Here is a 144,179-nt window from a genome sequence, read left to right as displayed (position 1 = left end):
GTGTGTGGCTGCTCTGAGAAGCTGTACTGCTGAAATGATTTGCAATGTGTATAATGCCCACTACTGCATCATTGCACATTTTTCCAGTACTAGCTAGAGAAGGCTAGAATAAGAGTCCTAAAGGAATTTTGTACCACTATAAACTCATTAACTTAGAAGCTTAATGAGTTCTACACTCATCGAACTCAGTTGCAAAAATATGGCTGGATCTAGTGTGCTTTGTATGGGGGGAAATGCATTGAAACACGTCAGCACAGAGGGTGTTTGCTGCGCCAGCAGAGCCTTAGGTGGGAGGCGAGAGACACGGCAGATACAGGATCTAGGGAGAGAGAAATACTTTATAGAAGTCATGGAAGTTATGATCAGCAATCTGGACTCAAATAATGCAGGAGCTATCTTCCCAGTAAAGCCTCTGGTAATTAAAATCACCTAAGTTCAAAAGGGAAAAATAATGGCTTACTACATTCTTAATGAAAGCCAGGATATTTGAGTGTCGTTACCTGAAAAAGCAGGCTAAATTGTAAAAGCCTCTGGTGTTAAATATAAAAGCTTGCGAGGAGCCAAGACCAGACTTCCTTGCTGACAACACAGTTAAACAAGGTAATACTTATTTGATTAAGTGTGGCCTGGATTTTTTTCTGCTTGCACCTCTTGAGTCACATAAAAATACACTGACAGTTAAAAATTGTAATAATTATAGTAATGGCTTTATTTATAAATGCTGCCACTTCTTTTGCCAGGTCATTTGGAGTGCTCTGCAGCAAGAGAAGGGAAAAAGAAAGAAGAAGAAGAAAAAAAATGTCATAGCCTCTTAACATTTAAAAAAGAGCCATTTGAGACAATTGTTAAAAAATAATAGAATAAGGAAGAAGACAAAGGATAGAGTCAAAGTCATAAATGATGGTTCAAATGTGATGTAACTAAAACATCTCTGAAGCAGAACATGAGGAAACCCAGAAATGTCCTCTAAGATGCTGACTTATGACAACACGTAGGACGGGAAAGGAGATGGAGCCAATGCAGATGCCATCCAGTACTAAAACTCAGGAGAAAGAAACACCACAAACACCTCCATGGGGCGTTCCACCTCTGTCATTCAAAATAATAATTATTATAAATGTAAAAGAAATGCAAAATGTGAAAGTTTTCATCTATGGCCCACCTCCAAAGGAACGAGATCCCTCAAGGAACATGTTCCCCCCTGAAGGGGGCTGTTGTGTCCCTTAGCCCCAGCTACTCTCTGTTCCTTTTCCTGCCTTAATTCTTAAATTGCAAAGGGTCATAGGAAGGGGGAAGAGTCTGATCCAGAAAATGTCCAGTATGAATTCGAGACTGCAAGGAGGGATTAGGGCCAGGTGACAACAGATCATAGTGCTGTTGTAAAGTGTGAAGTCTCTACAGCCCCTAAGGCTGCTGAGGTTGCTGGGGTGAGGGTGGCCTACCGACCTGCTGAGGACAACAACCCCTGTATGCCTCTTTGTTCGTTCTGTGAGGCCCGAGGGCCCCACCTCACAAAAATATTTAAGCACTTACTTCTGCATTTAAATTCAGACGAAGCCTAGAGCAGCAAAAAAATCAACCCTTTGTGCAATAGAAAAAACAATGTATTATTTTGGTAGAAATTCTGCCAAAGAACAAATTTTTAAATGGAAGGAAAGATCAATATTTTGTCATTAAATTAAATCCAAACTTAAGCTTGATTCTGTGTTCAGATACCCACATAAAGCTCTAATGAAGTGAATAAATGTCATTAGTGTGAGTGTAACGCTGAAGACTGTGTGGAGATTATTTAACTTCCTCAGAACAGAAACTGAGCAAGTGCTTACTGCCCTTTCTTCTCAACGTGAGCACTGACTAAATAAAGTTGTCCTGGTCAGTGGTAATACCAAAGCAGAAAAGGGTGCTGAAAGACATGTCTAAGCTCTGGATAGAAAAGCCTAATCCTTTATATTTTTATAGAAGGCCTCTGAGCTCTCATTAGGGGCGATGCGGGGTATTAAGTGTGCTGAGGCCTGCGCCGAGTGCAGTGCTGCTGCCCTCTGAAGCGTGCCTCTCAGTAACAGTTAACAGCACTGCTCGTTGGCAAATACCCGAATGGAACCTAGGTAGCCTGAGGATACTTAGAAGAGTGTTCAGTGATAGAAGCATTGCTGTGTTTTTTAAAAGCCTCACTGGTCTGGAAACATAAATTAGGTTTTCTTCCATTTTACAATGCCTGAATCATAGGTTATTTAAATTTAACACGGTAAAGGATTTTACTCCTCTCAGTAAGGAGAATTCAGGGAACATTTGGTGCTCCATATTCTTGACTGTCCTCATGATAGTTCTATTTCAGAATCCTTTTCTACATCTTAATCCCTCTCCCTCTCTTAGGAACACCCACTACTCTCTATGCCTTCTACATTACTATGGCTACCACATAGGAAGCTGAGAAATAGTGGATTTGTTACACAATCTGAGTGGATCTGTCCCTGGCTTATGCTGTACTGGGACAAGTGCTCTTGTCTGCGGAGCTCCTGGTCACTGGAGAGGTGCCTGAACTTCAGCTGTTTCGTTTTAAATAGAATCTTTGCTTAAGAATAGTTAGGTGACTCCAAGAGATTGTCCTTTTCATAGTGTGACACACAGTGACATGAACCACAGAAGAATCACCACACACAGAGATCCTAAAATCATGGGGACAAATTTATTCTCGGTATAGCTGTATTGGCACTAATGAAGTTACATCTGGGATGAATTTGGCCCCCAGCCTATGAAAATAGAAACCTCATGAAAATCTATTGCTGAGTTAATGACAATGCTGAGCAGTAAGTAATTTTCCAGTAGGTTCCAATACACAGTGGTAATAAATTTCAATGAGGAAATTGTTTTCCTTCTTTATTGGCAGCCAGCCCCATTTAATTAGCCTGCTAGAAGATGGGAAGTGTCCAGAAATCCTACTTGCCCTTTGCTCTTTAAATGCAGCAGCCTTTAGGGCTAGAAAATTTGTATGTATACCTTCTGATGTGCCAAAACAGCCCCATGGCAGGTTTGTTTTGCTTAGCAGCATCCAGCCTCCCCCTCCACTTTTTCCAAAGGACTGGCATTGGCGGGGAAAGCAAAAGTGATGTTGTCCTGACAGAAGGGTGGAAGGGCTATATAATGCAGTATTACTTGAATGAGATATGAGAAAAGGAGGAGGCAAGTTGGAGAGGCTCACTTTGGGGTTAGACCCTGACTTCAGAGTTCTAACTTGGAGCTGGTAACATGCTGTTTATCAAATTTTTATTAAAATAGTGAAGGGTCAGTTCTGCTTGCTGTCAAGGGGACACAGGTGGTCTGGGACATTGTGAGAGAGACGAGGACTACATTGTCATGTCTGTGCAGCAGTCAGGTCAGTAGGAGAAGCTCTGGGCTAAAGATCGGTCTTTGTTCCTCTTTGCAGAAACACCTGCTCTTGGTACAGCTCCTTTTTACCAAGCTCTTGAGAGCAACAGAAACAACCCTTATATGTCTCTTCTGCAGTTCTATGAGGCCCTTGAGACCAACAGCAAACGCAGAACTGGCATCACAGAAAGTCTGTGTGGAGCACAGGTGTGCTCCCATATATTCAGCTCCCTCCCCCAAATTCTCAGTTCAAGTTGAAAGGGGATGTGTTGCCTTGTCAGCAGACTTCAACACTGAAACTAATTTTGCTCAGTCTGCAATACACTAGGATTTGTTGTGTTGCTTTGAAAAATACCAAGGGAAGAATAACTTGCTTTAGAAATAATTTCATAAAACATTTCAAAATGTTCATGAAAGCATAATTTAAAAAGGGGGGGTGGGGGGTGGGGGGGGGTGGAGGGAGGAATAATGAAAAAAATTCAGTGGGAAAAGGTATTCTAATAGGCTTTGCTTTTTAGCCTCTTTCTTACCACTGACAACAGAGGTCTCTGTCTAGCATTTAACCTTCCCTGTACCTACACAGAAACTTCAGCTGGAGCACAGAAAAGCTGAGTATGTGCTGTTGCTTCATGCTAGCCATATTCACATTACCATGATACAAACTAATGCATCTGATTCACAGCAGTCATCATATCAATAAAGGACTCTCTATAACAAAGTAATCTCTCTAAGGACCTCAAGCAATATAATGAATTATAAACCATTCTCGCTTTCCTTAATCAGAGTGAACATTTCCAGGTGTTCTTTAGCCAAATCACTTAAGCAACGTCCAGGTTTCTCTACAAACAATGTTCCATTTGCTAGTTTATAGTTCTGTGTCCTTTGCCCCCTTTAAAATGTGGGATTTAAATCTTCTAATTCTTAATCTTCAGGAATCTCTTCCTGACCCTTGTGAACTTGTAGAAAACGTCAGTGAAAGGACTGCAGATGTATCTCTCCTGCAAACTTATGGATGTACGTTATCTGGACTTTAGGCCTGCTTTCAGTGCATCTAGTATTTTTGCAGATGATACTGCTGTTATCTCTAACACGTGAGCAGACTCACACCCTCCCTTTCCTTTCTGCAGACAGCTACAAATGAGCTGTTTAACAAATGTGCTATTTCCTATCACTCAATATCTATCCCTCACTATCATTTTTCATTGACCCCATGATTATCCTTTGTCTGTTGTGTATATATATAAGATCACAACATTTATCACACTAACCACATGTAAATTCCAGAATTGGACAGTTGTAGGAGATTTTTAATGTGGAATCAAAGTCACTTACTTGAACGACTTGCAGATGTGATTTCAGCGCTGCCTCCTACTGCAGCAGCAGGAATGGTATTTTGACCAAAAGGCTTCTGGAGAACAATCGCTGCTTGTTACAGTCATTTTCAGCCTCAGCTCCGAAGTAGTACAGTAATAACATTATACAAAGTGAGCAAAAATGATGAAGTAAACAGAAACACCTACTTTCAAGAAAAAGCCAAAGGTAATAATATATATTTTTGGATGACTATGCGAAGAAACAGGTAGTGGGTTTTAGGAGCTGCCATTGATGACTGCTCTGTCACTTCACATTGTGGTTCACCATATAGTTTCTGGAGCGCTCTGGAAGAGCTAACAGTGCCCACTTGCTCATTAGATGATTCCAGTGATGTTCCTGGCAATAGAGTTATTTCTTTGTTTTTGGAAAGGCCTGACATATTTTACTTTCTTCAAGAGCTTTCTGGAATTCTACATTCTGTGTTTCTGAACAAAATACAGTGTATTTTGTATTTACCAGCACCTTTTCTTGCATTTTCTCAGCATCTTGGCTTCTTCATAAGTCTAATAACCTGCAATGTATACACAATGTCCAGGTGGAAATCAGTAACGAGCAGTGTTCCTCAGGGGATGGTATCGGGCCCGGTGCTGTCTAACATCTTTGTCAGTGACATGGACAGTGAAATTGAGTGCATTCTCAGCAAGTTTGTCGATAACACCAAGCTGTGTGGAGCAGCTGACATGCAGGAGGGAAGGGATGCCATCCAGAGGGACCTGGGGAGGCCTGAGAGGTGGGCCTGGAGGCCTCATGAGGTTCAACAAGGCCAAGTGCAGGGTCCTGCACCTGGGCCGGGGCAATCCCAAGCACAAATACAGTAGTCACTATAGGAACTAATTAAAAAATTAAGACCATCAAGCAAGATCATTGCAGCTTATTGTGACATCCATCTTTGTAATAACCAGCACACACACACACACACAAAATCCCCTCTGTTAGAACTACAACTCATTATTTTCAGGTAGAAATAAGTACCAAAAGACAGCATCTTTGATTTAAATAAATGCAATAAATATGCATCTATCGTTATACTTTCAGCAATGGTTTTGTTCAGTAATAAAATAGCAGCAGCATGAAATGAACCAATTGATGCAGTCCATAGCTAAATAGCAGACACTAAGTAAGTCACATCAGTAATGGTATTCTCCTTAAATTATTGACATTCATGAGAATTTAGCCTTTACATTTTCAGTAGGTGCTAGGTGAGACTTTTTTTTTTTTTTTTCTTTTTTCTTTTTTTCCTGTATGGTTCTCCTTAGAGATGCTCCTATGCTGGATTTGTGTAATGATAGCAGAATTGCTGCCATCCGCTCAATGACCTGCTTTGCAGATTACGAGAAACTTTATTTTAAAGAGATTAAAATGCAATAAAGACAGCAGATTTTAAAGGAAGTTGCCCCCCAAGTTTCTTGCTATCTGATTTTCTGCATCTTGCCCCATTTTATATCCATGACATAAGCCATGCCTGTGTCTGTAGTAGAACGAAGACTGGGGTGGGCATGGCCGACCCAAGGAGCGTGTTTGCAGGACACCGCACACCAGTGACACTGCTGGGCATTTCTCCCCAAAACATCGTGTTTTCTGCCTCCCAGAAACCAGTTTCCTTCTCATGAGGAATCCAAACGCTGTTTCCCAGTCAATATTTATTGGGAATGTCTGTCACCACTTCTCTGGACCAACCGGACGCCCACCAGTTGCCCCGGGGGGAGGGGGTGTCCTTATTACTGTTATTTACATTATTTAAATGGCTGCGGTAATTCGGACAGCGCCAGAGGAGGGGAGGCGACGAGCCTCCGGCTCTGGCTCGGGCCTCCCCCACGCTCAGCGCCTCAGAACCAGGGCTCTCATCGCCAGGGCCGCGGCAGCCGCCGGCCTTCCCCCGGGGCCGCCTGGGCCGGGCCCGGCCACCGCCACCGGGCGAGGCCGCGGGGCGTCGCTGCGCCACCGCCTACGGCGCGGCTGGGCCTGGCCGAGCCCGTCCCGCCCCGAGAGGCCGGCGGCTCCGGGCCTGCTGTGCCCCGGCCGGGACACCCGTGGGTGGGCACAGCCGGGGTCTGACGGCACGATGTGGGCGAGGGCAGCGCCCAGGGTGCCAGGGGCAGCTCCGGGGCTGGTGGCAGCCATCCGTCGTTTGTCCCCGTTCAAAGAGGAAAGCAAATCCATTGCTTTCACCTAATCCGTTTAAAAGTAATTTGAGCATTAGTGGTTTCTTTTCGCTGTATTTTGATATCTTACTCCAAGATTATTTTATTTTTTTTTTACTTATTCTCAACAGAAAAAGTGTTTTGTTTTGTTTTTAAATATACATATGCAAGCATAAGCACGTTGTAGATACTGTTCTAAACATGTTTTTTCCTTTAACTTCAGCATTATTTCATGCCTGTCCTATTCACAGTGGAAACAAATACTTGAACAGTATGACAACCCTTCTCAACTTTGCTGCTTGAATGTGATTGTACAGCACGACCCGAAACATCCTTGAGATAGTGAAGTGGCTCAGAAGTGCTGTTTACAGCACATAGCTGAGGCGCTGTTCCTGTTCCAGCTGAAGTCTCCACGGGTGATTAAAGCAACCTCAATGTAAAATGGAGGTTGGGATTGCTTGTGGTACCACATTGCATTCCTGGCCAAACTAGTCTTGGTCCAGAATTAGGAAATTCTGACATTATGGGTACTATAATAGTGCAGAGGATCATCTGAGATCGTTTCATCCCACAAAAGCTCTGCAGATCAGCTCTGTATGAGTTGCACCACTGAAAAGTGTCTCACAACTCTCTCTACTGCTGCACGCATAAATAAATTAAAAAAAAAATCAATATTACCCAACTGCTGTTGTATTTTTGGTTATGAATAAATTACAGTACCATACTTGAAAGTGTGAAACTCTCACCTCGGAGAGTGAGCGGTGGAACCAGTCATGGCCAGCTGGCTACAGCTGTCAGCCTGACTTTTGGACAAAGCTTTTGTGTAGCTTACTTTTTTAAACATAAAATAATATATATATATATATTATATAAACATTTCATGACTATTTTTTCTCCTGAGACTTGAAATATCTTGAAATACTCTTGGAATATCACAAACAGGTAGAAATGAGACTACATATTGTTTGGTATTTCTAATTTAGACAGTTCTGTTGGCTCTTTACTTTCAGCTGTGTCAGCACAGACTGTCACATCCTACCTGAGGTTGTTCTAACCTTAGCTGAAGACAATGGCACCTAAAGGGAAGATCTGTACACTTTCTGTAATTGAGAATAGTAGTGTGTCGAATAGATTCATATTATCTCTCCACCTTGAATTAAACTGTCATGTGAGGACATGCTAAATCAGAGAACACATTAAAAAATGCTAAGTCCAGTTCAGATTTTTTTTCATTCTTTCATTGCAGTCATGGTATAAAACTGAGGATACTGAGTGCTGATGATTCATAGAAATCTGAAATGTCCTACATCCACACAAAGCTTTCTTTTCTACTTGTGTTTTGCATCAGAATACAAAGTTGTATTTGCTGTCTTTTTACTGAAGACAGGTACAGGTGGCTGGAGGACAAGCAGGACTAAGTTTTGAGAGGGAAGTCAAGAGAAGGTGAGTCAAAAGAATAGCCTAGGAAATATATATATATATATATATTTAATTGAAAAGTATTAAGACCATTTTTTTCTTTTCCTAACCTAATATTGACCATAGACATCAAAAGAAAGTACAAAGTATTTTTTAAGAGATACTATTGACAGGTCATTTCTTTATGCAACTAAACACTGCAAGAGCTCCCAGGCTTTATCTATAAAGATCTCTATAAAAAGCAAGCAGAAGTTGATACTGCCAGGAAGGTTGATGTGAGAAGACTAGAAGAGTTTTTTCCAGTCTTCTGTATTTGGACCATTGCTTCTTCCTCCTCCTATTTCTTCCAGTGGCTGAGGAGCTCCAACTGTGCACCTTGGTGGCAGTGGAGGCTGGGTATGTTCATCTCTGTGTGCTTTACAAGGACCTTACTTGGTCTGGAAAGGGCACCTGAACCATGTCAGCACCTCACACAGTCTTTGTTCTAATTCAGTTCTTTAGGTATAGATCATCTCTATGTAAAGGCTTGAGCTTTCTTTTATTCCTTTCTTCATATGTCCTTTATGATGGGTACGTTTGTATCCGCTGAAGCCCTTGCATCCACCTGCACCCCTTGTGTGACTCCCCAATGTGTAGTGAGGGTCTTATAGCCATGGCGAGTCTCTAGGTCAGCTGGAGGTAAAGAAGAGGGTGTGAAGAAAGCACAAAGCTACCCCCTCAGTATGAGATGCTCGTTTTTATGATGGCCTCTCAAAGAAGTTGTATTTCCCACATTTGTCTGGAGCCCCAAAGCCCTGTAATGAGAAGTATGCTGAATATTACAGCATATACTTGGGCCTATAACAAGGACCAAGTGCTGAGAGGTGGTGTTTGTTGGTTCGGCACAGTGCCATATTAATGCGAAGGTACGGCTTCCAGATGGGAGTTGTCTCCTGTCCGGCCAGCTCAGGGAGAAAGCAGAATGAATACATACATGTCTGCCTGCACCCCACTGTATAACTGCCCTCAGTCCCTACACGTGCCCAGAAGGTAGGAAAATATGTTATCACACAGAACATATAAATTTCCCTATGTGACCTAGTTCACTTTCATGTGCAAATGGTATTGATTTCCCTATATATCTGATTGATCTTTAAAACCATTTTTTTCAGAGTTTACTAGACAACACAAATCTTCTAAAACAAACTGTCTTGCTGCTGACATGCTAATGTTCACATGCAATTTCTGTTCTGCTGTGGAGTCTGCAAAACTGATCCTTAAGTTGATCTGAAGAGGTTACTTAGGAACTGAGCTGCAGTGCTATGATGATATGACAGCATTTGTTTCTTTCCTGCTGGGTGCTTGGGCAATGAGGCATATGGGTTATGCTGTCTTGTGCAATGCACAACCACATATTAATTCACACAGAAACAATGTGAGCTACAATTCCAGTTCCCTACGCTCCCATCTGAGAAAGACAAATGAAACTCCACAGAATTTGCCCAGTTTTGCCCTCCTGACAATACCAATTTCCATCCCATATCCCCTAGAGTATTCTTTCATAGTGCATACATGGAATAAAGTTTGCCAACAAAAAATTACTGCAGGAACATTCTCTGTTCATCAAAACATGAAACCAAGTGTCTGCCTCTTGAAAAACATAAAGGCGTTGTTGTGAACATTGCTTTAATATTTACAGGGGAATGGAAAAAATAGCAGCTTTTTAAAGAGATTTAACTCAAATCCCCGTGTGCCTCCGGCCTAAAGCCAATATAGTTTTTGATCCTAAGCCTTGCAATCTGAAGCTATCCTGTGGTTCTACACTTGTGTTTGTTTTGGAAGATGCACAACAAATAACAAGAGGAAGGATAAATGAGATATCACAGAGAGCTACGGGGAAAGGGGTTACAACTCCAAGAAGGGGGGAGCTGTGTGCTTGTGGCCTCTTAAAATAGAAACATGTATGTAGATAACATTAGCTTTTTCTACACTCCCTTGAGGAAACAAAAATAAAGGGCAGGAGGATTTTTTTTTTCCATTTTCTTTTTCTTTTTTTTTTTTTTTTTTCTTTTTTTTTTTTTTCTTTCTCTTTTTTTTTTTTTTTTTTTTTTTTTTTTTTTTTTTAATTATTGTCTCTGGTTGCTAAGAATCAGATACTGTTTTAATCAGTTGATCTACTAAAGATAGGAGCAGAAAGTCTTAGCCTCAAAATCCTAGGGAAGGTTGTAGAGCAGACAGGAAATCAGCACTGTAAATGGGAATCTGCTCTGAGCTGGCTGAAATGCTGAAGTTCTCTTCTGGGGGGAAAAAATGTAGACATGCAGACGTGAAATTTTCTTTCATCTCTGGTTGGAATGAAAAGTCAAAATTCAGAGCAGTATTCCCCAGTGCTGAACTTTCAGAATACCAAACTGGACTCATCAGGCCATTTCATTTGAGTGAAGTCAGCAGTTTGTCATGATAAAGCCAAAGGACTTTGTTTTAAGTTTTGATTTGAAAGTTCTTTGACATAGTAAATGGCTGAAGCCTGTTCTCTGGAGAATGTTGTGTTCCCTGAAAGTCTCATTTTGGTTGCAAGAAAGAAAGATGGAAGCATTGCAAGTAGCTTAAATGTTTACCAGTGGAAACAGGAAAAGAAGGAGCAAGAGCAAATATTATTGTTGGCCTCAAGTGAATTATAAAGGAAGCAAGCCAATGAACCTGCAAGGAAGCAAAGGTAGGGTTCAGGCTAAGAACAAGTGATTACAGGCATATTATCTTGGTCCATGAAGTCCATCACTGTTGATTTTCAAAACATCAAAGTTAGAGGCAGATCCTGGTACTCAGAAATCATTAAAGAGAGGAGTAAGAAATGTTCTGTGACTAAATGCAGGAGAAATTTCACACGTGAGTGGGCAAGGGAGAGGAGGACCATTGACCATCACTGACAAGAAGCAAAGTGCACAGAACAAACAAAAACGGAGAGATGGGGACAACAATGATTAACTGCAATTGAGCTCTTAATGGAGACAGATTAATTTCAGGTTCTACAAGAGAAAGGCATGAAATCTGTACTCTGTTATCTGATCTGATACTGAGGAAGAGGGTAGTTATTTTAAAGGAGATTCATATGGTTGATAACGAGGAAGGAAATAAGAACAAATTTAAATTAAGACGTGGGAAACCAGGGAGAAGCAAAATAACAAACACTGTCAAGGAGATGGACTAGATGACCTTGAAGGTCTTCTCTATCTCATGCTTGTTTGACCCTTTAGGAAGACAGCAGGGTCTCTGTAGTGGAAATTTTAATGGCCAACTTCAGCAGCTTTGTCCAGCTACAAAGAGTCTTCTTTCTCTGCAACCTCTATGTCATTTTAGAATTACAAAGTTACGGAAATGCAACTCTGAGTTTCATCAAATCATATCTTTAAAATATTGGCAACGAGTAGAGGTGCAGCTTCTCTCCTTTTACAGTCCAAGTGTGGTGGTATCTCTGTTGTGAATTATTTTGATGTTTTTCCAGCTGCCTTCCTATATTGCTTTGTACTCTGCTGAGACTGTCCAGGATATTTAGCTGTGCTGATATGCAGTCACCTCACAAAGAAGCCACCCTGTTCACATGCTGGCGTGCATCCAGTTTGTATTTGGCCTCTCTGAGGCCATTCCATTGCATGCGATTTGAACTGGGCTGTCCTGGATGTTCCAGCTCTGTGGGGAAAAAGAATGAGGGTATACGAGTCTCTGGACATTTACCCATGGTGTAATGAGCTGCTGGAAAGCATCTTCTCCAGAGTTGCTCTTCACCCTCTATTTTCTTTCTCTTCTGAGCAGCCCTCACACTCACTTAGCCCCCAGACCCTGTACAAGAAGCATTTGAGAAGTTCACTGAGGTATAAAGTACTCAAAGCAAATCCAGCACTCTTGTAGCATGTTCCCAGCAAGCCTGGATCATGTAAGGTCTGTGTGAGCACCACCATGTCATGTTCTGGAAGTTCTTCTTTCTGAACCCTTTGGAGAGGGAGGTTCTGTAGCAACAAACTCTGGACATTGCCTATTAGTTGTGAGAAAACCGAGTTTTCATTAATATCAGTGGCTGCTCTGTTGTGATTGATTTGCAGGGTCAGTGTTTGTAAACTTCTCGGTTAGTTCATGCCAGGTCTCTGAAAGCTGTGGAGCTGCTGGGGGTCCCCCATGGCAGTGGTACAGTTGATGCCCAGCTCCTCCAGTTGGATCCTTGCTTGGACAAACCGCAGTAGCAGCCTAATTGGAAATGCCAGGATCAACTATTAGAGGATCTGTGAAATTCTCTGAAATTTGTGGGTGGAGGCTCACACTAATTGGACCCAAATGCAGATAGTTTGTCCAGCTTTGGTTTTATAGACAATATGTGCTGTGCTTTCTAGCTGTGTGTTAGGGTGTGGGAGACTGTGTACAAACACAACTGGAAAAGCCCCCTGTATATACTGTCTTTTAACTGAGCATGGCTTAGAGAGGGAAAGAATAAACATTAGCAAACATTTCTGGCTCTTCCCTAACCTTTGCTATGAAATCATCCTATAACGTATGGTCTGATTTTTTTAAATGACTTTTTATTGGATCATGTCAGTATAAAAGAGTTCATCACTCACAAACATATATACACAACTCCTAAAGACTAGACTCCATTCATTTTAGTTTTATTTTATTTTATTTTTCACAATAAAAAGGAGAAAGCCATGAAGAATGTCTTGAGCATGAGTTGGTGAATCCAGGCAAAACTGGGAAAAAAAAAATGCCCTTTTTGTGTTTGATGGCACTCCACTATCTTTTTAAAGTTATGTTTTTGTGTCAGCACTCAGCAGATTTAAGGTGAGATAAAGTGTCCATTCTTTTATTTTTCCCCCCTTCTTCCCCCATAGCATCTGGGATCTTATAACCAAAAAACCCTTATGATTTATCAGCCCTAATTGTCTCGCAGTGGGGTTTCAAAGAAGGGATCATTAGCACGCCCAAACATAACGCAGATGTTCCAGTGATGACATGTCAGCAGAAGGAGTGCATTTCTCTTTTGCCTCCTCCCTCTTCCTTACTGTTATCTAATCTCATTCCCCTCAACACATTTGTCATTGCTGTCGGTGCAATGTTTGGTAGTAGGAGCAAAGTGAAAGGAGCGGTGCTGCCAGCAGCTGGGCTTTGAGGCCCCGTGCACCCCTCTGTGCCCGCTCATTCACTGCGGGGTGTGCTCTGCTGTGCATGGCCACGGGTGGAGGGAGCTGGTAGGGATTAGCAGCACAGCCTGGGATTCACAGGCAGCCCACCTGCCGTGTTTGTGTGTCACACCCAAGAAAAACACCCCACCAACATCTCACCTGCTGCCCTGGCTTCACACCCCGGTGATGAGGCCCTTCCCATGAGGCTGGTAAATTGCAGGCCATCTGGGGGGAAAAAAGCTTACGACAATTCAGCTTCTGCTGCATGTGTATTTTAGCAAAGCCAAAGTATTATTTATAAGGATTTTCCTCTAAAAATAAATGTCCTCTGGCCTGAGGAAGAGCAATAAATGCTCAAAATTTTGTCCTTGATCTAGAATTAATCTGGATGACTGGACAAGAGGGTAAAGAAGGGATGAAGCAAGTGCTTCGCTTTATAAAGGAGGCAGTTTTATTCCAGCTGCCTGGCCCTCAGCGTTGGGGAGAACAGAAACCACAGGTGCCCTGGGTCTGAAAATGTAAAGAGTAAAAATGGTGTTTGCATTTTTAAATGTTTCCTTTAAGAAAAAAAAAAAAAAAAAGAAAAAAAAAGAAAAGAAACAAAAGAAGAGAAGGATCACAGATAGCCATTTTGATAAGAAACATTTCTCAAAGAAAAAACAATGGAAGCCCTGCCAAATCAGGATTCAATAAGAATGCATGGTTATATAAAAAGCCCTTCCTTCTCTTTTCCCCCTCAGACTTATGCTGCATGCAAGATTTATTTTATTCTTGTCATGGCAAATCATTCTATGGCTGCTTTCCATTTTAGGAGTAAAGGCCAAACTGTTGATGTACAGTTGCACCCATTTTAAGTTTCAGTGTCTGCACACATAGTTATAAGTGCTAACACATTTACAACAGAAATGTCGCAGAGACATCATATCTCCTGCTATATTTTGTGCATTTCTGACCTTGAGAAGAGCTACAGAGCTGTGGTGGAGACAGCGGAGACAACTGACCTGGGTACAGAAACCTATCCTGTACTAGAGAAGGAAAGAGGGCTTTCTTTGTCATTGGGACTGACGAAGACCATCACTGGCAGTGGTTACGCATTGTCTTACTCTGGGTAAAACCTTATTGATTTGTCCCTTCCTTAATGGATGTCAGCTTAGTAGGGCAAGATCCTGCCTTAACTGCTAGGGTTAAATTAGTCTCTCAAAGAAGGGTTGTGGTGAAACACTTCCCTCTGGAATAGGTCCTGCAGTTTCCCAAGGAGGCCTGTAACTCTGCAGGGCTGGAGGCTCTGGCTGCTGAGCCTGCTGCTAAAGGCCACTAAGCCCTTTCCACAATGCAAGTGGAAATATACATAGATGGGAATCATTAATAGATGGGAAATCTGTTTCTATCTATCCATATCTTAAGCAATAAAACCTGCAGCACTGGTAGAAGGCAGACTTATTTAAAACATTTGCTATGGTAGGATACTTTGACTGCAAAGTGGCTTCATTTAGAATCTGTGTGGTGCACACTTTTGGATTTCATAGAATCTAAACAACCCTGGTTTCCTCAGCTGCTCCTCACAGGACTTGCACTCCAGGCCTTTCACCAGCTTCGCAGCCCTTCTCTGGGCACACTCCAGGGCCTTGATGTCCTTCTCGTAGTGAGGGGCCCAAAGCTGAACACAGCACTCAAGGTGCAGCCTCACCAGAGCTGAGTACAGGGGGACGATCACCTCCCTGCTCCTGCTGGCTGCACTACTCCTGGTACAAGCCAGGATGCTGTTGTGGCCTTCTTGGCCACCTGGGCATACTGCCGGCTCATGTCCAGGTGAGCATCAAACAGCACCCCCAGATCCTTTTCCTCTGCACAGCTTTCCAGCCCCAAGCATGTAGCGCTGCATGGGGTTGTTGTTGCCAATGTGCAGGACCTGGCACTGAGCCATGTTGAACCTCATCCCATTGGCCTCTGCCCATTGACCCATCCTGTCCAGGTCCCTCTGCAGGGCCTTCCTACCCTCTGGCAGATCGTCACTTCCCCCCAACTTGGTGTTGTCTGCAAACGTACTGAGGGTACACTCAATTCCCTCATCCAAATCATCAATAAAGATATTAAAGAGAATACTGACCCGTGGGAACACTACTTGTGACTGATTGCCAGCTGGATTTAGTGTGGGCTTAGTGGATTACTATCTAAAGGGACAATGTATGTCAAAATATAATTTGGAAGCAGGAGAAAATTGGCAGTGGAATATCAACACTAAGCTCCCATGTTTCAAGGAGGAATCCAGTTTTGCTCCTATGTTATTTAATGTTTTTATCAATAATCTGATAGGAAATATAAATACTACTCTAATATTTAAATGTTTAAATAAAAATATAAAATATTTATATTGATAGAACATATTGATAGCTAACTCCCTTGTCTAAAGGAGAGGTGTGACAAGACGTAGTAATCGTGTGCTGAAGTTAAAGAAATTTGGACAGTAAATGAGGTATGGTTTGTCAAGAGTGAAGTCAGCTAAATGATGGATTTAACACAGTTTGTAACTAATTCCTACACAACTGGGTGCTCAGAAGATGCAGGTAAGCACTCAGGGATGAAGAACATCCAGAGCTGAGGGAGGTGCAGTACAGTCTTTAGCTTCATGCTGACAGACTGTCAGGCCAGTGGCTGTATACCTGTCTTGTTGGGACCAATTTGTTTCAAGAGTTTCAAGAGTTTTTGTTTCGATTTGTTTCAAGAGTGAGCAAGGAGACCTGCTTGTCTGTTCTAGGATTTTCACATCACTTTTCACCATTTTTAAACACCCTTGCTCATCCACATCCCTTCTGATGACACATGTAACTACCAGGAATAGTTACTGGAGACAGCTGAGGACCAAGTCAGGCACACATGGGAATGCTTCAAAAGCCAGTTGCTAGACAAACTGCAGATGTTGTTCATTTTGAATATTGGTAGCTGTTCTTCTCAAAATTATTTCAAAAAATACACTAAACACTAAAGGGAATAACATTTTTTTTGTTTAATCAATATACTTTCACTTCAAAATAGTTTTGTTCTACGTTAGACAATTTAGAAAGGAAAGAAAAAATATGAATTGAAAATATAAGGTTGGAATACTTCTGACAAAAAAAAAAAAAAAAAATCCTTGATGGAGAAGGATAGTTTCCGTTCTACATTAAATGTCATTTTAAAAACAAGTAGAATACAATATTTCTTCAGAAAAATTTGTCCTGAGTCTGGCATGCATGTGGGAAAACCAAAACAAGAACAGTATGCAGCATATTGTATATTACAAATACTCCAGGCATTATGAATGGAAAAAAATACCTATCACTGACAATGTTATTGCCTCATAAATTATTTTTTCTCTTCTCTGGCTTTCATTATTCCCAAATTAGTTTGTCTATAAACATTTCAAAATCGTAAGGCCGTGTGTAAAAATTTCAGAGCTTAAAGATTATGCTTTTACAGATAAAACATCAACTTAAAATAACTTTGTGATTTCTGCTTAGATAAATATTAAAAGCTTCAAACATTGACCCTTCTTTTCAGAAACTGAGTTGTTTTTACATAGTTAAGTATTTGGGCAAGTTTCTTCTTTTTCAAGAGGGATTTAAAAATAAAAACAGATGCAGATAAACACTTGAGTTTCAGGATCAGAAATCAAGCTTTTGTTTAAAAATTGTTTAATGACAAACTATCAACTTGAGAAGACATCTGAGAGTAGTTTTGAACTGCGTATTATTCACATTCATGAAACTCATAAAACCCCAACTCTTGGAAAGTGGGGTTAGACAGGTATACTAGACATACCAGAGATGTAGGTTGGACCCTGGCACCTCGATTTCCCCAATCTGCACATCATTAATTTACACCAAAGAAAAGTGTTTTCCTTTTTCTGTCTCTGCATCCCATATAGCATTTGAAATTCAGACTTGAGCTTGAAGATGGAAGATGTTACCCTCCAACATATCTACGACAGGTGAATGAAGCAGTGGGGCTGTAGCAGATGCAGTAGAGCTGATCTCCACGTCTCTGTCTACGTAAAGGGTTTCTCTCTCTGCCAAACACTCCTGATGCCAGCTGAGTTCAGTGGGATCAGCAAACACTCCACAAAGTATCAAAATTAGATAAGTATAAAATTTGTTGCTACTGTTATGACCGTGGCTTCTTATAATTAGTTTGCAGCCAGGTAAAGTTCCTCTTGCTGAGATGCTCCTGATGTAAGGCCAGACAGGTAGCACCGACGTAAATCACCACCCGTGCTCTCTGCGGGGCTGCTGCTGCAATCCCCCCACTGGAATCTGTGCCGGGGCCGTGTTCTCTGAGCAGAAGCAGCGTGTGCCCGTGCTTCCCCAGAAGAGGAGCAAAATGGCTGTGTGGAGAAACTTCCGCATTGCCCACATTCCAGTTGTTCCTTTGAGCCACAGCCATAACTCCCTCCAGATGTAACCCTTCACTTCTCCCTCTTTACAAGTTTATTTTCCTTGTAAGGAAGAAAAACATGGAAAAGATTTTTGGTGGGTGTAGGCTGAACTGAGAAGTACTGAATGTAAAGAATGAAGAAGGCTTTATACAACATCCGACTACAGCCAGTGAGCTGATTCACACACAAAGCCGTGGAAGTGCTAAACCCTTTCAGATGCCTCTGTCTAGGTGAAATTCATCTTCTTGCCTAACAGTACATGGGAGAGGAATATATGTGTGTTTGTGCACAGACAGGGAAAGAAATCTGTGCCTCAATTTATGGCCTGAGCAAGGAACTTTGTGACTTGCTGTAGCTCCTGCTGCAAACTCTGAGGATGATCAAAGTCTGAAGGTGCTGCAGACACCCTCCCTGGGGGGCTTTGATCACAGCAAACATGTATATGCAAGCCTGTGGCAGCTCCACAGCTCTCATGCATCTCTACAGATGCTCTCCAGAGTAGGAAAGCCCTCCATTTTCACACATCATGTTCTCCTGAGGGGAGTGTGGTGATCATGTTGGATTTCAATCTGAGTTTTGGGCCTAGGTGTGCTAGTTCCAACACATGCTCTTACCATCTCTGTGTAGAGGACAGCAATGCTTCCCACTTTCTGTGGCTGGAGGGTGACTGTAGCTAAACCTCTGCCTGGTCCTAATGTATCAGTAAAAGCCTTTATCTTCTGGAGCCGTGACAGACACCGTGGCTAAGGGTAGTGATGAGGGGACCACAGTGTGTTATTTTGGCCTTGTGGTGAGCAGCAGCATGGCAGGGAAAGGCGAAGTGCTGAGGTATGCTCTCTGTTAACCAAAATCACCAGCCTCTGACCTCCTCCTGGAGGAGCTGGGGACAGACCTGCCCAAGCACTCTCAGCTGTGCCATTCCCTGGAGAACCAACAACAATGGTGGCAAGTCCCTGAGAAGGGACCGTAGTCCCCACAAGACCTTTCTAGGGGTTCTTTAGTCTACCACATGGAGAAACCACAGAAATTATCTCAAAATACTCAAATGTTTTTTTATTACTGCACCATATGACCCTGCTGATGTACTGCTATGCTGTTTATTCCATTAATGAAAGCAAAACTGTGAGTTTATTTCCTCTGAACACAGGAGTAAAGCTTCCCAAGAGAGATTCAGGAAGAAATCTATTTTTTTTTCCTGAAGTTGCAAGTATGTCAAATAACATATCGTATTTGTAAAATTAAAAATGAGCCCCTTTGAAATGAAATCACTGAACCAAGTCATTTCTGCTGCCATCTCAGCATTGGATATCATCTGCATGTAACCAGACATGGCATCATGCTATTGACTCTTCCTTCATCCGTGAATCCTCCCGGGGCTTTCAGTTTGCAGAGTGGGCCTGATGCCCAGAGCTCTCCTCTGCCCTCATTCTGCTGCTCCTTCACCTGTCTGGTAAAACAATCCCCAAAATAAACTTAAAAGATGTGGACACACTAAATTTAACCCTCCAAGAGAAGTTACCACTACGACAATAGCATAAGAATAGAAAACATGAAAACCTTCACTCATCAGTGACACCCAACTTCATTTCTGAGAAGGCCCAGGAGCAGAAGTAGGGACACGGGATGGAGGGAGTGAAGGCCATCTGCTGAGGCATGATGGACACCTCAGTCATCACCACAAAACATCTCGGCGTGGAGCCTGCTGGTGTGGTAGGTGCGAGGTACAGTAGTTCTCTTCCAAGGACACTCTGAACTACTGATTCAATAATTCACATTTGAAAACAAACACAAAACAAAACAACACAACAACAAAACAAACAACTGCATATACAGATGCAGTAGTCATGGTATTGCTTCAAGTTTTATGTCAATTTTATGTCAACACATAGAGTTCCTACAGAGTATTGCTTTTCTCTTTTTCTTTGGTCTTGTTTATGCTTAGATTATTATTAAAAACGTGAAAATATCACAAATGTTAATACATGAATTTGGCTGCCAAAAGTTAGCTCCTTAAAACCATATGCAGGTATCTAAAGTATTTGATTCTCGGAGATGCAAGGCTCAAACTGCGACAGAGCAAGCTATTGATTTAGGTGCCTACATAAAACTTCAGGTGCTCGTTTTGAGCAATCAAATTGGAAAAATTTTGGCCACTATATTCAGGTAAGAAACATCATATTGGTGAACTTGAGAGCATCTGACAATTTAAACTCCTAAATGATTAGCAGAACATGGCAAGGCTGTAAACTTGCCATGACTTCCACTGGGAATCTAAAATTAAATAGTTGAAACTCGGGGCTCCTTTAAGTTTGTTATTAGCAAGGGACTACGTTTAGACTGACTGTTAGCAAACCTACGGTTGTTTTAAGAGAAATTTAGGAGCTTTAGTTCAACAGAGCAATCGGTACAATGCATTAGCTGGGGCTGCCAGCTCCTGGAGGAACCCAGCCTTAGCAATGCTTTTTGTGCTGCGGCTCCCTCTGGACGTTCTTGCTCTACACTCGGAGGTGTATCAGCCTGAGCACTTCCTTGCCAGTGTTTTTGCAACTGGTGTGGCTCAAGAAAGGACCAAAGGAGACAGGGACACTGTGTAACAGTTTCTTGGCTGCAGCACTCAGGGACAGAGCAGAGAAAGTGTATACTTGGCTTTATTCAACCAGCCAGGATCTGAATAACCATTTATTTCTCGGGGCACAAGGGAGTTGCTGTCGCATGCCTGTCACTGCCACTGGCTGTATAAGGCGTTGGAGTAACTGGGAGACATGCTCTGGATTGCGTTGCTGGGCCAGATGACTGCTATTTAGGTATTAAGATGCCCAATTTAGGCATCCATACTAAGAAGTTTGCTTAGGGCCCTGGTGTGCTATGGCCATTGCATATTATGCTGTTCATAATCGTGTCATTGTTTCCGTATGCTTCCCGCTTTATTGCATCCATCTGCTGCTCCATATTTTACATTTGAAGTGCAGGCTTTCTGTGCCATGTCTTTGCTCAGTGCTTAGCACATAGTAGAGGCGTGCCAACACCCATATTCTGCCTTTCCCCCACAACCCCTGCTAGAAGTGCTAAGCTAAATGGAACAGTCTGGGCAGTGGATAGTTCAGAAAAATGCTTAATTTCTACTTTGAGCACCAACATTTGGTTGTTTGCCTGCTGATGCCTGCTATCTATGGGAGCAAAAATTCAGGACTTGGAGTGCAAGTTAAGAGATTAATTTTCATATCTGCCTTTTTAGGCTGTAAACATCACTGCCAATATACTGAGAAGAAAAGACAGTTTTGACAGAAGCTTTGCAGGTCATCATTGCCTCTGTGACGCAAGCCAGTTTAAACAAGGAAATACAATGGTAACACAGGCTCCGCTGCCACCCCCTTCTACTCATGGTGGTTTCACAGAGGCTTTGGATGCTAGTATGAAGAATTCCTGCTAGCTTTAACAAAAGACCATGCCTGGGCCAAGATTTTCAAGTGTTATAATGTTTCTGGCTGCTCAGCTTAAAGCAGCTCTATTTTTTCAGAGGGCACCCAAAGCCCTGATCACTTTACCATCAGCTACCACCTACTTGAGTCAACACACCATTCCATGGGATGCTCAGATTCTCTTGTTTTCCTTCCTGAAAGACTTCTGTGGTGATCTGATTCGTGGTTGTTTGTGTGTCTGTACCCCCAGTCTGCATCCCTTCAGTTAGAGGCAAAGGCAATACTCTGGTGCATGGTAAAGGCAAGGCAAGGTAAAGCTATCCGTGTCTAACTTGCTGCTGAAAAGCTGCAGACTAATTTGTTAAGAAGCTCTAGAAATCACATATAGCTCCTAGATAATTCTATTTTCAAAAGAAAAGCAAGCCTGATCCCCTGGGTGTCCATGGCCCAAAGTAGAACAGAATTTCATATTAATATTTCTCCCCCCCGAACTGTTCTACACAACAGCTTGGAAAACTATTATTTGTCTGACATTTCAGTAGCTTTGTATGTGACTGGATTGATGGTAATGGAACAAGCAGACTTTTTCAGTTGGCCTGAGATGAATAAATAGCTCAAATCACAGTACCCGTAACTACTTTCTTAATTAGTTTGGTTTTACTTTATTTCACCAGTTAGAATCGGTGCCCTTAATAAAACAGGAATAAGCAGCTAAAAATGTGTGGTTTTGTGGTCTGTGGGGAAAGAAAGGGAGTGGTCAGAGTCCTCTCCAATATGGGCACTTGGACTTGTGGTAACTGCCCCCAGGGACCGACGCTGTTCAGTACTGATACAGAGCTGTAAGTCTGTGACAGCCCGTGAGATCTACGAGACGTGTCCTGGTGCTGTCCCCCTCCAGATGGGGATGGGAGGGGTGGAGTGCTTTGCCCAACGTTACATGAAGTTTGTGGCTAAGCCGATGAACGGAACATGTTTGCCCAAGTTCAGCCCAAAATCCGAGCACAAAACCATCCCTTCCTTTTTCTTGCTCTCAATTTACACCGGCAAGCGGCCATCCCAGAGGAGGCTGTAGGGCCTGGAGTGGTGGTGGGGAAGCTGCAAAACTCCAGGGCAAGTGTTATGCTGGCAGCTGCAGAGACCAGGCCTGTGTTAGCAGCTGAAGGGAACAGAGCTCAGCTATGAAAGGGCGCTGGGAGAGTTTACTTTGAGGGTGATCCACAAGAATCAGACCGTCACGTTGTCCTGAGACATGAGGGGTGAACCCAGAGAGGAAAACGGGGCAAGAGATGTTACATTGAGCAAAAAGAGAAGACCAGAGAGGCGTTGTTATTAATGAGAAGGCACACACACACTTGGGAGCCCCGTGGTGCCCGGCTGGGGCCTCATCACGGCGTGGTGCCAGGCAACAGCTGGTGAAGGTGGAGCAAGGGGAGGGTGGAGGAGCTGCTGCTGCATGGGGGCACTGGGGGGATTTTGGCTGGGAACACCGGGAGGAGCTGCGAGGCTGCAGAAGGAGCAAGGGCAGAGGACTGAGCTGGAGGAAGAGTGATGACGTTGAGGAGTCCACAACATGTTTTGTGAGATTTGCTCTAAAAGGCTTTGCAGTGAGTGGAAGTATTGGAAACCTAATGGCTTCACACAGATGTTGTTAGCTTGAAATGGCCGGAGGGTCAAGTTCGTGGTCTTGCTTTGTTCTACTAAATTACAGAGCAAAGGCCTGGCTGCGTGCTCAGTGAAACAATGTGCAATAGATACCACAGGACTCCCCGACCCATTGTGTATGTATGGGCAACAGAAGAGTGGGGGCAGAGACTAAACAACCCTTCCCCCCAGATCAAGCAGAATACATTCTCTTCACTCCTACGGGAATCACCAGAAAGCTGCAGACATTCATGAGACAGGAGCTACCCTCAGCTTTTTAAACAAGAAGCAGATTGAAAGGAGATGGCATTGAATCTCCAAAACGAGTGTGGAGGAGACAGCAGAGCAGGTAACACTAAACAAGCAGCACCCAAGAGAGCAGAGCTATGCAGAAGTTAAACCCATGAGATGCTTCAAGGCAAAGGGGATGCATCTGAAGGACTGTGAACTGTTATGGTGGCAGGATTTCCCCTCCTGGTAAGAGTAACTCCTTCTTCTCCTCAGTCTGTCAGCTGCAGCTGCTGCCCGGGGGAGCTGAGAGCCTCCTGTAGCCTTGCCTACAGAGCAAGCCAGGCCTGGGTGGCTTGGCCTCCACTCCACTGTGCTGCCCATGCCCTGTCCCCACCACAGGCCCCTCAGTGAGGAGTGACACCTCGCTGGTTGGCACCCCGAATCCCCCGAGCTCATTTCAGGGACTGTCTTGGGTAACCGGAACGTGGAGTAGCAACAGATCCCAAACCTCTTCCAGACCTCCTCCCCAAACTCTCAGGTAAGTGGCTACCCCTGTCAGCACCAAACATCTGTAGTCCCACATTTTTGGTACTTGCCTAAGAAGGAAATGAGGAGGTGGAGAAGACAGAGAGGAATCTGGAGAGTCACGTCCTGCTGCTGCTTAGACTGTGGAAGGCACCGGGCACAGTAGCAGGAGCGTGCCCAGGGGCTGCAGGCAGGTGTAACTGCAGTGCCAGTGGTCTCTTTACTGGGAATGATGAGTATTTCAAACCATTGCTTTTTTCTTTTTTCTTTTTCTTTTTTTTTTTCTTTTTTTTTTTTTTCTTCCAGGAAAGCAGACATCAAGATTTCTTTCCCCATGAAAATTCTTGGACTGAGACTCAGAAACAAACAATACCACTGTTGCTAGTGTCAAAGTGCTTCATTAGTATCGAATTATATTAAATATAGAATTAAAGAAATAGTTAACTTTAAAAATGTCAAGTAAAACAGTAACTGAAACCAAAGCTGGAAGGGAAATACGATCAGTGTATTTTTCATTACATCAATTAACTTTTCAATTCCACTGCTGATTTAGTTGTGCCTCCTTCATGGGTCAGCAAGGAATTGCTGCAGCTCAGACACTTGAAACTGTATGTGGGGAACCTTAAAACCAAAGCTATCGACATACGTAGAAAAGCTTTCCAATGTATGTAACAACACTTCATAAATATATAAGGAAGATTAAAAAAAAATAAAACACTTAAAAATCACTTTACTCCTCAGGTCTCTTGGGTTAGCCAGGCATAGACAGAAGGTTTCCATGAAATAATTAATTTTTTACCCATTTGAAAAAGTTGTCTTTCTATTACCTTTGGGCAGCACAGTCTGTACCACTCCAGCAAAAGATGTTGTACAGCCTTAATGAATACTACAGCAGTCACTTTGAAAGAGCAGCCGGACCAGAAGCTTTTAGCAGACATTGGAACAAATTCAAGACTTATGTTTCTGCCACCTCCTTCCTTCTCTCAAAGCCAATGGAGTGAATACAGCCCTTCTTCTAAGAAAAAGAGGGATTCACAGATAACCCAATAATCCTGTCACAGCTGCAGAGATATTTTTTCCTTTCGTTATTTAATTACTAGGAACATGCTCTTCCTCAAAATTTGTATGAGCAATGAATCAATTGGTCATTGTGAAAAAAATAATCACTGCAGTAGATCATTAGTCATGTTATCTGCTGGGGTCACAACTCCTCATCATGCTGTAGCTGAGCCTTGTTTCCAATCCATCCATCTTACTAATCAACCTTCATCTTGTTCTTGTGGTAACACCTACGTGTTTGAAGGTTTGATTGCTCCTCTAGAGCCTCCTACCCCTACCTTCTATTTCTTTATCAAAGTTATTTATAGTTAGCATAGTTCCCTGCAGCCTCCTTAACTGCTTAAAACCCTTTGTGCCCAACCGACCTGCACTTACACTCGTACCAGTTATGCTTGGAGGACAGTGCTGTCATGGTTCTGTGATCTCCCCTAGAAAAACAAACCTCTCCTTCTTTTAGGCACTGAGAAAATCTACTCTTTGTCTTTCTCCACAGGAGAAAATCTTTCTGGTGTACTGAGCCACATCAAGCATTTCTCATCCCTCTGCCTGCTTTGATGGTTCCACTTGCCCATGCTCTGCCTTTTCTGATTTACCAGGGCATACAGTAGGGGATGATGCACTGCTGGATCCTTACAAATAAAACCTTCTGTTTGCACATTAGGTGGCATCAGAGTGTTTGCTATGACAAAACCATAACATCTGTGGAAGTCTCAGTGGGCACCTGAGGTATCTCCTGATGTCCCTTTTGTGCCTAAAAATGGAAAAGCGAGGTCCAGATCTAAGCCTGGCTCCCTTCTGAGACTTCACTGTCAGTTTAAATATGTTTTCTCTTTTAGTTTTTACGATGCTGACCTAAATGCTATTTCCTAAATGCTATTAAAATTTAAAAGCCACCACAAGAATTATGAATTATCTAAGGAGCCAAGAGCTATCACATATATACTTGTAAGAATGTAAAAACTCTACAAAGGAAACAAGATTCATGGAAACTTTTTGCAGCTTCAGAGATTATTTTCTGCTCTTGCTGACCGATGATGGGCAGATTGCTTTTGCTGGGAAAAAATCAGTATAAACCTTCATGACCAGGAGAGTGGATCAGAAGACAGATATTGTTTGTGCTTTTGCTGTTCACTCGATTTGATTGCCTTTTATTTCTTCTACACAAGTCTAAGATGTGCCCTCCCTTCCCCAGCCTGGCCACGAGGACTACTTACAGCAATAACAGAGGGCCCAGCCTGGCCCTCACTTTCAGGAGAAATGGGGAATCTAAGGTTGATGTTCTGTTAGTATGACTCAGGTTGAATTTGTACAAAACTGTTGGAAAATGAGTTATCCCCTGCGATGCACTGACCAGTTCACACAGCATCCTGAGTTCTGCTCTGCTGCTGTTATCCCAAGCTTGCTTCTGGAAAAGCAGTACTGCCTGACACAGCCGGGCTTTGGAAAGCCTTGCTGAGGCACGCCTTAGGAACCCTTACCGAAACAAAGGAACAATACCCAACCAAATGAAACGCCGTGCATCGGTTAAGTAGATGCAGCATGACGAAAACAAATGAAACCATCTGAAAAGTGAGCTGAACAATTACTTCCATTCTCGTCCAAAAATCACTGTGTAGAGTAAGGTAGCATCTTGAAGAGTTAAGTGCCCCTCAAATGCAGCATAAAGTCAAAACAAGAACAGCCCTTCGATATTAAAAGCATTCCTGCTGTGTCACATCATGGCGCCTGCCTAAGCTGAATTCAAGACTCTTTATTGTCAAGAGGCACTACCATTACACTACATTTTAATATGGATCCTCGCCAACAATCATAAATAAAACACTCACTCATAAACAATTCCTAAAGGCAGTTTGTCAGATGGTATTTCATTAAAAAAAAAAAAAAAAGAAAGAAAAAAAAAGTTTGCTACAAAGTAGTGGAATACCTTAGTTCATGAGCAGCTGGGGCTGTCTCTCCGCTGCGTATCGCTACATGTTCTGCCAGTTCCCAAAAGGCTTTTTAACTAACGTGGGCTATGACCACTAGGAGAGCCTTCTTGCAAAGCGAAGAAAAATTCACAGCTAAAAGTTAGAGAAAATCAGGGCCATTTTCAAAGGATGTTTAATATGGGAAACTTGTAGAGGCCCTAAGTGCAAAAAACTTGGAAAAGGCAGAAAACAATGTAAATGAGTCGCAGAATGGTAAAAAGAAAATTCTTGTTAACAACCTGGTGCTTACAGGAAACTTGTATTTGTTATATACCTTCAAAGATTAAATCTGTACGTGATGAGGTATTCAAATGTACCAGTCCGTAATATGTAAACTCTGAAATTTTCATAAAACAGAAAATGTCACCTGACACTTTTAAAAAGTCAATACTCTTCAGAAGTTTGCTGCATGGCAAAATCTGCAAGAAGCATGTGAAATGAAAGATGGATGTCCCTCTGTTTATAAGAGCGCTGTGTTGGACACAGCAGTAAACAGTTTTAAATGGTTTTAAAGCAACCTCCTGCTTGTTTTTTTTTTTTTTTTCCTTCCCTCTCCTGACTATTGCAGTGCTCTCAGCAATTAGCAGCACACCACATACACTTGGACGTGTAAGGCTGAATTACTTGCTCAGAAAGCTGCATTTAGGAACTCATTGCAAAGCTGACATCACTGAAACAAAAGTTCACTCCTGCAGGGCTGTGGCAGAGGTTATCATGTAGCACATTGCTAATATACTGGGGGGAGAGATTATGTTAACTGCCTGCTGGTGTCCACATCCAGGATGCAATCTCCCCAGGGCATAAACACTCTTGGCAAGCACTGAAACCCAGAAATCTCCTTTGCAAAGCTGTTTGCAATTTGCAGCCAAAACTGTCCACAAACGCTGGGACCCAGGACTGCAGTCCTTGACAGCACACGGCTCCAGACATTTCCACGGGGGAAGTTTAATCTACAAGGATGTAGAAATCTAAAACAAAGTTTTGCTCAAAGTAACTGTTTGTCAGATCATGTGCCTCTAATTTGGTTTCCAGTGACATTACACAGCTGCAGCCAATGGATTCCAGCCAGGCCCAGCAGTCACCGAGGTTCTTTTTGGTTTAAATTTAGTATCTGAACATGTTTTGCCCATCATTAAAATGGAGAGTAATTGCTCAAAAGTGAACCATAGATGTTACAACTGCAAAGAACGCATTAGGTCACCTAGTCCCATCCTCAGGGCAATGAAGGATTGAAAACACATTGGAACAAATACTGAACAGAGCTGAGCTTGTTCTTTTTTCCTATTCTTTTTTCTTTATTGTAGTCATTAATCAGTATATTCAGAAGTTCAAAAAACAACCACAAATGCCAGTGTAAACATGCTTCAGGTATATAAGTAATATAAAGTATTGCACGTACAAAAGTCCTATGTTTGGTAGCTCCTTATGGTGCTATTTCATCAGAGTTGTGCCAACGACGTGAATTTAATGAGCTAGCTGACTGTAGTTCAGAATCTGCTACACAACAACTCAATATTTACAAAAGCGAGAAGCTCACTGTCTTTTCACGGGAGGATGATCTCACCTGGAATGTACGGGACACAGAGGTGCGCAGATGTGAAGGGGCTTGCTGTGTGGTGGCATTTCTCAAACCCTTTGGGGGACGGTGCTGCTAGCAGTTTGCTGGGGGCCTGGGAAGTGCTCAAGTCTCAAGAACCAGCGGTGCCACTGTCTGATGCTTGTGTCTCTTCCTCTCAGTAAGTCTCATGAGCATGCAAATGATAACTTAAAGACTCCATAGGAGTTCCCTAGCTGTTGCTTAGATTTCACAGGTTCTGTCCTGTAGGACTGACAGAAGTGGCCATGTCTCATGGCTACTCCTGTCCTGAATTCCCAGGAAGCAGGAGGGCAGGTACCCAAAAGGAGACAAGCAGAGGCTGAATGGATACAGCCATTTGACCATTTGCGAAGCTGAGATGGCGGGAGAGAAAAAGAGCTCAGGAGATGGAAAATGTGATACATGTTTCAGAAAATGGACAATCACTCCTGATGTTTACACAAGACAGCAAATTTCACACTCAGCCAGCACTGGAAGACTTGAGCTTTCAGGCACAAATTTGCATAGATCCAGAGCTCAGAGCCCCAGCTGAGATAAGGACTAAGCTACTTTTGCTCACTGGAGAGAAAGAACAAAGCCTCTCTTCTTCTGAAATCCTCAAGTCAGAAAAACAAGCAAACAAACAAATGTGTACATTGTAACTCCTTACCTCAAAATATCTTTTTTTTTTTTTTTTTTTTCTTTTGTTCACACTTAGTTGGCTGGCATCCTATTTTCTGCATTAATACAAACCTTGCTCACCTTCCCTACAAGACTTTGCTTAAGAAATAACTATATTGTACTATAAACTTCAGTGAAATCTCTTCAACTCTTTAAATATGCTGCTAGCTTGTAGTCCATAAAATGAAAACAAAAATTTCCTTAGCTGAACAAAATGTTAAGGTCTGTGACAAAAATTCAACAGAAGATACACCAGCAGTAGCCATTTAAGAGGATATTTCAACCAAATTACAGGGCAATGGCAAAGAAAAATCTTTGCAGCCCCCAAATACCTGAAGTCCTCTCCATAAGACCACAGATGCATGCCTGTGACAATTTAAATCAGTGTTCCACAAAGGACTGCATCCTGTGTCAGGTGGCAGCCATCAGCAATGGGATGAGCAGGTAACTCATCCACTGTGTTATGATGCACATGGATTTTGTTATCTGCGTGTGATACTGCCAGCTGTGGGTTGAAAGAGATACAATACATACTTGCTTATCCTATGCCTTATCTTGTAAAAAGTTGTATAAATCCTGTTCTGCAAAACACCTTGTAACCAAGAAAGATGTGCTCTGTGTGTACAATAGGTTTACTTTTCTATTTACATGCAAGGTAAGTACTTGATTTCTATATTTTGGCTTTTTTTTTTTTTAATCTCAAAATCTAAGTTGGTGATTATATCAGATACTTATCCTGAAAAGGTGGAAAATAAATAACTGTGCCCCCTCTATAAAGTTCTTTATAGACTACCTTTGTGTTTCAGAAGTACTTTCACTGTACTGATATATTGCTTGTCTCCCTGAGCCATAATTTCATAAAAGTTCTTATTCTTAGGGAGGTGTCAAAGGTATTCTGCGTGATACAGTAGTGTTCAGAAGCTTTGTCTTGGTCCATCTTCTAGACAATACAGCAATGCAGGCGTTTTCTCCTTGGGAGATTTGGGCTTGTTCTGGAAGCGTCTCAGTATACCACACGTGTTCAAAAGCATCTGGTAAAATGCAGACTGACTGAAATACGGAATAAACATTCTGTTCAGTGGTGAGTATGTTCTTAAGGCAGTGATAAAGTTGCTTTCTTTGGCAAGGATGGCCATCATGTGGCATGTTCTCAGAACGTTGCATAGATCAGGCTATGACACCATGTCACTTGCAGGTACAAAAGAAGACTGGTGGAAGGAAACCTTCATTTACTCCTCATCGTTTCTAGTCACAGGCAGGATTCTGACTTGATCTGTCACTCTCTTCCTCTATGCATCAGTAGTCTTGTTATTTGTCAGTTGTTCCCTGTCAGCCATGTCATCTTGAGGGGGTCTAGCTCTGTCAAAGAAGCCACACTGCAGAAAACAACAGAAACAAAGGCATCACAATAAGAAAACCACAGTAAGTCTCAGCCACCGTTTCATACTTTGCTTGCTCAAGCTGAAAGGTAGGGTACACTCTATGGCAAACTGATAGACTGCAAAGTGTTTTTGTTTCTATTCAAATCATTCCCTATAAAAAAATTAAAGTTTTAGGGGCATGGCGTTGAGTTCCAAAGTATAGATTAAAAAATTTGAATTGTATGAAAGCTGTCTTTGCAGGCAATGTAAAGGCTTGTTTGAATGCTGGTACTGACTGACACTGATGAGGAAACTGTTAATTTCAGTTCAGCAAGACACTAACTCAGAATACATATCAGAATAGACAAAATAATTATAGAATCATCATAGAACCATAGACTGGGTTGGGTTGGAAGGGACACTTAAGGATCATCGAGTTCAACCACCCTTTCCATGGGCAGGAACACTTCCCACCAGACCAGGCTGCCCAAAGCCCCATCCAGCCTGGCCTTGAACACCTCCAAGGATGGGGCATCCACAGCTTCTCTGGGCAGCCTGGGCCAGGGCCTCACCACCACCTGAGTAAAGAATTTCTTCCTAATATTGAATCTAAATCTCCCCCTTTTTAGTTTAAAGCCATTCTAACTTGTCCTATCCCTACACCCCCTGACAAAGAGTCCCTCCCCAGCTTCCCTGTAGGCCCCCTTTAGGTACTGGCAGGCTCCTATAAGGTCTCCCCTGGGCCTTCTCTTCTCCAGGCTGAACAACCCCAATTCCCTCAGCCTGTCTTCATAGGAGAGATGCTCCAGTCCCCTGACCATCCTTGTGGCTTCCTCTGGACTCACTCCAACAGCTCCATGTCCTTGTGGTGGGGCCCCAGAGCTGAACGCAGCGCTCCAGGTGGGGTCTCACAAGAGCAGAGCAGAGGGGCAGAATCCACCCCCTCGGCCCCCTGGCCATGCTGCTTCTGATGCAGCCCAGGATACATTTACATAATAATAATAATAATAATAATAACAATAATAATAGAAAATGTGTTCAGAAATGTGCACAGAACGTTGTAACCAAGACTAAAGATCACTAAAGATGAGTTTACTGTCACCTAACTGTAACTACCTTAAAGTTACCCTTCTGGTTGAAACTAGCTACAAAGGCTTCACAAGAGGTCAAAACAGAGTACTACCAAAAGGTGACTCCTCTCATCCTCACCTGTTCTGGAGATACTTCATTGCTGTTGTAGCTAACAGACTACAAAGGGAATATGGACAGCTAAAACAGGCTGCAGACCTAATCCACCACCTTTAGGCAGCTAAGAGCAGATGGGCTATATCCTAACCTATGAATTTTTTTTTTCTTTGACTGGTAACTGAAAGGATGGTAAAAAGCTACACTGGCTCCCCGTAATGTAGCAGTTTCCAGTAACTTGTCTTAAAACTTGTGAAGGGAGTGTAACAACCAACACAGAACTAAAAACCTTAGAAAACTGAAGATATAGCACGCTAATATAAAAGGAAATCTAAAAATTAATTCTCAAAGCTGGGAGTGCTGTTATATGCTAACAAAAACTGGAAATTCCTTGAGTATTCAGAGAAAACAAAGTTAGAGTCACTTCTTTATGAACCTAAACATCCTGAAAAAGAGGATCATAGGTCTTGGGAAAACAGCCAAACTCCGTATGCCCATTTATAACCACACTGTAATAATAAGGGAGGACTTTGAAAACATGTTCCCTACATAAAGGTCAGTGACACTAGCATGTCAGAAATGCCAAAACAAAGAAGACACATGTGTATTGTTGCTTTTCCTCCAAACCACTAAAGATCACAACCTCTTTTTTTCCTTATCTGTGAGCATCTTCCAGTATTTTTCAGATTTTTTTTTTCCCTTAAGGCAACAGAAGTAGTAATAACACAACATACCTTCCATAAAGCTAGGGTCAACATAGCTAGTACCAGTAGTCCAAGAAGAATCGCTAGTATTATAACCCATAGAGGGATTACAAAGGAGACATTTGGAGTGGACCAAATGACAGATGTTCTGATCTGAAACGAAGAGAATACGTTAAATGAACAAAAAACAAGTAAAGCAAATCTGACAGTAGAATACACAGGTTATAAGCATTCACTTCAATAGCATTTTGCAGATTAGGAACACACGTTGCTTGGAGTTTTCCCATGTTGGCTTCATTTACTGCAAGTTTCTTTTCTCTTGTTCATGATAGTTACTAGAAATGGGATTTGCACATCTACAAAACATTTGCCATCTCAGACATAAAAAACATTTCCCCTTAATACAACACAGCAAAGACAAAAATAAAAAAAACCCTTCCGTACAGATAATTCAAAAGTTTCAAGAAGAAAAATTCTCCTCACATGTATGCTGGTACAGCCTGGCCCAGTGTAAGTTACTTATATAGAAATATTCCGAAACAATGGTTGACTTCAGCCCAAACTCTTAATTCAAACCACAATAGACACCAGCTACATCAGTATTATTTTAATTTCTGCTGACAAGCCTGTATACATTTTTTTCTAGGACTTGTGTTTCAGCTGCAAGCAGTCCAAAAATGAAACTCAAGCAGAACGCATTGTCCTTGTGATACAGCCTCATGTCCCGTATGACATTATGCTCCTTGAAAGGAGGCAAGCGTACCGCCTGTTACGTAAATGGGAAGTAACCATAAACCACTGTCTGTCATTGTCTGAGGCTCTAGAAAGCAGCAGGTGTGTATAACAATTTATGGAAGGTTTTAGTTGAATCAGCGAACTTCTCTCTTTAGACCTTCATCTTGACAAAGAGTAATAATAACCCTTCTTTATTTCTCCTTCTAGGGTCATCCATACAAGCAACCTCCTCCTTACTCTCCCCTTTGTACCTTGTAGACAAATTTATCCTATGCTGTCAGACTCTGCTTGGAAGGCTCCTCATCAATCTCATTTAATATTTGCTCTCTCCCTGCCATTCCCCAGTGAGAAGGAGTGAGTCTGAGCTTTTCTTATCTCCTCAGACACAGTTATGTCCCTTTGGGTTTGTCTTTTTTTTTGTGTGTGTGTATGTGTATGTGTGTGTGTGTGTGTGTGTGTGTGTGTGTGTGTCAAACTTTTGTCTTCTTTTTGTCTTCTTAATTGTTAGGCTGGGAAGTTAAATTTCTTTGGGGCTTTCTGTTGGACCTCTCTCATTTACTCCTAGTCTCTCTTTAACAGGATAAGTATGTGGCAGATGGGAGTTACTTTATTCTTCATGACAAGGTGACAAGTTTGCTTTGCGATCTGATTACACAAACTCTCAAATTATCTTCCTCTTCAGTGCTCGAGGTACACATAGGAAATCTGCTCTTCCTAATAAATTTCTTAGCTATTGCCCAGCCCCTTGATCTGCACTCACTGCAAATTCTCTCTCTCTTCTCTCTCTCTTTTTTTTTTTTTCCTATGAACTCCGTGGCTGATACACCTGCAATTTAGCATAAATCGAATTTGCCAATTCATGGAACAGCAAGATAAGTTTGAAGACTGGACATGACTTTGTAGTCCAGTTCACAATTAATTCAGTTCTGTGTCTCTGTCACTTTCCTCCTTGAAGATGGCAAATTTCAGCCTTTCTGCAACTTCTAGCCTTTTCCTCTTTTACTCTTCCTCATGGTCTTCCCCAGACTTCTCATTCTGTAAGTGCCAGCAGATATTTCACCCATGCTTAACTGGAAGACACTTTGTAATCATCTTCTCCACGTACATCACCCATGTAGCCAACTCTGACACAGCACTCGCAAAAATGGTAATAAAAAATGTTATTACTTATTACTCTACAAGACTTATTCCTTATTACTCTACAAGACTTAACAAAAGGCAAGACAAAAAGATAGCATATGCAAAGAATAAATATTAGTTAGCTGATTAGAGCAAGATAAATTTATTCCAAGGCAAACAAAATTAGTTAAAACCCATGAAAACCCATGCCTGGGTCCCAACAGATATGTTGCTAGGGTAACTATGGCACTGCAAGAATACCACTCCCATCTCTCTGGGAGGTTTCTGAAGCACTGCAGAACTTTGTAGGCTCTCTGTATCACTAGATTCAGCAATAGCAGTGCTTATTAAATACTTATTAAATAAGTATTTTTGAATGGCTTTCCTTGTGTCTCAGAGTGGCACTGTATCTGGCATTAAAATGCAAGGGCAGAGAGAGAAAAAGGTCATCTGAACTGTCTGCAGAGATTCCTCCTGGAGAAAGGCCAGTTAAGGAAAAAGATGAATTAAAGCAAAATGCTCATCTGGCTAGGGCAATCAGAAGGGATGCAGACACGATGGGCTGCATGAAGTCTGCAGCAAGCAATGAGCTCAGCTGCCCAATGAAGAAAGTTTCTCCCTTCTACTGCTCAAAACTCCTCATAAACACTGAGGAAAGGGCTGGAAAGTGCTGACAAAAATTCAAAGAGCACCATGACAGACAAAACTGAGATTGATTAAAAAAATAAAACAAAACACCACAATTCGTTTATACTGTGTGCTTCCTCTGCTGGCAAAGTCTGTAGTACCACAAGCAAGAAATCACCTTAAAAATATATATATTATTTGAGAAGGATCTGAAGCTATGAACATACCTTACTTATGAAACATTTGAGCTTCCCTTCTGTGCTAACACTACCACATATCCAAGCATTTTGCTGTGGAAGTGGAGCAGTGAGGCGATACTCCAGTTACCGTGCCACTTGCAAGCAACAGCAGAAAGCCAATGCAAGCAGAGCTTTCTATCCTGTGAAGTTTCATGAAATGATTGCCTCCATTTTACAGTAAGATCAAATCCCAGGGAAGACCCATTTGCTTGCAAAAATTGGATGTAGTAATTTCTGGTATGGATAGTTGAGCCAAAATCCCAAGTGGCATAATGTGACCGAGGTTAATACAACAGGAAACAGAGTCAGCATCGCTGCTCCAGGCTGGGCTGTGCAACATCAGCAAACCAGGACAAAAGGACTCCAGCAAGCTGCTGGCCAGCTACAAATGGGTCGGTAGAGAGGCAGTCTAACAAAGTCACACATTCTGAATACAGAGGTTATCCTAAGTTTTTTTTTTTTTATTACAGATTTCAGACAGTATTTGACTGATCCACAGCTGTCTCATTGAGCACAGGTCCACCTTCATCCACACTAAGGCAACTCCTTCAGCAGGGAGGTGCTTTTAGGCAAAGCTGAACTAAGCTGCTCCTGGTGTTATCTAAGATCAAATTGCTCCTAATGCTGCCTACTGATTGCACAGAAGCACAGCAATTAGACTCTAACTAATGTGCTTCAGCTCACTGTTCAAAATCAGGTGGGGTCAATCTGGACCTCAAAACATGTTTGAGACCCTGCTGAAATCAGTGGAAACAAAGAGGACCTCATTAGGGGCAGTGGATTTCATTTGGCTTTGGATAAAGCTGACAGGTATGTATGGAACTACAGGTGGGTACCCATGTAGCCATTCCATGTCTCCTTCGATGCACTGCGTCCTAGGTGTGTGCTGCAGTTGCCTGCTCGGTTCTCTTTCCTCTTAGGCTGCGAAGAAGACAATCTAGCTCTTCTTGTGATACGCATTAGAGAACCTGTCAGCACAGATCCAGATAGGGACATCTGTTTTTTTTCTGAGGCCATGCTGTAAGCAATGGTGCAGCAGTGCTCAGCCTTGCTTGCACTGCATGGGTTCATAATACTCGTCCCCTATCTTTCTCCCGTTGTTCTGCTTTTACAGACACAGACAATGGCTTGCAATTCACAGTGTAATTTCCTGTAGCCCAGTAGCTCAGCTGGAGCCTGACAAATGTTGAAATATAAACAAGAAACCTTAATCTTACAGAAGTGCAGGACATTGTGTATATAATCCTTAGATTATCAGCAATGAATGTAACAGTAGAAACGGGCTCCATCCTGTATCAAGCAGAAAGTTGCTGCAAAGCTGCCACATCTCTGCTCTCTTGCAGCAGAAGTAAGACCAACAGTTAATTTGCCTGCTAAAATCTTAAAACAATCTTGTCTCACCCAGCCTTTCCCCCTTTGCTGTCTCAGGTTTCTGAAAGCTAGTGAATGGTTGTGCCAAGTGCTTGTGATACAGGGAGCAGCTCCATGAGCAGAGGATTGCACGCAGTCTCGCTCCCGCTCCTGCCTGTGTGCACTGACAGTAGTTAGCGCCCCCGGGCTGCCTCCTTTTATACAAAGCCTGGTGGGGCTGCTACCACAATTCCTGGTGAACAGCTTGGCACCGCAAGTCCTGAACACCCACAGAGATGAGGCAGAAGCTGGAGGGGAAGAAAGGAACAAAGCATCCCTTCAGTTCTGCCTGCCTCGTTTCACCGTTTCCACAGAAGACTGTCCCTCCTCGACCCCATGCTGTCCACAACACTTTTACATATGATTTTGATTTAAGACAAGTCTACATTATTCAGCTTGGATTTCTGTTCTTCATGTGGTAGGTTTAGTGCTGCAGGACCAGAGCCAGGGAACGTTTTGGGGGAGATTTATCTGTTTTCATCTAAGGTGGCCAATATGAAGAAGTGGAATTTTTACGTGTTGCAGGTTGGCACTGTCCTTTAGATGCATTTTGGCTTTTCTCTCTTCAGAGCTAGAAGACTTTCTTATATTGAATGCTGAAAACAGTGATTGCTTCTCTGGCAGACCGGTGAAAAGCACACCTTGCAGACATAAGACGGGATCCATCTGACTTCTGGCCTTTTGGGTGTGCGATGGGGTGACAAGGAATGCCGTCTGGCTCAAGCATGGAGGTGAAGGTGAAGCCAACCAGAGTTACAGACAGCGCTTTGCTTGCTATTGGACATAAAATCCAAGCTGGTCTTAGAACAGATGTTGCCTGAGTCTTAACTTCAGAATCACTACTGTGATTCCATGAAAGTATTTCTATAGGGGGGCTTTTATTTCTTTTTAATTTACCTTTTTATTATTTTTTTTTGTGCCACACTAAAGCACATTGTGAGTTAGAAAAGAAAAATTAGTTTTTTGTTTGTTTGTCTGTTTTGTTTTGTGCTAATGAGCTTCTCACAAAGCTTTTTTTCCCTCGTGTCCTTTAAAAGACACTCTTAAAAAATAATTCCTCCATAGTTTTATCTGCTATTTTAAGAAACAGTAGCTAAATTAATTATTCTAATGCAATTACTTTTATTGCTTATGATGACCTTCTTCTAATCTTATTCATTTTATTGCAGTGACCATGAGACAGTAACTCTTTAGTACTCCTGTATGTTCCCACCCAGCCTCTGAAGAACGATGTTCTTGCATGCTCTGCAAAAAAGCTGAAAATAGAATGTAAAAGCTCCCTTGAGCTTGGAGTCATAATTAATATTGACATTTATGTCTACACTTTACAAATGTTTGTGCAAACACATTTCATATGGAATATAAGCACATTTAAAATAAAAGTACTCATCACCATATAATAGCTAAAAATGAGTTATAAGCCTGAGTCTGAAAACAATTTTGTGCACTGTGGGACAGTGGTCAAAAACTTTATGCTAAAGGTATCCCCTCTGAAGACCCTATCAAACAATTAAGAAAAAAAATTGTATCTTGTTAAACTTCAAATGGGCTCAAGAACCAGAAATTAAAACAGAAAAACTACTGTTTATTGTAACTCTAGACTTTGCATAATAAAAAGTATAATTTCACCTTCCACATGAAATTCATCAAGTGCTGCATTATTATTTACCATAATAATATCTCTAAGAAAAAAAGATATTTTCTCTTGAATAATACAGCAGCTATCAAGGAAATCCAACCAGCTGTACAATAAATACAACTATTAATATAATTCCAAGACTATCAAAAACAATAGAAATACTTTTATTGACTATACTGGATTTTGTTTTAACACCCACTAAGTTCAAAGCTAATTTCTGCTCAATGCCATTTTCACTCTAACATTTTACTGTAAAATATTCGGCATTTATCATAACATTTGTCATAACCTTTCACACATCTATGTATCATCTACCTCTGTTCAAGATACAGACCTTTATTCCATGGTGATGAAAATAAAGACCTCAGTGCTGCAAATACATAAGCACATACATGACTCTGTATGTAACTGACATGTATGGGAGCACTTACACCATTAAAGTTAAATATATGGATCAGCCTGCATAACTGGAAGCCAGTGCTGTATGAGTTAAATGAAGGCCATGTGCTCTGTTCTTTTCAAATATGTTATCCAAACTGCATAAAATGTAAGGTGCTAGCTGATAATTAAGTACATACTGTCGACATTTGATTTTAAAATATTAAATTTTTTATTCCACTTTCCCCCTTGCACTGTCTGAAGGAAAACTATAAACTTCCAAATAAAACTTTGGAAACTTTTAAAACGCAACCACTGATCTTTTTCAGAAGAAGCAAAAATATTATGCATTGCCCAACTTCAAGCAAATATTTTCTTCTTGAGAGTGGAACATCAAAAGAGCTTGTGCGTATAACACATCAAGCTGTAGAGCTGGCAAACATCCACTGCCATGTCCAGATATGAAACAACATAAAAGCGCTATCATTTTTCAACGTTTTACAGTTGCCATTACAGGCATTTTGCTGTAAATCATCTGCACCAAATAACAAGCATTATACTGGCTGGAGTAAGAGAATAAAATGCTTATCTGATCACTTGGTAGATCATCTGACACTCGTTGAGAACAGCAGGCTATCACCTGTGGTAAAGCACTTCAGTCCAGATGAAGGCACCACTATCAATAGAGCTCTGCACAACATGTGTTTCTGGTATGGAACACATGCTGCAAGAAAATAAAAAGAGCCTGAATATATCTGTCAGCTTGGAGCCTTTGAACCTCCTTGGGTGAACACTGCATTAAGTATCAAATCTCTTAGGTGAAATCATGGCCCTCCTGGTATTAGAGGCTGAAGATCTGACACTGAGCCTACAGGACCAGGATTTTACCTTATGTCTTCCCAGTGCAAATATCAACCAGCCATATACTCTGTGTAAACTGTAAAGTGTATTATGTTGCTATCAAAGATATGAACGTCTTCTGTTCCCTACTACTACGTCCCGGCAGACCAATGTGATGTATTTGCATCAGGATTTAACTTGAAGAAATTTGGATTGATCTTACCTTTAAAAAGAGCTGTGAATGATAAATCTTTAGAAAGATGAGAATAAGCCTTCAAATTTCAGATGACTCAGATTAAAATCAAATTTTGCACTCATATTTTATTCACTTCCAGCAGTAATGATAAAATAAGAGTGAATTTTAACCATGATATTAGACACAAAAAGGAGCAAATTCCTTTTAAGTTGCTCCCCAAACTCAATGCTTTGGCAACAGCAAACAAATCAAATTTATGTTTCCAAGATTCATTTTTCATATAAGAACCCAGAGCCATACTAATCTCACTCTGAAAATAAGGCAAACACTTCAGTATTCAACTAACCCATCTGTAGGGATTACCAGACAATTTTATATCTCCTACCTGATGAGATGGCAAAATCTAGGGAGGCATGCAGAACCTTCTGAAAATTGGGGTAAAGAAGAAAGTTTAATATAGATGAGAGAGGTTGCCATAGATAATCCATAAACTTGAGTAAGAGAACTGCCAACTGGGAGAAAGATGAGATCTCTAAACCTGACAGAAACAAGATTCTGGATTTTGCATGAAAAAATTCCTTTTTTTTTTTTTTTTTTTAAAACTCCAGATGAGGTAATTAGATACTTGCTTTCATGATTTTGTTGTTTTCTTCTGGGTGAAAAATCCATCCAGTTTGCAATAAAACAGTCTGCACATTAATGCAGCACACAATTATTTAAAATGGAATTGGTATTATATACCAGCAACTTCCACAGAATGCAATAAATGTATTTCCTTTAGGTATTACTTCAGGAATTTACACTAGAAACACAGGAAAGACTGATCTCAGTATTTTCACCTATAAAAACGCTCACAGCCGTGATCAGAATGACCAAATACATGTGCTTCACACAAAGATGTAATTTTCAGTTACTTACTGCTATGCTTCCCCGGGGGAGCTTTGCTGGCTGCACTTTATAGGGCATGTTCTTAACTTCGAAGGACACATTGGAAGAAAGAGTGTAGGGATCGTTTTTTCTCTGAAATAATATAAAAAGAAGAAATTATTAAAAACCATGTTTCTACTTAAAAGCATGATGAGAAATAAGCAGAGAAAAAATAGAGAAAACTGATTTCCTAAGGGAGAGATGGTTTCTTTCAGTAAAGGGTCCAGCAGTCCTGGGACCTGTATGCATCCACAAATAGTAGAGCATAAAGCTGAAATACAAAGACTGCATGCTCAAAAGCATGGAAGAAGGGTTAGACATGTAGAAGGGCACATGCAGTTGTTTCTCATATTTCTCACTGCAGAAGGAGACTGGAGAGTTTGAAGGAGGGGGAGGTTTTATGGGGTGTCTATGTTTTAAAACCTTGCCTCTGCTCATGAAGCCCAACTAGAACCAGAGGTATCTTGAGATTTCCAGCCCCATGCTGAGACCAGGCTGGTACAGTTCTGTGATGGCATCAGAGGAATGGTTGTGAATTCCCATCAGAGAACTATAGGGACAAATATCTTTACACTTTACTTATGGTGTGATTGGCTTCCTGTTGCAGTAGAGTTCATAAAAACCAGAACAACTCACCTTGATTTTTTACTACACAGTGCAACTGCAATAGGAATGTATCACAGTCACTGCTTAACAGGGTGCTAATAAAATATTTACATAGCTCTCATTAAGCACTTCAGCATATCCAGAGATGTACAGAATAAACAAATGTAGCTTTGTCCATCCTCTGTCTTTCATTTAAACTTGCTTGTATTTATTAGAGATTTATTTACACTAGATTAGATTCGACTAGGCAGTATTTTTCCTGGTTTAGAGTGACTCAAAACTATTATATCATACAGCTCAAGCTGAGAGCTTCAATTAGTGCTGTCACCTCATTAGGAAGCCATATAGGCACTGACACACTCCATCTGACTGTCTGTCTGTCTCGTGCTGTTCTGGCCTCGACAGCAACCTCCATTCTGCACAAACTGCCTTGAAATGGTAGTCAAGTGTGAATATGTCCCGTCGAAAACAGCTGCCTAAATCTACAATGAATTGGTGTAAAACCTGACATTTGAAAGTGCATGCCCTTTAGAAGAATCTTAATGGCTGCAACATTTCCTACAATGGATACAAATATTTCCACACAGGTATTTTGAATCCTGTTGAGATCTTGACATCATCAGTATCTAACTGGAACTTGCTTTGACGGTTAGGTACACCAGAATATCCCAACATGGAAGGGACCCATGAGGATCATCAAGTCCAACTCCTGAATCTTTCAGTACACTTTGAATCTGAGGTCTTTCCATTTCCCTGAATGTTATGTTGTCACGGAGAGAAGATCCTGCATGCTAACTACCTGTTTTCTTGTTTTTATCCCAAGGAAGGATGACTAACTGGCTACCATGCTCTTCTGGGAGTCAAGAAGCCTGCTTCTCATTTCATCTTTCCAATGATTTTTCTGGGTAACATTACATGTGATTTATCTTGCATATCCCATGTCAGGTTGGGGTAATGATATGGATCTCCTTTAAAAGCGCATTGATAAGCCCCAAAGAGAATGAATTAAGGCCTAGTAGTTATGACTAACATTATATCCCTTTGCATATCCTTTTTACCTCCTTGAGGTAAAAAACTTTAGTCTTTTATATAAGAATATTTTTGAAGCATTTTATCGTTTTTGCTGCCTGTCTCGATCCTTTTTGAAATATCAGAATTCAACACAATATTCCACAGCTGATTTATGGAAAGGTAGGGCCTTGTAAGTGAAGCACTCCTCTGTTTTGGCACCAGCTGCTTACAGATTACATTGAGTAATGGGTGAACTGGGATGAATTTTAAACTATCCCAGTAACCTGAGCCAAATGTAAATTCTACCTTATCCATTTTGCAAAGCTCAGTTGCCTCTTCTGCCCCCCTGTAATCTCCAAGCACTTGTGAAATTTCTCCCATCTTCCAGTTTGACTAATGTGGAAGTACCAAAAGCCATTTGTCATCTTCTGAAGTCATATTTGTACTTAATATCTAAAGAAATGCACAGTATTTCCCATTTTAATAATATTTCATATGAAATTCTTCTGTATGTTGCATTATATAGTGCTTTATTAAACACTAAAATCATTCTACCTGTCATAACAGTTTATTTTATCGACTGTAATCATATCCAGTGCATTTGGAATGACCCCATCATTTCCTAAATCCCCTTCTGCAAGACTTTCTCATTCATTCTACTTCTGGCACATTTAGGAGTTCTGTTCCATTGACAAGACTTAGTTCCTATGGGATTATCCAAAATCTTTTCTTCCCTGCTAAGTGTTGTTTTCCTCTGGAATTTCCAGTTGTACCAAAGGTATAAATCTTATCAGTCTAAGACACCTTTTCAGTTGTTTTATGGAATAAAGACTGAGGTAAAAAAGACCCTGAGATAATTTTGACCAGTGTTTTCACAGTAATTATTTTTTTTCTTATTCTTATGTTTAAATGGCATTTCCCATATTTGACTTGTTCTGTCACTGACTATCACTGAGAAGAGCCTGGCTCTGTCTTCTTTACTTGCACCTATAACTGGCCAGCTCACTTTGCACTTGTGGGTACATCCCATCAGGTCCCTTGGGCTTTTATATGTCCAATTTTTTAAAATGTTTCCTAACCAGATACTCCTCCACTGAGGGTAAATGTTCATTGCTGCAGGTTTTCTCTCCCTTTGCAGAGGCCTTGGATTACTGTATGCAGATTTTACTAGTAAGAAGGCATCAAGTAACTTGGCCTTCTGCACACTCCATTCAGCAGAAGGTCCATATTTTTCCCCAGCCTTTCTTTTCTTCTGATGTACTTTTAGAAGCTGCCTTGTTGCCCTATAACTACCTTGCTAGGATCAGCTCCTGGTGGGCTTTTCCTTTCCTAACTGCTGAGAGAGCATCTCTATATTCCCCAGCCAACACCTACTCCAGGTCAAGTGACCCTGGTTCCACCTCTTGCATGTTTCTTTTTTATGTTCGAGTTTTACCAGTAACTCCTTGTTCATCTGTGCAAACCTCCTGCCACCTTTGCTTGACTTCCCGCATGTCAGGATGGACTGGAGAATCATCCTACAGAATCAACTGGCTCTCCTGGACTGCTCTTTTCTCTAGTATCATCTCCCATGGAGTTCTTCCAAGCAGATCCCTGAAAAGGCTGAAGTCTGCTCTCCTGAGGTCCAGGGCTGTAGTTCAGGCATTTGCCTTGTCCCTTCGGTTTTCTGTTTAAACAACGAACTTTCTCTTCAAGTATATGAGTGCTTACTGGTGACACAAAGCCAGCATATTTATTGCCTTCTGGAATTAATTTAGCTATGCCATAATTTTGTTCTTTTAAAATACAAAGAGCAGCTGAATGTTTATTATCAGAACATTTAACCTCTCCTTTGGGCTTGTATTAGGAATGAGCAATATGAAGAAAATTGCTTTAAGTGACTTACATAGGGGTAGTCAAATCAGCTCCTTAATACAGATGACATCTAATGGAAGAAACTACATTTTCCTATCAACAGTGTTTAAAATAAAATTTTAAAAACCACTGACTTAATATTAGACTTAGCAAATAAATATTTTTTATACTCTTTCATGGTGCTTAACATCTACGAGATGGTCTTCAGAAAAATATTTTTTCTTTACCACATTAATTGTTTTCCATTTTCAGACTCAAGCCATTCTTCTCACCAGATTTTCATGATGATTCATTTTTCTGTGAGAATCCAGGCATTGGACTTCTCACATGCAGCCCCAGAATGTTTCTGTAATTGTGCAATAATTTGCATTCATAATTTCAGAACTCTCTCTGCCTGAAAAAAGTCATGTTTTCAATTCCAAGCATTCATATTAAGCAGGATTCTGACTATGATTTACATGATTTATAAAAGTAATGGCTGGGTAAGATAAGTTACATTATTAAAGAAATAGGTATTAGACAAAGGTACAGTGAATGCATTAACTCCCTTGAAATATCCTATAAAGAAATGCAGCGCCCACAGAAAAATAAACCCTTCCATCTACTATACATGGCTTATTTAATTTTCATCTTATATCAGCAATAAGAACAACAGAGGAGAATATTTCCTGTGGATTAATGCTTCACTGGGGTTAATAACCTTGGGTTGTGCCCACGGCTATTAAGTGTTCTCAACCCATCATTAGGCCCTTGGAAATGCCGCACATCTCCATTGCTGTAAAGCAATATAAAAGACTAGAGAGGATTTTCCTGTGTTCACAGAAATGTGTGTTTGTGGCAAAGAGCTTTATAACAATGACTGTGGTCAGCATCAATTGGAAACAGGATTTTACTTGTTCCAACACCTTAGAGATACAGGCAGCTGTCTCTCTTACAGTGATATGGTTTACTGGAGGACTTGTTAGTGTTAGGTCAGAGGTTGGACTCGGTGATCTCAGAGGTCTCTTCCAACCTAGATGATTCTGTAATTCTGTGATTCTGTGTTGTTTATAATTCTCAAGTCATTTGTGAGAAACTGTATTTCTTTACCATACCATTTTTTAAACAGCATATATTTAAATATTCAGTGTTTACTGGAAGTAGCAGGACCTGTGGTTTGCAATTCATCTGAGGGCTTCATTATGGCTCAGAGGAAAGGGAAGAAAGAATTTGGTCTCTGTGAATATTGGCGCCTGATGGACAACAGTGGGTGCCCAGCCCTGGCTACCTGGGCCTTCTGAAGGCTTCTCTGATGCTCTCATGTGCATCACTGAGACAGCTCTTTGCCTAAGTGCTATTGAAACAGAAATAATGTGGGGAGTGCTGGAAACTGTTGGACAATTTAAAGGAGAGTTCTCCAAGCTCCAGTTGAATGCTGGCGGTTCCTGCAGGGATCTCAGGCAAAGACCCAGAATCTCAAAAAAGCATCTTTAAAGTGTACAGAGGCATCTTAGAGGGCAGACTACAATGTAGAGGGCAAATCTGGCCTAGACTGAAGGTAGGAGAAATAACACTTTTAGCAGCTTAAAGGTGTCTGACAGGTCCTTGATTTTCTGCGGGTTTGAAGAGTTTACTAGTAGAGAGACCCCCCAGAATGACTTTGTTCCACTGCCTCTAGGCAGCGTTGTTCAACAATACTACAAAACACTTCTCTTCTGGTTAGATGTAGTCTAGCGTGCCCTCGCTGAAGGGCACATACTTTCTCTACAGCAAGTTGCGGTGGAATTCTCCCCCAGAAACTGTTACCTCTTGCATGCAGAGTTCAGTGCTGTGGTAACAATATTGGCTCTGCTGATCAGAACCTGTTTCCCTTTGTGTCCGCTGGAGTCTGGCACATTTTAGAGATGAGACAGTAAGCAATATTGTGTTTCCTTTTAAATCTATGCTTTGGGAATTCGTTAACTTGCTTTCTTTGACCCACACCTCCAAAAACCTGAACAACAGCCAGTAAAGAGTAGCTTACATAAATGCTGAGAGTAGAGGTCATGCAACTATTTGTTCTCCTATTAATTCATTAAAAAGCGTTTCTATGATTCAAAAAGTCAAAAAGTACATGTGCTGTTTGTACTAAAATGGTATGTTCAAGCAAATACATATTTTGAACAGAGTCAATACAGCTCCTCTGAAAACCAGCACATCCTCATCTCTCCCTTTAATCTCTTACACTTGACATACTGTATCTTCTACGTTCATTGAAATAGACTATTTAAAATTATCTGATAGATGCAGATACTTCCTGTGATTTCAGATCACTTTGACATAGATTTTAATAGTTATCAGTTTAAGATGTTTGTCTTTCCATTCACCTAACTTTATGCACACTTCAGCACGTCTATCAAGATCCTCATGTTCTGCTTTGTTAATATTTTGACATTATTTTAAGTAACAATGAATGAAAACAAAACTAGCCTACACCCAAAAGAACTTACAGCTGTCCCAGCTCAGTGCCAAAGGTTCTTTCTTTCTAGCCTTCATTCCACATAAACAATCAAATCCAGCATGGCATTTTTGGCCACAGGCAGTTTTCCTTTTTACTTATTTTATTTTTTCAAATAACAACGGTTGTTTGACGTAAGGGCAAATTTCTCTGACAACTTCCTCCTTTTGTTTTTGTATGTAGCTTGAAGGGCAGTGCATCAAATTTATGGCTTTCAGTCCTCAGTCTGAATTAAAATACTCTACTTAAACTTCCATGGCAATTATCAAGAGACCAAGATCTCTCTCACTAATTTGTCTGTTGCCTCCCTGTAGGGAAACTTTCTGTGTAGCCTGGTGCATTGCTTCTATCCACTGACAGGAAATTTAGGCTGGCTGCAGTTATACTTCAGAAAACACTTGTGTAAGCTCCCCTTGACTGAGACGTTTTCCACTGGGCACAGGTAGAGGTTCTACACTAGGGTATGCTGAGGATAGAAATTACTTCCTTGGGGTCGTATCTCTGTTGTGGATGGAGTAATTCCTCCCATGGGAAAGAGAAGATGGAGAAAAGTTATTCAATAAAGAAGCCTATGTAAGAGGTAGATCTGTCTCCTGTCTTGGACTACCTCCACCAGTTCACCTCTGCTCTGATTTTCAGGTCTCTGCAAACACCACACGTGCCACACAGTTTGCGTGCCTGCACTGCACTGGCTGTCTGCATTCTGCCTCCAGTGGTCTTTGTGCAGTTAAATTGACTTCTTATCCCAAAACCACTACCTGGCTTACCTTCTGCCACACTAAGAAGAGTTTCTGAGTTGACCAGTAGTAAAATATGGAGATTCTCAACAAATTTTCTCATTAAGGAAGTACAACTAGAGCAAACACTCCAACAGTGATGACAGCTCCAGGTGTAGGCAATGAAGGCAAAGGGAGGTGAGAGTACTGGAAGGACTTCTAGCTGATGGCCCCAAATCCCAAGGTACACCATCAGGCTCTTTTTCCTTTCCTGTACCCTTCCAGATTAATGGATTTCTTTCTGTGTCTTTGTAAATATGCTTCCTGAGCAGCAGGGAACACCATCATCCTATAAAGCAGGGATGTAAAGTTTCTCAACCTAAGGAGGAAACTGAATTCCAGTCATTAATTCTCTGACCATTAGACTGCCAGCTCTACATTTTGCGACTGAATTTTCAATAAACAAAGTCTTCCTTAAGTCTTTCAAGTAATGTTGTAGGTATTTCCCCTTGCGAGTGATTTTTGGATTTGTATTCTGAAAGGGTGGAAATACTCCTGCTTAATCCTGATATTCCTGCCTACCCCTGATGAAGGAGAGCACCACCCTGATGACTAATGCAGGTCAGTTTGTTTTTCTGAGGTACCATATTTTCTCTGTACGCTGTACGGGGACCCTATGTACTAAAAAGCTTCAGGTTTTGGATCCCCGTCTGGGGCCAGTCAGTTAAGATGTGGGAGTCACAGCACTGATTGTCTTTATTATTTCCATATTTAGGCATCTAAATATCTAAGAAATAGGAGCAGTGCATGTTCAGAAACACCAAAAAGATGAGCATTTTGCAGAGAAGCCAGAACATGGCTTTGCATTCTAAGGGAGCACTTGCTTACAGACTGGCTGCCATGTTTCTGTTGCTTTTGAGCTTCCTCAGAAGGAAGATTAAAACTAATTTTTTCTCCCTTCTAGCTATTAAAGCTCATGTAGAAAGGGGTGCCACGTTCAAATATCTGGATTTGTGTAAAAGCCAAGAGAGAAACAACACAATTACATTAAATTGCAGAAAGAAAATCAAATAAACTTGAAGCTTCTTGGGAACCTTGCACACCTTCTGTGTTTGTTGTTTATTATGTTACTGTCTCCTCAGGCTCCCCAGAAGGAGATTTTCATCATTGTGAGGAACTTTCAACACAGCCTAAAAAAACAGTCATGAATGAGCTGAGTCCTACTTCCCACTGGGCTGTAAGTGTCCGAAGAGCTTGGGGACTGGAAGGAAGTCACACATGGTACAGATTCATCATTTAGAAATATATTTTCAGAACTGATGTTTTACTACCCAGCTCCTCAGTGTTATATTTAGAAGTACCCATCAGAGTTCAAAGAACACTGGGCAAGATCTCCTTGGATCTCCCTCTGACTACTCAAAAATACCATGATTAGACAAGTGGAGACATAATAGAGCCCTAACAGCACACAACGTAACATGGCCATGTAAGGTTGTTTCTCTTTTGCATGAATCAGGCTACTATTTGCTAGGTCAGCAAGTCTGAATCCAAAAGTCAGCATTAAGAGAGGGTTCACATTTACAGCCAGGCTTTGAAGTTAATCCAAAAAAAGTCTGTGATTCTTCTTGGCCTTTGCACAACGTCTGTCTCTATCTTTGTTGGCTGGTTGAGAAATCTGGGCTCCTTTTGTTTACTCAAACACGTCTAATCATTGCACGTCATTTAACTGTTATTTGTTAAGGGAGTTTGGGTTTTAAGGTGACAGATTGCAACTGTCAAGCGGCAAAGGGGGTCAGCTGTTGACAGTTAAACTAAGTGGAAAAGGAAGCAGTCACTCAATGCAGGGCTGGTCTGTTGTGACAACAAAATACGCAGGCTCATCCATAGACCTCTGATGAGAAACATGAATTACTTCATCCTAGCTTTAACCAATCACACTGAATTTTTATTAGGTATGCATTGGAGTATCTGTAAGGAGACATTAGCATATCTACAAGGAGAAAATGCATACCGACAGCTTGTGCTCAACTGTAACGAGCAGAAAGAATTTCTTCTGCAGATCATCATATCTTCATTTAGATTGTAACACAGTTGAGGGAGGAATGTTGCATGCCACCATCATCCTGCTTTCTTTGGCATATGAAAATTCTGCACATTAAGTGCATGTGCAAAACAGTTTGGGATGTTGCTGTAGAGAGAGCAATTTTTCCTCTCAGTTTCCATACAAAAACATTGTTTTTTGGGGCTCATTGTTTTTTGGGGCTCAGCCTGTCCTTTGAACACTGCGTCCTGGTTCAGAACCACCACATCCTCATTGTTTTGACTGTATTTTAATCCTCACTTTGAATCTGTAGATTTCAGCCATGCTAACAGCAGTAGGTTTTTTTAAGATGTACCTTACTTTACTTCTGGGATGACCTTAGGAACTCCAAGTTTACAGGCTTACTAAAAGCAAAAGATGCCCTTTTTAGGCAACTAATTACGCTCTATCATCGTTTATGGTGATGGCTGTATAACTGTTCATTTTAAAAGGGGCCTTGAGAAAGGAAACTGTCTGGAGGTGAGTGGGAGGAAGGCAACCAGATCCCATCACACTACTTGCTTTCTCTCTCTTCTCAATGTATGTTTGCATGTGAAGCAGGGGTCATGTTATTCTGGCAGCTTTTTAGACATATATGGGAAGTCGCAACAGCTCTCTGATGACTACTGTTTTTATGTGGAAAAAAATTCCTGCTGCTTTAAGTGGTGTTTTCTGTGAGTCTTTCTTTTATAAAGCTTGTAAGCTACTATCTGAAGGAAACAGAAATGCTTCTGAAGGATATAGATAAAAGGTGAAATCCTCAAAGACCATAAAAAAAAAACTTTGTTTGATAGCAAGGGTACATAAGGACAGAGCAGCACTAAAAGATATACTTGCCGGAGTGTTTGCCATGGTGTCTCAGCACCCAGGGAGCCTACAGGATGGCTCATTCCAGCCCCTGCCCACAGACTGGGGCAGGATCCACCTCTGCCTGAAGCTCACCAAGTGGAGGGGGATACGGTCATAGCAAGAAGGATTTATTAGGGGAGAAGGAGGAGCTAAAGGGACTGCAGCACCTTCGCTGGCACTGCCTGTGTGTTTGCACACACCTGTGTCCCAAAGCAGAGTTGTGGTCCTCCTCCACCATCTAGATCAGGAGGGCAGAGTGTTTCCAATCAGCTGGACAAAACATCCTCTGAAGACACCTCTCTGTCTTGCCACTGACTAGAGTTACAAAACCAGCTTTGGCATGTAACTTCCAGATGACTAAAATTGTTACGATGAGTCTTGCTTCTGTATTAGTCATGCCACTAAATCTGGGCCTAAGTTAGGTTTATCATCTAGAAAAAAAGCTTATATTTAAGCTTTTTTAATATAAGCTCTTTAGCTCATACTGTAGGAAAAGATTCTGTCTTGATCAGGAGACACCGAGAAAAGACTTGTAGCTTTGTAGCTAGTTTCTTCCAACTGTTACAGATCCTCTGTCACAAACAAAAACTCAGAGAACCCCTTTCTGTTTCTCATTAGATTTGTTCAGCTTTAATCTCTTATAGTTATTTTTTGCTACATACTAAACTGGACTCAGAAAAACATTTATGAGACTAACTCCCACTGAAATAGCTGTAAATACCCTAGAAAATTGGTGTCTAGGATCTGTGCAAGGGGGTTTATTTATTTATTTATTTATTTATTTTTAACAAGACAAGGCTTTGGTCCTTGCATGGTTAATTAGATTTCACCAGCAGAATGATGAACAGAAAGACTTGATTGAATCCCAAACGTGGCTTATCTTGTTCCCAGTACTGTAGCTAAGGGAGCCAAGCTCTATCTTTTGTTTGGTGAGGAAGATGGGGAAGGTTCACTGATGACATTGCTTGGACACAACAGTGGTCAAAATTACCATGAACAGTTGTAACCATGGATAATTTTTTTGCCTCTCTGTCTGTCTCTTTGTATTAGGGACAGTGAAGTAGATGAGCTAAGCTCTTAACTGAATTTAACAGGGACTAGGCAGTCTGCAAAGATCCTGCCTGCTCTCTTGGTTCTCCAGGGAAGCAAGTTAAACAGGGAAGAATTTCTTTTACCTTCCTTCCCATTTGAGGAATAGGAGAAATTAACCTAAAAGGTATGAAGAGCTCAATTTAAAGCTCCTGTTGTAAACTGAGCATTCTCCATTTTTCTCCTGCTAAGGTAGAAGGCACTGTGGTGATAAACCATTCTTCTCCCACAGTTATGGGGAACACAGGAAGGCTGGTTCCAGGTAGAAAGATGAGGAGATTCAAAATTCCTTGAAGAAGGAGTGCAATAATTGACCAGTTTGATCAAGACAGGATCTGCAGTTACTTCCTAGTTAACAGCAAACTGAGTTGAAATTTCTCAGTGTACTGCCCAGTGTTAAAGGTATTCATCCAGCGTGCTGATAGTCTTATCAATCTCTCAGGCAGAGTGCTTGAAAAGTTATCTCTCAGAAAAACAGATCCTTCAGAAAAGCACTACAGTAACATACATCTGGAAAGTTTTACATTTCAGATTTCAATATATACTGTGAGATTTTTTGATATCCAAAGACAAGATGTAATATCTTTATATCTTCAGTAACGTATGTGAAATTAATAGAGAGGATTCCCTCAAAATGACCTTTTGGAAAACACTACTCTAAAAAGAGGCAAGTCCATAACGACCATATAGTACTAAAGACACATGGCCAACTACAAGGTACCAGCTCACAATGCAATCCCACTGCCCTAGGCACTGTAAGTACAACTCTGAGAATAGGTGAAGTTGCAAATGCAAGAATTTGCAGGAAGTTGTTCATTCTTTCCACGCACTGCCTTCCTTTTTAGTGCTAAGTCACAAGTCATCTCTACTTGAGTGTTGTACATCATATGAGCTTGATACTTATTACCCTAGATTAACAGACAATAACAATTTATTTGTAAGCTGGACACAGTGTACACCATCTACTGTTTGGTTCCAAGACAGGTCTTTCACCAGGAAAGATACAAGCAAAGCAGAAAGCAGAAAGAAAAACAGGACAGGTTTTTAAAAATCATTGTAGAATTTTCAGGGAAAGATTCAGGACATAAGTTTGAGAGGGACTGACAGAGAAGGAAAAGCAGCATGCATATGATATGAACTAGTGAGATGCTACCTTCAAAGAAAGTGATAACATAAAAGGGTTTTCATTTGCCCCATTTAATTTCATCATTTATATTCTTATATATCTGGTCAAGCAAAGATGCAGGGATCCGTGTGTATAGAAAAGTTTTTGTTTGCACTACCTGCAGGAAAGTTTGGGCCCATAGCCGGGACCTGATTTTTAGCGCTGCACTCTTCCCTCTTTCCAGTTGTCCCACACTGCAGGAAATTAGGATACACTTCACATTTGTACAGTTCTGTGTACAAAAAAAGGGAAGTCATACATATGCTTTTAAAATGTACAAAATCACTTTCAAATGCTCAGAATTATCAAAACCAATCAACCTTCCCTCTAAGAGCTAAGAAGCCAATAATTTTAGCTAATACATATGAGATACCTCATGAGTGACTGTGAGAATATAAACCAAGACGGAGATTCTTTTTGCACCACCAATGAATACAACCAGCTATTGGAGTACTGAAAATGAAAGTAATAACTTTCACCAATTTAGTTTGAAGACCTCTTAAAATGGCCAGGTACTTATCAAGCATGAAGCATGTGCTTTGTCTCTATCTGTCAGTCATTTTGTCATTTCAACACGTATTTTTTTCTGTTCTCTATGCCTGAAGCCTATATTTATGTTCTTAAACCTTTCCCCTGTTCCAACTTTCCCAGTTTTCTCACTGGTATTTACATTATAGCAGCCAGAACGTTTGCTGAGATTCATTAGTTGCTCTACTTGAAACTTGTGGTCCATGAAACTTGAAACTTGTGGTCCATGAAACATTCCTGATGAGCAGTGATTCTGGCTCGTACACAGGACGGAAGGCAAAAGCCAAGTAATGCAACTCAAAACTATATACTCTGCTAAAGTCTGCCAGAAGAATGTCACAAAAATTGTTAAAAACTGACTGGAAGCCACTGGAGGGAATGAGCAGAGTCTCATGGGGAAACCATAGAAATGATGGGGTTGTCCGGGGTACAGAAAGGAAGGCACATCTCATAGAAAAAAATGATTAAAAGTTTGGTTTAATTCAAGAGGAAGGCTAAGGTTTTAATTAATTCATATACTTATAACAAAGCGTACATTACCTTTCTTACAGATACTTCACTAACGCTCATGCCAGATCTTGTGACCTTGATAGCAAAGCTGAGTTCTCACATGTACGTTCCCTTGCAGAATGGCTGCACTGCAAAGCCCATACTTCAGAAACTGAGATGATGATGGATGCAATAGATGTGAAAACACCCTTAAGGAATCCTATATCTTTACGGACAGCTTTCCTCACAGATTTCTACCTTATTACAAGTTAAATAGAAGCTGCATGCTTAATCACCCTTGTCTAAATTTGCCTGAAAATGAAACTGGAACTTGCAAACTATGATTTTTTTTTTTTTTTTAAATGAGGGTTTCAGACTATCTGTTTATTTGGCTTTTCATATTTAAACATCCTCCATCCAGATTTATTTATCTTGCAGGAAGGCGGAGAGCTGTATCCATTAATCATAGTGGCCAAAACCACATATTAACAAAATAAATCATTAGTATGCAAAAAGCCTACTTTTGGCTGACATTTTAGGACCTGAACACATATTTCTATTTTTTTCTAAACAATGCACTCAGCCCATAGTGATTTTCAGAACACGGTAACATTAGAACTAAAGGAAGAGAAAGCAAATGTTTAATACACAATTTAGATAGAATAAGAGGCTCTCACAACATTTTTCCTTTCTGTGAAAATATTTTGATGAAAATGAAAAGAATTTAAAATTTCTGAGGAATATAAAATTTTGGTCAAAAATTACCTTTAGCCAATTAGGCATTTTCAGCAGCAACATTTGCTTTCCATAATCTCTCAATGACTCAAAGTTAAGAAAAAATATATTTTGAACTTCTAGTATGCAACGAAGACGTGCAACTGGGACTAGTTTCTAACTGAACATACTTATTTGCTACTTTTCTATGCCCATCCTGAAAAAAACCTGCTACATTTCCATTGGTAGGCACTGTACCCAATCCTGTCTAAATTTATGCTTATCTAAAGCATATTGTACTGTAAAACTGCTCATCACATGTGCCAATTTTATATTCCTATGTACTCAGCTAAACAGTCTCTGTCTACATCAAGCAGCTGAAAAATCTCTGCCTCATATTTTAAAATGAGTAATAAGGTGCAGACACAGTACATACTTAGGATCTTGGTTAACCGTTCACAGTTCCTGCAGTGATTTCTATGCTGGCAGCATACAAACCTAATCACTGAGAAAGACAACTGATAATTAAGGTATTACTGAAGAATGGACTAAGTGTTCTGTGGTATTGACTGGTATGTCTTTGAAAGCCTAGGCATTTTTCCTTCAGCCCCAGTGGAATCGGATTCTTCCCAGGCTATTAGGTTAATGTAAGAATTACATAGGCATCAGCAGTGATTATTGTTCCAAATGGGTTCATCTGTGATTTTGTACTTAATAACATTATGGTATTCATTACTTTCAGATTCTATTTTCCTGTTATAAAAAATGCCAAATTAACTCTCGGAAGCAGCATAATTATTCTATTACTCCAGAATACTTAGGTCAGTGAGGTGCTTCTCTTCCTACCAAATTCTGGTGATGTCAAGGAATTCAAACATGAGCCTGCAGTAAACAGCTTAATAAGAGAACGGACTGCATGAAAGAAACTGCCCGAGGTTCATAAAAATAAATGGCAAGCACTGACCACATGAATCCCACAAGTGACCTCAAGGTCATCAACTTTGAACACAGCCTCTGGGCATGGTGAGCTGATGTCTGTAATGCTTAAGTATCCTTGAGGCTGAACATGAAATTCAGGAATGGAAAAAAAGTAAACGCTTCTGAAAAAAACAGCCAAGTACAAATACTCAGGTACCAGACCAACTAATCAGAACTCTTTTCCTGGACTAGCTGGGAGAGAGATCTTTGCTCTTGCTCATAATTTTAAGCACCTCAGCTGCTTTGGAGCATTGGTTGGAATGTTAAAAATGTGGTGACCTGTCCCATCTGCCTTGCTTGTGGCACTGGAAAGGGGAAGTTCTACCTTTCCATGTATATATATATATACTTACTGACAGGACCAAATATACTCCAAAGTATGTCAGAGCTGTTACTTTCCACGAAAACGTTAATTTTAAGCATGAGCTACTGTTTATGAAAGTGCCAGAACACCAGGAGCCAAGTTAACAAGGAAAGACTTACATTTCAGAAGTCAGAATCTGAAATTTCATTCCTGGAACAGGGGCTTATTCTCTAAATTTGTACTGAACCCCCCTGTGATAAGTGTGTCACTGCATGACCACAAAGGTCCATCTGAGTGTATGCAGCCAGAAGTAGCACAGCTCGGAGTTCGGTATGCATGATCTTTAATGTAAAAAACTGCCAAACAAAATCTGCAGCCTGTGGCATAGTGATATGTAGTAAACAGTATTTTACAATGAGAGGATAAAAATTACTTAGTATTTACAAACCTGTAAATAAATTGCAGTCAAACGGATAGCCACTTTGATTATACTGCATACACAGACCCAGTTCATAGATTTTAGTTAACTCACCAGTATTTTTGCAGAGTTTCTCCTGTAAGGTTCTGCAACTGTGACCTCCCTTCTCCTGATATAATGAGAAATTGTGGAATTATACAAAAAAGCAGCAAGTTCAGGAGTGTCTTGTGGAATGGCAAACTGCAAAAAGAAACAAAAAAAGCAAATGGTAATGGCACATCCATAGAATGAATAACAGATTTGTTCCTGTCTCAGAGGTCTTGAATTTTGGATTAACACTGTTTTTTTTTTTTTTGTTTTTTTTTCCAGTTTAACAACTCAGCCATGAAAAATATACTGTCTTCAACTAAGAGTATGATTAGTAATAGCACAGCAAGATAATGCTTGGTTATAGGAATTACAGCAGATAACATTTTTTTCCACTCTATTTTTACTGGAATCATTGCTGTACTTATTTTTCTTAGATGCTTGGGACTGGATTCTGATCTCTATAACAGGATAAATTTGAAGGTGGTGCACTGAAATCTGGTCATTAGCTCAGATCAGAAGCTGCCTATTGGAATATAATGATTTTACCAGCATTAGAAAGTAACAGAAAAAAAAAAAAAAAAAAGGAAATCTGAATTCTAGCAACACAGTTTTTAATCATTGTTTGTTGAAGTTTTTTTTTTGGGGGGGTAACAACTTAACTTTGATAATGCAACAGTTTGTTCATTCTTAGACTCATATTAAAATGCATCCTCTTCACCTTTGTATTCATGGATTTTCAATCTCTGATTAAAACCTAGTTCTACTGTTGCCATTTAGTCTTTAATTTATACACAAAGCATTTGTAGCTTCTTTCAAGAAGCTTCAGAGAATGCTTGGGAACTCAAATTTCTACAGAGAGAAAGATAAATACTAATTTATGACAATCCTGTTATGTCGAATTAAATAAAATGTAGGTGGAAGTCTGTAAAAAGATCTCAAAGGATCTCACCTAAACTCAGACACCACTATTCATAATGGGCGTCAGATTAGAAACAGCTGCGTCAGATCCATCTTACTAGTTTCTTTAACCTCCTAGCAAAAAGTATTTTAAATAACTAAAGAAAATGTTAGTAATTCTAATAAATATTGTAGCACTGAAGGGATGAGAACAGGCACAGCCACAGAAGACCCTCCATACACTAATGCTGTGTTGTACTGGATTTGGAAAATCTGTACCATTCAAATGATTAAAATTATGACGCAAAAGAGGGAACAGTTTTGACATTGTCTGAGATCTTCAGTCAAAAGCATCCTGCAAAGTGGAAGATACTATAATTAATTAACTAATGAAAAACACTTATGCTAAATGAGAATCTTTTTTTTTTTTTTTTTTTCTTTGCTTTTGCTGAATTAGGTTAACATTGTCTTTTGCAATAAGGGAACAGTTAAATAGCTAGTAAATCTCTCCATCTCCATGTGACAACATGTGGGAATTCTCTTTCCAGGATTCTTTCACCAGGATATATGGGATTCTTTAACGATGACAAATGAAAAGAACCACAATATAATGACACGTCTTTGAAGAAGCCCTCAATATACGAAGACAATATGAAGACATATGTAGATCCATTTGAATAGTAGATGATCTTTACATTCACTTATTTTTTTCATAGATCCTAGTGTCAGCATCTTCAGTACTAAATTATTACAGCTAGGGTTAGAAAACAGCCCTTGGTGATTAAGAAAAAACACAGGTCTTCTGCCACAGTTCAAAAGTAGAATTTCTCCAGTGCCTTAAATATTTGGGTTAAAGATACTAGATTAAAGTTACTATTTCATCTGTCTTGAGCCAACAGCACAGAACTGGAGAACTGTCTCTGTAGCCATTCTATATACCATATATTTTGCACATTATACCATACTTGAAATGGATTCTTGCTCCTTTTCTTTAACTACAATGGATTTTCTTGGTTTCCCCACCTGGGAAAACTATACTGCTCTTTCCTATCCTCAGCCTTGTCATCTTGAGCAGATTTCCAGATATCTCCAGTTCATGCAAAAAGCCAGTTCAGTCTTCCTCCTTTTTCTAGCCTCTGCTGCAATGTGCAATTGCACCAGAAATGCTGTGAAGAGGACATTTTGTGTGTGTCTCCGGACCAGAACTTACACACACTGGTAGCAGCTCTGCAGTGTGAGGAGACACCACCTCTGGCAGAGGTTAGCACCTACCAGTCATGTTAGTGGATGTATCTTATCCCTGGGGTGGCTTTTGGTCACCCTGTATAGTCTGTCACAGTTGGAAGCCACGGCCTATCCCCCTGGTATTTATAGGCACAGGCTGCATAAAACTACTTTTTGCTATTAGCCTGGAAAAAAAGTAATCTCAGAAGTACTGGATCAGGCCAAAGGCCTATCTGGCTGAGCCTTCTTCTCATCAACCCTGCCTTTAAACAGATGTGGAAGGAAGAGTAAGAACAGGGCATGCATACATGATACTCTCTCCTAAATAACTGCAGCTTCCACAGGTTTTCAGCTCAGGGACTTCCTGATGTGGATGAAGTTTCTGTTCATTTATTAATCTTCACTGGACTTCTGCAGATTTGTCCAGTTTCCTCCTAAAACCATGTAAACTTTTAACCCCCACTACTTCCTCTGGCAACAAGCCCCAGACATCTAATACCTGTTGCACAAACCACCACTTCCCCTTGCTTGCTTTGACTCCGACTCTGCGAGCTTCATCTGATGCTGCAGTTCCTGTGCAGTGAACACTGCATTCCTGGGCAGGAGCAGGCAAAGAGCCGTCAATCCCCACCCACGGGTCTGACACTTCTGGCCCTGCAGATCCTATCTGTATACAGTCACATCCTCTCTAGATTGAAGCATATAGACTTCTGTGCAGCGAGGCTGTTCCGTATCTTTGATCACTCCTTTTGTTCCTCTGTACACCATTTGCAAGATTCCTAGTTTCACTACCACCACCCCCAGAGTAAAATAAGCTACAGAACAGGAAAAGCCCCTAACTTGGAGTCTTCCCAGGTATGCACAGGTTTACAAGCAAAATGTGTCTTTGTGAATGAAACAATGGAGCATAAAGGAAAGCTTTCTACAAGGTAATAAATTCAACAATGGGAAGGAATATACTGCTTTAACTGAAACTGATCTATCTAAATCATTTTAAAGGGGAAACACCCCAGCACCCTAGGAGAGCTAGGTTCTGAAATCCAAGAGCAGCCAGACATGCGGTGTCCTCAGCCTTATTTGGAAATCTGAGCCAGATATCCCGTGTTTACACAACCCCCTGCATCCTCTTCCCATCTGAAGCATAACACAAGCCTTAAGTATTTGAAACCTAATTTGTGTATCTATGCTGTTCAGTGCTTCGAGAAGCTAAAACAATGAAAGGATGTTTAATTCTTGCAGTAATGACTGAGCATCTGAGGCTGTCTTCTGCTAAGACAGATGGACCGGTATTTCGTTAGTACAAGAAGAATTCATACAAGCCTCACAAAGATTTAGTCTTCTTTATGTAACAGATGTAATCCTTATCAAAAAGGACAGGAAAAACAAATGCAAAATACTAAAAAGTCATCAAAAATACATTGCCTGGAAATGTCATTCAGAGCTGTGGCCCTATTCCACCCAGGAGTTCTGTCCTCCTGACGGTGATGTTCCCATCTCAGCTTCTTAACTGATACGCTGCAACTTGTAGCAGAATGCAGCATGTATTTCATGTATCTGCAACCTGATCCGAGCAGTGACTTTGAGATGCTAGGCTTGCAAATACAGATTTGGCTGCTCACTTCTTGTTCCTCACCGCTTATAAAAAATAGGTGGAAAAAATACCTATTTCCAAACCTGTTTTGTTTTGGACACAAAATGGAAGCTTTTTCCATCCTCAGTTCCCTATCACTCATTTCATTTTTCATCCTCTACTGAAACTAAATGGAAGGGTGGAATCCTAACCCTTCTCTGGCTTCCTTGGGGAAATGTAAAAATTTAGGCATAATGTTTTTGCTATACATCAGTTTTTCTATATCACACAGAATCACACAGAATTTCTAGGTTGGAAGAGACCTCAAGATCATCAAGTCCAACCTCTGACCTAACACTAACAGTCCCCACTAAACCATATCCCTAAGCTCTACATTGTAAGCATATTCTGCATTGAATAGAATATGCTTGTAAGCATATTCTGTATTACCATCTCTGTAAGCTAAAGACTTGTCACGTAGCTCCTGTGGTGGGGAGCAATCCTCTTCAGTAGAAAGATGTCTCCACTTTCATCCACTGTACTGAGCTCAGCCCCTCCTGGTATGCAGATGACGTATAGCAGTTTTAGCGTTTGGAACGCGGCTCACCCCGCAAGATGTTTAACAGACTACTGGTTAAACTCGAGAAGTGTTGTTTACTCCAGAAGTGTCTGGAAGCAGTTATGCTTAATAAACTGGATACCTTGTTTTTGATGGGATAATATGTAGAGCTGTGTTTTGCTAAATCTTCTGACTTTGAGCCAAACCCAATTCTTTTTAGGGGATCTGCCATCACAAACACAGATCTTAGAACAGGCTTTTAGACACTGGCCTATCAACAGTGTGCTGAGGAGGCTGCTACTAGGCTTCCTTCCCCTTGGTACCACCTCCTCCAAACTCTGAGATCTACAGCTCTGCTGCAACAGAAGAACCATATCCATGGAAGGAGAAACAATTTAAACAGGAAGCAATACCTAGGAGTGACATGAAGAAAATGGCTGGCGATTTCTTTTTTTCCCTTTCTGTTGGTATGATTAAAATAATTACAGAACCATTTCCAAGTAGATAAGCAAACAAACAAACAAAAAAAAAACAAACAAAACCAAATAAAAGGAAAAAAAAAGCCTGTTGCAGCTGACACTGATATAGCTTTTAATGAGTTAATATTGATTACAAAGTATTGTAGACTATGTAAGTCCTTTTATCAGGTGGCAATACATGAACATTTTCATTTCTGAAGTGTACTCAATGCAGAATCCAATTAGTAATTTGCTTCATAGGATATTCAAAGCATGTTCTTTGAAAATTTAAAATCATGAACATTTTAAGACAAGTAAAAACTACATAGGCTTCTAAAGTGACTCTAATTGTACAGAGTGTACTGTCTCAAATTATGCTGAACTTAAACATACTACAAAATATAGTATGTGATATTAAACACACTTATCATATAGTTGGTGCAAGGAAGTAGCCCCTTGCTGCAATACATGCTGAGGAGCTGAGTGTTTGTGCAGCAGCTCTGCAGAAAAGGACACGGGTTAAGCTGTGGCAGAGCCAGCAGCATGCCCTGGCAGCTGGGAGCACAGTGTGAACAGGAGCAGAGGCAGTACAGCAAGGGAAGTGATCATGCTCCTCTGCTCAGCACTCCTTAGGCCACACACAGATACATTTTGGAGCCTCAGCAGAAGAAAGACATCGATGAACCAGAATGAGCTCTGTGCAGAGCCCCCAGGATGGTGGGGGCTGGAGAGCTTGTCTTGCAGCGGGAGGCTGAGGGACCAGTGCTTGTTCAGCTCAGAGGTGAGACAGCTCCAGGCGGGGGGAAAGCAGCCTAGAATCTACGAGGAGGTTATCACAAAAACAGGGCCAGGCTCTTCAGAGAGGTTCATGATGGGAGTATGAGGGACAATGGGAGTAAGTTAAAACAAGAGAGGTTCAGGCTGCATGTCTGGAAAAAACCCTTTCCCTATAAGCACAATCAAGCAGCAGCAAAATTTTCCTAGAGAGGTTTTAAGCTGTAATTAGACTCTAATCCTAAAAAACAAATTTAACAGATAACACAAGTTAGCTGTAAATTATATTATTGAAGTAAAAAAAACCAACAAACAAACAAACAAACAAACAAAAAAAACAACTACCTAAAATTGTGTTGTAACTCAAAATACTCTAAAAAATACTTTTTGGCACAATAGTTGGTGGCTGTCTGCTGTATGTTAAACAGCTGTAAGAATTTCATGTCTTAAAATCTGATAATATTGCAGTATTGTTCTATAAAGGATGTTCCACACTGCTAACAGGTTCAGATCTAAGACCTTTTGAAAAACAAACCAGTGCTATGCTGTACCAGACTCAACTGAAGATTTATGTCGCCTTTGGCAACCCATCTGCTACGCTCTTCTGTACAGGTGACTTTCTGAATTAACATACTCCTTAGTGCACAAGAATTTTCTGGGTCCCATGAGAACAGTAGAATTTTCTGTCATCTATTCAAAGGCATGTTAGAAAAGGCTCTCCATAAAAATACTAAAAAATTCTATTTTAAAATTATCTTGTATCTACTGCTGCAATACTGAATCAAAGCATATAACTTCCTGCTGATAAGAGTTTAGAAACCAAACACATATCACACAACACAACTGTCACAATGGACACATACTGGACTAGCTCTAGCTTGTTCTTACCCATGAAAATGACATCAAGTCCATTCTGAAAAAAATCCAAAAAGCTCCATCCTATTGTGAAGCTGTAGGCAGAAAAAAGTAAGCAAATATAGACGGGGATAGAAATAGCAATGGGTGACTTACCTTTATTTGCATTATATTAATAGGAGAGCTTGTCTGACAGTGCAGTGGTCCATGTGTCTGAATATGGAGAATATAAAGAAGAAATTCTTCACGACTGGACACAGGCCAACCGACATGGAGAACTGTGTTGTTGATGGCACTGGGACCTATATTGTGAAGCTGAGCAACAAGTATTATTAGTGCTTTCAAGGGCAGTGAATAATAACAAAAAAAAAACAGAACAATCACTACTTAGCCATTTCCAAATTCTTAATGTTTGCAGCCCTGAAGTACTTCAGAAAAGATGTATAGATTATTATTATAATTTTATTGATGGAAAATCTGTGTCACGGAAGGAAAAAGGACCTTGACATATTAGTTAGAAAGCCACTGGCAAATCTGGGAGAACAAGCTTTTTTGTATGACTCTAGAATGAAGGCAGAATGAAGAAACAGTCAAGTCACTAGAATATTTGACATGGGCTGTAAGGAGCTTTATGCACTGTTTTTAATTCTTGCCAAACACCCCAAATGTTTATAAATCCATTAAATGTCAAAGGCAGATTTCTAGCATCAACTTGTTTCTCTTTCACTAACATGAACAGGGTTGTGAATTTCTGGATTAAATTTGGGTCAGGTCCTAAAGTCCGAATATTTATGTATCAGGCTTTATCTAGTTGCTGATAGATGATAATCCAAATTCATCAGGGTTTCATTGGAAGCAGCATCATATCCTACGGAATCCGGATGTGATAGCAATTGACTGGTAAGATCAGGCGGTATCTAACCGATGAAAATTAGTTTTACCTCATAGATGTGTTCAACTAAAGGACCAAGTTCTTCTTCTTTTGTAGGTTCATCTTTGGGTTCCCAGTTGTGAAGCGGCAAAACAATTTGTGGGGGGTGAGACACTCTGTAATATGTAAGATGAGTTAAAACAGTATCCGTTGCTAGTGATCAGCTGAAGCACTTTTAGAGAAAATTAAGACCCCTACAGTGACCTGAACCCTGAAGGGCACTTTATTTGGGCACATTCATTACAGTTAGGTGAGGCAAACAATGTGATGCCTCCATAAAGCGCTGCTGACTCCTTACAGACTTCCAAGGGTGAGCATTTAGTTTCAGACTTTTTCTGAAGGGTAATGCTTTCCAGGCAAGGGAGTAACTCCTCTATTGGTGAAGAGGAATGCAGTCTGCCTGGCATTTGCATCATTCTCACAGATGAGTTATGTGAATACATTAGCCACAAAACTAGAGTAATGATATGTAAATAACGCATTTTCCATTTAAGCCCATAGATGCTTAATGCCATCCGTATAACTTTCCTGCAAATAATTTTTAGATATTTAATTTATCTGACTGTAAATTCCTCATAAACTCTGCTAAAATCCCATTAAAAAAAAAAAAATGATAAAGTAGTCATTTACCTCATTTTACAGGTGGAAAGCTGAGGTACAGGTATGGTAAATGACTTCCATAAAGCCACAAAGCAAATTGGTGTATCAAGAAACTGATTTCATAGGCAGAGCATGAAACACTGCTCCACACTTTCCCATATGCTTTGCAGGCAAAGTGGTAGCTAGGGCATTGCCCAAAACACTGTTGCAATATTGACAATGAAAATCAAAAATAAATGAAAAAAAACAGTGACTTTGAAATCTTTCTTTAGCTCTGCTATTTTGTTTTTCATTTCCTTCTGGGTCTGATCTTAAGAAAGGCCCAAGCAGTCTTCTGTTAACATTTCCACTTGAATCACAAGCATTATTTCCCATAAAAACTGAAAGTTGCCTGGAGGGACTTCATTCAGATGCCAACTTTAACCCTGTTCAGCTGTTGAGATCTTGGGAAAATCAGATCCCAAGAATTTCTTTCAGCGTGGTAGGTGAGTTTTGGCCCAGACGTCTGTCATCTGCTTGTATTGGAAGTAGTTCTTGGTGCTAAAACAGTAAGCTTTACCCTTTCTTTACAAGGGTCAGTTCTCACTCACTTTTGCTGCTTCCCAGATTCTTTAGCTAAGGTATTGAATTTCAGTGCTTACTCCACTAAAGCTGGGAGTTTGCTGACAGAAAACTGATAAAACAAGAAATTAAAATTGCTGCTGATTTTTATTTTTTTGGTGCAAAATATAGAATTTGAGTGAAAAGATGGACTTCTATTCACTGATGTCAATTCCCTTTCATTTGAGTGTAAACATAGGAAGCATCACTGCAGATAGTTTTCCCCTTGAAGAGGAAAAGAGAAAACTAGAAGTTTTTGTTACAAATCCTGATGTTTTCAAAATATTTTAGGAAGAATAAATGTTCCTGCTTCCAGCTCTTATGCTGTATACAATGAATGAAATGTCTGACAAACTTTTTCACAGAATATAGCTTGTCAAAGCAGGGTGGGATCCTGGAAAATAATAATGTAATACCATCCAGATAAAGTACAGATCTTCATGAAATATTGGGCATCCCAGAGAATCCTGCTAACTCTTCCCCAGATAATACTTCCCCAGACTTCAAATTGTCACTAGTTCCTACTAACAAGCATGTCAGAAGACAAATTGAAAAGCAAAGCCAAATAATAAAGAAAATTAAGCATATTCATAAAATTTCATTTCAAATGAGTTACTTAGCTTAACTTGCATGTTTCACAAATAATCTTGTTTCCAATGAAAACTTTATAAACTGTCTGTGGACAGTGGGACCTTTCCTGTGTAGTTAGAAAAGCCAAAACCTAAAGACCCTTAAGCTAATGCAAAAAATTTCAAAAGACAAAGTGTACATCGATAAAAAGAAACAGGCATGAGGTTTTAAAAGTCAGTGTTTCCTATTACATTCCCTGCACAGTGTTTTTCTCATCTACAGAATTACAAAGTGCAAAGTGCAAATGTAGACACGCTATTAAAACGATTATAAATTATATAAGAATGTGTACATTTACTTCAATAGATTTTACAAAGTTATTTTAAGCACTTCTGCTATTGACATGAAGGTAATAAAATCAGGTCAAATAAAACAGAAATCCTCTCTTTTGACTATTTTATTTTACTATTAACTTAGAATATTTTGACATTTGAATGATTTATTAGATGAGAATTTCTCCCAGACTTTTAGATGACAATGATCTGATAAACACGAGCAATTAAAAATATAAGATAAAAGAAGTTCTACAAAGAATGGTTATGTGGGATATACTAATAAAAATTCTGCCTGCTGCTAGTCTTCCCAGTCCAAATTGCTTCCTTCCTAAATCCCTCATTCAGCTCTTTCAGCAGTGGAAAATCACAATTACAGCTATAAAACTCCTAAATTTTTATAGAGATAAATGTAAGCAAAATAATCAAATCTCAGTTATCTGAGCAACTATTCGTTGAATGAACAATCTGAGCAGTTATCTTAAATTTCTTTTGAAGAGTATATCAGAGAAGATTCTTCCTTTCTCATAGAGGTAGTATTTGCACGCATTTACTGTGTAAGTTTATATGCATATATGCACACACACAATTTGATAGCTGCACTTAGTTTTCCTCAGTAAGATGTATAATGATTCCAGTCCCACATCATCCACCCCTACTGCAGAGCAGTAGAGAAATCAGTGTAAGATATTTTCCAGTCCAAATGTGGACACAGACTCTCTTTTATTTTTATCTAGGAAATAATGAGCAAATAGTTCCCGTGGAGCTGTATGCTTCACCATTTCTGAGTAATTAGCAAAATCTGTCAACAAAGCATTTGGGAATTTTCCTTTGTACACGCATACTACAACTAGCATGAAAACCAAAAGACTTAAGAGGAAAGGAACTGGAAGTCATTCAATTAAATAATTGTCTCTATTTAACAACCTGTTTCTTAGCACTGCAGGCAGCAATTTAGGCCTGTTTTTCCACTCATCAGCATGCTCTTTTTAACGACCGAGGTTGTTTGAGTTGTATTTGGTGAAATTTGCAAAGAATATGAACTGTAATATTTTTCTGTGAAAGTGATGAGCAATATCACTGAAAAAAAAAATCAGAATCTGCAGCACTGAAAGCAGCCCTTACTGAAAAGTCTCATGTTCTGTATCCATAGCCTTTTCTTTGCTGCACTGAAACTCCAACCATTCTTTAATCTGGGCATCCACTCATGGCAACACCCAGCAGTTCCTCTCTCCCAGCAGAATTCTCTCTCCTGTCTGCAGCCAACCAACTAACTCCTTTGATCCTTCCTCAGCCTCTACTTCTCTGTTACCTTGCCCCTAATTTCGTATTTTTCAACTTGTTAGCATGACATTCCTCTCTTTTCCAGATCATTTCCCTGTGAACATCACTAACTACAGAAAATATGGTCACAGAATCAGTCATAGAATCACAGAATGGCTCAGGTTCTGTTCTTGTTAGATAGTTTGTCTTACAGCTGCTCCTTTTCAGAAATACAAACATTAACAAATGTCCACATAGTCTGTTGTGTGCCTGTCATCTTCCTTCCACCAAACTGCAACCTTCTTAACCGGAAAGAACTTTCAAATTGTGTTGAAAAATTCTTCAAAAATCTCCCTTCTAGTCTTATGTTGAGTCTTAGAACAGAAAACATGATCTCTGGGATCTGCAAAATGGTTGTATTCTTTTATGGGACAGGGTAGTCGAAGTATTTTCTTTGAAGTGGTAATAATAAATTGATTTTTATAAATCTATAAAAGCATAAATAAATGCATATTTGTTTACATCTTAGGCAGTCCACTGAGGTGGATCATGTAAGAGACATCTACTGGTCTTTTGTCAGCCAGACCTCATGGTCTGATTGTGGGAGTGAAGCTAGGGCATGTACCTCCTGCTCTCCCTCTGCAGCGCTGAGAATGGTTAAGTCCTAGAGCTATAATTTGAGAAAGGGTGATGCAGGAAATCTGAGCTCCCAGACAAAAAACATTTTGGCAATCATTTGCTTTAAGAGAACATCCTGCTGATCTCTTCCAGGATGCCAAGATAGCAGTCTAGTTCCAAGATCTTACAGAACAGTCTGAGATTCTTATCCCTTAATTGCATTTTTTAGTTTCCTAAACCAAGCTGTATGTGAACATAGAGACAACAGAATCATACCCTGTGCTTGTTTAGTTTCAGTATCCCTTGTGTCAGTGGACAGGCACGTGCTTCAGATAGAAATGTAAGAATACTGCAGTAGTAGCTGGCTGCACTCTTGTCACAGTCATAGCTCACTCCTTATTCATCCTTTCTCCACGGGTCTCACTCTGCTCTCTATTAGCATATGCCTTGCCTTAATTCATTTCATCATTCTAGTGATAAAAACAGCAGATTCTGCTTTGGTATTGAGAATTAAGTGCCTTAAGTTGCACAAGAAGACCTGCACATACAAAGAGACATTCTGTAGTAGTAATGTCCATGGACATGATTTGAATACCCAAATAAAATGTTGGGTCTAACTGCTGTTACTACAATGTGGAATTCTACAGTGTGCTGCATTTGTACTGACACTCAGTAAGTTTAATGAAGTCCACGTGGGCAGTCCTGCCGTACACGGCCTGTTAAATCCTTTGCTGATCCATCCAGCAAGCTTTCAGGGGTGAGACTCCCTGTGAATTCTCAGGTGTTCTTGCTGCATTACGGGTCTTGGGATTATAAAATGTTGAAAGATTCCACTAGACAGAATTGTTGTATGTAGAAAGATTCAATGCAAAAACAGTTACCATTCTGAATTGAAATGGTGGAATACTTACCCCCTGACCTGTACTTCAGCCACAGCACTGATGTTGATATGGAGGTTAACTAAATTGCTGGTTGGATTGATCTTATTAGAACTGGAAAAGATTGAAGATTGGTACAAAAGTTTAAAAAGTTTTTTTTTTTTTTTTTTTTTTAAAAAAAAAAAAAAGAACTCTAGACTGCTACAGATAGAGCACTGAACACCCACAAGTCTCCAGCTGGGAAGTGGTGCCGTTGGACATATGACAATGTGAGTTTTGTTATTGCCACTCTTCAGTCTTGTAGGATATTTGTATTTAAGTCAGAGCTCATCACATGTTTCATAGTATAATCAACTCAAACTTCCTTTAAAGAATCCTACGGATATGGATGGATATGATGATACAGATTTATTTGGCTCAGAATATAATTTAAATTTCCTTGTTCAACTTGGCTAACTGTACGGATAGGGATATCTTAATAGAATATCAGGTTGTTTCATGCAGTGGAGGAAGGCAATGTTAATGAACAAGACAGGCTTTGCTACAATAAAATTTGCTTTTACGATTCTCCAAACTTGTGACTTCTGCATGACAGAGTCTTTAAAACAAAAATAGAAAAATAGATAAATAAATAAATAAATGCTTTATTTCCCTTTCTTATTCTCTCCCCTCCTTTATCCAGAGTGTTTACACTCTTAATCCCACTTAGAAGTGAAAACAGATCTCCACATTAAAGCGTGGTGCTCTCACTCCTTTTCTTTCCCTATTGGAAATTCTTAGTAGCTAAAGTAGTTTCCCTCACTTGAAGTGGCCATTCATGTGACTGTAGTCCATTCACATAAAGAACACTTTCCAGGTTTAAATTCATTAAGGCAGTAAAAAAAATATTTAGAGATTTAGAGTATATTTAATTATGGGATTAATGACACTAAGGAGGTTTTACTCAAGCAAGCATGGAAGCACTTCCTTACTGCATGGAGTCTAAGTGTCTATTGCTGTCACAGTTTACTGTTATCACATCTGGGTAGCATCAGTCAAATGGAAACATTCAGAGGGGGCCAGCATTCCCAGTGACTGACTCCTGAGGAGTAAAGGGCAATAGTGCTTTGATCCAGGCTTTCTGGTTACAGATTGCTAAAATTAGGAGCAGCTCTAATTTGTTTGTAAACTAATGCAGATTCCCCTCAAACATCATTTGAACTTTCGAAGTAATCCTCCATAGCCATTGCTCTGAGCTGCAGTCAGCATTTAAAATTTGCTTTTAAGTAAAAAATGACTATACAATTAATTTGTTAGTATAAACTGTTCTCCAACTTCTTACAGTTCTACTTTTCATGGAGTTACAATACAGATTTTGATCACATATATTTGGGATTTAAATCCTGTTTGTGCGTTATGCTATTTTGTAGATAACAATATTTTTTTAAAAAGTGCCAGGACACCTCCATCTCTTAGGGGTACATAATGCTTAGCAAAATCCACACCAGAAAATGAATTGGATTTCAAAACACTACTCAGCCTCTTGCCTATTTCTTTTAAGTGATGAAGTTCAGTCTTGCAAGCCAAAAAAAGTTATTTTCCACTTGATGTTCTGTAGCAAATTAAAGGTGTCTTTAAGAATAACAAAGACCAGGACACAGATTCAGACACGTTCTCTGCTTCCCTTTTCCATTGTAGGTCATTTCCTTTTTCTGAGTTAAAATTTTCTTTTCTTTTTTTTTTTTTTTAGTTTGTTTTACCTGTTCACTAAGGACAAAGAAATACATGAATGGTATTGCTGCTTGGGAAGCAATGTACAGGAGTGTGTTAACTATAGGATATCTTCCTTATGCAACAAGCTTAACTTTTATGTATTTATTTAAGTAGCTGGGTGCTGTTCAGCATTTTGATACCAACTTGTGGAAACTGTCCTGTCTTCTTGGTAGTCCACCAGACTTCCTCCCTTTACATTTCAGTCAGTAGATATGGAGGAAGTATGAGGTGCTGCTGCCTCTTGAAGTTCAGACTTTTTCCTCATCACTTTTTCTACCGAAGTGACCTGCCCTCAGCTCTTTCTAGCTGGAAAGATCTGGCAACCCTCCAAGCTCCACGCCTCCCTGGTTTCACAGCATAAAAAGGGTAGTGATGAGAGCCTTTGATATGTATTTCATATATACAACTGCATTACTTGCATTAATGCCCTGATGGTAAACAGTGGTGTGAGCAGGGAACCTACAAGCTGGAAGTTATGTATTTTCTGTCTCTCGCTGGAGGTGCCCATGCCCAGGTTAATAAGGCCTCCAGCTCGTCAGCCACCCTCCCAGGCCTTTGGCTGCTGCGGCCTTCTGTTGCTGTGCCCTTCCCAGGTTTCTGCATGTCCATTCCTTCCAGGGTTACATTCTGGAAGCATGACTTAAACATTTTAAATGTCTCAGTTATTTACCATAGTGAGCATGATCAAGGCCCTCATTAAAGGCCAGACATTAGCAATTAAGTCTCTGTGTGTGGGGCAGGGAGGGCCCCATCAGGAACTCCAGCGTGTATTTGATGAGGACAGACGTAGCAGAAGCTCTGCCACCTACTGAAAAATTCCCAAGTTTGTGCTTGCTGTTATCCTAACCAAGCCTGTCCTGTGCTTTTTTGTCCCCATGCATTGCCCAGCATAAAATAGAAGATTCTCTAGAAGCAATATTTCATCCCCGTAAATGAGGAACTAAAAAAAAAAAAATGTATAGACTCATCTGAATCAAACTGAAACAGCTTTCTCTCTTCATGACAGTAATTTTAACTACATCTTCTATGAAATATGAAGCATTTTGACTTTCAGGAAACATTTTCATATATATTAAAGAACAATTAGCTGGTAATTTCAGTAAAAAAATCAAGAGAAATCTAAAAATACAGATATAAAACAACTAAAAATATATTTAAGTTCATCTCTTTAAAAAAAAAAAGGAAAACTGTTGATCAGATTTTAACTGCTCACCTATTTTCTATATTGCTGTGGAAAAGTGGCATATTTTTTCTTTTTCAAGAGCATTTTATGCTTTAAAATACAGAACTTTGTTGGAAAATTATTACTGTTCATTAATCCTGAAGTGGAGAACCACATGCAAATTTGGCAAATCTGTGGAAGAACCTTCTAACACTAACCAAAATTAGTCAACCTGTATTTTAACAAAATAAAAACCTTAGAATAACTTTAAAACTGATTTAGTTAAAAGCTAACATGGCTCCAGCTCTACAGATCCTCATGAAGAAAGCTACCAAAGGCAAAATAACTACTACTGTGGAAGAATTTAACTTCTTATACTCCAGATATTGACAGGAATTCAGAATTTAAATAACCGTGCTCTTGGTAAAACATCTAACCTTTTTATTTGCAGCTCAAAATTGATGCTGAAATCTGAATTTTCAAAATGCTGAACAGAAAATCGGATGCCTGTAGAGAACTGGAAAAGAAACAAAAGAACAGGTTACTAATTTCCATTTGCTTTTTGAAACAGTCATGGAATAAAGCAGAACAAGCTCATTTAAAAGGCAGAATGGAATTGCAAGGCTAGTTAAAGAAGGAATATACAACAGCATATGGTGGGGTCTCTGTAACCCTCTTGCTGGACATAGTTACAGCACTGGTTATGCAAGTGGCTAGGGAGGAGGGGGAGATGCCATCTGTCTTCCACATTAAATTAATAAAATCGTACCGCAATGTTTAAATTAATCCTTTTAATTGCCTCATTTCAACTCCATATGTTTTTAATCTGGCAATTTCTGAAATCCGAATTTTGTATTGAAGCTGACAGCAAAGCATACAGCCTGTACACTCTGCATGTAAGTACCACTTCTCCCCTCCTTCTCACCTCCTGCATTGTCTGATGGTAACATTTCCTGACAGATAACTTGCATACATGTTTTCCTTTTTAAAAAGGATTGTTACATATAACCATATTCTCCATGTTCAAATCTTTGAATTCTTTTCATTTTAGTATCATAGTTAGAGCTAATCTCTTTTTTTTTTGGAAGTAAAATCTTTAAGATGAAAGGAAAATACTCATTAAATTAAACAGAAGCTGAACAGTTGGCTTAGAATAGAGATGTAAACTGTTTTTATGACCATTTGGGGGATCATTTTAACCTTATTGATTCAACTTTAGAACCATATCATGATCTTTTTAATCTCTGAGACAAAAAAAAAAATCAGATACTGATTTCAGCTTTTGTCTTATTGCTTCTACTGTTCAGTCTGCATAAATGTTTCCATTTCTAGCAGAAAAAAAGAAAAAAAAAATTTTGATGAACCAAAGACACAATTTTCCTCAGATGTAACGGAGCAGGCGTGAACTGCAGTTTTGATGATCTATCATATCCCTGATGTCCCAGGTTTAATCCCTTATTTAATACTGAAACATACCTCTACTGTATGAGTCTAATGAGTTGCAGATGTTGCCTTTGTGTGGTAATACGACTTCGTTAATGTCAAGTAGCCCTTGACACTGCTACTACTAAGATCCTCACATGCCCTTGCTGAAAACTCACTGAGGCCAAAGGAGTTGAATTTGCTTTAGCTTGTACACTAGCAGTCACAGGATCTCCTTCTTTTATTAAGAGATTCATTTAATCCGAATAGTTTATTTAAATTTTCCAAGTGGAGTTACTTTAATCTGAAGTGCATTATTTGCCATGTTGGAACCATCATGCATCTTTGAATTACATGACGTTTCTGTTACTACTGACAACCTTTAATCTGTTATGTTTGCCAGCACCCAGGAGTAAGCTGCAAGATAGAGGGCTAGTGTTTTTTGACATGTCTTACAGAGTATAAGAAAGATAAAGCCTCTGTGCTCTTGAAGAATCAGTTTGCTACACAGCAAGAAATAGACAAGATCTTCCAAGCCTCCCAGCTTTCTGACGTTATTTCCATTCATTTCTATTTCCTTCCAAATTCTTCTAGAGGAATTTCTAGTAAGGCCTACATTTCACATGCTAAGGCCACTAAAGAATCATTAGTAAGTTTGTCCGTATGATACATTTCATAAATTAAGTACTTTGAGCATCTTTCCTCTCTGCCTGTGAGGTGGTATCACAGACAGCTCGTCTGAATTCTGGGCCATATGGTTGTGGGATTTTTTTTTCTCATTTTTTTATCTTCTTTTTTAGCCATGCAGATACTATTGAAAAGGATACATACTTTCTGTGGGCAGTAAATGATTTTAAGGTCATGGAATTTCAAAAAGTCAGAGAGTAATTCTAATGACAATGTTGAAAATGTAAAGTGTTCTGCAGCCCACTGCAGTAATATCCCATGGGGTACATCACAAAATCCTGACATAATTCTCATTCTCAGAAAGTTGATCTTAAAGTGTTGGAGAATCCCCAGCTTTCAGGGTGCTGAAAAGTCATTACAGTGACTCAATAGTTAAGAGTTTTAAGAATGTTAGACTTTGACCTAACCCTCTCTTCCCACTCCCGCACAACTTCCACAGAGTCCCATTCTGAGTGTGTATTTTGAGAATAACTGATCTCCTGCCAGAGCAGAATTGTTTTGCAAAACTGGAAATGGATCAGAGCAGCCTCTTGTGATTTACGCAATTTGTACAAAGGGTTGGTATTTCGCTGTTGGAAGTATGTTTGCCATCATAAATACGTTTGGACTGAAAAAGCTGAAGTCCTTTCACCTTTACTAAGCTTCCAGGAGAGCTGGTTTCAAAGATACAGCTAGGCTTTAAGCTTTTGCTAACTATAATCCAACACTTTTGCCATCTGGCTTTGTGATGCTTTATCTTTGTATGCCTTAATTTTCAAGTCTGAGATATTTTTTTTTGTTGTTTCAAAACAGAATATTCTTAAACATGTTATGAACCCTGCTGTTTTATTCTGCTACTTCCAAGTCTCCCTTTATGAAGTATTTTGCTTAGGAATATTTGGTAACAAAGCATTTACAGCAGCCGGAGTGCTGATTCTGAAGCAAAACAGGATTAACTGTGCTGATAGACTCCATGAGGAGACAGGTGAGAGTCGCACTGCTTCAGTGCCCACCAAATAACATTCCTGAAGTCTTCATACTGCCAGCAGGTCAAGGATGATGTGGAAACAGAGCTTTGGATTCACAGGGGAGAGTGGGAGGGTTGTAGCTTAATATCTCCACACTCAGCCCTTTCCATTGCTTATATTTAAGACAAAATGAAAACCAACAAAGACTTGCTCCTGGATTGATATACAATGGTAGTGCCTCTTGTCTCCTTTTCCTCTTCCAAACCCATGGATTTTTAATGCTTACCCCCACAATCATCCATGAGATTCTTGTCCACTTTTGTCTGTATCTTGATATGTTACTTCTGCCATAGGACTAACCAGGAAACAACCCAGTAGATACCTAAGTTTGCTGTTTTTCTGGTAAGAGATGTTATCTGCCTTGAGTTTGTATTTTTGTAGTGCTTTGGCCCATCAGTGCCTCCCATCATCACATTAGGAAAACTCCATTCCTCAGTATTTTTTTCAATTCCTCTTCTTTTAGCCCTGTTTTCTATACTCACTGACTCCAGTATCTATGCAGTCAGCTTTCCTAGCACAATGCCTTTCTCAGAAAATACTTTTACAGTCCCTCTCTTCAGACTTCTAGTTAGCATCAGTTTTACAGAGCAGAGCCTTCACCAAGCAGATTCCTGCTCCCAGTGGTCCACCATCTGGAGTTCGTTTCTCTGTGGTTTCTAGCTCCTTGTAATCCCAAGGAGTCTGCCTGGGACTGCTGGTAACCATGACTGTGCAAGACACCTGGTGTCACACTAGCTTTCAAAAGCTCTATGACTGATCTGAAGACAACCTTACATACCCAAACAAGCTTATTGGAGTACAAATCTTCTATCGTGATCCATTTGGTTCTTTTATCAAGGGTGAGGCAGGAACTATTTCAGGATCATTTGAAAGATCTTGAAAAAGAGTTTGAGTTAAACACCCATAGGATTATGCCCCTTGAGCTTATGAGCAGTGCCAGAATTCCTCTGCAGGGACATCCATGGCAGAGCATTCCTAGGTTCAACACTTCTGGGGCTGCCCTGATCTGTTTGTCAGGAAATACGAACAAGTGATGATAACCATGGAATGGGTATCTCTTTTTTTTTTTTGTCTCCAAATATGTTTAATCCAAATGACATTCATAACGTGAAGGAAAACTTTACTCCAACCTCATTTTCATGGATGTAAGTCATGATATAAACTGATAAGAAAATGGCCATACACTCAAGATTAGACTCAGAATAAAGAATCAGTCATTTACTACACACATCTTAAATAGAAAGAATACTAAGGCAGAAATAAACATCACACGTTACGGATTGGGATTCTCTTCTCATCATACTAGTGCAACTTTTGGGACTTAAATCGAGGGACACTAAATTTCTTTAGAGTATGTGAAAGAAAACGTGTGATCTAATATCATTAATTTTTTAGAACAACATATTGTTAGTTTTTCAGAAGCACAGTACTGTCTCTTATTGCACCAACAATTTCCTGTCCGAGTAAATAATTCGGTTTAGGTGCTGCTTATTTGGACACATTCTGCTAATTGCATAGTTTTCCATTTGCTCCTCTTTAAAATTCAATTAGATAAAAATCAGTAAATGCATCTGGTTTTCCCTTACATTTGCGCCAGCCACCATGGGGTTCCCAAGATCACAAACCACCATTCTAGTTTCATTTTCCATCTTGTAATCACAGCTCAATACACGCAGTGCCTGTAACAAAAGGACACCAATATAGAGGTCAGAGATCACGGTGAAACCTATCCAGCCAGGAAAGTGATGCCTTTTTGATCGTGACATTTCTTTTGATTTCAGACACCTGCTCAGTGCACTAGGAAAACATTTAACTGGTTATTGTCAGACAATGGGTGAAAACTGATGCCAGGGAAAAACAAACAGGGAAGTTTCCCAGTACCTGAAGGGCCACGATGCAATCACTCTAGTTCCAGGTTTAACATACTGCTTTGCTGTTGTAAATCATCCTTATGGCCATAATGACTCAACAGAGAAAACAAGCATAGGTAAAAGGGGTGAAAGAAACAGGTTTCACACTAATTGCAATACTTTTAATATCTGTCACTAGAAGTCTCTGGAATGAATTTGTGGCATTGGCCACAAATGGACCAAGTCTAGAATTTTATTTTCCAACCTATGGTTTATGTTGTTACAACTTCATGTTGTTACTTCTGTGACTACAATACTTGTATTCATAATTTATCAACGAAGGAGATGGATTTCTACTCAGTTTCCTGTGGTTTTTCTTTGTTCTTTCAACCCTTTATAATCTTTATTGCTAGTAGTTTCACCTGTATAGAAAATAGACTGTACAGAAGGAGGAACAACCACAGGATAGCAGAAGATAGGAGATACGGAGTAGGACAAAGCAACATTTTTTGTTTGTTTGTTTGTTTGTTTGTTTTCTGTTTACCTCTCTGGTGTATTGGAGAAAATAGTCACAATTATGTGCAGAAGTAAACTAGCTTTGTAAAAGCAGAATGCAGCTAGAGCTGTTGCCATAAGGCTCTCCCACTACCTTTCCTCTCATTTGTGATTCACACAGATTAAGCAATACATGCGAGGTCATGCTCTTTACATAAAAAGACCTGGGAAGTCTCCCGACCACTGGCTACCAATTCGCTCCTAATCTGTAAAAGCCAGTGTGGACATGTTGATCTTATCACTTCCTGAGACTGAAAGAAAAGATAGGGCATGTCCTAAATGTAGCCCATGTGAAGCATGCCCTCACTGTGCACCTCATTCATACAGACACTTTTACAGTTTGTGAGGAGGAAACAAAGTTTTTTACAGTGTGTCCAGTGAGCTATCAGCCATCCCAAGCCTCTCTACAGCAGAGAGTGGAGGATTTTCACATTCTTTCCAGCTGCTTAATTAGAGGTGGGCAGCAACACCTGGGAGAAGAAAGAATGTAAACACAGTTGAAAAAAAACTTGTTTGGAAACCTGTTCATTTTAGCTCGATTTATGGGTTCATGGCTTTGTTCTTGATTTTTATTTTTTTTGAAATTCAGGTCTAAATATTTGAACATAGATATTCATCTATACTTCATACCTTGCAGTTTCTTTATTAATACTGTATTAAACACCAGGACTGAATACTTCATCCCTTATCACACACTTTTTGTCCCTTGAAGGCTAAGCAGATAGAAAAGTTTTGCAAGTAGGTTTTCTGGAATTTGGAGGTTATGTTTTCAGATTAAAAATTATTAATGGAACTGAACATATAAGACCAGAATCACAAAAGCTCATTTGTGGGCATAAAGATGTGACAGGGAGCCATGATATAACTTCTTCAAGACTGCGCTTAATTGCCTTTGTTTTTCCACTGATCACCTTTTTGAGGTGGTTCAATACACCTCAAATTAAAACCAGGCAGGAAGCAAGCAAGAGCAAAGGAACTTATCCTCCCAGTATTGTCAGTACCATTATCTCATATGTAACTCAGCCAGATGGAAGGTTTTGCCACAAAATCCTTCTACCTGCCACTGGTAGCAATTTATATTTTTTATAGCGACACATGGGCTTTTTGGCAATCTTGAGCAGAAGCAAAATCGCAACAATTAACATGTGCTCCCAGGGTGCATTTTAACTAGGAAATCACTGGATGCTCTAAGTCATCCAGGCAGCCTACAAACTTGAAATTATTTCTGGTGGTCTTAGCAATGAATTACAATTGATGCCAGAATTGTTAAGCACTACAGGCTGTGGATTAAAACACCTCCTCTCTTTTCTTGATCAACAACTTCCAACCTTATCTTCTGAGTAGAAATGGATGGATTAGGTACCAGGTTCAAGAATCTAGCTTCTCATCTAACTGATGTATGAGAACTAGTGTTTGTCCTCAAAAGGCTCCATTTATGACTCATCTAGCCAGCTACCTTCTATTTACTCTTATAATATGAATTTTCGGGTAAGATCAGAAGGTTGCATATCTTTTCCTATTTTAAAAGAGTATAATGATATAGTTCAGAAAGGCATGGGGCTAAAACCTCTGGACTTACCCATTGAAGAGTAAAACTGGTTGTGATCTGCAATAGCCCTGCAGTTCCCAGCCTGAGCAGAGACAGTCATGCCAAAATACATAATGTTTTTGGTGTGGAACAAATACCTAACAGGGCTTTTTATTTGCTTGATTTACTTCTACTAATTATTCCATGATAATTTGGGCTGCACCCATCACTACTAAGGCAGGATAGAGTTGTATGTGAAATTCTTTTGCTGGGCAAAGGATTAGTGTACAGTACTCAGACAATGGCTTGGGGTTCAAACACACAATCATGCTGTTGTAGTCTAGGAACTTAACATACAGCAAGTATATACTGCCACTGGCTCTACTGCTGGACATGGAAATGTGAGGTAATATAATGTGGTTATACTTTTTTCATTGCAGCTAATTCCAGTAATTCCACACCTACTGCATATGGACAGTTATTACAAGCCAAAAGGTTTCCAGTAACTTGTAAAGCTGTGGTAATTTTCTCATTTACCTGGTATCTGGAGCTTTTAAGTGTTCCCACAATACATCTAATGAATAACACATTTCATTTCATTATAAGTCATTCATTAACCATTTTTTTGACTGAAGGAAGTATCAGTACGTGCAAGAATCAAAGAAACTTCAAAATCATATCCTTGACCTCAGACTTGAAGATCAAACACACTAACTTGGCTCTTCACTTGCATGTGTTCGTGTACATCTCTGCAAAGAGCTATTCTTCTGATCCAGTTGCCCAGTCTAGGTTCAGTATGCTACAGAATTAGGCTGGAGATAACAAGCTAATGACAACTGAGGAATGCCAAACACTGCATTGCATCGAGCTGAAGAGAAGTAATAGGTGTGGGGATTTTCAGTTATGTATTTAACTGAAATTATTTAATGCTTCAGTTAAATTATTTAACTGAAAGTATTTAATGCTTTCACAGTGTAATTCAAGTAATAGAGAATAACCCAAGAAATTGTTTCCGAAAAAAATCAGGCTTAAAGGGAAGCAATTAAGGGATAAATTTGTCTATCAGCTAGACTAAATTCAGAGTAGCCCCATAATAAAGTAGTCTAACATCCTGTAAAAGTATAGTTGATTCAAAATGCTGGCAGCCTAATAGAATAATTTTATTCTAAAGGTTTTTTGGTTCCATCAGAAATGTACCAAGTGATTTCTTTGGTTCATTACATTTCATTTGTTCATCCCTCAGCCAACCTGCTTTGCTGCTTCTGAGATGTCTATCATCTCTGCCTTAATACAATGAAGTCTGCAGTATGGAAAAAAACAACTACACAGAGGACTGTGAACATATACAGTGAATAGTCGATGAAATCCTTGGATGCAGAGCATTAAGAGCATGACCGCAACTGCCTATACCACAAGTCCACCTGTCTGCCAAAATCACTCTGTATTCAATTATCTGTATTTCAGGAGTGTTCACAAATGCCACACTGCCAGCGTGCTGCACAAAAATGAAAATAAGAAATGAAATCCTAGCTCCACTGCACGTGACAACAAAATGTTAATTTTCATCTACAGTCCATGCCTGTTCTCTTACCTACAGATCAAGAGAACTTTCTTCCATATACCCCACTGTTTCCTGCATACCGTGTGATGAGTTTTTCTGAGCTCTTGTCAAGTGGTTCAAACTGCCACAGATTTTTAAACCCTATAGGTTGCATTAAATGAGTCGCTTTCTAATTTACAGTCATTTGTACTATGACCCATAACAAATCATCTTTGAAACAGCTGGGCCTCTGATACCTAGGGTTCTAATCACTCTGGGGAAAAAGAAATTGCCAGCTAATTCTTATTTCAAGTGGTGATCCTACTTAATCTGTACATTTACCTATGTTAAATTAAACAAGAATATGAATAAGAAGAATATAAAAGAATGTCTGGGTTAATAAAATGAAGTATATTTTTCCATTGTAAATCTACTTTTTTAAATTAAGAAGACTATACTTTCTTCTTTGTCATGTTCACAGCAGTTTTAAGTAGCATGTCAGTACAGTGACATGGTTTAATGGTGGACTTGGCAGTGCTAAGTTAAAGGTTACACCAGATGATCTTAGAAGTATTCTCCAACCTAAATGATTCTATGATACTATGAATATATACAAGAACCAACCTCCATCAGAAAAATGCCAGCAAATTTTAGCTTTGTCTTTTTAAAGAAAATTACAATATCAATTTCTCTCCCACATAAAGATTTAGAAGTGAATATTTTAGTTAAATGAACCATAACATCACAAAGACCATTCTTTTCGAAAATATACTTTTACAGTTTAAAATCAGTAGAAAGAACAAACTTTCTTTCAGTACCATGTGTAATCCTTGTGTAAGCTGTACCTGCAGTGTAGAAGGCAAGATGTTAACAACGATGTAGACAGTAGGACTAATGTTATGATACTTCTCAGAAAGAATGTAATGACATCTCTTTTGATAGAATAAATATGAAAACAGAATATGAAATAAATTCTATGCTCTAGTGAACTAACTAAATGTGGGGAAAATGAAGGCAATTCTTCCATAAATCTGGGATGATTCAGAATTTGACTTGTCAAAATTGTATATTACCTTCCACAAAAACTGAAGAATATGAAAAGCTTTCTTACATTTCCTAGTTTGTTTTTTTTTTTTTTTTTTTTTTTAAAAAAAGAGAAGTAGTATCTTTTGCCAACCCATTTCAAGCTTATCCTCATTCTTGCAAAACACCAGACTCTCCCAGCTCTTCCAGCCTTCCTTTCCCCCCTGTGGCTACCCTTCTGGCACTACAAAATTCAAGCTTTCCTAACATAATGAAAAGCCCTGAGTGATTTCTGTCTAGTCTGAATGATAGATATGTGTGGGCTAATATGTGCGGGCTTTGGAGTAAGTGACTCCCCTGACATCCTTGGTAATGGCCAAAAGAACAGCCAAAGATTCCCAAAGAGCAGCAAAGGAAAAAGACAACCAGGTGTACATGTTAAAGAGAACTTAAGTTTTCCTTATGCCTTGTAGATCACAGTATGAAAAAAGAGAGTATGCTAAGAGAATAAAAGAAATGCAGATGTCAGCAAGAGGCTGATGTCTTTACTTATTTGTGCACCAATATGTGCTTTTGAGAAGTGAGGTTTCAAAGAATTTCCCTATTACCATCTTCAGTGACATCATTAATTCTTGTCATTTTTTTTTTCAAAGTGGGTTAAAAGCCCAATAATAAAGGCACTGATAGAAAGAGAGTAAGGAAATAATTTGTAAGTTACTTTCAACTTCCTTAAAAACATTTGCCTTCAGAAAGGAAATTAACTTGCTTTCTCCCACTCTCACCCTTGAGGCCCTGCTGCACATTCCAGGCACTGACAGAAAAAAAGAAAGTTCACGTTGCAACAGCCTGGGAGATTTATGTGCAGATGAGGTGATTCAGACTTGCTGTCCAACAGAGAATACAAGAACACTCTGCTTGTTTGCAGGATAGTGTTTCGTCTGTGCTCTTAAAAAACAAACAGATCCCAAAAGGAAACACTGTGTGTCCAGTACAGCTCAGTGGGACATGAGTCAGCCCTTTTGTGAACATCGCCACATTTCACATTATAACTGCTCTTCTGGCCTATCCGTAAGATAAATTAATTGAATAGACAGGAGGTCAACTTTTTCAAGTTTATACTGCAGTTAATGTTTAATTATTCAGCATATCAGAGACTGGAATACCCTTAACAATGGTAAAACACTGCTGGGCTGGTAGCATGAGACAGAAGTGTCTGGGTGTCTGGGGTTCAGCAGGGCTTATTGACCCTGACTGAGATGTGGTAACACCGTGGGATCCAGGGTTGGAAGCACTGAGGTGATTCTGGTACTTGTAGGATTGACTGGTTCAAAATCTGAACTATGTAAATAGCACTCACACTAGAAGAAACATGACAGTATTTGTGTGGCACCGTACCTAAGTTAATGACAGGGAACTGGACCTGAGCTGTCTCTGAACAGGATGCACCTGACTTTCCCATCTGCATGTGACACGGCTGATCTTCAGCCTGGACTGTGAGCGCAAAGATAGCTGAGAGTTGACTGAATCTCCTCTCCTAAGAGGCACCTCTCCACTTGCTGCTTTCAGCCGGCACGGCCTGTATAGGTTAACCAGGCATGTCCATAAGTACCTGAAGGGAGGGTGCAAGGAGGACAGAGCCAGGATCAGGCCGGTAGTGTGGCCAAGCGGTCTAAGGCGCTGGATTAAGGCTCCAGTCTCTTCGGGGGCGTGGGTTCGAATCCCACCGCTGCCAGCAGCTCTTTTATGGAACAGGTCATCTTAAATGCAATCACACAGCATACGCCGGACAACCGAAGAACCAGGCCCAGTCAGTCTCCCACAGCATTCTCCTGGAGAAGCTGGCAGCCCATGGCTTGGACAGATACATGCTTTGCTGGGTTAAAAACTGGCTGGATGGCCAGGCCTAGAGAGTGGTGGTGAACAGAGTGAAATCCAGCTGGCGACCGATCACCAGTGGTGGTCCCTAGGGGTTGGTGTTGGGGCCCACCCTCTTTAGTATCTTTATTGATGATTTGGATGAGGGAATTGGGTGCACCCTCACTAAGTTTGCAAATGACACCAAGGTGGGGGAAAGTGATGATCTGCCGGAGGGTAGGAAGGCCCTGCAGAGGGACCTGGACAGGATGGGTCAATGGGCAGAGGCCAATGGGATGAGGTTCAACATGGCTCTGTGCCAGGTCCTGCACATTGGCAACAACAACCCCATGCAGCACTACAGGCTGAGGGGAGAGGGGCTGGAAAGCTGTGCAGAGGAAAAAGATCTGGGGGTGCTGGTCAATGCTTGCCTGAACATGAGCCGGTAATGTGCCCAGGTGACCAAGAAGGCCAATGGCATCCTGGCTTGTATCAGAAACAGTGCAGCCAGCAGGAGCAGGGAGGTGATCGTCCCCCTGTACTCAGCTCTGGTGAGGCCGCACCTTGAGTGCTGTGTTCAGCTTATGGGCCCCTCAGTACAAGAAGGACATCAAGGCCCTGGAGCATGTCCAGAGAAGGGCTACGAAGCTGGTGAAGGGCCTGGAGCACAAGTCCTGTGAGGAGTGGTTGAGGGAACCAGGGTTGTTTAGTCTGGAGGAGACTCAGGCAAGACCTCATTGCTCTCTACAGCTACCTGAAAGGAAGGTGTGGGGAGCTGGGGGTTGGCCTCTTCTCGCAGATAACTAGTGATGGGATTAGAGGGAATGGCCTCTAATTGCACCAGGGGAGGTTTAGTTTGGAAATTAGGAGACATTTGTTCTCAGAAAGAGCAGTCAGGCACTAGAACAAGTTGCCCAGGGAGGTGGTGGTGTCACCGCCCATGGGGGTGTTTAAGGAGAGGTTGGACATGGTGCTTAGGGACATGGTTTAGTGGGTGACATTGGTGGTAGGGGGATGGTTGGACCAGATGATCTTGGAGGTCTTTCCCAACCTTAATGATTCTAGGATTCTATGATGTCACTAACATTTTGATTTTCTTTTACCTTGTTGTTGCGTTCGACCCCAGTGTAATCTGCTTCAGGTGGAATCTTTATATGTAGCTCAGCTTCATAGGCTCCTTCTCCATCATTTCTTGGATTTATTATGAGCATTACACAGTTTTCTTCTCCAATTATTAGCGGATCTTTATCTCTACATAGAACATACAACTTGTCAGGAATTAAAACATCCACAAGTATGATTTATATATGATTAAAGCAGAAGGCCAATTTGCTCTCATAGCATCTGGTATGGAAAATATTCTGTGAATACAGAGTAAAACTTTTTTTTTTTTTTTTTTTTTTTTAATAAAAAGTGATCACATGGAAAAGTATGCAAGCACCTGGTAAGAAAACAGTTCAAAGGAAAACACATACCATGGACGATCAGAATAGACTACCAGAGAACCTGGAAGTCAATTGTATAAAATTTCAGAGCCTTACTATTTTCAACCCAGAGACAAGTATCTACTTGCCACCAGAGACCCATCAGCACTTCTTTCTGGAGGGAACAGAATTGGTGGGATTTCAATTATCCCTTTGAGCCTGTTGTACAATGAACAGACAGAAGCTCTCCTGAGAACTGCAGTGGCACTGTGTCCTTTCCTTTCACAGCTGCCTACTGATTTTGATGGCACAGAGACGGATAACAGGAAGTCCTGGCTGAATATGAGAGGGCACTTGTTTACCGTGAGGGTGACAGAGCACTGGAACAGGCTGCCCAGGAAGGTTGTAGAGTCTCCTTCTCTAGAGATATTCAAAACCTGCCTGGATGTCTTCCTGTGCAATGTGCTCTAGGTGATCCTGCTCAGCAGGGGGATTGGACTAGATAATCTCCAGAGGACCAACCTCGGTCATTCTGTGATTCTGTGATTCCATGTAACTGCCAGAGGTTCCCCATTTATCCTGCTTGGTGTATTTGTCCTTCCAGAGGAGGAATTGTTGCCGTGTTTTGAAATTCTTTTATTCTTAGATTCATTTAGTTCACTATACAGTGTGTTCAAGAGAATTGTGTCCCAAGTTCAAATTTACTGTCACACTTCAATAAGTACATTTAAAAGCTCCTTTGAACAACAGTTGATATTATCTCTTGGCATTCAGAGAACTAGTACTGCTCCTAACACTTGCAGACTGAATTTTCTATGATAACATTTAAACATCATGAACATGTCTGACAAATACATACTTTGTACGTGTATATTTCTCCACTTCTTGGTTTTCTAGATGAATTAGATGCACAAGTTAACATGTGGAAATCGGATAAGAATAAGTAGATATAGCAAACAACAGAACTGTGCTTCATTCTGCTAAAGCAGTTAGAATTGTCTGGGTTTTGTTATATACAGCATCATTTATTTTATTTAACTTACGGCATAGCAGAAAGCTGCAAGTCAGGAATGCATAAGTTGTCCTCCCCACAGTCTACCAGAATGTAAGCCTGTGTAGTCATAAAAAATGCGTATATAATACAGTTATTATATGCTTGAAAGTCCAAATCACTTCATTTAATATCCTGAATTTAAATGTCCTAAATGCCACTATCATTGCCCTTCTGAATTAATCTCCTTTCTACAAGTTCCTTTCCACTTGAGTACTGTTGAAGACTATTTAGATTGTAAACTATGTCCTTACCAGAATAATATCTTTCAGGCCCTTTCCCACAGTAACTTGGCTTACATATTGTAAAATGCAATCAAAACTATGAACACAACAAAATTTTGGAAATGCTTTAAAGGATGCCCTGGTTCTATATTTATCTTCAATATGCATTTTGAATTAATTAAATCCTTGTTGCGCAATTTCTGGGCCTGATATTCTGTTTAAAGAAAAATGACACACATTATACTCCTAAATGTTTTCAAGTTCATACACAGAAGACGCTCCATGCAAAATTCATACCTGTTCTGTTACTGAGCTTTTCTGGTAATAATTCAGTATTGGCTTCACAGTCAAGCCATCTTCAAAATGGGATTCATCCAAGCTATAATTCAAGTTTATATTGATAGGAGACAATTTATCTCTAAATTCTGTTTCATCCTGTGAGAGCCAATCATATAATAAAAAACAATAGTTTAATGTAATTCCTTCAGATGAGTAGTGTATTGCAACAGATTTATAATTAGTCTTATTGAAGGTAAAGATATGATTCTTTGCCAGGTGCTGGCCAAAATCTGCCTATTTGTAACATCACTATGAAAGCAAAGTGACTCACATGGAACTGGAATGCCCAGAACACATTGCCTCCACAGCCTCACATCTGGAAGAAGCTGGCTGAGCTAAGTAGACTCAGAACTTTTTCAAAGCATTAGCTTAAAATGAAGCTGTTTTTTAAAAGAGACACGCAAAACCAAATGCTATCAGCTGCTGCTGCCTGCCTTCCGTTTGGAATGGAGGGAGTGCACACATGGATTTGTGGAGGTAATACTGTTGGTTTGTTCCACAACCAATGACTTATATGGATTAGTGATGGTAAAACTCCACCAGCTCCATTGTCTTGATGCTGTCTTACACACATCTTGTCTTGAGACTCCTCCATTTCACCTCCCACTGCATTTCTAGAACCAGCCTTGGAATCTGCTTCAATGGCAGGAGGTAATTCCAGCTGTAAGTGAGTAACCAACGACCTTTTCTCTTTCATAACTTAAGTGCCACTGTTTTAATTATAAATATATATATATTTTAAAAGTTTTAAAAAATATTTTAAACCATGTATTAATTTAGGCCAATGTTGTTGCCTTTAACATATGTGTTGGAACTGAGTTGAAATGACATTTAACAAGTTCAGTTGATTATTCTACTGCACATACTATAAGAGAGAACAATATTGCACTTTTGTATAAGGAGATGCAGTGTTTAATCAGAATTTACAGAAGAGCATGAAATGAACATATTTGTACACAGAACTGTACACTCTTCTTCAAAGGAAGTCTTCCTTTTATACTTACATTGACAAAAAATGAGACAAAGATTTACATGGGAATTCTTGCTGACATAGAAGAATGGTCTGAACACTCAGACCAGGCCTTTCTTACCTCTCATTTCTCAAATTCTGGGATCTAAGAACACTGTAAAATGTGTTAAAAGGCTCCCCATTTTTATTAATCTTTTAAAATCCCTGGTACTACTCAAATTACGGTGACAGTCCAAAATATTTTAAACTTACTCTGAGATAAACAAGAAAGTCCTGGCAACGGAGCTGTTTCTGTCTTTCTATCACAATGGAGAAGTAATGATGTGACTGATGGTAGTCAAAGAAGAGAGTCCTTTTAACAGCTCCTTTCTGTTTCAATGAATCTAACTGCAATTCACCTTTCAGCACTAAAGAATATAAGTAAATTGAGTATTTATTTATTTAACATGGAAAGAAAAAATAGCAAACAATTAAATATTATAGTTAATAACGAGCATTAACATAACAAATAACTAGCAAAGTCTTCCAAGGAAAACTAATCCATGCCCAAGGTATCTGTCTGTTTAGGAGCATACTAGATTTTGATTCAAAGTATGTCACACATGTAATTTCAGTCAGGCTTTGCAAGTTCATTTACACATCATATGCGTACTATCCAGAAAATCTGTTTTTTTATTTTTGTTTGCTTGTTTATTTGTTTTCAAAACAGAACATTCTCCAACTGGGTACAAGCTTATTTTTGTTTGTAAAATGGTTAAAAATGAATAAAAAATCCTTCAAGTGAATAAGACAAGCTCTGTGCTTATATAAGTACCTTTTTAAGTGCATTTTCTTACCTCAGTAACATTGCGGTCCTATTATCTTTCAAGGCACAAGAAAAAAAAAATAATAAAAAAAATCTGAAGTTAAATGGGACAGACTAAATTACAGGAATATAAAACATTTCTTACCTATCTCATCTGAAATACTTTGACCTTCAAATGCTGCGCAGACTCTTACTGTAAAACTATGTATAAAAAGAAGAAGTAATTATTAGCAGAAAGAGAGCTGACCTGGGGAGTAGCAATTCCCAAATCATACCCATGTTTTTGTTTCCTTTTCTTAAATGATGTTCACTGAGATCTGTATTTAGGCACCCAACATATCCCCTAACTAAGTCAGCAAGTCTCCCGGGCTCCAACAATACTCAAGGAAGAAAGACATGGTAGCCTCTGAATATCTTGCCAGGAAAGATATAGAGAACTTTTCCCACTAATTTTAGAGAGAGCCTATAGAGATCACCCTTTTAATACTACTGGCAAAGTTGGGTTCTTAATGCTGAGCTTCAGCAAGCTGCCCTTGTATGAGGCTGCCTGCAGAAGTCCTTTCTGCTTCATCATGCTGAAGAAAGAAAGACTTCCACGATTTCAACATGGTGCAATTCAATACAAACAAAGCGTCCCTGGTTACCGATCGTTCTTATGGAATATTTTAATGGGTTCAGAAAATATTTTGCTTTGTATAGGGAAGAATCAGCTGAACATGGATACTAAGTCATCATTGGAAGATGTGAAACCAGCATATTTTACAGTAATACCTTGGGTTAAATAAAAATACTTTTGAATTAGCCATTGCTCTTCATCTCCTCCTATAGTTATACTTTATACTAAATTCTCCATGCAGTGAATTAAAAACCAGCAACACAATCTTTAAAATGACCTGCAATCATATTCTAACTGCATGTTTGCTTTCTCTGACAAACATAATGAAACTGTGCCACATCTGGGATTCATATAACTCTCATGACCTTATTAAATATTTTCCTCTTGGCCAAAAAATTTGCCTTATGCCATTAAGCTATGCTTAACCATAGCCTTCAGATGACATTAGGAGTGTCGATTCATGTTCCATGAAGAAATTGCAAATTCAGTCACATTCCTACTTCTTTAGAATTATGAGTTAACAGATGAAGAACCGATCATTTGCTAACACACAAGGGCAAGAACAAACAACATGAAAGAGAAAAGCTTGTGTAATTGCATAAATGTGGTTCAGACATCAGGCTTCACAAACTAGACTGACATGTCATGGCATAGGAGAGCATTTCCTCCAATGTAAACTCACAAGCTGACATTGTGTGTTGCACTTGGTGATCTCACTTCCTGATATCTCAAATAATTTTTGCACTACCCTGTTTAAAAAAAGGTTGAGTTAAAAATCCAGCTTGAAATGGATTGTAATCAGAAATGAATTGTTAAATAGCACAACTATAATGTATATCTAATTTATTGTAATGAGTGCAATAATTCATAATACACATTTGATAACCCAAGTCATGTTCTGAAGTACTATGGTAAGAGCCAATATTTAATCCTTCCTTTCCAGGCACAGCATGTCAGGAAGAGAATGGCAATGCAAAAAAATCAAAACTTTGGAATTTATCAGTCTCTTGGCTCTGCTGATCTGACTGGCAAGACTGTGGGTTTAGCAGAATTCCACCACACGTTTCTGACTTCAAGGATATTCAGTTCAGAAACAGTTCTAGAGAGAGATATCCTCATCACTTTGACAAGAAGTTGTTAAAAAAAAGAAAACAGAGGAAAAGGTTGACCACAGAAGAGGCCAGAATATTTTTGAGATTTAAGATCTGACTCCTTGGCACATGAAGAAACATAATAATTGATCTTCTGAGCTTGCATGAGCCATAAAGCAAACAAGACAATTAACAATAAAAGGAAGGAAACTTCAACAGGTAAGAAACGACTGGGAAATGGCCCATCATCCTTAAGCATACGATCTTTTCTGTGCTATTAGTCTTACCTCTCTGCAGGAGATCTCTGCACTGCATTTATTCAACAGTGTCTGCCATCACTATCAGCTCATGGTTTGAGTAGTACTCAGTTGTGAGTATGAAGTACAGAGAAAGCTTTAAAACTGAACACACTAGCTTGCTCTGGTAATCAAACAACAAAGCAGTTTGTTTGAAATAATTTTATGTTCTTCAGTCAGACAGAAACGTTTTTAATGTTATTAGAACAAGCTTAAAAGTATTTCTCTTCATTCAAAACAACATGTAGCATAGATGGGGATAGTATCTTGAGAAGTGAAAATAATATTACAAAAACAAAAAAGATGGTTACCCCCAAAAAACATTTTTTTGGGGGCTGTCATTTTTACCAGAAATAACTGAATTCAATCTGACTACGCTACTGGGCGAAAAAAATAGGAAACGTACTTCAAGAAGTAATAAGTTTGGAATTATCAGATCCTACCAGAAATTACTTGTCATTGTTGGATATTTTTTCAGAATACAGACCTGCACACAGAGAGGATGATGGATAATGCCTTAGCAGAAAGACACTCAAAATTTTGATGCTATAGACCTTTGTCTGAGCAAAGTAATGAGGCCCTTCAGTCCCTGACTGTGGGGCTCTGATCACATCCAGGTTTCAATGAAGTAAGTGGGAGAAGGAATTGCTACATCTATTTTTCAAACCTTTCAAAAAAAAAAAAAAAAAAAAAAAGAGTCTGTTTACATTGTCTTTGACAACTTCAAAGTTGCAGAATTTGTTCCAAATTTGTTAGTTCTGGTAACTCAGAAATAGCCATGTTTTAAACATAGCAAAGAAATAATTATATATGTTTCTAGAAGTTCAGGACAATTCTCTTAAGATTGTGTATAAAAATAACTTTTTATGCATGCTTCCTCTGCACTTCAGTTTTCCAAATTATATAATGGCAAAAATAATATTTTCCTAATACTAGAAAGTGTACAATAATCTACGCTGTTCATACTTTACACTTCCTGAAACTGTTCTGGTAGGAGGTTTTCTTTCATTCTAATTTCACAATGTCAGTCAGTAGACATTTTATACTAGCAGCACAGCTGGCTAAGAGATACAGAAATCTATCCCAAGAGACTGAAGAATTCCTTGCCTGTTGGAGTTTCCCTACTAATTATTTTCATATGTACAACACAAGCTTATAGCAACTAAGGTGAAAAATTACAGCATGGAAAATAGCAGCTGGTCTTCAGTCAGTTCATAATACGAACTAAATCTTTAGGGAAGAATATTTTAGAATAAAGCAGACAGAAATTAAATTATGCTCATAATAAAAGTCTCGTAGATATGAACCAAACGTCTTCTGGCTTTTTGTAATACAAAAAAGAAAAGTAATGAAAAAAATACATTACACAAGCCTTTTTTGAACAGCACCTTACAGCAGCAATACATTTTTAACAGAGATGTTTTTATTCACTCATTTTGTGCAAATAAATAAATAAATAAACATATATTTTTTTTTCTTCCAGTAAACTGTCAGTAAATGCTATAATACTGATTTTTTTTTTTCCAGTATAAATCCTATCCAAAGGATTCTTTAAAAGTCTTAAAAACTTAAGTTTTGGGGAAAAAAAAATCAAATGCACTGGGAACAATGAATATGCTACAGCCCAATGTTAGACCTTTAAAGATAGATCTTTATCTGGAACCTACTCCAGAAAGGGCTAAACTTTTTAAAGTTCTGGGACCACACAGTTCTACTGAGTGCATTCTACCTTCTTCTGGACGTGGGTGATTTTACTACACACAATGTAGAATGTAATGATTAATATAAGCAGTTCCATAAAGAGTAAAAGAATATAGTAATAGTGAAAATTTCTTGAAAACCCTGTCCCAGATTTTGACAATCAGTAGATGTAGCACTTCCTGAGTCACAAATTACATCCACTGCATTGAAAGCCCATATATTTAGTGGTTTAATGGTGTCAGACTTGAGTTCCTGTACATTTCTTAAGTAAACTGTTTCTGGTCATGATTATTTTTTATTTTTCATATTTATCAATTTGATGTAAAACCTCCTTTGCTAACTCTAATGTTTGAGACTATTTTTAGAACTCATCTCCTATAAAGAACGTCTCCAGTGTGGGGAGTCCCTCTGATCACCTCTGGTTTAAAAGCAGGGAAAAATTTGTGCAGCCACCTTGTCTTTCTCCTTTATACCTTGATATTCTTTTCATACATCACATTTTCTGCAGGCGTTGTGCCCCTAATGTGTTTAAATAAAATGATAGACTAGTTTTTATATTTTAGAAATCTGTTCCATACAGTATCTCTGGCAGGACTTGTTGAAATTTTATATTCAACTTGCAAGTGTTTATGCTCTGTTTTGTTTTTAGTTTCCTCATTTGTTATGATTTCTACTTTTAAAAAGCATCTAATGTATTTCTAATAGCCTGTTTTATCAGCTGTTATTTGGGGTCTTTTCTAAGTGACTTTCTTCTAGTGTTGTAAATGCACCTGCATGTGGTGTTAATGCTATTAGATAGACTCCAACTGTCCTACAAGCATTTATATTTGTAACTGATCCTGAATTGTTTCAATTAGCTTCAAGTTTCTGAGTGTACTTTTTCTTTTCAAAGTTAAATGCTACTATAGCAGAGGGTTTCTCTTTTAAGGACCTATCCAACATTGTCCTGCCTGGTGCACTAAAAATAGCTTTCCTCTGTCCAAAGACAGCCAGAAACAACATCCCATGAACTGCTCTCAGCATAGGGAGATTCTCTCTTCCACAAAGGACTAAGATCTCTCTTTCTGTAGCAGAAACTGGTGGGACCACCAGCTCTTTGCATCACTTTCACTGTAACATTTTCTCAGCAAAGATGTGTGTTTTGTCAGGTGAATGCTTCTATGTTTTTTCAGTCTGGGCTGTTACACGTTTCACTCATCCAGACACTGAATGTGATTTTGCAGCTTGATCCTGTAAGACACTGAACATCCTCCCATGCAGGAGGGTATCACACCACTGAACTTTTAGCTACTTCATTTAGAGAATCTGTGAAGTATTGAAAGGTGTCAAAAAGAACTCTGTTCTATATCATTTTTGTTGTTGTTGAGCTTACAGCATATTTGAATACCTGTACATTCAAAAAAAAAGCTGCAAGAAAAGCTAGGAGTGGGAAGTTATTTGAGAAAGAAGAGGATGCTTAAGATGTTTTTTGTCTAATCATGAACTTACCAGGCTACCACAAGCTGAGAGACAGGGAGCTGACAAGTCTTATTGTCTGGATTCACAATCATAGGATTCAGAATGAGCAGAGCATTCACTGTCACAACAGGTCTGGCTCTAAGGGACAGAAATAACATTCACTACATACAGCACATTAGTACCTAAGTTGCATCAGAGAAAATAACTGAGATAGCCACAAAGAAGTTTGAAATGTAGGGTTACATTGGAGAAAATACTTTTATAATGCTGCTCCTACCCAAAAGACCTTTGATATTTTTTTTGGTCAGAAACGATGATACCTTCTGCTACGATATTTCAAAAGTTCTTCACACACACACAAAAAAAAACCTCAGGGTAACAGCACACAGCATCGCTGAAACAGTATGCTACACTTAACAATAGGTCTGTCTTGGGATTCAGGCACATCAGATACATTTCATCACACAGGGTTTTCACAAAGGGCCAGAGCCTGCCTTTTGGAAATTACAGAAGTCCCTTGGCCGTTATTTTATAAACTGTCAGATTTGTGTTTCTTCATGAACAGTGATATATTCAGGCTTGCTATCACTGTTTAAGGTTCTTGAAAAAATGAACATAATTTAGTTAAAATAGAAGTTGATCTAGAATTATCCTAAGCCAACAATAAAGTAAACTGTCTGACATCATGTCTTGAGACAATTGACTTTGGAAAATGCGAATAATCATCACAGAAAATTCTGCTGAGCATGTGAATACATGGTTGTGGTGATGGGAAACATCCCTCTGAAAAACAATCTGCTAGTAAGTAATGAGCTAATCTGTAATTGAAAGCAGTTTAAAAGAGAAAACAAAATTCTGTTAAGACGATACTGTTTTACAGTAACTTCGATAATTCTGCCAAAAATAGCTTACTACAGTTATTTTCTTCATATTTTAACCCACAGTTGAGCTTTTATGATTACTTTTCTGTATTGTTTCAGCAAGAAACTAAAAAAAATAGTTACTTCATTTCTGTGCATCAGGGAAAACTTTTTTTTTGTAGCAAAGTTCAGCTAACAAAACTTTCTACAATATGACAAGTTAGGTATTTGATACACTCCGGACAGGAAACAGAAAGATTGAGGGATTCTTGCTTGCTATTCACCTTCCTAAATGGAATAGAACACATTTTTTATTGCTATCTAAAGGACAGAGTGGATCTAATTCTCCAGTGTTTCACATCCTGTGCAGTCATTTAATGCCACTGCAAAGTGATTCATTGGAAAATATTTGCATGATTCTAAAATAGGGCAGCAGCAAAACCAGGTCTTCTCACAGTGCTTATAGTGTTACCAAAAATGAGCTAATGCTCCTGTTTTACAAAATTCTTATGCTTTGACAAATATTCATCCAGCAAACAGAACATGCCTTTTCTCAGACAGGTACTGTTTGGAATACAGACAGCGAGAAGACAGAGAGGAATCAGGAAATATGACTTGCAGCAACGGATGGTGAATATTTAAATGCAAAGAACTGTCTGCATGTCAGCATTAATAGGGCTGCAGCAGATTTTCATTTACGCATTTGGTAGTTGTAGTTTATACTTCTCATCAAACGATGCATGTAGTGAAAACCAGCAGTCAGCCACAACTCTGGAGATTTGTAAAGTGAGATCTCATACATTTTTTCTAAACTGAAGCTAAAAGCAGCAGTCTTTATTTCTAATAAATAGAAATAAATGTACATGTACATCTTAATGTACATAACCTCCAAAGAGTCAAGAGTCACCTTAAAATCTGAATTTCTTACTAGCACCATTCTCCAAGAAATAAATGAATTTTCAGTGTTGTGCTTCGTAAATTTCTCTCTAATGAGCTGTAGGGAGAGCTTTTTGACTATACAGAATTTTGTGTGAGGTTGATTTACAGGTAGGAAAGACACCGATTTCTCTTCTTATCTAATTTAAAATTAACTAAGGAGTCAAGTGTTCCAAAAGGAGTTTCTTGAGCTAAGACTAAGCATGGAAATCTTCATGAAAAATGGGAATTTTTGAGCATGAGAAAAAAGAAACCTGTAAAACAACATTTGTTGCTCACACAATGTTTCATTTATCATCTATAACCAGCATCTTTTACACACTGCACCAGGGAAATGCAGAAATGTGACATTTGTTTATTCACAGATCTCCCACTGGAACTGTAAAATTAAAAATCCATTGTCTTTATCACGTACCTGTAAACAACTGCTTTTCCAGCTCCAAATGCACCCACAATTAAATCTGGAGAAAGAAAACAGCTTCAGAAGAACTATATAGAAGCCTCTCATGCATTTTTTTCCCATCCTAAATAAGATTACTTATATTCAGAATGCAGTAACATGAAACAAATGTGGTAATTCCCACTTTCTTAGTAATTTTTTCAACACTGCTATCTGAAAGAAAACATTTAAGAATGGATGAGACTGGCTCATAAATATCTTGGTTGTATTCAGTCAGTGTCAATCTGTTTAGCACAGGGTTGGGCATGGCACAATCTTGCTTCACTGCAGCTTGTGTTTAAGAGGAAGAAGAATGCCTTCAACTTCCATATATTTTCATAGAATCACAGAATGGTTTGGGTTGGAAGGGACCTTAAAGACCACCTGGTTCCAACCCCTGCTATGGGCAGGAACACCTCCCACCAGACCAGGTTGCTCAAAGCCCCATCCAGCCTGGCCTTGAACACCTCCAGGGATGGGGCATCCACAGCTTCTCTGGGCAGCCTGGGCCAGTGCATCACTATGCTCTGAGTAAAGAATTTCCTCCTTTTAACTTAAATCTCCCCTCTTTTAGTTTAAAGCCATAACCCCTGTCCTATCGCTACACCCCCTGACAAAGAGTCCCTCCCCAGCTTCCCTGTAGGCCCCCTTTAGGTACTGGCAGGCTCCTATAAGGTCTCCCCTGGGCCTTCTCTTCTCCAGGCTGAACAACCCCAATTCCCTCAGCCTGTCTTCATAGGAGAGATGCTCCAGTCCCCTGACCATCCTTGTGGCTTCCTCTGGACTCACTCCAACAGCTCCATGTCCTTGTGGTGGGGCCCCAGAGCTGAACGCAGCGCTCCAGGTGGGGTCTCACAAGAGCAGAGCAGAGGGGCAGAATCCCCTCCCTCACCCCCCTGGCCACGCTGCTTCTGATGCAGCCCAGGGTACGGTTGGGTTTCTGGGCTGCAAGCACAATAGTTATCAGTTGAAAGCCATCATAAGTCACCATTTTGAACAAACAGGGTCAATAATGCTAATATTTCATTGGGCCTTGGGCACATCTTTGTTACTGGACACAAGCATGGCTTGGAATCCTACAGGCCCCAATATTTCCTCCTTTTGTCTGGAGTACCCATACAGGGCTCTCTGGAAAGACCCCAACTGGCTTGCTGTAAAGATCTCCAGTTCGTGCTGGAGAAAAGCTGGAGCCAAGCAGCAGGGAACAAAGGATCAGCTTTTCTGCTGCCTCTAGCTGGAGCTCACATCAAGAATGGGAAAAAGCTTTGTTTTGTTTTTATATGCCCTAATGAAATACCCAGCTGGGTACCTCTTTCTCTCTACTGTTGCTGTCCTATGGTTTGATTTACAAATGTGCCATTCAGTAGGCTGGGTCTTACAACAGGCCTTGCAGTGGCACAGCCTGGCACTCTGAGCTGATCTGAGTTCATGAAACCAGTAGACAGGGTTGAAAAACAACCCCCTTACTTGCTGTTTCCATCGTTTGAGCACTGGTTTGTTTAGAGGCACTGAAGTCACGGAGCATAACGCAACTACACAGCTCTGGTGCTAATTAGCCTGGTGGGTTTGGGCTGGTCTGGCATTGTTTTCCAGAGCTTTCTGCCCTTCAGATGGTCAGGATTTAACAAGTTTAAACAAGCACTCCACATGGACAACAGCTTGTCCTACAATGGATTCCACTGATTAACATCCTCATCGTAGAGGGCATGGACAGTTTATGGGTCTGATCTTTTTGTATAACATTTACATTTTTCTGCTTCCATTGGCCTTACAGAAACATGCCTCAGAGTCAGGAATACATTAAACAGCAGAAAATAAGTGTTGCTTCTATCTCCTTTTTGGGATATTTATGAGTCCTTTTCATTAGTAGCTTTTCTAGAGAGCTTACTCACAGTCCCAAGACCTAAAGATATTTTCCTCTTAAATAAACAACTGATTGAGACATACCTATCATCATAAAGGCTACACAATGCAAATGGCAGAATCCCTAACAGCTACAGTATGCACAGTAACCCGAAAAGGTTTAATATTGTGTTTCAAAAAACAAAACAAACAAAAAACACAGCATCGTGTTATGAACAGAAAGTGAGACAAGAAGGAAGGACTTTACGTTAAATCTGTTGTTTCCAGCTGGATGCTCTTTATGAATTCTGCAACTGACTTAACTTAGGATATGTACTGTTTCTTACCAGACTAGATAAGTCAAAAGGTTTCATTACAGGGCTGTGCTATGGCACTGACAAAACTAGCAGATATCTATGACTTATCCATATTCTAGAATTGCGATGATTTCATAATCTGATTTTTCATTAAAAAATAAAGCACTCCTACCCTTCACAGACACACGGTAAAGCTTGATCACACAACTTGAGTTCAAGTTTAGTAACCCATAGCCTGTTTGAACCTGAAGTTAGAAAGAATGAGTCTGTGAGACATAGTTAGCCTCAGCAGTTTGAGTGAAATCTTAATTTCAGTATCTACAGCTGTGTGAACTTGTCCCCGCTATCTCAGCATCCCCACTTCGATATTGAAGAAGATTTTGCACATCTGCTTAATAGTTAAATCCTGGTTTCTCTGGGACAGAACCCAGCTTATTTGAAAACAGAAGGTAATGGTTTTAGAGGAACAATGACAGTCCCCAGTCACCGAAAGACCGAGCAGTATTTGTGCATTGCCACCTCAGCCAGGCTTGGAGACACAGCAAGAAAGATGAGGACATTCAGTAATGGTACCATAAAAGCTCCACTTGAGCAAATGCTTAGGACAGCTGGGCCCATGTTCATCTTGCTCTCATTTGGAAGCACTTTTTCCTTGATGGGTCCTTTATTTTATACTCTTGGCCATAATTATTCTTCAGCCAAAGAGCCTGAATGAGTGTGTGCTGGTTTGCTTGAGATAGAATTAATTTTCTTCATAATAGCTTGCGTAGTGTTATTTTTTTTTTTTTTAATGTATGATTTGTAATGAAAATAGATGTGATAACACACCAATGTTTTAGTTGTTGCAGAGCAGTGCTTATACTAAGTCAAGGACTTCTCTGCTTCTTGTGCTGCCCTGCCAGCAAGTAGGCTGGGGGTGCACAAAGACTTGGGAGGGAACACAGCCAGGATAGTTGATCCAAACATACCGAAGTGATATCCCATACCATATGATGTTATATTCAACATAAAACTGGGAGGAGTTGTCCAAGGGAGCTGCCTGGGGACCAGGTGGGCATCGATTGGCTGGTGGTGAGAAACTGCGTTATACATCACTTGCTGGGTGTGCAATTTTTTATTTTTTATTTTTTTTCCCCTTTCTTATTAAACTGCCTTTATCTCAACCCACGTGTTTTCTAAATTTTGCCCTTCCAGTTCTCTTCCCCTCACATCCTGCTGTGGGGGAAATAAGCAGCTTAGCTACCCACAGGGTTAAACCATAACAGCATGAAACTACTAAGAAGGAAAAGTGGGCTTAAAAATAAATATGCAAAGAATAAAATATACTTATGTCCAGGAGTGACATCTATGATCTAACATAAGGACCAAGTCATTATATATTCAAGAAGAGGATCTACAAGAAGATCCATTACAGTTATGCTTTGCTTTTACTTGTTCTCTTAAAGAGCATTTAGCTTTATTCTTCTTTCTTTCATTGCTTTCTGGGGTCAACTCTTATACTTATCATTGGGAAATAGAAAAAAAAAAAAAAAAACATTTTTGACACTGATACAAATCCAAGAGATTTGAATACACATCAAATCAGATCACTTATATGCAGAAGTTTTGAATTTGTTGTGTTTTGAAGAAGAAAAGTTATTAATCATTTCTATGAAATAAAAGCATGTCTAAATTATCTGAAGCTTGGCAAGTTTCCGCTCCTAAAAATAAAGAGAAGTTGTTTTTATTCATTTCTTGTTAATACTACGCATGCAATGTCACTGATATAAAGTCCATGGGTTAGAAAACAAGGGTTTAACGAGGAATTTGGAATTACATAGGGAAAAAAAAAAAAAAAAAAAAAAAAAAAGAAAAAAAAAAACAGCTTAGCTAAGTGTAACCCTTCCAAGCAGAGCCTAAAGGAAAGCATATGAAAACTTTTAACTGCACCTTTGCTTTTGAGAGTAGTCTTTTTTTCAAGGTCCGAATAAAACGTACAAATAGAGAGAGAGGAGTATCTGACTCACAAAATGGCCATCACTCCTTCTCTATTTCATGTTTTCAGGAGGATGAGGATCCTTCTAGATTCAGGTAAATGACCACCTTGTCTATGCCAACTCATTGAGAAGATCCTCTACCAGCTGCTCCTCTTCAGAGAAGCAGAGCTTAAGGAAGGGCTGGTATGCTTCTGCCTCATTGCAGCTGTGGAATAAATGAGCTGTAGGGCTCACAATCAAAATGCTCAATAACTAAGGAAAGAGGCAGTTTTTAATTTGCATTTCATCCAACTTGAAGGTTGTATGCAAGGAAAGATATCTCTAGACGTTACTAAAATCCCAACTGATCGAGTTCACAGAACTTAATACTGAGACAAGTGTCTTACATGTACTTAACTTAAGTCAAGGAGCAAAGAGTAATCCTAATGCTTATTTCAAATTTTACTTTGTTCTAAAGAAAGGACTTGCAATATGTTATCTGGAAAAAAATAATTCATTTTCTGAGAAAAAATTATCAAAAATAGTTAAGGAAAATCACTCACAGATGGCACTGAAGGGCACACTGGGTTTTGTAAGCTGATCTCTTTACCTGTACCTTTCATGTGGCCATGCCAGACCTTAAAGGCTGTGCTAAAGGGCAGAACCCGGCCATGATGCTGACTGAACCTTCAACCAACTGAAGGAAGTAGAGTTCTACTTCCAGTCTCAGCAAGAGATACTCATTTATTAACTTGAGCAGATTCTTTGATCCCCTGATATTTTTAAAGGCCATCTCCATCCCTTATGAGAGATGCAGCCCCAGGGAGCCTTAAGCAGGGGAGGAACATGTGGTGTGCTCAGCTCTCCACCCTTCGTTTGGAGTCTGTCCAGCAGTCCCAAGAGATGTGGCCAAGGCACGGAATCTCATCTTCATGGGGAGACAGGGGCCAAGAACAGCAGCCAGTGAAGAACTACATCATTGGCACACACTTCATTTGCGAGAAACCCAGAAATGAAACGACAGACAGATGAGTCACTGGCCCACCACAACTCTATCAGGATACAGGCATGAAAGCGTTCGCTTTATGGGCTCAGTATGATTTGCTGGCAGCTTTAAACAGCATATTGTGTAGTCTGTCAGTTTAATTGCATAGTAGAAATAGTAACTTGAAAACAATTAGAATCCCATCAGTGTAGGTGCTAATGGAAATTTCACAAAAGAGAGTGAGAAAACTGGAAACCCTGTTAAAAATCTTTGTGAACCTTTGCTCTTTTTACTTCCCCACCATCAGATTTCTATTTCTGCTTTCTAGGATTTTAGAGATCACTAAACAGTACGAAAGGGCTGGAATAACATTTCCTTTAAATGGCAATTACTACAGGCTTGACCATAATGAAGGACACAGGATTTATCCAGTTCAGCCAACCTTTCTCAAGAATTTTAGCTGAATACAACACTGAGCCACCACCCAAATCAGAATCACTTTCTTGTACCATTCTCAACTGTCTTGATCCTCCCATTTTTCAACCATTCTGGAAGTAGATCTGTTACAAATAACACCCAAGGCTAATTCGATGCTTCCCTTTTGTCTGAACGAGACCCTTTCATAACACAGTGTTATTATTCACTCCATTATACTACAAACAAATCCAAAAGGAGGCAGTTCATGTTCTGTCACTTCAGTAAATCCCTACTTCCTGTTATTAACTGCTTTATTCTTATGCTCCATTGGGCAAAATATTGTTAATTTCATTAAATAACTCAAAGAATTTTAGAAAAGCATATCTATAAATTAAATAGATCATTTGCACAATTGTTAATTGTAAAATTAACATATTTGCAGGAGATTCCTGGCTTGTCACTACATTTTTGATTGATTATTCATGTGTAGACAAATTCAGCTGGTAGAAACACCAGCTCTTCTGCATGTGCTGGCAGAACCCACGCCCTTGTTCTGGCTCCCACGCTCAGCCGTCTTTTCTTACCAGAGCAGATGCAACTTTTCATTGATTAAATTTGTTTGTCTTCCACAAATCTCCTGGACCAATTTCATAATTTAATCATCACTAGATTATGATTCTGTGATATTTTTGGCACGCTGCCTATTGTTCTCAAAAACTTATGAGCACTGAAGAACCCTTGCCTCTCAGAAAGGAACTTGAGTGTTTTCTTCCCACTGTTTGAGCTGAGGTACTTAGCAGATGGAGCTGTTAAATACTCCTATTTTAATATGATCACACTGGATTGCTGAAGTTGTTAGGAAATTTTGTCTGATTATGACACTTGTTTCTTTCTTAAAATGTTTCTAAATTATTTGTATTAAATTATGTAATTTAATTATTAAATATAAATATGTGTACTCAAGATAATAACTGAGCCCAAAATAATGAGGCCTGAAGATGTCTTTATCCATTTCCCTGGCAGAAAAAGGCTTGACTAAAAAGAATAACCAAAAGAACAGGCCAACAGAACTGGGTTTGTTTAAAACTGTGACACCTTGATCACCTTAAGTTTCAGTGACACTTATTCCAGGGGAATCTTTAAGTTAATAGGGAAGACTTACACAAGTGTCAAAGCAGGCAGGGAACAGAAACAATAGTGCATAATGTATTTGAGCAATTAACTAATTAACTATCAACAGTCTCTGAATAGTGAATTCATACAGAGCACTGCTCACAATCCACCCACACCGTTAAAAGAAACTGGTTAAACAATCCTGGCCCACAAAAACATTTGCACAAACCACAGTCTGCGGAGGATATGCCACAAGAAGAAAGCAAGCTTAATGAGTTGAGTAAGTTTCTCATTATAAACTATTTTCTCAGCTATAATCAGCCATCAAGTGACTGAGCATATGCTCAAATGTGAGGGTGGAAACCTCACAGCCTCCAAATGCCTGAGCCCTGTACAGATAGATGAACCAGCTGGAAGTGCAGCACCATCACCTAGATAATCACAGCCTTCAAGCACTCGGTTGGGACCAGCTTTGAACTCATTCCCAGAAGCAAAAAGAAACAAATTTATTTTTTCTAACTAGTTGCAATTTCTAACTATGCTGTTAGAAAAAGATAGATAAAATAATAAATAAAATAAACTACAATTCAAAATGCAAGCCTAAACCGAGACCTCATTCCTTGCTCCAGGCCTTGTGACACAAATAAAGCTCAGGATGGAGCAAAGGGGCCCTAAAAGCTCCAGATTTAGTGGGGAGGGGAGCAGTAACTGTGTTGAACGTTACCATTAGACTGTTCAGATGTTCTTGCATAGGCAGTCAGGAAAAGCATGCTGAGGCAGGGACTGCAAAAGATCCTGGTCAAACCTTGAAGAGGTGCTGCTACAGAGAATCCCATGGCTATATAAACTGTATTATAAGCCTCACCAGTACACCCTCAGATACAGCCTAACAGTGCTGTGCCATGCCCGACAACTGGAAAATGTGGAACAGAATCTTGTACATATTTCCTACAAACTGCCACTGCGTTCTCATATATGCTGATGAAAAAAGCCCATCATTCACACTTCTGCATTCCATTCACTCCATTCACTCCTCCCCATTTTTTTATTTTTATTTTTTGCTTTAACCTCTATTTCTTTACACCATTGTTAATTCACATTAACCGTGTTAAGTCAATAGTTGATATATAGCAGCTCAAGTAAGATTGGATCCTCTTTCTTCAAATATGACGTCCTGGAACACAGGTTGCCAAAAACGTGTGAAGTGAAGTGTGCAGATTGAAGCAATGAAGCTGGTGAAGGGACTAGAAAGCAAGACTTAGCAGGAATGAATGACTGAGAGAACTGGGGGTGTTTAGTCTGGAGAAGAGGAGGCTGAGGGAGACCTCTCTCAACTACCTCTCTCAACGCTCTCTACACCTACCTGAAAGGAGGTTGCAGCAAGGAGGGGCTCAGTCTTTTTTCTCATGCAACAAGTGATAGGACGTGAGGAAATGGCCTCAAGTTGCACAAGGGAAGGTTTAGATTGGACAATAGCAAAAAATTCACAGGGAGGGTGGTCAAACACTGGAACATGCTGACCAAGGAAGTGGTGGAGTGCTTATCCCTGGAAATATTTAAGGGATGTGCGGTGTGGCATGGTTTAGTGATGGGACTCAGTAGGTCAGGTTGACATTTGGACTTGATGATCCTGAAGGTCTTTTCCAACCTAAAGGATTCTATGATCTTCAACCAAAACTCTACTTCTTGAATTTACATTCCGGCCTCTTCATCTGGTAATACAGCACTAAGCCTCAGATCACATTCTTCTGTTTTTTCTTCTCTTTCAGTTTGTTTCACAAGATATAAAAACAGAAGATGGAAAAAGAATAAAGGAATTTTGGGGACAAAAAAAAAGTCTGCCCAAAGAAGGTGGAAGAAAAACATGGGAGTGGATAAATATTCTAGTTATAGTATCATCATAAATGACAGGTGCATTCTGCCCTTTGGCGTCTGGCCAGCAAACACCTTCCTGACAGCTTAATAGAAAAAGGAACTGGAACTGGATCATCTGCTGAAAGATGTTACAATTAGGTCAATATTAGTAAATCGGTGTCAGGGAATGTGTCTGTGTGCTATACCTCCACGTATATGTTGGTACCATTAGGATGACAGTGAAGCAGTTGGCTCCTGTCTCCAGAAGATGATTAGGAGTTAGTAAGGCAACATGCCCCAAAAGGCACAGAGTGAGCCTGGGCTGGAAAGAGAGAGAGTTTAATGGAACAGACATTGACAGTTCAGTGACAGCTCGGAAACAAAGAACACAAGCATATTTAATTTACTGGGGTAGATGTAGATTAAGAGGACAAATTGGTATTTACTTTCAAATACTGGGAATGGATGGTATACTGGAGAGATACTGGGTATGTCTCAGTATCTCTCTCACTGATATTGTCAGTGTTGTGGTTAGAGAAGACTGGGAAGGTTGCACTCTGTTTGTCCCTCTGAAAAGTCACATTACAGACAGAGCTGGCTTGGTACTTTCTATCTATCTGACTGACACGCTTGATTTGCCTTCCTCTTACTGCTTCTTTATAGCCTTTCTGACCATAAAGTTTGGTCAAATTTAGACTGTATTGGACTATAAAGTTTGCCTAACTCTCATACGACCACAAAAAAAGAAGCAGAGGGCGCAGCTGCATGTCCTTCAAAAGACACACCTGTCAGCAGCACAGGCTTTTACCCCTGGTGCTTCCCAGGGCTGAACGTTTGCCACTCCTTTTGGGCCTGCAAAGCAGAGGCTAGCATATTATCACCCCCAGCTATGTAGATAAAGGAGTAGTTCTGGGCACGCAATATCTGGAGTGTCTGTGAACTTGACATGATTTACAGAAGTCCTGCTCTGGAAGTCTGTGGAGATGTAAACCTAGGGTTGTGCTTAATAACAAAACTAAACCTTCCCTGTTGAAAGGTTAAAAAAATCCCTGTATTTTCACAATGCTCAGAGAAGAGGTCTGTTACTTTTACAGCACTAATATCTATGCCAGGGCAGCTGAAGACAGATGGTCATTACGCTGTGAGAGGAACATTAATGAGATGGAAAAGCAGCCCTGTCTGTATGCTGACCCTACTAAAAAATTACTAAAAAATAGGAGGAAAAAAAAAAATGACTGTGATTCATCCTCACTTTTCAGAAACTGTATTCCCCAGCTTGTAACTCAGTCTTTAAGTGCACTGGCTCCTGGGAGAGTCCAGGATGAAGCTCAATGATCTGTGAGAGGAAGCCGTGCAAGGAAGTGGTCTCTTCTGGTCTCCAAGTCTGTGAATCCACTGTACTGCTCCAAGAACATTAACCTGTCGTCTGATTTAAAGATGAAGCACTGAAACTCTAAAAGCTCTGAGAATGCTACACAGTTCATTACAAATGAAATGACAGATATCATCTCTCTCTCAGTCTCTCATTTCCTATCCAGGGATATGCCTGCATCACGAAGAAAGTTAGGCACAAGGGCTTGAGAAAATTGTACCAGCACAGCTTAAATCAAAGGAGCCTTCACAAACTAGTGTCTGAAGTTCTGAACTTCTTGAAAGCATGATCCATTTTTGAGTTTATTTGTCTTCACACCACATATTGACCATAGAAGAGGTAATTGCTGGGAGACTCTCACCTTAGACCGTGCCAATACATGTTTATACCTGCAGCCAGACATTACAGCTGGCTTTCGTTTCCCCATCTCCAGGGAACTGAACTTCTGAGAGTGATGAGTCAATATGACCTGATTTTATTAAACTTTTATTTCTGTAAAATGGTTGAGTTTATAATATAGTCATTAAAAAAATGTTGAAATCCTTTCCTAATCTTATACAACCCTCTTCAAATCACAGGAATGACCCATAGTTTGGGAAGCACTGAATTACAAGTCCTTCTATAGTCAGTAAATGCCCTGCCTCTCAGTTGACATCTGAAATAAAACTTCCTTCATATTCTTTCAAAGTTCTGTCCCTTCTTTCCTCTTCTTTCAAGGGCAGCCCTTTGGATTTCCGTCAGAAGGTAGAAAAGAAAACCTCTTTGACACAAGAAGGATTGCTTGTTTCATTGCTTAGTGTGTTTGTCCTGGACTTGCATTTCCCCATATTATTTCCTTTCTTTCTTTTACCCACAGGAAGGTATTCTATTCTTGTGCTAATACCGTGCCATGGTTGTGCTATTTTTACAGCTCTGTTTTGGTACTTCAATTCTGTGACTTAAGGAAGAGGTGCTCAACTAATAGTAAGGTGTGTTTTTTTTTTTTCACTTATGTCATTTTCTGGCATATTCTCACCAGTGCTCCGTACTGCTCATGCAGATATTCAGTGAATTGAATTTTTCCTCCAGGAAAAATCTGATTATGATAAATGTAGGTTTGATTTGTATTTCTAAAACAAATAATTCACGTAATAAAACCAAACCATCTAACACATGGTATGCTGATATCAATGGGAAATTCTTCAAGTAGGATGTATAGCAGAGCCAACAATGTCAGGCAGGATAAATCCAGTAAATCTCACAAGTGAACTGACTACAGAAGCTCCTCAGTGCACATTTAGAAAGATCGAGTCCCGTCATCCAAACTTTTCATTAATTAGCTTAAAAGATGCTCCACAAAAAGTGGTTTATACAGTAGGTAGGCTTCCACTCTTCTTGCTTCCCAATGTGACTCAAAGAAGACCTGAAAGAATCTTTCTTTTCCCTCTCTCTATCTTTCCAATCATAGAAATGTCAGGAATGCAATATCCTGTTTTCTTTGGTTTTGCTGGGGGGCCTTCTGTGTGCTTTAGAAAATGTTTAAATACTGAAACTTTAATAAAGAGCTCCCTTGTCCAAAACAACCTCGTTAGTCATGGACAATGAAAAACTATTAATAGCACCACAGACAATATGCAAACAAAGAGTCAGAACACTGTTTAAAGTCCTTTCTTTTCTTAAATGCTAAAGTTTCTCTCACTTAAAGTGATAGCCTCATTTTATTACTCTGCAGTCAGCTTTTCTGTTTGGTAAGACTGTAATTTCTATCATAATCACCCCTTCCCAGAAATTTTCTTCCTCTTCTGAGAAAAACAAAAGTAAAACTCTTCTAAGATTTTTACAATTCATCGCAAAATCAAAAGAGATCACACTTTTGTCCCTTTGAAAATCAAAATTTTCCCTTTCTAAAGAACACAACTTTTAAGAACTCTAGCCTTGAAACAACCCAGGCTAACAAGAGAGATTTCACAGTGAGTTAGGAAATAAAGACTTAGCATCCATCCTACTGTGGATGAACCTTTCACAATAAAAAATGTGATGTTTTATTGCACACTATTGCTAAGCTTCTGAATTCTAATGAAAAGAAACAAAACAAATTTGTTTTCAGAAGAGAGAGTAAATACAAACACATGTAAAATATCTTCAGCATTTAGACTCCTTATGATGCTAGGAACATTTCTCTTAAAAAACAAGCACCTCCTCTGCAGCAAAACTCAACTGATCTTACCAACTTGACAAGTTTGAATGCATGTCAGGTAAACTAATAAGAAAGAATCAAAGCTAACCTGAAAAGAAAGAGTTGACACAGCAGAATGAAAACAAACAAAAAACTTGGAAAGGCCCAAATGAAATATCTACCTTTAAGCAATGTCTTTGCATTCTCTCTGTTTTTTGTAATGAGAACAAAGCTGTTAAGAACCCAAATACAGCCCATCATCACTCTGGACAGCAAAATACAACTTAGCAACACTACCAAGTCAATCTCTTCTACAACACAACATGTTTTTAATTAAGAAAGAATGCCAGCATGAAGGAAACCTTACAAGTTCAATAAGCTGTGGGGGGAAAGGGTTAAGCTTGTATTGTAAACTTCACGTGTTTTATGTTAATGTAACTGTTTAAGCCCCTTCTTGACTTTCTGATCATGTCTTTTGACAGGAAAGGGAGTATTTGTTTTGTCTGATTTTAACTCTCTGGAAAGCAAGCTAGAACTATCCAAAAATATGTCTATTCGTTAATTTGACCTCTGCCTTCCAAAAGGAGCAGTTTAGGCATGATGCATTTTCCAGGGGATGGAAGTATGAAATTCCCTTTCTAATGGAAAAATCTTACCTGGGTAATCATTCTTGTCTACATCCGAGTCTCCTCTCAGAGTGAAGCCAAATCCCGAAGGCATGGACTGTGAGGCCCAGGCTCCATTGAGAACCTGGGAAGGGTTAGTATTTAACCCATTACTGTATCCATTGTAAATGAACACTTTCCCTCTTCGGTCTTCACCTGCAAATGGTGCACCAATAGCAATGTCTGCAGCACAATAAAAGAATAAAAAGAATTGGCACAGTTAAAATAAAGCAAGAATTAAGTCCCTGGAGGAAGACAGACATAAACAGCGACTGCTATGTACATGCAAGAACTATGACATTTTATACTTCTCTATGAATTCTAATTTCAGGGCAAATACTCAAAAATGTTCATAATGTCTTATGTGTCAAACTTTTATGACAAAAGCTTACAAACTCATCCTATGAAGGTGTTATTACATTATACTAAATTGCCAATCCACACTGTATTGCTCTACTGTATCTCCAGGACATTTAATAAGCTTTAATAAACTGAGACTTAATGAATGCCTGAATCTATTTCATTTTATTTAGTCAGGCAAAATTTTTCCCTGATTTCTTCTATCATCTAACTAATAAGGAATAGCTGCTGTAGAAAATTAATTTTATTATTCCTGAAAAAATGTTCAACAAAGGGAAAAACCCCACCCCTCTCAAACAAGCAGTGAGTTGTGTTATTGAGAAATGGAGGAGGAGGAAAGAGGAGGCCTTGCGCATTACGCAACTGAGCACTGCCATCCTTAAAAAATGAGGTGTCATATCGAAGAAGTGGAACTCACAAAGCTCTTCACAGTTCTAACACATTGGAAGTGGAGAGAATCATGATTGAAGTGGAGAGAATCAAAGACTGAGATTCAGCAGCTGCACTAGCTGAGCTAGCCAACAGGAAACACTATCTACAGCTCTAATTTTTAGGATCTCATCAAGGGGCTGACACTAGACTCCTTTATTAAACTTGACTTTTGCACCTGGAATTCCTACCTTCCCTCTGAAGGCAGGAGTGCAACAAAGCTCTGTGACTCACGTCTTCAATTATGAAGTGGAATACCTTGGCAGTAGATCCCTCTTAGCATTTTTTATACAGCAAGAAGTACAAGCAGGAATATGTCTTCCCTACCATAATGTGAGGGAGACCAGCCTTCCCTGCCCAGAGAAGCTGAAGGCATCTGCTACTGCTCACAGGTAGGAAAGAGAAAGTTTTCACCATGGGGTTCAGCCCAGCTGGGGCTTCCAGGAAAATGGGATTCCCTGAAAACCCAGTGAGGGTATTCTCACCAACCACAACCCAGTGGCTTCTTCCTTCAAGATGGGACTCAAGTTTTCTGCACCGTGAACCCCAGTAAAATCCTATGGATCCAGAGGTGACTTATCCCTTGCACAGGAGACACACATTCGCCACACTGCCCTACAGCCTATTGGTTAGAGCGCTGTGCAAAAGGAGGAGCTAAGCCCTTTGTTTTTAGTTTACTGGCCGAAGTATCTTTGATGGCTACTGTTCAAAATAACTCCACCAGTAAAAACCCCTTGGGGCTTTAGAGGCATAGATGCCTCTCTGCAGGTCCCTAGCATCCTGGCAACAGGATGCAATGTAGCAATGTAGGTAAGATGAGAATGTTACTGACTGTGAGTAGGCATCTAACTCTAGGTGCTCAAAGCATCCAAGACATCTCATACAATTAAGCAAGTTAGTTTACAGAATCACAGAATCACAGAATTTTCTAGGTTGGAAGAGACCTCAAGATCATCAAGTCCAACCTCTGACCTAACACTAACAGTCCCCACTAAACCATATCCCTAAGCTCTACATCTAAACGTCTTTTAAAGACCTCCAGGGATGGTGACTCCACCACTTCCCTGGGCAGCCCGTTCCAGTGTCTAACAACCCTTTCGGTAAAGAAGTTCTTCCTAAGATCCAACCTAAAACTCCCCTGGTGCAACTTAAGCCCATTCCCCCTCGTCCTGTCACCAGGCACGTGGGAGAACAGACCAACCCCCACCTCGCTACAGCCTCTCTTGAGGTACTTGTAGAGAGCGATAAGGTCACCCGTGAGCCTCCTTTTCTCCAGGCTGAACAAGCCCAGCTCCCTCAGCCGCTCCTCGTAAGACTTGTTCTCCAGGCCCCTCACCAGCTTCGTCGCCCTTCTCTGGACTCACTCGAGCACCTCGATGTCCTTCTTGTAGCGAGGGGCCCAAAACTGAACGCAGTACTCGAGGTGCGGCCTCACCAGAGCCGACTACAGGGGGACGATCACCTCCTTGGCCCTGCTGGCCATGCTGTTTCTTATACAGGCCAGGATGCTGTTGGCCTTCTTGGCCGCCTGAGCACATTGCTGGCTCATATTCAGGCGACTATCAACCATCACTCCCAGGTCCTTCTCTGCCTGGCAGCTCTCCAACCACACATCTCCCAGCCTGTAGCTTTGCTTGGGGTTATTACGCCCCAGGTGCAGGACCCGGCACTTGGCCTTGTTGAACTTCATGCAGTTGACCTCAGCCCATCGGTCCAGCCTCTCCAGATCCTCCTGCAGAGCCTTCCTACCCTCGAGCAGATCGACACTTGGACTGTTTTCCAGAACTTTGGCTCCCGGTTTACTTGGTGAATGTTTTGCTATTTATTTGTGTGCTTTTGGTATCTGGAAAAGATCCCACCATGAAACTGTTTATTTCAGTGCCTAAGTACCAGTGGAAGACTGATTCCAAAACAGTATGTCTGTACTTGTCCTCTTCTTTCATTGCGGGCAAGATACTCTTGCTCCATTTACTAAGCCTTATTCAATTCATCCAAGCATTTGAAGAGAGAAGGAGAACTCTGCTTTTAAACAAATTCAACAACTTAACTAAGTATTTAAATCTCATTATATTTATAAAACAATGATTAATATTTTGATTCAAATGAACATGTTAGCATTCAGTAAAAAATAGCACTGTAGTGAATAAGACTGTCCTAAAAGTAAGCTTTTTATGGTTTGGCCCTCAGTAGGGTTTCATTAGAGTTAGTGTAAATCCTCACGACTTTCAAAAGCAGTTACGTAGTAAAATGCCTTTTTCAGGCACCGCACAGACACTTCATCTTCACTGCTTAGCCATTTTTAATGTCAATGTTATACATACATATATACGTTACTGCATTATATAAAAATTACCATTATATCCATCGTGATTGAGATCTCCAAGGTGTGTGATTGCACTGCCAAATCTACCGAACACTTCCGTGCTGGTCAGAATTTGCGCGTCTTGGAAGAGGAAAGCACTTTCTTGCAGGTACAGATAAACTTGCCCAACTTCTTTAGGCTTGCTCTCAAATTCTCGTTCCATAAAGAGAGGGGCCCCAACTAAGATATCATCTAAACTGGAAGAGTCAAACAAAAATCAGTGTCACTGAGAGACTGAGCAAAACCAACAAATTTCATGCATTTGTTAAACATGAAGCAAACTAACTGAGGTGGGAAGGCATTTCTGGAGTTCTTCTAGTGCAACCACTTGGTGAAAGCATAGTCAACTAGAGAAGGCTACCCAGGGCTGTGCCCACTCTAGTTTTTAGTATCTCCAAGGATGGAGACTCCATAACCTCTCTGGGCAACCTGTTCCAGTGTTCAGTCAACCTCACAGCAAAAAGTTTTCTGCTCAGGTTTAAATAGAATTTATTGTACTTCGGTTCATGCCCACAACAGACACTGAAATGCTATACTTTGCAGTTTATGATTCAGAAGTCAGGAATTTAACTCAGAGGTGATCTGTGTTAGCCTAACAAATTCAGTAGATCTATCCTGCTAATGGTGCTAGTGAAAGACAAAAGTTTAGTATCAACTGTAGATTTTTTTTTTAATGTTATACGTCAGTAAGTGAACAACAGACCAAGAACTGCCACTTGCCAGGATATTTTTGAAGTAATACACATGAAACACAGAAAGAACATCAAATCATAGAGAATTCCTCATCACTATTTCAAATGTAAGCTGGGAGACAGAGACAAAGCTTCATTTCTGAAAACTCTTCTGTTGAATATTAGAGTAGCTGCAGTGCTCATGTTATTTGCTGTTATTTTACTGTGTTAAGTATTAAAAATATATTAAAAAGTCATAGTAATATGAGGCTTAGATGGAAAAGTTAATCTGTATGGTTTGCTATTCCAAGAAGGATCAGTAAAAGATGACAGACTAATCAAAAGATATGTTGCATCTTACCAACATTTATTTGGCAAGAAAAAAAAAAAAAAGACACTTTACTGGACAGAAAATAATAAAATCAAGCAAGATTGATAGACATGTAGCAAGAGGAAATGTTCGTAATAGATCATTCTGAAATATGAAACAATGGTACCAGATGAATTTCTGAAGGTTGCTCAAGCCCCTGTAAACTAACAGGAAAACTCCTATTACATTCAGTGGCATTGGTCATCCATATTAAGGAACTCTGTTATTGCAAAGAACTACCACTACTTAATCCCAGCATTTTAAATTTAGAAAACATATTCTCTAGCTCCAACAACAAAGTTTGTTCGAACTTTGTAAAAATCACGGAAAACTTTATATGCTCAATTCACCATATTCTGAATAGTGATGTTTTCACAGAGGCTTTATTAATTAGCAAACCAATTAGCAAAAAAGTGCACTACATTGTTTTTCCTAATCCTGATAGAAAACAACAAGAACAAAACCACAAAAGCCTGTTTTAGGAGTTGCTTAGCTACTACTCTACCATAGATATACACTATTGTTCTAAGATGTGTACCACAGAATTTAACAGAGACTATCCCATTTAAATGCCTTTTAATCATATTGTAGAAATCACGCATTCTATAAATTGTGACAAAGCACTTCTAAAATGTTATTTTTCTATTAAGTTTTATAGATGTTTCCATAAAGGAAACTCTAATTCAAAGTGTTAGGTCACTTTTGTACAGTTCTTTTTTATATGTCTGGTATTACCCCATTGCATGGATAACTACAAAAGGAAGGAAGCAGAAGCTGACTTAACAGCAAAGGTGGGGTTTTCCTTCCACACTAAACATCAAAAGTTCTCTGCTAATGGAAGGTGTTAGTGGCTTGGACAGAATGTCAGCTGAAGCCGTTGTCATGAAACAACAGCAACAACAGAAATAGATCATTAATATTCTTTTTTTTATTATTATTATTTTTTTTAATGTACGCCATGTACTGAAAGCATTGTGCAGTAGCATTATCACCTACAATTTCATTACACTGCAGTCCACATGTTCCCACTGATAATGTGACCCCATGGTGTTATGCGCTGGGTAAACCATGAGGTAAAAGATGAGCCTGGCTCCAATAAATATTTTACAAATGAGGGATTGTAAGGCTAAGGGAAGATATTTTAGAAATGGTAGAGAACCAAAAGATTCAGAGCCGGTAAGCTCCCAGTGACATTAATGTAAAATAAGTGGATACCTTTGAAACTGTGGGCCATACAGTAATATTCAAAGTGCCTAAAACAGAGAGGGAGGAAGACTATCCATTGTCCACCATGGCCAAAAGTTCCCTAAGCAGAAGCCCAACCCAGAATACAAGAGTCACCAGATGAGAGGGAAAGCAAACAGACAGTCTGTCATGTAGGTATTATTGCATCTCAGGTGAAACTCCTGGGTTATTTTTCTAGGAAAATTTCTGTTTTGTTAAAAGAAATGACAATGATTGTATAAAATGCATGAATAGTCCAGTGAGCAGGATCAGAACCCAGCAGCTAAGATGGCTAAGAGGGAAAGGTGGGAGGAAAGCACTCATCTAAACTAGACTGACCTACCTCTAAACTTGTTATGGGTAGCAGAGCTACCTGGAGCTCCCAGAGCACTGAGTTGGCCTTCCCTCCAGGTCCCACCCATACCAAACTTGCAGCCCTTGCCCTCTTGCTTCTCCCCCTTCTTTCTTAGCTCAGGTCAAAATAAGCTACTTCAGCACGTCCTCTGTAAGGACTTTTTTTTTTTTCACTCTCACAGAGAATACCATATCCAGAGATGATTCTCCAGCTACCTTGCTCTCTGTTCTCTCATTCCCAGTTTCTCATCAAGTGGGTAGTAAGAAAGCAATTCTTGTTCACCAAGCTTTACAGTTTACAGGTCCTAAAAGTATTTAGACATCAAGCACTCAAGATGAGTCACTTGTTTGGTTGTAAGCACCATGTGATTGGAATTATTTATTTTTATTGGTGAAGGAGTACATTTCAATTGGCTTTTAGTTGTAGGAGTTTGTATTTACAGAAGTGGAGCTGTGAGCCAAATTCAGGCTGATGTCCTGTCTTTTAAAAGGCAACAAAAGCAAAGCAAATGTCCCTTAACAGCAATATTAAATCAAAAAGGGCAGTTCAGTGTGCAGTATTTTGAACTGCACCATTAGATTTATTTTGTCACTGCACTATGATGGTGCAGTTAACATGAATCAGTATATTTATGTTTGTTCCAGCAGAGAAACGTTACTAGCCGATATTGCTTCCCTAAAAGCACAAGCTGACCACCTGCTGAGACTGGATGTGGTTGCTTTGTATCCTGCCCTGTAATAAAAAGCAGGAGTATGGGAAGTGTCAAGAGGTCAAAGTATAACTCTGGGAAGCTTTGATAGAGGCCAAATAAAAGACCAGCAAACAATTTATTCCACAATTTTTATTGAACTGTCTTACTCTAAATTGAAAGTGTTCTCTCTTTTTCTCTTCACTAGGAATTCAGTCTGTAAGTTGATGGCACAGCTTGATTTGTTAAGCTTCACTGAAGATTTCTGATTACTAGCAGTGGGCAACTAAAGGGTAGTTGAAACAATACCCTCAATTTCCAGGTTCTGGCTACAGATCTGTTTTTCTAGGATAAACCTTGGAGCCACATCTTCAGCCTTATTAGAGCAATTCATCATAGTTATTAATATTTTCAGCATATGACTTAATCAGGTTTCTGCTATTGGTAAGACCATCACTACCTCTTTTGTCTTTAGCTGCGCACACACACACACACACACAAAAGTAAATGTGAAGTGGACATTTCCCTTTTGCTTTTATTTTCTTTCCCTCCAGTTTTACTTCTCCTTTCAGATAAATATTTCCATTGACTATATGTGCAAACCAGCAATGATGGACTATATATAATCAGACATGTTTATCGAGTAGAGCTTTTTGTGTTTTGTTTTCTGTGGGATGTTTGGATCTCAGGGAAAGTCATTAGATTTCTTTTAAGATATAGACTGGAAGACCACACAGGCCTCAACAGCATTTTGATTATAATACTGACATAAACTGTGGTCTTAGAGGTACACAGAAAATAAGAGACCTGCCAAGTAACCCTATGATTCACAGGAAATAACCTGTCCATGAAGTAGTTTGGTTCAATGAGAAGTAAACTAACAAGTTCCCTGAAAGTCTAATGAGTGAGTGCCTATTGTAACTAAGATCAATATTTCTCCATCCTTTCATGTTAGTAATGCCTTACATTAACACTAAACTAATCCTGACTCAGTGTATCAGAAAAAATAGGAGTTTTAGAAAGCTAAAGTATTATGACAAAATCTGACCTCACAGCCTTGGAGTGACTTGACTAGTATAAAGATACCACAGGAACTGCTGAAGCCTTTATTCTCCCCATTTTAGTTTTGGAACTACAGTAACATTTGATTACCTTGTTCCTCTTCTCATTTCTTATATCCCTAACGTTAAGGGTTCACTAGTTCCTGATGGGAAATAATGATTTAGCCCAAAGAAAGTATTTAATGCACTATGTTTACACCACTAATAAGAAATAATGACAAGAACATAGCACAGAAAAAGCTGAGACATGTTGCAAGAGGAAAGAGTATGAACAGCTCTAAATGTAATCCTGGCTCACCTTCATGCAGGCTTACAAGGTTCTGAGCCTCACTAATCTTTAACTCCTTTCTAAAAAGCTAGTATCAATATTCTCTTACTAAAGTCCTGATTTTCTAAAACATTTAATCAGATTTTACATAAGATCAAAGTTAGCAAGCGTTTTGTTGAATGGGGCCAGTGTCATTAAGCATATCCCTGGCAGTTAAGCAGCATTCTCCCTCAGACAAGCACAATGGCTGTCATAGCAAGTATGGGTCATAGACACATTCTGGACCTCTAGATGATGAAAACGGATGATTAGCCAGCAGGCACTGCAAAGAGGAACCAATGATACTGAAAGGCTCTTAAAACTGAGAAGTGAGGCTCTCAGTGGTCTACTTATGAAAAGACTTACCTGCTTTTAAGAATGGAAGAATGAACTTTTGGCTTGCATCTATCTCTTCCCAACAGCAGTTTGCACTTTTCATTCACTGTACCTCTACTTGGATTTGTTCCCTAAGACTTTAGACATTCGCACTCTGCCATGCTGCTTTGAATAAATATTCAGGAAGATAAACTCACCCAAACTAGGCCTGAAAATATTTATGTCACTGTAATTGCATAAAGGAAAACCTAAGTGAGCAATCAGAAAAGCAGAGAAGCCAAAAGAAGCATTTTGAGGCATGAAGCACCTGAAAAACTGTGTCTATTAATAAATATCAGGCATTGCCTCCATGAATGTTCAGTGGAGCTGAATGTATTTGGTAACCTACCCATCATTGTTAACATCAGATACTGCAACAGTGTACCCAAAATAAGACGCCATCTGGAAATAAAAAACAACAGATAGGCTTTCATATCATATATAAATTTTAAAGAAGTTTTTACTGATAAACCTCTTTGTTTCTATGGTTATTAGTTCTAAAAGGTAAAAATATTTCACGTATTTTTGAAACTATATTGATTAAATTATATCCTCTTGATATATAATACTTCATCACATAGTTGTTTGACATTACCTGTTCACCAGTGAAGTTCTGGATGAAGGTCAAGTCAGAAGAATTAATGATTGAGACCTGATAACAGAAAGATATGGAAAGTTTCAAGCACAGACAAAGATGATACAGCATAGCATCACTGCAAACCAACTTGAAACACTGAAGGATGGTCCAAGGTGGTCAAGAAAACATCAATTCTTTTCTGTTGCACCACAGTTTTCCTGTTACCTTGGATAAATCATTACAATTTTACAAGTTCAACTCCCCCATGAAGAAACTGGGGAAAAAAAATGTTTCCTTCCTTCCCGGTCAATGCGAAAAGCTGCAAATCACAGCATATCAGATAATCAGCAGCTACATTATTAGGCACGAAAACAGAAATTTTAAACAAAAATACATACATATATACATATACATGTATATATTTATTATATGTATAATAAACATATAATAAATATTATACATATATACATATGTTTACATTTATATACATATACATAAATACACACCTTTCCTCTGAAAAATGGTATCAATATGTTCCAGAGACACATGGATTTTTGGGTCCACAAAGCTAGAGAACGTGTCTGTGGCTGGGATCTTTCTGTTTCCCAATCAGAAACACCTGAAACTTTTTTTTTTCTTCCTAAGAGAGAAAAGCTGTGTATACACACATCACCCTTCGCTCAGTTTCTAACTGTGTACTGTACCTCCTTTCATCTGGTAGTCAGTCTACATACTTAAAAAGAACACTGCAAATAAACTCTGTGTATGAATAATCAGAACTTGGACTTCTCTCCACTGTGGACAGAAAGTTGCACATGAAATACCCCAGCCTATTGGTAAACTTAGGCCAGGGTCTAATACCTGTGGGTACTGGAATACTACTCATACTCAAAGCATGCTGGTAATTGGCTGTTGAAAACAGACTTCAGAATGGAGTAAGAGCTTAATATTCAAAGCCGATGCCAGTAAGGTGTTTCATCTCAATCAGGTAACCCTGAGTGTAAAAGCCAGTGGCATTTTTATTTGATCATAAAGTTTGGGCTCAAAGAGACAGAAAATATAATACAGCCTTTAACCTTCCAAATGGTCTAATGTCATTCTCGCTATGAAAAGGATAAAACGTGAGTCCAGTACGTACATAGCCAAAGTTCTGTGCTCCTCTCGGGACTCCAGCAACCAACTCTGAAAGATAAACGATTGACAGTGAATGGGTTATGCTGTCTGAGCAGTTCATGCAACATACATCCCATGCCACTTAAATCTTCCTTGGTACATTATCTTTAGGATTTTGGCTTTTTATCTGTATCAGAAACACCTGCAAATCACTTAAAGGCATTCATTCATAAGATTTTAATATTCATCTAGTGCATTTAGTTGCTTGAAATACTACATCTGAACTGTTGAATACACTCAACACCTAGCCAGAGGTCTCTTTCCACTTACTTAATATGGAATAATCCAATAAAGCTGTTACTCCAATTCAGCTTGTTACCTGACAGCTGTGGATTGATCAAACAAGAATTAGCTGTGGCAACACACACTCTCATACAGATGCTAAACATGATTGTCATTACAAATTCCCCTTTTCTTTCTGGCTGCACAACATTTTCTCCCATCTGTTATTTGGCTTGATGCCATGAAAGTGTTTGACAAGTTGTGCACACGTTAGCTATCTAAAAGCATTACAAGCAAGTTTTTGTGAGTGGCATTGAGGGAATTCATTGAACTAAAACACAAAACACTGGACCTAGCTGCTCTCTAGTACATGATTCCACTCAGAGAACAAATCTGAAACAACTAGTGAGAAAAAAAAAAAAAAAAAAGAGCAAAGCCACAGCTGGCAGTCATACTGTCTAGACCTTTGCTCATTAGACCTTCCCTCACTAGGATACCCACATCAGAAGACAGCAGAAAGAGCTTCGTATACCAGAGCACCTCAGACATCTTCCTTGACTGACCTAACATTCACCTATTCCTCTTTGGGTTTATATACACCCCTATGGTTGAATGTGTCTGGTCAAGAGGAGATGAAAATAGTAATGAAGGACTGTGAGGTCAGTCAATGATGCAATTCTTTGTGCTAATCATATAGTGACTGCAGTCTTCCACTATTTGACGCACATCTCTTTTTTCTCTTCCCCCCCCGCCCCCCTTTTTTTTTATATTGCACTCAAAATTGTGTCTTTTTTACAGCTAACTGAATGTTTCAACATACAGACATTTCCAAACTAGGTTGCATCTGTCCAGCCAGGTGCTGAGCTTCTGCACCATCTATGCTGCTGAGTAACTTGAGTACAGAGCACAGAACTGTAGAGGATTGCACAGTTGGTTCCACTCATTACTACTCACCACCGAACTGGCTAAATTCAGTGAGTTTAGCTGCCTCCACCTACAATGATGTCATAGCTCGGCAGAACAGATGTACAAGCAGGAGGATACCATCATAACAGATTCAGATGTTTAGGTTGCTTCAATTCTGCTCTGCCGTACTACAACTTCTAAGGAAATATTTGCCTCTAAGAATATTGGGCACAGGCAGCTTAAGTTTCACCAGTGTTTCAGATGCATAAAAGGTATGTACCTGTGTCAAGACCGAAACAGAGGAATTTAATAGGTGTACAGCCATGTGGTTTCCATTCAAGTATATGGCTTCTTACCTTGTTCAGAATCTCCAGTAAATTCCCCAGCAGCCACTGAGTATCCTGTTTAAAAATAAATCACAAGCAAAAAAATTGTTAAACCATTTATTTCCAAAAATGTGCAAGGACAATCAGATTTGTTGGCTCATCAAATCACTAGAATGTAATTTTTCTAAAATTAGTATTCTAAAACTGTGTGGGGAAAAAAGGGAAAATTATCACGTTATGGTGACTTAATTAACTGCAGGTTTCAAAGAATAACAGCGCTAGCCTTCTTCTCCCCAGATAAGCTGCCAAAGCATTAATACTTAATACTTTCTCTGAAAAAAACAGGAGGCAACTACTACAAACTACAAACTACTACAGTAGTTTGCCCCAACAGCTATTGACACAATTTAGGTCTTCATTACTGTCCTGCATTGTGTGAGAATTCTGTTTTAGTTCTATATGGAAGATAGATTTCCAAAGATGCAGCTGACTACCTCATGAGGCTTTTGTAAACCAGTAAGATAATTGATATGGACAGGGTAAAGACTTCAGGATTGTATCAGTGACTGCAATTTCAAATCTATGGGCAGAGATGAAAGGATGCATCTTTGCCTTCTAATTCCACTGCATCTTTTCTATAATCATGTGAGGCAAAAACTGTCTTGCATGCAGAAATGTGTGAACATCATACAAATTCTTGGTGAAAATGAAAGGTACAAACAGCCTTTTTCTATTACATAATATATGCAAACAGTGTTTTATTATTTAAAAGACACAATTCAAGTAAGCAATTGCAGTGAGAATAAATTGGGTATTTATGTAGTACTGTATGAAAATACTGCAGAACTGAATTTTATTTTATCTATCAAAAACTGAAATAGTCTTTAATTACTTTAAACTCAAACCATTATATTGGAGTGAAATAAAATATAAATAGGAAAACGTTGTATTTGTGGTTATTAGTTTAAGACCAAATAATAAGAATCCTAATCAGGCATTTAAGATCTCAACTTTCAAAACCTGTTGTTGTGCATAACTTGAAGAATGTTCTTCATCCCATTGAAGTCACAAGCAGACTACTGATTTGTTGTTCTGCTTAAGGCATCATGTGTTTGAATCATCTCACAATTGGGACATGAGTAATTTAGGGCTTGTTTTCTCATTTATATAAGCCCCTTGCTTTTAGGACATATTGCTAACTGAAAAAGAGCTTAGCTTACCCATGTAATTGTCATCATATGTAGGCGGTGCCACTCCTGTTTGCTTCTCTCGTGCCAGTTTCCTCAGAATATCTTTGAAGGAATAATTGGCAATGATATCCGCAATGCTTGCAGTGATGACCTGACCTGAATTCAAACAGCTTCATAAATGAAAGGGACACAAAGGACAGCTGCAAAATAGAGCTAGCAGAACATCAAAACAGAGCTTCAAGGGATAATATAGCGCAAATGCAAAGATTAGGCACCTTCTCTCAATCTTTCTTCATCATCACCCTGGAAGTCTCACAAGTACATGCAAATAAATACATCAAGGCATTGATTCTGCACTGAACAATCACAAAAACCAACTCCAGATACATTTCACAGTGCTAAATCAAACTAAAATCAAGTATTTTCAGGCTCAGCCTCTTCAGAACAGCTATCTTTTGCAGCTGTACAGTTTAAATGTAATAGACAAATGGAAGTAATTTCGTAATGGAAAATTCAAAGCCATGCATCCCCTACCATCATAATCAATCAGATCTTCCTTTTTTAATGGCTATGAAAAAACACACATCAATGAGGCTGACAAGAGGCAAGTTGGTAGGCAGAGTCTAGGCATCAGCTACATCACAAATGTCAAAAACAGTTAAAGCAAAAATACCTTCTTCTCCTTTACCAAAACTACTTCAGGTTTCATCTACATGAGAAACTACATCTGAGAAACTGCAGTGATGCCACGAATATCCTAAAAATACTTGTAGATAGCAATAAAAGGTTGTGTTCAGAAACAAATAGTGACAAAACTTTGAAAATATTACATTTACTGTACAAATATTAGCTATTTAAAGAATATAAGTATTTTTAAGAAAACAGCTTATTAAACAACGAATGTGAAAAACTGCCAAGATAAAAATAGGTATTTCTGTTTGTCTCACTTTCTACAGAACCTACAGTCTGAATTTTCTCTGACTTGTTTTTATGCTCAGTGGCTTCTAAATAACTCCGCTGTTGTTTATACTTGTTGAAAATATACCAGAGACTGGTTATCTTAAACTGAGAAAACACTGGAAATCTAGAACGTCTTCCACAATACTTTATGCTTCACTTCTTAGGTCAAGTTAACCAGCCAGATGAACATACCTTGCCAATAAAAACTACCAGGCCCGCCTACTATCAGGTCTCCATTCTACAAAAAGCAGAATTGAATAAAATTACACAACAAAAGAACACAACAAAATGAAGCGTGCATGGGAAAAAACAATTTAAATGACCAAAAGAATATCAGAACAATGATAAGGGAGAACAGTCCTGTTCAAGGAAAGGATGTAGGTACATGGATGTTCAGGAAACTCCACGGTTAAATAAAGTTAAGATCATCTTATGCATCTTCATTTGAATGAAAGACAATTTTATTTTTCAGTACTAACACAGCATTCTAAAAATTGCTGGTTATTTGTAAGAAAACAAAGTCAGCATAAAAGAGGTCCTTCACATTCAATGAAGCAACAGTAATGCTTTACAGAGAAACACAGCTGTGTATATTCTACAATTAAGTTTTTACTACTTGCCTATTAATAGTGTGAATAACAATTGTTGCTACACAACACTGAAAACAATTCCAGTGATGTAAAAGACATGTGGGCTCCTAGTGCTGTAATAGTGGTGAAGATAATAACAATAGCTGCAAAGTATGTTCTTTAGCCCACAGTATTTTCACTGACTCTCTTAGCATGTAAGAACAACTAGCTATTTCCCTTCAGCATTTCCTCTATCACCTCCATGGGAGAACAGTCTCAGTCATTGGTGTGGCTCCAAAAGCACCCTTATACAATCTATTTTGACTTCTAAAAGACAGCTGGTGCCTGCCCATCATTTCCTGAAAGTCAGGTCTCCAGAAAGTAATGTGAGTGTAGAACACTGAGAGAGAAGCACATAAAGTTTTTTGCTTAATTATCTATTAAGACAGATTGAGGAGAGACAAATTGGAGTGCTGCTAACAGATGAATAGGTGCTGATAGTAATATTTCTTTCATTAACGAAACCAGAAAGTTTGAAGCTTGTAAAGGAGGAAAGAACTTTGCAAAACTTTCCGTATGCAACAGCATGGGCATAAACTCTTGAACACTGGGACAGCACGTGATCATGGGGGTTATATTAGAAATATATTTGGTCAAAGTATTTCAGAAGCATAATCTCACCTTGTAAAAATCTAAGCTGAAACCTGCTTGACAAAAGCCTTGTCCTTCAGGATCTGCATTGCCTGCAATTATGAAAGAAGAAGCATTTTATTGATTTCACAGTGCATGCAGAAGATGGTGGACATACCTCCAAATCAAAGTCTTCTACAGGACACTGAACATGCAGCCCCTCATAAAGGTTTTGGAAAACAGGACCAGTTACTAGGGTCTTCATCCTCTGATTGCCAAGGAAGGACCCTTGATACAACTACCAAGTATTCAGTTTGAATTTGTCTGCAAATAAAAAAGTAAACAACACAACAAGGAATCCTAGAATGGTCAACACAGCCTGCTCTGCCATAAACACAGAATGAAGTGTTTACTAAGGCATTCCCAAGAAATGCTGACATAGTAAGTCAGCATGGGTCAATGTTCAAACAGCATTCTGATTATCTGCACTACAGCATGGGAAAGGGGCACTTGTTCTTCACAAGGGTCACCCCTTTACTTGACACATATTTGTTCAATTGGGACTTGTGAAATATAATTTTGGATGCACATTTGTACATGCAAAAACATCCTCCCTGTTTCTGTTCATTGTTATTTCTAGTCTCCAAATTCTTATGTAATTGTACAAAGTGTGTTGGCATGCATTTTAGGGCCTCCCTATGATCACTGGCATGCTGGAAGTCTGTAGGATCAGGAAACAGCAATCACTACTTCAAGTCTCTCTTGAAATGACATCAGCTTTTGGCAAAACCCCAGTAAGACATCAGAATTACATGAAGCAGATCTTGTGGGCACCGTTTCTTTTACACATTCAGCTTCTTTCCATATCTGTCCACCCAGGGATAAGGATTAGTCAATGAAGAAACTCTTGGTAGCACAGCTCAGTTTAGCGCTTTATCTGCTACTTTATGTGTACAGATTTTCTGGCAGACTGTGGAAAGCATTACTGGGCTGTATTATCAAGCATCTATCAGATGTCAGGAAAATCCAGCTACACAATATAATGCTGACTGTTGATCATCACGGGAAAGAGACCTTTTAATTATGCAAAGTGTGTGTCTACTTTTCCTGTAAAATGCCTGGTACTTTCTTGGCAACATAACCCAGGAGAAACTTGATGGTAGGAGCACAATTTCCAGAAGAGGAACAGTCAGAAGGTGGGATTCAAAGTTAGCCCATGTGCAAATGGCTAAGAAAGCTGGCTGCAATAGCAGGTTATCTGTTCAATGGGTGTTGTGATAAGGGGCTATGTGTAGACTTCTCTTGCATTGGCTAGCACACAAAACCTGAAAGAGCAAACCCTTACTAAATTGAACAACATCATAACTCTACTTTGGGAGTTTCCACAGGAAGGGATAGGCAAGCCTATCATATTTGCTGTCGTACAGATATTACTTTTAGGAAAGTAATTGAATGAATAATTCTCTGATCTGTGAGTGCAGAAACTGCAGTATGCCTAGCCCTGTCCAATGCTCAGTGAAGTCACTGGATACCTCATATTGATTTTAATAACGTGGAGCACCGAGGTAATGAGAGTATTAGCAATCATTTCATAAACCTAGACATAGGATGCTGAACAGGATGAACATCTGATGTGGGGCATTTTCTGCAGACTTCTGGGTAACTTGGTTCTAAATACGCATGCACTGCTTTTTCCAATTCCCCAAGAAGGCCCAGGGATTGCTACCACAGTGGAGTGAAGGCACACATAATCAGAACAGCAGAGTGAGGAACAACACTGCTAATGCGTGTGGCTTTCTTCCATGTTGGAAGTCCTTCCTAAGTGAGTCACTGTGGGTGACGTTGGCACGAATGGCAATACAGGCTTGTGTGTTTCTGTGTGGGGTCTGGTCTTCTGATGGTGATCCTGTGATGAGCAATTTATACTCAGTATGAACATGAGTAATTGGTTTAAAATGCTGTCTGGTTCTTATCTAGATCTGTTTGTTACATTTTAAAGCCATTTAAAGTGAACCAATTATATCACATCACTATAACTGCATGAGTTTAATTTACTTAATTTAATCTCTTTTAATTACACAATTAGGCATCCAATTGCAGGCATACAATTCAATGTTGATTTTCTTTAAACCCTCATCCAGTGTGATAACAACATATAGTAATTTTAACTCAATCAAGACCGTGCAAAAACTGAAAGGAGGAAAACACTGACTGTAACATCAATTCCTCCAAAACAAATTAGTTTCTATTAATACTTACTGTTGCGACAGGGTGAATATTCAGCATAGGCACTGAAGTTCTGAATTGCTACATAGCAGGTGCCAACTGGGTCCTTCTCAGGGCTATCTTTTAGCGTCCTCCAATGATATAAGGGAGCACAAGCCTATTGAAACAGAAACCACGTCACACATACGTTTCATAAACCCCTGTACCTGACAAATGTAGTTTTTAATAAACAGTTTACAAGGATTCTGTCTGGTGTTGTATCATTCACGTAACAATTATCATAACATATTGATAGAATGAAATGCAGAACCACGGCTTCTTGTAATGAAATTATAACCTGAAAAACAGTCTCATCTTTCCCTTATAGCCCTTTGCAGGTGAAATCTGACAGGGACTACAACTCGCATTTTAGCATATGTTACTAATACCCCCTAAGCCTGCTTCACAATTAATATGCTTGCTCTATTACTGCTCACTGCACGGGACTCAATCCCATAGTTTAAGCTGCACATGATGTGTATTAGGCTGACATCTCTGCTTTGGTCCTGATATGTCTTAAGATAATGGCCACTGCAGCAGAACTGATATTATTTTCCTTTACTGAATGGAAGATTTGTCAGGGTGTTCTGCCACATTGCCTATCACAGCACATTGTCTGCTGTCTTATGAACCCCTGGTCCAAACCTTTAGAGAGACAATAAGGTTATAATGCATTTGACAGACCCTCAATGAACAATTTTTTTGTTGAATAACTTTTGGCTAGTAGACTAGTATTTCATCTTCTGTGTTCTGGTAGTGATGTTACAAACATGAAAGTCTAAGGATAGAATATATTTGTGTAAGGAGAGAGAATCTTTTTCAAGATAAATAATTATAAAACCAAGAAGATAAGCTGCCAGGTATGCAAGCCACTCTTCAGGGTCTCCCGTGCCCTAAAACTTTTCAGTTGATGGGGGTGGTGGGACAGAGATACTACTTTCTCCCTACAACCTTTCCCCTGTAAGATACAACCAAATCCTCCATCTGCATCTTGCCCTGTTTCACAGAAACCCGTCTCCCTCTGGCAAGGCGTTGTTATTCACATTACTGTATTGGCCTTAGCTCGGCAATCAGTTCCAGTTGGACAAGCCCCTGTGTTATTCAGAGCTTACCAGTAAAGCCAGAGCTTTTGGAACACCAGTTTAGGACCAGGGACCCTAAGACATGCCCCTGCCTAGAAGCCCTTGCAGACTGAGATACATCAGAGAGCAAAACCAGACTGCAGCAATGAGGAATACATGCCCAACGAGGGTGAATTGAGGTACGTTCTAAAACATTGAGCAAAGTGGATTGAAACAAGAATTATACATAAGCATAAATGTTGACTTCATACAGTTTACAATTGGATTTGTAGTTTAAAAAAATCTGTCAGTTTGATGACATTTTCTTTCCTTTCAGTCTACAAACCTTAAAAAAAGAAAAATTTCTAGCTTTGCTGACCAAGTTTTTGCCTGAAAAGTGCTGATTGCCTGAAAAGTGTTTCTGTGATTCAGAAAGCTTGAGGAAATCTATAAGACACACCACACACCACTCTGTGGTGACATTTTCAGTTCATTTGGTTAAGATTCAGCAAATGGTAATAAAGTAGTATTCTATTACAGTTTGTGAACTGTTTTTAAAAGAGTAAACAAAAGGAAAAATCTTCAGCTACTTCTAGGATTTTTACAATGACAATTCAGAAAAGTGACAAATACTTTCTTTGTGTAATTAACATTTCAGTAGAAAGTGCACGTACAAAAGAGTGGTACATGAAGGCAATGAACATGAAATTTGAGAGCTGTGATAACACTGACACTGAATGCTAACTCTATAACAGAGTAAGGTGATGTTTTATTTATTACCTGTTCCATGTCAAAATCCCTCCCTAGGTTAACCACAAGGCATACAATTTAAGTGAAAGCACTTCCTTTTGATACTTCCCTTATGATTATTTCTTAAGTAATAATTGGAAGTTTGAAACAAATACCAAGACACAAGTTATTGCTTTGATGTTGTAAAAATAATAAGGTATCACCAAACTATTTATTCAAATCAAAATTATTTCAGCAGTATCTCCAATGCAAACGAAAGTGCATAAATTGTAAATATAAAGTGTCTGCATGTAAGCAACACCACCGCTACCTTACTAAACAATAAAACTACTAGCACCATGAGGACCACTGGTCCTCCACCAATACAGAGAAAATGCTCAGCGAAACTGGAACACAGACATTGCACTTTAACAGCAGTCATGACTTGGAGCTTTTTTATTGTGACTTTTTTGCAGCTGTTCTACCCTGTAACATAGTTGTTTGAAACAATATAAATGTGACAAAATAGGTCAGTGCTTTCTCTTATTACTTGATCTTCAGCACAGATTCTTGGTTTCTATTACATTCTAAATATTTAACATCCCTCATAAGCCTTCATAATACAAAATATTACAGTTACTGTATCAAAAAAAGTCTATTTTTTGTTTTAAAAAATTAATCTTTTGCTTCCATAACCAATATGGCATTCCACTATTTTGACATGGCAGCAGGATCATCTTCAAGTGATCAGTTCAACCTCATTTTACAGACTGATTTTTTACACGTTATATACATCATCTGTTTTAAAATCTATGAATAAGCACAGACTTGCTTATATGATCTATATATACATAGAGAGCTATTAAAGATACACATTTGAGAAAAGATAAACATTATCTCCAAATTAGTACCAAGTGCGTAAGACTTACCACAACTTTTTCTTTATGAGCTTTGACCGTTGCTCCAAACCACTGATTTGTCTTAAACTCAATTGGTTCCCTGGTGCCATTGACCTTAATTTTCCTGTTGTCTGACAAAGAGAGAAGTATGTTGACAGCTTATTTTAAAAAGTATTACCCGGTGAATTACAGATACGAGTAAACAGACCAATGGGTATATTAATTACATCATATCCACTGTCATCATCCTATCAGTTGAGAATTCAAAATAATTATACTTAGATTTCAGAAAAAAAAAAAAAAATTAAAAAAATTAAAAAAAAGGGAAGATGAAACTCTGTTCCACACACACACACACACACACAAACAAACAAACAAAAATCCCAACACTTGACCTGGAGATTATGATTAACAAACAGGAATCTACAAAAATCAAAAATCCCTAAAAACTTTTCTCATAAGTGGCAGAAACCTTCCATGTTGAAAAAAAAAAAGACCATGTTCTATAACTAGTTTTTGTCAAATGTGAAATTTCTCAGCATGAATATTCAGAGCCCAGCACTACTGATAGCAAAGGACTTCGTTTTTAACAGAATTACATGTGTACACAATGTCACAAGAGACAGCTTCTTAATGTTGCCTTATATACACTCTTGCAGATGTCAGCATAAGAGAAGCCATCTGGGCAAAGACTCAGGCCAATTATAATGCATTTCAGGTTTTAATAAAAAACAGACATCCCTTCCTTTCACCCTTAGTTCTCTGAAGTAAACTGATTTCCCATATGTTCATGAGCTATGCTCTTCCCTTACCAGTCACTCCTAATGAACTTCTCAATTTATACATAAGCAGGGCATTACTCCTTTCCCCTTGTATCTGCATTCCCTTATGCCTGTTTCTGGTTCCTATCAAGAGGGATTGCACAAGAATCAATTCTTTTTATTCACTCTTAAGTGAAAATAAAAACATATACTATCTACCTTGGAACGTAAAAAAAAAAAAAAAAAAGGAATCTCATATTATATAGCATGGATATATATACTTTTTTATTTTAAACTGAGGAAAAATGCAGCTGGTATAATTGTCACCTGTAAAAAGTCAATACTTCCTGGGATTTCCCCAGTAAGCACAGAGGAGATATCTGAACCCTTTTCTAGGGTGTTGGATCACTGGTTACCTCAGCTGGTGGTAATCTCATAAATGTTACAGATACAAACAGAAAGACAAATGCTTTAAATTTGGAAAATAAAGGGAACCTACTTTTGTATTTTTCTAATAAGCATAGAAGAAAGTTGAAAAAGAACAAACCTGTGAAAGTCTGAAAAGTCTCTGAGAAAGCTTCCTTCATACAAGTATTTGCTGTGCTGTGCTGAAGCTAATACAGAAATCTATGCTCAGAGCACTCATAGGAGAGAGATAAATTTTGGGAGTATTTAGATCTTCAAAATTCAGAAACAAGAATTTAAAATTCTAGAAGCTTTCACTTTTAAAATACATTTATTTAAATTAGGCATAAACTTTAAGAGTATGGGAGACAGTGACTTTGAGACTACATTATGGGAGCTGCCAGCTTCTACCTACTTGTTGGCAACACCGCTTCTGGTTATTTTTTCCAGTGAAGACAGACCATTTCAAACATAAAGAAACCTTTATTTAATTAATTTATTTTAATGCTTCAGCAGGTCTGAAGATGATCAATGTCCACAGATGAGGTCTTGATAGAAACAAAGCTTTTGAAACTTGAAAATCAGCCATGGTTGGCTTACAGAAGACAATGCTAGCCTGGCTCTAAGGAGGCTCCCAACCAGTTTTCTAACTTAAAAAGAGCTTACATTTTTAATCAAAACAGCTCACTTGTCTACTGGCAAAGTATACTAAAATTTGAGATGATGTTAGGTTTTAAAACTAGGACAAGTGTTTGCAGGATTTATGAAAACCATAGCTGAATTTAGCACTGTGAATTTATCTGTGAGAACTGTAGTCCCCCTTAGTGGCATGTGGTATAGTATGAATCCTTCATCATGTGGCATGGGATTTTCATTATAAATTAATTAGTAAAACATCACACACACACAAATTAGAAAATAGCTTGTTATTTTTCCCTGGCTAAGTGTTTTTTGACAGAAATTCTCAAATCATGTTTATTCAGGACCCTTGCTGGAGCTGTCATCATCTGCCAACTTTCTGAGGTTGTGCTTTGCAATACAGTTTAGTCTTCAGTATGTAACAACCAGACAGTGTTTCAGACTGCTGTAAAACAGCAACTGCTTCCCCTATAACTTTATCAAAATGGAGCTATAAACACAATTAACTTGTGTGAATACATATGGACCATCATTACTGTGCACTGACTGCACTCAATTAGACAGCAAGACTCCAAACGAAGATCCTATAAATGCCCCCTCCTGAGTCAGCCACTTGCAACAGAGGGCATGATCTACTGCACAGTTCTTATCCTGAAGCAAGCACCTGAGAAGGTCTAAAGAACCATGGCCTAGAAGTACCTTTTCTTTTTTTAAAAAAAAAAAAACTGACTACAGACAGCCAAGGAGGACCAGCTTAGACTAGGCTAACATAAAAGCTACTTGTTTAGTCAGATAAATCCCATTCCGGTTCTCAAAAAACAATGAAGCTATTTCTGTCTTTGGTAAATCCCTCAAAACTGTGCTAAGTGTTTCAAAAGATGTCTGTATCCTGACAACACCCTTAACAAGACAGCAAAATATCTCTCCTTGTGTTATTTATGGGGATCTGAGGCCCACAGGCTAGGTCTCGCCTGCTTTGCCCTCAGGCTAAGCTATACTTCTGTGAGCAGCAAAAACTTGGCTCGAATTCAGGTTGCATACAAATGTCATCTTCTCTTCTAGAGGAACATGCCTGGCCCCTTTTAGGAAGGAGTCCAGGATATCTTGTATCACGATACGTGATGCTCCCGCGAGGAGAGCAAGGCTGGAAGGCAGCAGCGGGGCCGGGCACACAACGCCTGGGCCTGCCCGCTGAGAGGCCCGGCGAGCGCCTCAGTCCCAGCTGGACTGCTTCAGGGCCAGCCCAGGAGCTGTTCCAGATGGTCAACAGTCTGCATCACTCGCAAATTTGGCTTGAACCTCAGCCCTGGAGTCACTCGTAATTGTACTGGCTAGGACTGTATCGCAGGCTAAGGCCCAGACAAGCGAGAGTATGCAAAGGGCAGAGCGATGTCTGTATCTAAATATAGGTGCTTGCTAGCAGCCCCAAGTCATCTCATTTTCTGCTGCAGGAGCCAAAACTCCTGTGCACTGGTACTACCCCACAAGCCAGCTTCAGAAGCAGTGCTGGAGGTGGTGAAACATGGTTCTCAAGATCAGTGTTCCTTCAGCGGCTGCTACATACTTGAGCTACCTAGGGGCTACTAAAGGGAAAGAGGCTCCTGCAATCACCAAAGCAGTACCTGGACAAGTAGAAAAAAGTGAGTCCAGACAGGAAAATGCAACAGCAGTGCAAAAGAACAACAGCACAGGGATTTGTTTTTAGGTAATTAAAGCCTGAACCTGGAAAAAGTGTAAATGCCAACCCATCATTTGCACATATTAAACTAAATTTGGCACTACAGGGCTTGGTCTCCTCTCAGGCACTGAATGAGTACATTATAACTCTTTTAACAGGCATAAATCAAACACCACCCTTATAAATATTTCTTTATTGTTGTTAATTAGGATCAGCACAAAAATATTTGTAGATACTGATAGTGGCTCATTGTGGCTCATTCAGTTCTTAAAAACTAGAAGTAAAAAAATTAATTATCTACTAGAATTTGAAAATACTCAAAGGAATAAAAGCATATTTTAAACAATCTTAATATAGAAAACAAACAAACAAACAAACAAACAAAACACTGGTAATCAAAGCAGCAGATCCAGCTATATAATGCACCTGTGACTCTTTCAGGTCAGTTCTCACTCATCAGGAACTTTGTAAAGTACTGTCTTCACTGGCTCTGTGTGTCTGTGTGTTTGCCTGTCTGTGCTGGAGTGGATAAACATACCTGGCCGTTCATGAGGCACCTGTAGCAGGCTCAGTTACACTATGCCCACTAACCTGTGCTTATTCAGACTACATCCAGGATGGCAAATCCCTTTTCAATACGTGTTTTGATATATGTATGTATTTATACATATCCATATGTAGAAACAAATGTACAGTTGGTATAAAATGTAATATAGTTATTACATATATATTCATACCTAACTATATATACACAGAGTAGAGCTGAATAATCATCTCAACCTATGCATATTTCTATAACATGAATACAAACACATAAACAGACCAAACATTTATATTTATATAACTATTTATAGGTCAAGAAAAGTGAATATCCCCCTCACATGGGGCAACATGTAGAAATGCTACAGTACAGTTTTGAGACACTAGAACAAGACTTGCAGTTGCTTTGTGTGAAGAAGAGAAAGCAAAGGAGGATCTCTATGATCTGTTTGCACTTCAGCCAGTGCTCAATAGGTAGAGAGAAGAGAGAGCCAACCTCCCATTTGAGCTACACTGCAAAAGGAAAAGAGGCAACAGACATTTGTTGCAGCAAGGGAACTTCTGATTAAATATAAATAAAATACCCTTCACAGTGCGGGTGATTAGGCACTGCAACAGTTTCTCCAGAGAGGCTGTGACATCTCCACTCTTGGGTAGATTCAAAACTTAGCTACATGCACAAATCTCCGAGCAACCTGCTTTAACTTTGAGATCAGCTCTGCTGCACTGGTAAGGTCATGGCTTACAGGGGGAAGAGAGAGAGGGAAGGGTTTGTACTGGTCCCATACTCTAGAAGTGAGGTAAGAGATGGTCTTGTCAGCCCTACCACCATGGCAGAGTGATTATTTTTGGTATCACCACCATAAAGGATTCAAATGATACCACCCATTATTAACCAAAGGTAAGGCAATAGCTTCCACAGGGCCACTGATACTAGGTCTTCAGCAGAGAGTCAGAACACAAATGCAAGACTAATGACGATTCAGGGAAACAAGCCAAGCGGTTGCCTTCAACGTTAATGCTGTAGAAAAAATACTCCATAGTATTTGAGACATGAAGGACGTGCAAAAATCCATGCATGATGTGAAGAGTTGCCTCTACTTTTATATTTATCTGACTCTACAAACATCTATTTTTTTTTTTTTAAATTTTTTTTTTATTGTGCCTTAGATTCTATTCATATGAGTTATTTTAATTTAATAGATCATATCTAGAGAGCTTTATTTGGACTTAAATTCCATGAATTAAGAAAAAAAAAAAAAGAATCATCAAACCCAACAGGATTTTTTGCTTGAGTACTATCTGATCAAACACAAATTAAGACCTCAGGGCTTGAACTAACACAGCTAAGGGTATATTTTTTCCCTTCCTTAGATAATGCTGAGATTTATAAAAGTAACCCACAAGGGTCTATTATAAATCAGAGTGCCACAAGTGAACCATGAGGCTCCAGATAAGGTCTTACTGGCATAGTGACTGAAATGTGTCAACATTTCAAAGTACAACAAAGTTCTCCCTCAGCAGTTTCTCTTGAGATGCAAATTCTGCTTTATAACAAGATTCTAAGTTTTCCCCAGAATCTTAGCATCTTTGCAGCTAATGATTTTTTTCATGTAACTGAATCTCGAGTCCCACAATACATCCTTTCCTTATGCAGTATACCTGGGTTCTGTTACCATCAGCTCAACTGCCGGCCAAATTAGCTCATGTTTTTTATCAACTGCATGCTTGGCCAGGTCTGACCTATATTCCCCCTCACCTGCTCCTCTTCAGAGCCTGTTCAAATTCTCTCCAGCTAGTTTAAAAAACATGATCTATTTTTACTAAAACTGGTGAAGTTGACTGATAGCAAAGGCAACTCCAGTGAGTCCTGGAAACCTAGGGCAAGTATCTAAATTTTTTGCCCTTCAGAGCTAATTTAACATTAATTAGCATCAGAACTTGTTACGGTTTGTTTAGCACTGCAATTAAAAATAACTATTATAATGAGTTTCTGAAATATGAAGTATTAGCTTATTAACAGATCTCAAACACAACAGTGTACTTCAGGGGGCATTTAAGTTTGCTTCTGGCTGCAAGATGCCTTGAGAGCTTTGGAAGTTCCCCAGTTCATAAAGAGGGGAGAAAGATTTCTTCTTATTGCTCTCCTGCTACCTCTTCTGGCAGCCGAAAGGAAGAGCATCCAGTTTAAACACAAGGACTTGGTAATTTTACCTCCGTGCTAAAGCAGAAAAACTCATTGTAAACCTCATTTCATAATGGAGAAACTGAAAAGGAGAAGTTGGCTTTGTGTAGGAAAGAGGAAATTCAGATCACATCTCTCTAAGATAATGCCAACACTTGTTCCGCTCTTCTCCCGTTACGTTTCAAAGAGTATCACATCCTGACAGTGCAATGCAATAGGACAGCCTCGCAGAGCAAGAGAACAAGGGAGAGGAGTCTCTGCCCTTCAGTCCGTATCTCCTGGAGTAAGGGGATCCTAAAAGCCCTTCCATTATACTTTATCTCACTTCCCTGCTGAACAAGGTCACTTAAAGCACCAGTTGTGCTCTGAAGGACAGTGCTTTCAGCTTCCTCTCAGTCTTGGCTCCAGTACCTAGATTTAGGGAGCTCTGAAGAACTGCAAACAAGGGACTGCAGAGTCAGCACTGCATCAACAGCAGGAAACACGGAGAGTTACGGCTAAATCCCTTCTTGGCTGCAGGCCATATCACTGGTCCACCCATATGGGAATGTCCTGTTACGTGACTTACATATGGATGGGGGGACTCAATTCCCAACGTATGTCAAAATGTCATCCTCCTTCTCTTCTCTGTTCCCTGTCAGGAACGATTTATTCCATCGGGAGGACTAATTATACAAGTAAGTCTGTAGGTAAGTAACCTCAGTGCACGGGAAATGTCTGGTTTGATTGCTTTGGAGCAAAGATGGGTGACCTGAGAGATTAATGACAATCTGAGAGAACTCTCAGTAGAACAACGTCAGTTAGGTGGCATCACAGAATGGATTGAGTTGGAAAGGGCCTTAAAGCTCATCCAGCTCTAACCCACTGCCATGGGCAGGGACACCTCCTACCAGACCAGGTTGCTCAAAGCCCCATCAGCCTGGTCTGGAACCCTTCCAGGGATGGGGCATCCACAGCTTCTCTGCTATGACTTGTAGGAATGAGCTGCAGATACTCCTACTTCTCTGCTAACTCTAAGTAAGCCATCTTCTCATCAGAGCAGCTTAGCCCCCACACACTTCCACATTAACAGAAGTTCAGCAGCAGCGCATAGCACTCAGACCAGCTTGTGCATCCTAACATACAGACCAGGCCACAGAGAGTTCAGGAGCAGCCTTGAGTATCAGTGCTAGTAGTAAGGAACCTAGTTTGCGTTTCACAGCCAGGACATGGCACTCAGAAGTAATGACACATTGTTAAAAGCGTTTGCATATCTTTCCCAGGGAATTGACTGAATATTTGTGTTCCTGTTAGCTATAGGTTAGTAACCAACATAATGGCTATTTCCTCATGCAGTCTTAGTTCCTGAGGAAGAACAAAAAGGAGCAAGAGAACTTCAGAAGCCACAGGGATTTGTCTTCTGTAATTTAAGGCTTACAGTCGACAAAGGATAGAGTTGACTTCTGAGAATGGTGGAGGGGAGGTGAGCTGCACCTTGCCAGTGCTGCCGTTGTAGTGTCCCATCTCTGGTCTTCCTCAGAACACCTGCAGTTGTCTTACACCAGTGTCAGGGTGGCAGGTCCAGCTAGGCTTCACATCCCTATTCTCCCTTCAGGACTCTATGGCATGGAGGATATAGAATAGCTTTCTTTAAACTAAATCTTTAGTTATTTTTAAAATAGGAAGGTGATGTTCACAGAGGGGAAAAAAAAACTCATCAACAAAACAGTCTATGCAGGACCACAGTTCATCCTATCTCAGCACTTACCATCCTAATATTGATCTAACCAAGGTTAAGCTTTTCACTAAGGTGTGTATCTTGCAACACTGTCTTGGAATCAGTAAAATACAGGGAAACTATAAATTAGTACAAAGCAACCCCCCACCTGTAACGCCATGATATTAGAAAATGGCCAGAATCTTGACAGAAGTCATCACAGAAAACTACTCAATTACATAATTATTTTCATTTAATGGGAACTAGAGACTGATAGCATTAAGACACATAATATCCAAGCATTTGCAAATGAAGGAAACCTTGAAATTAGGTCTGCTTTCTTTTTGGAAACAGTGCAACAACCTGTACCATTACACGAGTCTCACCAACTAGGTACCCCCTTACAGACTTATTTCCACCAGCAAAACTGAGGCACGATGACGTTACGGGATGATTTGCAATGACTGCACACTACAGCACCTGTACTGGGCAGCAGAGACACCCTGCTTGTGAGATAATTCCAGTCTTGATGGAATCAAAAAGACTACTAGGCTTTTTTTTTGGTAAAATTGTCCTATTTCACAAAGTGAACCTTCTCTGTTTCTGAACTATGATGGCTGTTGTTGGCAGTAAAAGTCCAAATAACATCCAAGCACACAGTATGTTCCCTCAACGGGAGAGCATAACTTGCATTGAACACAACATACCTGAACTACTTTTGTGTACCCAGCCCTCAGAAAGGCAAGGCATATCAAAAGCCTTCATGTTGAAGTAAGTCAGTGTTTTTCAACCAACCACTTGAATTTGTTGGTCTTGAATTTCTGGCTATAGTAGAAATTCCACAGTTTCTGTGACCTGCAGAAATTTCATGTCTCTAACTTGGGCTGTAATATGCCTGAATCTGCTTTTCTTTAACAAACTTTTTAGAAGTTCTCCACTGGACCGTTTGGGCTGAACAATACTGGTTTAATAAATTCTTTATCTATTTGTTGGGTCACACTGCCTTTTAGGTGATACACTATTCTCTTCCTTTCTTTCTCGTTACCCTCAATTTTAGCTTCTGATGTTAATTTAAAAATACTGTTACTGATTGAGCAGGTTTTTGTTTGTTTGTTTGTTTTTAGTAATTCAAATTTAAAGCTCTTAGAGCTGTATTCCCAGTCTTCTGACAGTTCCTGGGTGCTTCTGCTTAGGGAGAAAGGATTATTTTCTTGTTAAGGTACTGGCAGAAGACAAAAATATCCAGAGTAATTTTGCAGAACCATCACCAACTTCCTGAATGATATTCACTTTTTTCTGTTTCTCAGAATGGATACAAAAATGGAAATTTAAATAGAAAATGGGAGTAATGGCAATTCTCAGTGATGCTGCAGGGAGAACGCACAGTGAGTACAAGGTGCCAGTCCAAGGAAGAGCCATTATCTGAAAATACCCCTAATATTTAAAAAGGACCAGTTAACTTTCACTTGGCATACAGTGGTCAAAAGCTTCAACAGGAACTGTGGGTAACAGGCTATTTAAAACAGCATCGGCTAGGACAGAGTTCATGTGGACTGCTCTGGGGGAAATGTGGAAAAGATGGAGAAATCACTCCAGTAGGTGAAGTATTTTGGAGAGACAAAACTGACATGAAATACACATCTGTTCTTCAGTAACATGAATTATCTAAGGCATATTAGTGATAGTCTTTATGCTGCTGGCAGTGAAGAAAGGGCATCAGTACAAGCTATGCAAACCTTCCTGGGGTCCTTGTCTATGAGGGCAGCTGGCCAGCACCAAATTGTGTGAAATGACACCAGAACTGCCCTTGGTACCTGAATTGGACAGCCAGTAACACCACTTCCAAACGTGTCTGTGCTGCAGTCACACCTCCAAGTACTGTGCATTTACGTTCATACAATGGGCTTCTTGCTTAACTTCAATGTTCTGCAAATCAAGTATCTATCCAGAGGATACAAAATGCCTCACACTGAAAGAACAACACTTTGGAGATGCCAAGCTATCTGTCCTCTCTGGACAGTCATGTGGCACAGTCCAAAGCCTTTTTGATGTGCTTACTCAACAGCCTGTGGTTGTGCCTTTATTCAAAATATGGTACCCACAAATGGAAATCTCTGCCTGCAGCATATGGAGTTGTCCTAAGCCTCTGCAGTGAACTTTTCTGAAGCTTCCCACAGGAAAGCCAGATGCCATTCTAGGTTTCATCGCTAGGTTTTCATTCATTTTTCAAAACGCCCCTTTCAAATGCAATGGAATTTTCATTTGGTCTGAAAGTTTTCAAACTTAAAAGTAATTTGTGTAGGTAACATATTCTACTTCTGGTACATGGATTATCTAATTGTAAGATAGAAATAGAAGAATATTTGCTCAATTAGGTTTATTAGCATACTAGCTCACGAAAACACATTACAATAAAAATATTGTATGCACACCATGCCCATACATTCCCATTTATACATAACTACATGCTCTACATCACTTCACATGCCCAAGTAGCCACAGACACACACAGTACTGCTTTGCAGGCTCCTAGGGCAGGAGCTCCTACCCTGTTCAGAACTGGGACGATACGAGTCCTGAATGGAGGAGTTTGTAAACAGTAACACGGTCATAGTGGGAGGGTGGCTGGGGCTGGACAGGGGGAAGGACTGCGCTTAATAGCTACACTAAAGTAAGCTCTTCTAAGTTAATTTGTGCTCCTAGCACAAGACTGAAGTGTATTGTGTTTGTATTTAAATACGCCATAAAAGCTAAGATTAAATATAACCGAAAGAACCATAACTTCTGTTTAATGGCTAAACTGTCAAAGTTTGCCTGGATTAAACCAATCGGTTTTAATGTCTCTGGAAAACACTAGTTTAAATTGTTTTCAAGACCTATAAAGAGACAACAGAAAGCATAAGCAGCCTGAACTGTTTAAAATGCGTGTTCTCTCTAATTAAATAAGAACCATCTGTCTTGGGACTTTGGACGTGGATGTGATCTAGCCACACCGCGCCTAAATGTGTTTGCAGCTAGCCCCCCGTCCAGGGAGGAGGAAAAAGGGAGGAAAGCAAGACTCCCGTTGTGTGTAAGGAACTGCACAGGCGTGCCACGCGAGGTACCGCGGAGGAGTGTAACCGCACAGAGCAACCTGCGATTTGCAGGAGTGGGAGCAGCGTGCGAGACAGCGGTTGGGGCACTCGAGTGAATGAGCGAAGGCGAGGTGTTCCCAAGGCCGGGAGCACCTTTCCTTGCAGCTCCTTCCCTTGCAGCTCCTGGGAGGAGCGCAGGGAGGGGACCCGGCGGCGACCCGCTTCACTTACTCGTGTTGTCGAAGGGTATCTGCTGGCAGCGTGCGGCGGGCCAGGCGCAGTGGTACACCGCTCCTCCCTGCACGATGTCGGGCTGCGACGTGTTGGCCTTGGGGGCTCCCACCAGGACGCCGACCCTGCGGAGCACGCCGCCCGGTCACCGCGGGAGGCGCGGGGGGCTCCCGGCCCCGCCGCCCCCCGCCGCCGGCCCCGCACTCACCTGCCGGGGTCGGGGATGTAGAAGTCCACCGAGTAGCCGAAGTAGCTGCCGGGGGGGCCGCTGTACACCGTCAGCTTCTCCTCGTCCAGGTTGAAGGCCGCCGCCGGCGCTGACAGGACGAGGAGGAGGATGAGGAGGATGAGGAGGATGAGGAGGAGCGGGCACGGCGGCTGCCGGCGGCGCAGCATCCTCGCCTCGCTGCGCGGCTCGCCCAGCCCGGCCGCAGCGCCCCGCAGCCGAGCGCAGCTGCGCGGTGCCGCGGGGGGCCGGCGGGGGAGGCTCGGCCCCGCTCACCCCACCGCCACCTCCACCTCCGCCGCCACGGCCGGCGGGCAGCGAGCCGCGCTCCGGCGCCCCCTGGCGGCCTCGCGGCCGGCAGCGGCGGCCCCGGGGGAGAGCGGCTCTGGCGGGGAAGCCCCGGGACCGCACGGCGGCCTTGGAGGCTCCTCAGCCCCGCGGTGCCGGCCCTGGCGCGCCTCAGCCGCGGCTGCCTCGCTGAGGGGCTCCGCGGAGGGGACGCCGCCGCTGGGAGAGGGGCCCCGGAGGTTGCTCCGTCGCGGATCTGAGGGGTGGTTGTACCGCATTCACCGGGCTGTCTGAGGAGGATTTGTCACAGACAATCCACCAGTGGAGCTGGGAGAAGAAGCTGTCAGCTGGGACACCCCCTTAGCTCTGCCCGGCAGACCCCCCCCGAAGCTCTGTGTGCCCAGCCCTGTTCACAAGCGGAGACAGAGTTGGGGCTGGTGTGGGCATTGGTCTCTTTCTTGCAGAATGTTCAAGAGTTTGAACTGAAGGGTCTGACGGCTGAACAATGCCTTTTAGGAAACTGAACACATGGAAGAAAAAAGAGACCTTCATTAGGTTGTTACGTGACATGGGCATTAAAAACAAAGCAAACAAACAAAAACATGCAAACAAAAAACCCAAACCTCTCACCACAGGAAAGATGTAAAGCTAACCCCCCAGTTCAGAACACTTTAGTCAGAAGAAGCATGGTGTGGTTTGGGTTGGAAGGGTTCTTAAAGATCACCCAGTTCCAACCCCCTGCAGGGACACCTCCCACCAGGCCAGGCTGCCCGAAGCCCCATCCAGCCTGGCCTTGAACACCTCCAGGGATGGGGCATCCACAGCTTCTCTGGGCAGCCTGTGCCAGTGCCTCACCACCCAATGAGTGAAGAATATCCTGCTTCTATCTAACCTAAATCTCCCCTCTTTTATTTGAAAGCCATAACCCCTAGCCCTGTCACCACACTCCCTGACAAACAGTCCCTCCCCAGCTTCCCTGTAGGCCCCCTTTAGGTACCGGCAGGCCGCGGTAAGGTCTCCCCAGAGCCTTCTCTTCTCCAGGCTGAACAACCCCAGCTCCCTCAGCCTGTCTTCATAGGAGAGGTGCTCCAGCCCCCTGATCATCCTCTGGATGGCAACCCCACCTTCTGTCATGCCAACTGCACCACACAGCCTGCTGTCATCCACAAGCTCGCAGAGGGTGCACTCAGTCCCACTGTCCATGTCATTCGTAAGGATACTGAACAGTACTGCTCCCAGTACCCACCCCCGAGGGACACCACTCGTCACTGATCTCCACTTGGACATTGAGATGTTGACCACAGCTCTCTGAATGAGGCCATCATTAGCAGTTGGGAAATTCCTCTAAGTTTCTGTTAGTGCTCGCCTGGCTACATAAGCTTTTGTCGTGCTGAAGGGAGGTCCTTACACTCGCAGAGGACAGCATGGCTGTGGACTTTCACCACAGCTCTGTGCAGGTGCAGGTGTTGTACCTTTATTCCTGTAGAAATGGCCAACTCTACTGTACTGCAAGGTTCACCAGCTTTTAGAAAGTTCCTCATATAAGTTCTTCTTAAAAGGAACTAAAAACAATGAAGCTGTATAACATTTTTCTTGAATTGTTTTGCCCCAGTGGGCCTGACAATACTAGCTGCTTTTGTTAGGAGTATGTAAAACTGCATCTGCCTGTTAATGCTCCTTTCCCCAACAAGGCTAAACAGGACATCGCACCCACATCTTGAGGGGACAGTCTTATTTTTTCTGACCAACCCAAAGAAAGGAAGGAGAGGGAAAAAAAATATTTAATCAGCTCTATTAGGACAAAAAGTGTTGTTTTTCATCATTTATAATGCAAGATGTGTCCAAAAAATATCAGGGAAAGATCAGAAAAAATGAGAACATTTGTCATGAAACCCATTTATAAACATGTTCCAGTAGTGCATACCTATGAAAGCAGCTGAGAGTAGTTTGTTTTGTTCTGAGGTTCTGGTTTCTTTTCTTTTGTGTTTGTTTTATTTTAAGTGTTTTATGGCAAGATTATTCTGATAAGACTGACATTCCTGCTCACGAGAATAGAACAGCGTGTTTATTTCCAGCATTAGCTATGTGACCCTCAGCTGTCCCCTCAGGCTTGTAATATTCCTTAATTCTGTTAGCTTTACAACTCTACTGACTTTATTACTCTTATTAGAGTGAAACATAACCATTGACAGTATTTGGCCATTTTACATGGCACTGGTATCACCTGGAGTTCTAAGCACCGATAAGGAATTCAGAAGTACCTCACTGACGTGGGGATAACGCCTGCTCTTAACAGTCATACGTTTTTAAAGCAAGTGAAGGCAAATAAATGAAATTTGTATATCGTGATAGTACTATATTCATCCCTGCCTATGTCGGGGAGGTTGGAACTGGATGATCTTTATGGTCCCTTCCAACCCAAGCCATTCTGTGGTTCTGTAATTCCATTCTATGAATAGGAATTCAGCTATTGTAAATGTTGCCTTATGCTAATGTCTATTATGTTGAACTACAAAGTCTTAATAGGCTCTAGAAACTGATCTGGAGCCAAGATAGAGAGCTTTTATATAAGAGCATTTAGCCAGAGTCCAAAAGCCATTATAAACCTATTCACTCTACAGAGTAACTGGAAGGCCGGATGTAGAACCAAGTAATTTATACAGATGAAGTATGAGATTCACAGTGTGAACTTCTGCAGCTTACATTATGTGCAGTTGGTAAGGTTAACATATCATTATGGTCTTTCCAAGCTTAAAAATAAATCAGTGAAAGCTTCGACAGAAAGTTTTGCCCAAGTAAAACTTAGATATTAATATTTCATACAAGACTCTATTATTAAACCTTTAATCTTATTTTATGCCATTATTTAGTAATCTGTCTGCTAGCAGAAGTAAGATAAATGTTCCAAAGAATCATATGGGATTTTAACATAAAGCTTGTCAAAACTAAGGCCAATTTTACTGTTGGATCTTTCCAAAACCTGCCAGTACAGAAGCCTTGAGTGTCCAGTTCCCACAGGGAAGCTTACCCGTTCCCTTAGCTGTTTCCCAGTAACTTTCTGTACCAGGAAGCCTTCTCCTAAACCGCACTTGGAGCCATTGCAGACAGCATTTTGTACCTATTATGCCGTTGCAAAGCATGAGGATGAAATGAGAATACAACCATGCCCTACAAAAGGCATAAATTTCTTAACAGCCTTGCTACTGCCAGCTACTGAATCTGAACACCTGCTTGTCCTTCCTAACTGAAAAGGATGAATTTTAGCCCATATTCAAGTCTGAGAGCAACAAAGCTCCCAGGTTCATCAGGGGGCTCATTCTGTACTTCTGACCCAAGTACGGACGCTCTCCTGCATTTGGGAGTAGAACGCCTGACAATTTTTGCTTGTAGCCAAGTCAATTAATAATTAGCAAACTCAATGAGCTGTACTTTAAGGTTTGCTAGTCCCTTAGACTAATTAATAATTTTACTACTACAAGACCTTTCTTCTTCCCCCAGACACTAGTTGCTGGGATGTGAATTCAGCATGACATGCCAACAAAGGATGTTCAGTGTTAAGTTTTGAACCTTACCCCTGTGAACACTGTCCAAGCTATAAATCTTAGCAAAAGTAATTCATATATGAAAAGCATTAAGGCTTATTTGAGAATGAGCAGACTAAGCTTTCCAGCGGCCTAAGCTTATAGCTGGGGGGGAAGACATTTCAAGACATTTCAGGGGAATAGATTTTTCCTTCACTTATTTCACTAGGTTAATCGCATGAAATTGATGTAAACCAGTCTAACGAGACAATCTGCCATCCTCGAGAAAAGCACAGACTGGCTGCTCAGTTCACAGGACATTGAAGGGATGTTGCAGGGAAGAAACTGAATGCACTTACTGTTTACCCAGCACCTTCCACGTTACTGTGGTCAGCAGGCTTGCGGCATAATACAACAAACCCTCAACTACAATCTCCAGAGGATGCCCCATCCTCTATGTTAAGCAGTTCACTGTGGAAATGAGTACCAAGACTAACTGGCCACAAGCTCTCTGTAGACACTCATCTAGCTGGAAAGCAATCACAGCATGGCATGTGTTCCACTAATGGCTGTTCTTGTTCCTGCTCACCAAGTGTTGTGCAGACATAGCCATTTCAATACCCTAATACACCTTAGTCCCACATCACCTACATATACTATCTAGGCCCAGAGCTTGGGCTTCTTTGCCCTAAATTCAGCCTCACAAGGAAGAGAAGAAAGAATAAAAAAAAGCACACCGATGGATCAGATAGAAATTAGCACTGTCTGAAAGAAAGATAAAGCCAAGAACTTCAACGCAAGCATTCAAAAGCCAAAGTGCCCTGTGAATACTTCAGTGATGTACTGTTTTAAAGGGATCTTCATGGGGAATATAACAAGCATAGCCACATTTGGATTTATACTGGTTGCTTACCTTGCACAGTTTAGGAAAACATCTTTCCCTTATTTATTTATTGAGAATATCTAACTGCAAACTTCAGTACACATCCAAGTTAGGCCTCAAACAACCAGACAGTTTGAAGGAAAAAAGAAAGGTGTAAGAATAAGGGTTCCTTTACATGAGGCATCAGCTAAATTCCTATAGAATATTGCAGCAGGACTGCTATTTTTATTTTTCTCTTGTGAGATGAAAAATAATTTTTATCTGATACAGGGCTAGAAAAAGCCTGTTCATTCTAACAGATTCAGTGCAAGCTCTGTTGTGAGACACTGTATTATAAACCAAGAGAGACACTAGAATCCAGGAGAAAGGGTAAGAGAAGTGAACTCTTACCTTCAAAGTCTGTCTGAAAACATTTTTCTTAAATTACCCAAACTAACTAAAGCAAGTACCCATCGAGCCTGAGCATTTCAGGAAAACCAAAGCTTCACACTTGTCAGGTAAATAACTTGCCCAGTTAAATATTAGAACAGATTCTCTTAGTCATCTATATACTTTGGAATAGCAATACTTCTGTTGCACAAGTCATTTAGCATCCAGACCACATAGATTAAGGAATCTTTAAAAAAAATACTTTGCAGATGACTTATTTTTTTTTTTTTTAAAACAAATCTCGAAGAGTTAAGATACACTGCTGTCAGATTAGCATTCAGTAATGGTCACGTTAATTGCAGGAGCTACGTTTTTAAACAAGTCCTAGTTTGGACCTATGCTGTTCACCCATTTCTTGATGTAAAACTAATAGACACATTCTACAGTGCTGCAGAGAACATATTTGCAAGTGTCATGCAAATCATGTTCTCTTTCTGCCATTAGTACCTACTTTACAGTGCAACAAGGATTTCACCTCAAACCTACCTGTTCCATTTCTGACCATGCCTGTTTGTCTTCCTGCATGATGATCATTCTAGAGGAATGACATTTTTAAAAAGTAAAAATAGTTCTGAATGCAAATTTCAGCCCTGCTGGCAATAACAGAGGCTTTTCAGTCAGTTAAGAGGCAATAAGTTAGCCCCCTCCCCCACCTCCCTCTTGAGATGTGTTCATCTCAAAACCTGGTATTTCTAAATGCAAGGTCCCTTTTCATCATTTTAGAGAAGTGGTAAACAAGTCAGATTAAAACCAAATATATATATAAAAAACAACACATCATGATTCAAGGAAAAAAATTTATTTTAGGGCTAACAAGTTGATAATAAATAAAGGAA

The 144,179-nt window shown here is 39.9% G+C and overlaps 2 protein-coding genes and 1 non-coding gene across 5 annotated transcripts in view; 1 reads left to right on the top strand and 2 right to left on the bottom strand.

Moving 5' to 3' along the window:
- Positions 1-28,932: 28,932 nt before the first annotated feature.
- ITGA8 (integrin subunit alpha 8) lies at positions 28,933-138,562 on the bottom strand. The gene is made up of 30 exons (XM_035316443.1): positions 138,205-138,562; positions 137,997-138,121; positions 126,818-126,918; positions 124,093-124,216; positions 121,885-121,946; positions 120,827-120,872; positions 119,705-119,830; positions 118,515-118,559; positions 116,996-117,039; positions 115,876-115,932; positions 115,630-115,682; positions 110,221-110,426; positions 107,070-107,261; positions 94,380-94,425; positions 92,199-92,306; positions 87,152-87,207; positions 86,454-86,608; positions 85,190-85,327; positions 84,661-84,728; positions 83,297-83,444; positions 75,430-75,522; positions 71,165-71,244; positions 67,847-67,927; positions 62,963-63,068; positions 62,178-62,336; positions 55,709-55,834; positions 52,282-52,395; positions 40,309-40,410; positions 32,238-32,360; positions 28,933-30,333 (listed from the first exon to the last, which is right to left on the bottom strand). Exons 1-30 carry the CDS (start codon positions 138,390-138,392, stop codon positions 30,247-30,249), a joined length of 3,159 nt encoding a protein of 1,052 aa, XP_035172334.1. The 5' UTR covers positions 138,393-138,562; the 3' UTR covers positions 28,933-30,246.
- TRNAL-AAG lies at positions 81,990-82,071 on the top strand. Its single transcript has one exon. It is a non-coding gene; the product is annotated as a tRNA-Leu (tRNA).
- A 5,564-nt stretch (positions 138,563-144,126) lies between the features above and the next one.
- Positions 144,127-144,179, bottom strand: part of MINDY3 (MINDY lysine 48 deubiquitinase 3) — a 51,289-nt gene continuing 51,236 nt past the window's right edge. For all 3 annotated transcript variants that reach the window (XM_035316444.1, XM_035316445.1, XM_035316446.1), the window contains one exon: positions 144,127-144,179. This exon is cut by the window's right edge and continues 1,023 nt beyond it. The gene's annotated coding sequence lies outside the window, so the exon portion shown is untranslated.

This window comes from Oxyura jamaicensis, chromosome 2 (assembly GCF_011077185.1).
Source record: "Oxyura jamaicensis isolate SHBP4307 breed ruddy duck chromosome 2, BPBGC_Ojam_1.0, whole genome shotgun sequence".
In the NCBI taxonomy this organism is placed as follows: domain Eukaryota; kingdom Metazoa; phylum Chordata; class Aves; order Anseriformes; family Anatidae; genus Oxyura; species Oxyura jamaicensis.
The sequence above is the reverse complement of the archived record's forward strand: the minus strand, read 5'-3'. Positions and strand labels throughout refer to the sequence as shown.

Excerpts from the sequence above, each read along its gene's own strand:
- ITGA8 (XM_035316443.1), bottom strand. The coding sequence starts at position 138,392 with ATGCTGCGCCGCCGGCAGCCGCCGTGCCCGCTCCTCCTCATCCTCCTC. Across the intron at positions 115,683-115,875 it reads AGAACTTCACTGGTGAACAG|ATGGCGTCTTATTTTGGGTA; the intron begins GTAATGTCAAAC and ends TTTTATTTCCAG. Across the intron at positions 62,337-62,962 it reads TAGTTGAACACATCTATGAG|CTTCACAATATAGGTCCCAG; the intron begins GTAAAACTAATT and ends CTTGTTGCTCAG.